The 144179-nt window shown below is 32.5% G+C and overlaps 9 protein-coding genes and 1 pseudogene across 16 annotated transcripts; 7 read left to right on the top strand and 3 right to left on the bottom strand.

Annotated features, from left to right (window-relative positions):
- Nucleotides 1-57107: 57107 nt before the first annotated feature.
- On the top strand, nucleotides 57108-66076 carry LOC135143709 (zinc finger MIZ domain-containing protein 1). 2 transcript variants are annotated; one of them, XM_064075614.1, is made up of 9 exons: nucleotides 57108-57272; nucleotides 57921-58121; nucleotides 62109-63004; nucleotides 63063-63409; nucleotides 63461-63789; nucleotides 63839-63983; nucleotides 64034-64363; nucleotides 64419-64688; nucleotides 65826-66076. In XM_064075614.1, exons 1-9 carry the CDS (start codon nucleotides 57250-57252, stop codon nucleotides 65964-65966), a joined length of 2682 nt encoding a protein of 893 aa, XP_063931684.1. In that variant the 5' UTR covers nucleotides 57108-57249; the 3' UTR covers nucleotides 65967-66076. The 2 variants fall into 2 exon arrangements, with proteins under 2 accessions (XP_063931684.1, XP_063931685.1); XM_064075615.1 differs by lacking the exon at nucleotides 57921-58121.
- Nucleotides 66077-68893: 2817 nt separating this feature from the next.
- Nucleotides 68894-99650, top strand: LOC135143718 (uncharacterized). Of its 4 annotated transcripts, XM_064075626.1 has the most exons (5): nucleotides 68894-69073; nucleotides 69325-69391; nucleotides 97510-97642; nucleotides 97692-97983; nucleotides 98031-99650. In XM_064075626.1, the coding sequence occupies exons 1-5, from the start codon at nucleotides 69036-69038 to the stop codon at nucleotides 99562-99564; spliced, it is 2064 nt and encodes a 687-aa protein (XP_063931696.1). In that variant the 5' UTR covers nucleotides 68894-69035; the 3' UTR covers nucleotides 99565-99650. The 4 variants fall into 4 exon arrangements, with proteins under 4 accessions (XP_063931696.1, XP_063931697.1, XP_063931699.1 ...); XM_064075627.1 differs by lacking the exons at nucleotides 68894-69073; nucleotides 69325-69391 and adding an exon at nucleotides 78050-78249; XM_064075629.1 differs by lacking the exons at nucleotides 68894-69073; nucleotides 69325-69391 and adding an exon at nucleotides 97016-97277.
- Nucleotides 99651-103511: 3861 nt separating this feature from the next.
- On the bottom strand, nucleotides 103512-104054 carry LOC135143740 (inducible metalloproteinase inhibitor protein-like). The gene is made up of 2 exons (XM_064075665.1): nucleotides 103859-104054; nucleotides 103512-103813 (listed from the first exon to the last, which is right to left on the bottom strand). The coding sequence occupies exons 1-2, from the start codon at nucleotides 104037-104039 to the stop codon at nucleotides 103620-103622; spliced, it is 375 nt and encodes a 124-aa protein (XP_063931735.1). The 5' UTR covers nucleotides 104040-104054; the 3' UTR covers nucleotides 103512-103619.
- Nucleotides 104055-104118: 64 nt separating this feature from the next.
- Nucleotides 104119-106277, top strand: LOC135143737 (uncharacterized). 2 transcript variants are annotated; one of them, XM_064075660.1, is made up of 3 exons: nucleotides 104119-104280; nucleotides 104330-104615; nucleotides 104658-106277. In XM_064075660.1, exons 1-3 carry the CDS (start codon nucleotides 104199-104201, stop codon nucleotides 106189-106191), a joined length of 1902 nt encoding a protein of 633 aa, XP_063931730.1. In that variant the 5' UTR covers nucleotides 104119-104198; the 3' UTR covers nucleotides 106192-106277. The 2 variants fall into 2 exon arrangements, with proteins under 2 accessions (XP_063931730.1, XP_063931729.1); XM_064075659.1 differs by having other exon boundaries at nucleotides 104330-106277.
- A 3942-nt stretch (nucleotides 106278-110219) lies between these two features.
- Nucleotides 110220-110704, bottom strand: LOC135143741 (inducible metalloproteinase inhibitor protein-like). The gene is made up of 2 exons (XM_064075666.1): nucleotides 110567-110704; nucleotides 110220-110521 (listed from the first exon to the last, which is right to left on the bottom strand). Exons 1-2 carry the CDS (start codon nucleotides 110652-110654, stop codon nucleotides 110328-110330), a joined length of 282 nt encoding a protein of 93 aa, XP_063931736.1. The 5' UTR covers nucleotides 110655-110704; the 3' UTR covers nucleotides 110220-110327.
- A 77-nt stretch (nucleotides 110705-110781) lies between these two features.
- Nucleotides 110782-112985, top strand: LOC135143739 (uncharacterized). 2 transcript variants are annotated; one of them, XM_064075664.1, is made up of 3 exons: nucleotides 110782-110987; nucleotides 111038-111323; nucleotides 111366-112985. In XM_064075664.1, the coding sequence occupies exons 1-3, from the start codon at nucleotides 110906-110908 to the stop codon at nucleotides 112897-112899; spliced, it is 1902 nt and encodes a 633-aa protein (XP_063931734.1). In that variant the 5' UTR covers nucleotides 110782-110905; the 3' UTR covers nucleotides 112900-112985. The 2 variants fall into 2 exon arrangements, with proteins under 2 accessions (XP_063931734.1, XP_063931733.1); XM_064075663.1 differs by having other exon boundaries at nucleotides 111038-112985.
- Nucleotides 112986-118881: 5896 nt separating this feature from the next.
- On the top strand, nucleotides 118882-121050 carry LOC135143738 (uncharacterized). 2 transcript variants are annotated; one of them, XM_064075662.1, is made up of 3 exons: nucleotides 118882-119066; nucleotides 119116-119401; nucleotides 119444-121050. In XM_064075662.1, the coding sequence occupies exons 1-3, from the start codon at nucleotides 118985-118987 to the stop codon at nucleotides 120975-120977; spliced, it is 1902 nt and encodes a 633-aa protein (XP_063931732.1). In that variant the 5' UTR covers nucleotides 118882-118984; the 3' UTR covers nucleotides 120978-121050. The 2 variants fall into 2 exon arrangements, with proteins under 2 accessions (XP_063931732.1, XP_063931731.1); XM_064075661.1 differs by having other exon boundaries at nucleotides 119116-121050.
- An 800-nt stretch (nucleotides 121051-121850) lies between these two features.
- Nucleotides 121851-124079, top strand: LOC135143736 (uncharacterized). The gene is made up of 3 exons (XM_064075658.1): nucleotides 121851-122087; nucleotides 122219-122489; nucleotides 122532-124079. The coding sequence occupies exons 1-3, from the start codon at nucleotides 121937-121939 to the stop codon at nucleotides 124060-124062; spliced, it is 1953 nt and encodes a 650-aa protein (XP_063931728.1). The 5' UTR covers nucleotides 121851-121936; the 3' UTR covers nucleotides 124063-124079.
- A 200-nt stretch (nucleotides 124080-124279) lies between these two features.
- On the bottom strand, nucleotides 124280-131940 carry LOC135143744 (phospholipase A2 A2-actitoxin-Ucs2a). The gene is made up of 5 exons (XM_064075668.1): nucleotides 131851-131940; nucleotides 131097-131256; nucleotides 130449-130703; nucleotides 124573-124679; nucleotides 124280-124517 (listed from the first exon to the last, which is right to left on the bottom strand). Exons 1-5 carry the CDS (start codon nucleotides 131900-131902, stop codon nucleotides 124351-124353), a joined length of 741 nt encoding a protein of 246 aa, XP_063931738.1. The 5' UTR covers nucleotides 131903-131940; the 3' UTR covers nucleotides 124280-124350.
- A 739-nt stretch (nucleotides 131941-132679) lies between these two features.
- On the top strand, nucleotides 132680-134714 carry LOC135143714 (uncharacterized; annotated as a pseudogene).
- The last annotated feature ends 9465 nt before the right edge of the window (nucleotides 134715-144179 follow it).

The raw sequence follows: 144179 nt of genomic DNA, 5'->3' as shown, positions 1-144179 counted from the left end.
CGATTTTGCCAATTTTGTATTTTTCTAAATTTCGATTTTTCGCATTCCCGATTTTTTGATTTTTTAATTTTTTCATTTTTCAGTTTCTTTTTTGGACTTTTTAATTTTCTTACTTTTCGATTTTCAATTCTTCCATCCTTCATGTTTTCGATATCATTTTTTTTACTTTTCGATTCTTTGATTTCTCGTGTTTTCAATTTTCTAATTTGTTTATTTTTGGATTGCTCTATTTCTCGATTTTTGAATTCTTCGATTTTTCGAATTTTCTATTTGTTTCAATTTTTGCATTCTTCAGTTTTTAGACTTTTCAACTGTTTTGCTTTACTTTACGAATTTCAATTTATTAGTTTTTTGATTTTTAATTTCTTTTACTTTTCGATTTTCGCTGGTCGAATTTTCTATCATCCGATTTTTAGAATTTTTGATTTTATTTTCGATGTTTCAGATTTTAGACTTCATTTTTTTTACTTCTCGATTTCAGTTCCATTCTTTAGTTTTTCCATTTCGCAAATTTTTTACTTTTCGATGTAGTGATTTCTCGAGGTCTCGATTTTTCAAATTTTCGACTTGTCGATATTAGAATTTTCAATCTTTTTTCTTTTCGGTTTTTCGTTTTTGGACTTTTTGACTTTCTGGAAGGGTCTACTATTTTTTTTTATTTTTCATAGGTTAGAGGTTATCATAGAGCAAAAATTGCAAAATTAGCAAAATTAAATTTCTCAGTGTAGCTTCCTGAATTTTTGAGATTTTTTATACGTTGTTGCCCTTAGAAAAATAATGTATCGGTCTCTCAAGCCCGAACGTCTGACTTTCAGTTGTCAAAAAACTCCCAAAAAATAGGTCATTTTAAAAAGTCCAATAGATTTCCAATTTTAAAACTCTTCTGTGGTATTTCAGAATTTATAAACTGAAAAGCTCAGGGTCGAAAAACCAAAATTTTGACTATTTTTTTAAAACAAACCGTCAATATCTGAACTAAATTGACATCAGCCCGAAACAACCGCCTTTCTGTCAATAAATTATCAATTTTTTCGTTGAATTAACTCGCAATTTCGCATGTTTTCTTAATTTATGCATCATTCGAACACTGCACTCTTAAAATACGTGTTTGGACGCTCCCAGACGCTTATCCAAACAAATTATTATTGTTATTATTTTCGACGTTTTAAATCTGCTCGCCTGCACACCAATTAGCATTTTTGAGCGTTTTCGTTTCTAAAAATGCCTAAAATATGTCCGCGTCGTTAAATTTGCCAAAACACGCCGAAAGTAATGATCATTTTATAGCGAATATCTCGAAAACAGCCGTTTTGTAAATTGTTATACATGGACATAAGTGAAAAACATTTGGATTTGTGCCAGTCCCGCCAAAACTTGATTGTATTTTGAACCACGACCTACCACAGAAAAAATATAGAAGACCGAACGTCCGAAAGGTGAACGCTCTGACCAAATTTTTCTATTTCCACAATCGCCTGCCCAAAAGGCGACACAATGCGTCCGAATCGACTTATATTTTTAAGTTTTAGTGCCGCCGTAAAATATTTTATTTTTATCGCTTTATGGCCGGAGAGATTATTATTATTAAGTAAAAGCTTCTATTTAAAGGTGTTTATTTTTTTACAACTCCATTTTCTCGAGCGGTAGCCGCGGAATTGCGTCTGAGGCGCATCATTGACACACGGGAATGCGTTCGGAAAAATCCGTATGACGATAAATTCTCTAAGCGTGCATCAGAACGATTTTCCGGTCAGGTAGAACCGCGCGGATTTTTTTTCCGCGAAAAAAGATTACGAACGAGCAGATAAGACCGGAAGAAATGTCCGCAAATATGTTAACAATGGGCTGAAATGTTGCTCTGGAAATCAAGATCGATAAGATGATTTGACGCAATACGAGGCGGACTAGATTAGATTAAAACACCTCGTTCCCCCCGCTTTCCAAACAGTTACAATTTCATTGCACGCAACCATCAGCTCGGCAAAATAAAATACGTCATATATTTTCTAAACATAACCTTGATTTATTTATACAATAATACAATATTTTTTAGCTAATTGCGTTTTCTAGTAGGTTTCGCATTGAAAATGTGTGCCGTAGTGCCAAGGTCTCTGCTCGCATATCTGTCCACACGGGCGAAAAGTGCCCGCGGTAATTTAAAAAAGAGAAAAGTGATGAGCTGTGCTTTGTCGGCGGTTTGTCGATGGAAATGTGGGTCGGCGGGCTGCTCGGCCGGAGAATTTCCCGAAAACTCAAAGCAGAATTCTTATTTTGTTCAAGTCAAGTTGGTTTAAGTCAAGTTAAATCAGGTCAGGTCAAGTCAGATCAATATAATTTGTTGTTGCTTCAATACTTCATCCTAGTATAGATATAAAATTTGACAACAATCGGGCCAGTAGTTTCGGAGATTATCTGTCTAACAAAAATTGATACAAACGACAGACAGGTAGACACACGGACGGAAACCAGGTAACGAAACGTCGAGAAAACACGAAAGTGCCAAGTAGCCCGATGGATTCGATTCTTCTATACGTCCCTAGCTTACGCTTATTAAGTAAAACTAAACAAGAACGGTGTTAGTAGTGCGGAACTGAATAATTAAACGGGAAAAACCTAAGTTCTGGATATATAAAAACTTGGAAACTTCTAAGCATGAAAAAATTGCGAAAAGAACGAATCTGGGACAAAATGGTTAAATTTAGAATGTATGCATACGTACACTTGTTGCTTCGAAGTCGTGTTTCTTTACTTCTGACAAGATTTGCAACTTATTATTTTTTGTTTTTCAATCTTCCTACTTTCGATTTTTCGATATTACGCATTTTCAATATTTCCTTTTCTCGAATTTTCGATTTTCCAATTTTGTCCACTTTTCGATTTTTCAATTTTAGAAGTTTCGATTTTTCGACGATATTTCGTTTTTTCTATATTTGGATTCTTGGATTTTTCGAACTCTAGGAATCTCGATTTTCGAACTTTTGATTACATATTCAGTTTCCAATTTTTGGCTTTCCGATTTTTTGGATTTTCGTTCTTCAAATACTTCATTCAACGAATTTTTTCTTCGATATTCGAATTTTCTATTTTGCGAATTTTCAATTTTTCCACTATTCAGTTTTTAGACTTTTTAGTTTTTTATTTTTCCTGTTTTCAATTTTTCCATTCTACATTTTTTCGATTTTTATTTCTTTTTAATTTTCGATTTTTTGAATTTACGAATTTTCGATTTTTCAATCCTCGAGTTTTTAATTTGTTTCCTTTTTGATTTCCCTATTTTTCAATTTTTCAGTTCTTCGTTTTTTCGAATTTTCTACTTTTCTAATTTTTGGTTTTTGTAATTTTCGTTTTTTTAATTTTTTCAAGCTTCAGTTTTTAGACTTTTCAATTGTTTTACTTTTGGACTTTCAATTTTTCCATTCTTGAGTTTTTTATTTTTCTCTATTTCGATTTTTGTTTTTTTTCGATCCATGGAAATCCCGATTTTCGAATTTTTTATTATTCAGTTTCTCAATTTTCGATTTTCACATTTTCGAATTTTCGGCTGTCCGATTTTCCGTTTTTTCAAATATTTGATACATCGAAATTTCGATTTTTCAATATTCGAAAATTTAATGTTTCATTTCCTATTTCCCAATTTCTCAATTTTTCCAATCTTCAGTTTTTTGACGTTTTAATTTTTTTTACTTTTCGATTTTTTGACTTCTCGAGTTTTCAATTTTCGGTACTCGATTTTTCAAGCTTCCTACTTTTCGATTTTTGATTTTACGAATTTTAGATTTTTCAATTTTCGTTTTATTTTGACTTCGGATTTTCGTTTTTTCGAATAATTGATGTATTGAATTTTCGATTTTTCCATTCTCCAGTTTTTAATTTATTTCCTTTTTGATTTCTCTATTTTTCAATTTTTCAATTCTTCGATTTTTGGAATTGTGTATTTTTCTAATTGTGGGTTTTTCGAATTTTCGATTTTTCAGTTTTTTCATTCTTCAGTTTTAAACTTTTTAATTGCTTTACTTTTCGACTTACAATTTTTCCATTCTTTGGTATATTGATTTTAATTCCTCTTATTTTTCGATTTTCGCTACTCGAATTTTCTATTCTTCCTATTTTGGAATTTTTGATTTTTCATTTTACGAATTTTCGATTTTAGAAGTTTAGAATTTTCGGTTTTCTGATTTTTCGGGTTTTCGTTTTTTCTATATTTCGATCTACGGAAATCTCGATTTTTGAATTTCTTTGATTATTAAATTTTTCGATTTTCGATATTTTCATTTTTTTCGATTTTTTTATTTTTTCGAATTTTTAATACATATTTCCTTTCCGATTTCCCAATTTCTCAATTTTTCAATTCTTCGAATTTTCTGTTTTTCGAATTTTCAATTTTTCCATTCTACAGTTTTTTAGACTTTCATTTTTTTATTTTTCGATTTTTTGATTTCTCGAGTTTTCAATTTCCGGTACTCAAATTTTCAAGCTTCCTACTTCTCGATTTTTGATTTTACGAATTTTCGATTTTTCGACTATTTGACTTTTCGGATTTTCGTTTTCTGGAATATTTGATGTACCGAATTTTCGATTTTTCGATATTCGAGTTTTTAATTTATTTCCGTTTTGATTTCTTTATTTTTCAATTTTTCATTTCTTCGATTTTTCGAGTTTTCTATATTTCTAATTTTCGGTTTTTCGAATTTTCGATTTTTCAATTTTTCCATTCTTTAGTTTTTTGATTTTTAATTTCTTTTCCTTTTCGATTTCCGCTACTCGAGTATTCAATCTTCTATTTTTGGAATTTTTGGTTTTTCATTTTACGAATTATCGATATTAGAAGTTTCGATTTTTCGACGATATTTGGATTCTTGGATTTTTCAAACTTTGGAAATCTTGATTTTCGAATTTTTGATCATTTTCGGCTTTCCGATTTTTTGGATTTTTGATTTTTTAAATATTTGATTCAACGAATTTTTTCTTCGATATTCGAATTTTTTATTTTGCGAATTTTTAATTTTTTCATTATTCAGTTTTTAGACTTTTTAATTTTGTTACTTTACTGTTTTCAATTTTTCCATTCTACATTTTTTCGATTTTTATTTCTTTTTAATTTTCGATTTTTTGATTTTAGGAATTTTCGATTTTTTAATTTTTTCAAGCTTCAGTTTTTAGACTTTTCAATTGTTTTACTTTTGGACTTTCAATTTTTCCATTCTTTAGTTTTTTATTTTTCTATATTTCGATTTTTGTTTTTTTCGATCCATGGAAATCTCGATTTTCGAATTTTTTATTATTCAGTTTCTCAATTTTCGATTTTCACATTTTCGAATTTTAGGCTTTCCGATTTTCCGTTTTGTCAAATATTTCATACATCGAAATTTTGATTTTTCAATATTCGAAGAATTAATGTTTCATTTCCGATTTCCTAATTTCTCAATTTTTCAATTCTTCTAATTTTTTATTTTTCGAATTTTCAAATTTTCCGGTCTTTATTTTTCGATTTTTATTTTTTTACTTATCGAATTTTTGTTCTTTCGAAGTTTCAATTTTCGGTACTCGAATTTTCAAACTTTCTACTTTTCGGTTTTTGATTTCACTAATTTTCGATTTTTCAACTTTCTATTTTTTGACTTTTCGGATTTTCGTCTTTTCGAATATTTGATTCATTGAATTTTAGATTTTTGGAAACTCGAGTATTTAATTTGTTTCCTTTTCGATTTCTTTTTTTTTCAATTCTTCGATTTTTCGAATTTTCTAATTTTCGGTTTTTCGAATTTCCGATATTTCGAATTTTCGGTTTTCAATTTTTCCTTTCTACAGTTTTTAGACTCTTCAATTGCTTTACTTTTAAACAACTTTCAGTTTTTCCACTCTTTAGTTTTTGGAGTTTTCACTTCCTTCATTTCTACTTTTCGAATTTCGATACTCAAATTTTTATTCTTCCTATTTTTAGAATTGTTGATTTTTCATTTTACGACTTTTCAATTTTTCAATTTTTACATTTTTCAGATTTTAGACCTTTCAGTTTTTTATTTCTCCATTTCTGGAATTTTCAACTGCATTGTTCAGTTTTTCCTTTTCTTAAATTTTTTATTTTTCGATTTTTCGGATTTTCGCTTTTCAATTTTCGATTTTTCGAATTTCGAGTTTTCTTTTTTAGAATTTTCGGTTTTCCAATTTTTTCATGGTTCAGTTTTATACTCTTCAATTGTTTTACTTTTCGACTTTCAGTTTTTCCACTCTTCAGTTTTTGGAATTTTCATCTCATTTACTTTTCGATTTTCAATACTCGAATTTTCAATCTTCAAATTTTTAGAATTGTTCCTTTTTCATTTTACGACTTTCCGACTTTTCAATTTTTTTATTTCTCCATTTCCGGAATTTTCAATTCCATTCTTCAGTTTTTCCATTTCTCAATTTTTCGATATTCGAATTTTTGATCTATTTCCTTTTCGATTCCTCAAATTTTCCGTTCATTTTTTCGATTTTTTGATTTCCAGAGCTTCCAATTAATGATACTCGAACTTTCAATGTTTCTACTTTTCGAATTTTGATTTTACGAATTTTCGATTTTTTAATTTTCCATTTTTTGACACTTTGGATTTTTGACTTTTCGGATTTTCGTTTTTTCGAATATTTGATCCGTTGGTAGTAATAGTTTTTGATTTTTTACTTCTCTTACTTTTCGATTTTCGCTACTTGAATCTTCCTATTTTTGGAATTTTTGATTTTTCATTTTACGAATTTTCTGTTTTCTAATTTTCGATTTTTTGACTTCTCGGATTTTCCTTTTTTCGATTATTTGATTCATTGAATTTTCGATTTTCCGATACTCGAGTTAAAAACTCGAAACCAAAAATTAAAAATTCGTTTCCTTTTTGATTTCTCCATTTTTCATTTTTCAATTCTTTGATTTGTCGAATTTTGAATTTTTCTAATTTTCGGTTTTTCGTATTTACGATTTTTCGATTGTTCAGTTTCTTAATTTTTCAACTCTTCGAATTTTCAGTTTTTCGAATTTTTAATTTTTCCAGTCTTCAGTTTTGTCTTTTTAATTTTTTTTTACTATTTGATTTTAAATTTTTTCATTCTGTAGTTTTCTAATTTCCAATTTCCTTTACTTTTCGATTTTCGGTACTCGAATTTTCAATTTTCCTTTCCCATTTTTGGAATTTTTAACCTTTCATTTTACGAATGTTCGATTTTTCAGTTTTCGATTTTTTGACTTCTTGGATTTTCGTTTATTCTAATATTTGATTCATGGAAGTTTCGATTTTTCGATACTCGAGTTTTTAATTTGTTTCGTTTTTGTTTTCTCTATTTTCCAATTATTCAATTCTTCGATTTTTCGAATTTTTGATTTTTCAATTTTTCCATTCACCGGCTTTTAGATTTTTTAATTTTATTACTTTTCGATTTTCAATTTTTCCGGTAATTTAAAAAAGAGAAAATTGATGATCTGTGCTTTGTCGGCGGGGTGCTCGGAATTTCGAATTTTGTCGAAGCGACTCTAAACCAGAATTCTTATTTTATTCAAGCCTGTTGGTTTAAGTCAGGATAAGTTAACCCAAGTCAGCTCAGATCAATATAATTTGTTGTTTTTTAAATTTTTCGTTTTTTTTAACTTTTCGATTTGCGAGAGGATAAACGATTACCATGTAATATACCATCCTAATATAATATAAAATTTGACAATCAATCCAGTAGTTTTCGAGATTATCTGTATAATAAAATTTGATACAGAGGACAGACAGACGAAAACAACTTTTTTCGTTCTCTAGAGGTCACGAAACGTCGACAAAACTTGAAAGTGCCAAGTCGCCCGACAAACTCGATTCCATACTCCCCTACCCTACGCTCATAAACTAAAACTAAACAAGAACGGTGTTAGTAGTGCAGATTGAATAATTAAACAAGAAAATCTTAAGCGAAAAACTTCTGGATATATAAAAACTTGGAAACTTCTCAGTGTGAAAAAATCGCGAAAAGAACGAATCTGGGACAAAATGGTTAAATTTAGAATACATGTATACGTACACTTGTTGCTCCGAAGTCGTCCATTCTTTACTTCTGACAAGCTAGCAATTTATAATTTTTTTACAATTTCAAAACTCCACAGTACGTCATGTTTGTCATGTTAAAATTACTACTACTCGAAAGTTTGTAGTTTATTTCTGTTTCAACTTTTATAGACTTGTAGATAACTCCATAAATATAGATCGAGCTGCAATAAATAAATAAATTTTCATTCATCAAAATTTAACAAAAAACTCAACAAATAAACGGATAATCGTGGAGCAATTCCGCTTCCATTAGTTGTATTTCAACAATGCAACAAGTCTTTTTCGTACTATAATTAATGAGACGCCGATTTACATATTATCTTTGAACTGTTAACATTGCTCATTATTTCACACGTCTTTTATTCATACTTCAGCATACATTATAAAATATTACGACGTCTTACGAACAGGACACGTAAATATTAACCGGAGTTCCCATAATGGTATATTGTTGTCTACGGGTTTAGTCGCTCTGAATCATTACAAAATATTGATCAGCTCCATTCAGTGGACTCCTACGCGAAAATTAGGTCGAAATTAGCTTAGCAAAACGGCTATAGGTAATACACTTTTTTATCATCTCATGTCTACACTATTTCGATAAAAACAAAAATGTTGCAAAAGCTATTGTGACAATGATGCAAGCAAAAGATTCAAGAACAATGACACGGCCATCTCCAATAATCATAAACGAAGGTCACTAAATCGACATATCCATTATCGTCACATATCTAACCTAAAAAGGATTAACTTTTATCTAATCTTTCAGATTTATCTCGATGAACAGCCAAAAATGCACGAAATTAATATAGTTTAGCGCCAATATTATGACTTTTGCTTTAAGGAAATTTTAAGTTTTTAGCGACGTTTTTGTAACTTTTGAGCGTCAGTGCTGCAATAATAATGGCATGGGAGTCGCACTGTAGCAGAGACCTTATTAATTTTTAATAAGGCGATAATAAAATCGGCCGATCGATTTCTTAACGTGGCGACTGCAGTATGCGCCTTTCAATTGGCACCATTTCTTCGCTTAATAAAATTTTCCCGAGTTAATTAAGGTTTGCGTAATGTAATAGCCATTATTAGTGTTATCGGTGCAAGTGCGGCACGTGAGTAAATCTCGATTTAATTAGAATCGGCCGTTAAAAATAGTAGAACGCCACAGTAAAACTATTTTAAATGTCTTTAAATTTCCGATTTTATGAGTTATTTTCGACATAAATAAGCCCCCCAATAATATTTACATAAATAACCACGAACTAATGGGTAAGCCATAAAGCAGATACTAAACCGGCACAAATTGAATATAAATACTTTTGTTAACAAAGTGTTAGTGCACAATAAATCTCGCGCGTTTATTGGTCGAAGAGTCAAAAAAAGCTGCCTCTAAGACGAGGCGTCTGCGATTTGAGCAATATAATTCTAATATTTCGAAGAACAGGTTAACGATCTGGTGATGTAGTGGATATGGCTTCCACGTGAGCGCCTATGTATGGACCATCGGAATCGTAAACATGCAAGAATTAATTTATAACACTAGTTAGTGACACGCGCTGGATTTAGACGTCACATCCGTGATGGCGAAGCGGCCCACCGACGTTTCGGTTTTTCGGTCATTGTTATTCCGGGCACAGGGTCCGACTTCGTCAGGTTTTTCTTCAATTATCGTAATTTTACGTGGATGTCGCACGATGACGGGTTTATGTTTATTGATGGCTGCTTTTATGCCGGACGGAAACTGAGAAGATTTGACCCTAGCGATATTTCCATTTCTAATTTTTAACGCGTTAAGTTGCAGGAGCTGGGATTGCGCTGGCGCCAGAGGAAATTTTTTGCGTAAATCGCCATCTACGTGGTCGTGGATGCGAAGATCAGGCGACACTAAAGTCAAAAATAACAAAAATTTTAGGACGCTAGGTGCCAAGTCTGAAACTTCTGAAAATTTTTCAAAAAATGTCAAAAAACACTCTTTAATGTTTTATTTTTTTGCATGTACAGTGGCAAATTTTCGTATTATTTCGAGAAAAGTTGGCCTTCTAGGTCCAAAGTCTAAATTTCCAAAAAGTTTTAAGGGAATGTCAAAAAAATACTCTTTAGTTTTGTCTTTCTTGCTTTTACATAGGCAAATTTTCCTATTTTTTCAGCAAAATGAGTCGAATGTGATACTTCGTAGTCAGCTAAAAATACAACCACAAGCGCTAATTCCAATGTGCCAACTATAAGTTCCGAAAATTTTTCAAAAAAATGTCAAAAAACTACTCTTCAAAATTTTGCTTTTCTTACTTGTACAACGGCAAATTTTCGTATTATTCCTGAAAAGTTAGTCCTTTCTGGTCTTTGTTGTTGAGTTCAAAAAAAGACTCAAAGTTTAGAAAATGTTTCAAAAAATGCTCTGAAGTTTCGCTTTTATTGCTTGTACAGGAGCAAACTTTCGTATTATTTGGAGAAAAATCAGTCAAATCTGATACTGTATAGTCAGTTGAAAATATTAGAAAATCCTAACTCCTAGGTGCCAAGTCCAAAAGTTTTGAAAATATTAAAAAAAAAATGTCAAGAAAGCACTCTTTAATGTTTTGTTTTCTTGCCTATACGGCGCCAAATTTTTGTATTATTTCGAGAAAAGTTGGTTGAATTGGGTGTTTCTTAATTGAAAATATCACAAAAAGGCTGCCTCCTGGGTCCAAAGTCTAAATTTCCAAAAAGTTTTGCTTTTCTTACTTTTACATCGCCAAATTTTCGTATTTTTTCAGAAAAATTAATCGAATATGATACTTCGTAGTCAGTTGAAAATACAGCAAAAAGTGCTAACTGCAAGGTGCCAAGTCAGAAAGTTCCGAAGATTTTTCAAAAAATGTCAAAAACTATCCTTAAAATTTTGCTGTTCTTGCTTGCGGCAAATTTTCGTATTATTCCTGAAAAGTTAGTCAATTCTGGTCTTTCTTATTGCGTTGAAAATATCAGAAAATGCCAATTCCAAGGTTCTAAGTCTCAGATTTACGAAAATTCTTCAAAAAAATGCCTTAAAAAAATGCTCTTTAAAGTTTTGCTTTTCTTGCTTGTACAGCAGCAAATCTTCGTATTATTTGGAGAAAAACCAGTTAAATCTTATGCTTGATAGTCAGTTGAAAATATAACAAATGTGCTAACTCCTAGGTCCTAGTTTTGAAAATATTTCAAAGAATATCAGAAAAACACTCAACCTATTTTTATTTTTGTACAGGGACAAATTTTCGTATTGTTTCGGGAAATGCTGATCGAATCTGGTATTTCTTATTTAGTTGAAAATATCAAAAAATCTTCTGCCTCTTGGGTTCAAAGCCTAAATTTCCAAAAAATTTTAATAAAATGTCAAAAAATACTCTACAGTTTTGCTTTGATGGCTTTTACATGTGCAAATTTTCGTATTATTTCGAGAAAAGTTGGTCGAATCTGGTGCTTCTTATTTCGTTGAAGAGATCACAAAATATGCTGCCTCCTGGGTCCAAAGTTAACTTTCCAAAAAGTTTTAAGGAAATGTCAAAAAAAAATACTCTTTAGTTTTGAGTAAAATAACTACCCTTCAAAAATTTTGCTTTTCTTGTTTGTACAATTTTCGTATTATTCCTGAAAAGTTAGTCGATTTTGGTCTTTCTTATTAAGTTGGGAATATCAGAAAATGTACGAATTCATAGGTTCTAAGTCTCAAAGTTCCGAAAATTTTTCAAAAAATGCCAAAAAAAATGCTCTTTAAAGTTTTGCTTTTCTTGCTTGTAAAGTAGCAAACTTTGGTATTATTTGGAGAAAAATTAGTCAAATCTGATGCTTTATAGTCAGTTGAAAATTAAGGAAAGTGCTAACTACTGGGTGCAAACTCCAAAATTTTTGAAAATATTTCAAAAAACATCAAAAAACCACTTTTTAATATTTTGTTGTTTTGCATGTAGAACGGCAAATTTTTGTATTATTTCGGAAAGATGGTCAAATCTCTTATTTAGTTGAAAACATCACAAAATGTGCTGCCTCCTGGATCCCAAGTCTGAATTTCCAAAAAGTTAAAAAAAAATATCAAAAAAATAATCCTCATCTTTGGTTTTCTTGCTTTACATAGGCAAATTTTCGTATTTTTTAGCAGAATCAGTCGAATTTCGTACTTCGTAGTCAGACGAAAATACAGCAAAAGTGCTAACTCCAAGGTGCCAAGTCTGAAAGTTACGAAAATTTTTCAAAAAATGTAAAGAAACTACCCTTCAAAAATTTTACTTTTCTTGTTTGTACAATTTTCGTATTATTCCGGAAACGTTAGTCGATTTTGGTATTTCTTATTGAGTTGGGAGTATCAGAAAATGTACCAATTCCCAGGTTCTAAGTCTCAAAGTTCCGAGAATTTTTCAAAAAATGCTCTTTAAAGTTTTGCTTTTCTTGCTTGTAAAGTAGCAAACTTTCGTATTATTTGGAGAAAAATCAGTCAAATCTGATGCTTTATAGTCAGTTAAAAATTTACGAAATGTGCTAACTCTTAGGTGCAAAGTCCAAAAGTTTTGAAAATATTTCAAAAAATGTCAAAAACCATTGTTTTGTTTCTTTGCGTGTACAGTGGCAAATTTTAGTATTATTTCGGAAAAGATGGTTAAATCTCTTATTTAGTTGAAAATATCACAAAATGTGCTGCCTCCTGGGTGCCAAATCTGAATTTCCAAAAAGTTAAAAAAAAATATCAAAAAAATACTCCTCATTTTTAGTTTTCTTGCTTTACCTAGGCAAATTTTCGTATGTTTTTAGCAAAATCAGTCGAATCGATACTTTGTAGTCAGCTGAAAATACAACAAAAGTGCTAACTCCAAGGTGCCAAGTCTAAAAATTCCAAAACTTTTTCAAAAAAATCGAAAACCGGTCTTTAAAGTTTTTCTTTTTGTGTTAGCACAATGGAAAATGTTCGTATTATACCGAAAAAGTTGGTCGAGTCTAGTCCTTATTGAGTTGGAATTATATAAAACATGATAACTCTTAGGTCCTAAGTCTAAATTTTCAAAAATTAAAAAAGGAATCTCAAAATAAACTCTTTAAAATTTTGTTTTTTTTTTATTTGAATAGCGGCAAATTTTAGTATTTTTTGGGAAAAACCCGGTGAATCTGATGGTTCGCATTCAGTTGAAATATCACGAAATTTCTTCTAGATGCTAAATCATAAAATTCTGAGAATTAAAAAAATGTCAAAAATTGTTTTCCTTGCTTACACAGTGGCAAAGGTCGTATTATTTTGGAAAAATTAGTCTAATTTATTGCTTCGTCGTTAATTGAAAATATCACAAAAAGTGCCAACTGGCAAGTACTAAATCTAAAAGATCCGAAAAATTTTCAAAAAATTTTTGCATTATATGGAAAAAAATCTGTAGAATCTGATGTTTCGTATTCAGATGAAAATATCACAAAAGTACCAATTTCTAGGTACTAAGGTTGAAAAATTCCAAAATATTAAAAAAAAATCAAAAATATACTCTGTGTTTCTCGCTTTTACATAGGCAAATTTTGGTATTTTTTCAGCAAAATTGCAAAATCGAACAAAATCGCAAAAATCGCAAAAATGGCAAAATTAAGAAACAGCAAAACTGAAGAAACAAAAATTTGAAAAATCGAAATACATTGTGAAAAATCGAAAAATTGAAAAAACAAATAATCAAAACTTACAAATTGAAGAAATGAAGAAACGAACAATTAAAGCATCTAAAAATTAAGAAAACGAAAATTTGCCAACCGAAAAATTGAAGAAACAAAAAATCAAAAAATCAAAAATTTGAAAAATCGAAAAATACACACCAAAAAACTGAAAAATCGAAAAATTAAAAGTCGAAAAACTAAAAAATTGAAAAGTTAAAACACCGTAAATCGGAAAATTGAAAAATCAAAAATTTGATAAATCGAAAGTTGCAAATAAAAAAATGAAGAAATCGAAAAATTGAAATCGCAAATAGAAAAATCGCAAAATAATTGAAAAACTAATTGATTGGAAAATGGAAATTTGAAAAAATAGAGAAATTGTAAGACTGAAGAAACAAAAATTTTAAAAATCGAAATAGTGAAAAATCGAAAAACGGAAAAAAACAAAAATCAAAAACTTGCAAATTGAAAAATTGCAGAAAAATCGAAAAATTAAGAATTGAGAAACTAAAAAATCGAAAAATAGAAAAATTGCAAAATAATTGAAAAACCAATTGAACGAAAATGGAAAATTGAAAAAATTGGGAAATCGTAAAATTGAAGAAACAAAAAATTTAAAAATCTAAAAAATTAAAAATGAGAACTGAAAAATCGAAAAAATACAAAATCAAAAAACCGAAAGACGAAGAATCGAAAATTTACAAATTGAAAAACTGAAGAAATGAAAAATTGGAAAACAAAAATTTGAGAAATCGAGAAAATTAAGAATCGAGAAAGTGCAAAAAAATTGCAAAATAATAATCAAAAACCTAATTGATCCGAAAATGGAAAATTGAAAAATTGGAAACACGGAAGAATTAAGAAATCGTCAGAATTTGATACTTCGTGATCAGCTGAAACTACAGCAAAAATTGCTAACTCCAAAGTTCCAAGTCTGAAAGTTCCGAAAATTTTCAAAAAATGTCTAAAAGCCACTCTTTAAAATTTAGCTTTTCTTGCTTGTCCAGCGGCAAATTGACGTATTATTCCTGAAAAGTTAGCCGATTCTGGTCTGTCTTATTGCGTTGAAAATATCAGAAAATGCTAATTCCTAGGTTCTAAGTCTCAAATTTAAGAAAATTTTTCAAAAAATGCTAAACAAATGGCTTTTTAAAGTTTTGCTTTTCTTGCTTGTACAACAGCAAATTTTCGTAGTATTTGAAGAAAAATCAGTCAAATGTTATGCTTTATAGTCAACTGAAAATATAACAAAAGTGCTAACTTCAAGGCACCACGTCTGAAAGCTCCGAAAATTTTTCAAAAAAATCGAAAACTAGTCTTTAAAATTTTGCTTTTTTGTGCTAATACAGTGAAAAATGTTGATATTATTGTGGAAAAGAAAAATCAGTAAAAAATAATGCTTGAAGATGTAACAAAAAGTTCCCAAGTCTAAAAATTTCGAAAATGTCTTAAAAAAATATTCAACATAGCTGTGAGTTTCTTGCTTGTGCAGCGGCAAATTTTCGTATTATTTCAGTAAAATCAGTCCATCTGACGCTTCATAGTCAGTTGAAAATATAGCAAAAACTGTTAACTCCAAGGTGCCAAGTTTGAAAGTTTTTCAAAAAATGTCAAGAAACCACTGTACAGTTCTTCTTTCGTTGCCTGTACAGCTGTAAATTTTTATATTATTTGAAGAAAAATCAGTAAAATATTATGCTTTGTACTTAGTTGAAAATATAACGAAAACATGTCGAGTCTAAAAATTTCAAAAATTTTTCAAAAAATCAATCTTGCTTGTACAGCGGGAAGGTTCGCATTATTTCAGTAAAATCAGTCATATCTGACTACAAACAGCTGAAAATATAGCAAAAATGCTAACTCCAAGTTGCCAAATTTTTTTAGAAATGTCATCATAAAATCCGAAGCCATTATAAATGATTTTCGGAAATATCAGTAGCATTCTTGAACGCATAGCCTCTCTGATACGAATTACATTAAATTCCATTGCAGCTGTGCAAAAAGAGAAAATTTTATCTATTAAAACTGAGTTCGCTATTCGCACACCTGCCCCGACCACCCTGTAAATAAATACAGTAATCAACAGCAGCCTATTCCTACTCATTTTCCAGAAATTAGTCCAGAAATTACATAATTAAAAACATCACAATCATTCCAACGAGTCTTTTGATCAACTGTGTGTTACCTTATTAATATACCTTTCCCACAACCTCCCACCCACACGCCGTTCAATTCCATTAACAACTAAATCGCAATTCGTATCGCAAACGTATGAAAAAGCTAATAAAAGCAACACTGGAAGCTTTTGTCGCCTTTGTCCATTCAGGAGCTAATCCATTCAGTACGTTCTTTTCAACTTTTTGTTACTGAAAGCAGCTACTAATAGTACGACCATTCTTACCAAACGAGTAGTGTCTTTCTGATCCTCACTCCATAAATGACACCATAAAAATAACTACAGCCGGTATTAAAACCAAGAAACATGCTTTCTGTGTCTTCGCTATATATGTAAGTTTCGGTACTACAACGTCCCACGACTACAGGATCCTCCTCGCCAAAATTGGCACCGGTTCGTCGTCACGACATCTTTACGCAGACACTGCGTTGGACGAGTTTAATTATTTTATAAAACCAGAGTGAATCGATTCCTCGATTGACTTCGCACAAATGAATCGAGATGAATCGATTGGTGCTGGTTTGATGGAAGAGTGGTCGGACTTACACACACGCAACCAAACTAGTTAATTTTTCGACAAGATGGTGCGCCGCCTCGCTCGAACGTCGAGTTTCACTTTTGGTTCAGTGGCATCATCGTGAACAGTGACTTTTTCGTATAATAAAGGCTAGAGAATTCGCTCCAGGGTTTGCGGACACGAATTTGAAGAATTCGCCACAGCGCGAAGTTTCTAGATCAAGATCCCGCGTGGGCCGTAATTGTTAAACTTTAGCACCTCCGCTCGGTTTTCCAAATCGCACGGTGGCGTTACGTAACCGGTTTCGGTAACAATATGTTACCCAACCGAAACGTGCAATTGTTCGAAATTAAAATATTCGTAATATCTTGTCGCACAATACGAGAGAAATTGCTAGAAATCGAACAGGAAAGTGCAGGTGAAATTGTAACGGCGTGTATGTCATCTGCAAATGGAAAGCGTCCGATCTGATAGAGTGCAGTGAAAAATATTCATTTTCATGCTCTTCTTAGCAGGATAAGTGTAACGACGGATCGGTTTTGAGATTTTCTAAAACGCAGACAATAAGTGAAAGGAAAAGCGGCTTCCTGGAAACTACGAACGAGCGAGCTATCGCTTGACAATTTAATCGACTCGAGCCGAAAAAATCAATTAAAACGTAGTCGAAATTAGTAAATCGTTGCTAGACGAAAGCCATTAGTCTTGGCGTATTATTAATGAGCGCGTTTTTTACTTATGACATTTTTAGCAAAAACATAATAAGTGAAGTGACGGAAAAGAAAGATTTATTATTATTGATTGGGAATAAATCGGTTGCAGCGGGGCACGCGGCCAAAACCCGGCATATCCTGATATTGGAGGTCAGACCAAAAATAAAAGACTATTTCAGAAGCCGCTCCGTATCAATAATCAGCGGCAATTATTTGCATTTTTCAACCAAGTACCGCGTTAATCGCCACGAATTAAATTGAATTGCGCTTTTGCGAAAACAATCGTGACGATGCGACGACGACTACAATAAAATAACAAGTCAGCGAATTTCGACGGTTATCATGGACTGATAATTTTATTTACACGGGGGATTAGAATTCCGGATTATTGGAGCCAATAAAAAGAGTAATAAGCTGCCGAAAATCAATAAATCGAATACAGGTGCATTTTATAGGACTGGTGGGGTGCGATTTTGTTTCTCGATCGAAGCGATAAAATAAATGTCATTACGTAGGTTTTAAATGCAAAAGTTTGCATTTATTTTTTGCATATAAGCTTATTAAATGCTCAAAAGTTTACAATTACCTTAATTTTAAGAACTTATAACTCAGAATTACGATTTTTAACTTCTATTTTGACATAAATTTCGAGGTTATGTCTCCAAAATTTATCACTTTACTCAGAGCTATCGATAAAAGATCGCTGCATGAAGACTTGATTTCGTGACAGAATCGAGAAATGTGACAGAAATGTAGCATCTCAACCAATCAGCAAACGAGATTTTATCGCTAACGGGTTTTTTTCGATCGAGAAACAAAATCGCACCCCAGGATCGTAAATCCGAAAAAAAGAATTATGTTTTGGGAAGGTTAACTGGGGCATTAGGCCTCATGAATGTTGCCCGCTTTATTGTGATTATCGTATTGTACGACTATTACTATTACACTAAACGTCAGCTTGTTTAGTGCGTTCATCGCCAAAACGAATTTATTACACTACGATTTTTTATGTGTGTATTTTATTAGTAAGAAATACCACTGAAATTTTTCTATAAAAACAACAACAGTTATCGAAAGCAAATAATTAGGTGGCGACAACGAGGTGACCTAATCAAATTTTATACAAAGTCGGTCAAGACTTAGTACTTTGATATTCGGTAGATAAACAGGAAGTGTTTAAGTACCTGTTTAAAATTTATTTAGTTTTAAATTTTAAAGTAACGCAATGCCTACCTAGTTAGGTAAAAACCTTACTGTATATTTAAGTATTACATTTTCACATGAAAATGTGTACAAAAACGACAAAAATCTGAAGATTTTGCAGGATCCTCCCCTGTAAAAGTGTCCAGTGACACCACCAGTTACCAAAAAAATTCCTAAATGTTTCAATAACAAAACACCAGGGGCCCTAAGGGTCTTCTAGGTATATTAAAAAAAAAATAGCAAGCGCATTCCTTTAAATTAAAAAAAAAATGAAACACAAGAAATTGGAATCTATCTCCCAGACATTTTTGGAAGTTTTATAGCAATTTTTTCAAAAACAAAATTTTTTAGCACCCATGCTTACGAAAACGCTACCTACTTTTTGACAATTTTCGAAATTTAATTAAAGAGATTTTCTTATAGATTTTGACCTCTAGAACTTAGTTTCAGACTTCTTTCTTAGATGGCTTCTACAAGTTTTCCAGAATTGGCCACTGAAATTTCAATTTTTTTTTAGCTAATCTGTTTTAAATCGAATATTTTTAAATCTTTTGCCGGGAGGATAAACACACTACTTTTTTAGAATCAGCACGCCGAAACCTGTATCTCAGAATTTTTTTGGAATTTTTGACAACTTTTTCGAAAGCAAAATTCTTCAATCATGAAAATTTCGACGATTTTCAAAATTTAACTAAAACATTTTCTTATAGATTTCGACCTCGAGAAGTTGGTTTCGCATCCATTTCTTGGGAAGCTTCCACTATTTTTCCAGAATCGCCCACTGAATTACAGCAATTTTTGGATTAAAAAAAATTATATACATACATATTTTCAAATCGAATATTTTTACATCTTTTGCCGGGACCATAAACACACTACGTTTTTGGAATCAGCATGATGAAACCTACATCCCAAAATTTTTTTGGAATTTTTTGGCAACTTGTTCAATATCAAAAATTTTCCACTATGAAAATTTCTAACATTTTTTGGCAATTTTTGAAATTTAACCAAAGACATTTTCTTATAGATTTCGACCACGAGAAGTTGGTTTCGGACCCATTTCTGTAATATTCATTTCATTGATAAATCTAAAATTCGAAAATCGAAAATTCGAAAGACGACAAAGCAAAAAACTAAAAAATCAAGAAATAAAGAAATTAAGAAATCCAAAAATTACAAAAATTGTGAAATCGAGACGCTAAACGATTTAAAATCGATAATAATTGAAAAAATAAAATCTTCCCGAAAGTCAAAAAGTCGAAAAATAGAAAAATCGGGAATTTGTAAAATAAGAAGATTGAAAAATCAAAAATCGAAAACTCCAAATTTCTTGGAATTTTTTGGTAACTTTTTCAAAATTAAAAATTTTCGACTGAAAATTTCGGTAAATTTTTGACAATTTTCGAAATTTAACCAAAGACATTTTCTTATAGATTTCGACCTCGAGGAGTTGGTTTCGGACCCATTTCTGAAATATTGATTTCATTGATAAATCTAAAATTCGAAAATCGAAAATTCGAAAGACGACAAACCAAAAAAATTAAAAAATCAAGAAATAAAGAAATTAAGAAATCTCAAAATTACAAAAATTGTGAAATCGAAAAGCTAAACGATTTAAAATCGATAATAATTGAAAAAAATAAAATCTTCCCGAAAGTCAAAAAGTCGAAAAATAGAAAAATCGGGAATTTGTAAAGTAAAAAGATTGAAAAATCAAAAATCGAAAACTCCAAATTTTTTTGGAATTTTTTGGTAACTTTTTCAAAATCAAAAATTTTCCACTATGAAAATTTCGGTCAATTTTTGATAATTTTCGAAATTTAACCAAAGACATTTTCTTATAGATTTCGACCTCGAGGAGTTGGTTTCGGACCCATTTCTGAATTATTCATTTCATTGATAAATCTAAAATTCGAAAATCGAAAATTCGGAAGACGACAAACCAAAAAACTAAAAAATCAAGAAATAAAGAAATTAAGAAATCCAAAAATTACAAAAATTGTGAAATCGAAAAGCTAAACGATTTAAAATCGATAATTGAAAAAAATAAAATCTTCCCGAAAGTCAAAAAGTCGAAAAATAGAAAAATCCGGAATTTGTAAAGTAAAAAGATTGAAAAATCAAAAATCGAAAACTCCAATTTTTTTGGAATTTTTTGTTAACTTTTCCAAAATTAAAAATTTTCCACTATGAAAATTTCGGTCAATTTTTGACAATTTTCGAAATTTTAGCCAAAGACATTTTCTTATAGATTTCGACCTCGAGGAGTTGGTTTCGGACTCATTTCTCAAATATGTATTCATTTCATTGATAAATCTAAAATTCGAAAATCGAAAATTCGAAAGATGACAAACCAAAAAACTAAAAAATTAAGAAATAAAGAAATTAAGAAATCCAAAAATTACAAAAATTGTGAAATCGAAAAGCTAAACGATTTAACATCGATAATAATTGAAAAAAATAAAATCTTCCCGAAAGTCAAAAAGTCAAAAAATTGAAAAATCCCGAATTTGTAAAGTAAAAAGATTGAAAAATCAAAAATCGAAAACTCCAAATTTTTTTTTTTGAATTTTTTAGTAAGTTTTTCAAAATCAAAAATTTTCCACTATGAAAATTTCGGTCAATTTTTGACAATTTTCGAAATTTAACCAAAGACATTTTTTTATAGATTTCGACCTCGAGGAGTTGGTTTCGGACCCATGTCTGAAATATTCATTTCATTGATAAATCTAAAATTCGAAAATCGAAAATTCGAAAGACGACAAACCAAAAAACTAAAAAATCAAGAAATGAAGAAATTAAGAAATCCAAAAATTACAAAAATTGTGAAATCGAAAAGCTAAACGATTTAAAATCGATAATAATTGAAAAAAATAAAATCTTTCCGAAAGTCAAAAAGTCGAAAAATAGAAAAATCCGAAATTTGTAAAGTAAAAAGATTGAAAAATTAAAAATCAAAAACTCTAGGCGCTAAAAATTCCAAAAATTAAAATACAAAATGAAAAATCGGAGAATTAAAAAATAGAAAAATTGACATTTGAAACATCGAAATGTAAATGAAAATTTCAATATTGAAAAATACAAAATTGGATAAATCAAAACTTCCAGAAGTCAAAACGAAAAATTTCGAAAATTGAACATTCCGAAATAATGACAAATCGAATTTTTTTTTACATCTTCCGAAAAGTACAAAAATCGAAAAACTGAAGAATGAAGAAACTGAACAATCAAAAAGTAAAAAGCTGAAAATGCAAAATTCATAAAATGGAAATTTCGAAACATCGAAATGTAAAATTGAAAATTCGAATATTGAAAAATCCAAAATTGCAAAAATCGAAAATTTCATAAATCAAGATGAAACATTTCGAATATTTGAAATTCCGAAATATTGACAATTCAAAAATTGAATATCGAAAAAATTTAAAAATCTTTCGAGAAGTCGAAAAATCAAGAATTTTAAATCTAGAAATCCAAAAATCGAAAACTAAAGAAATAAAAAACCAAAAATTAAAAAATTGAAAAATCGGAAAACTGAAGAATGGAGAAACTGAACAATCGGAAAATCGAGAAACTGTAAAGTAAAAAGATTGAAAAATCAAAAATCTAATCCTCGAAAAGTCAAAAAATTCAAAAATTTGAAAAACTGAAAAATCGAAAAGTAAAAAGCTGAAAATACGAATTGCGAAAATCCAAAATCCATAAAATCGAAATTTCGAAACATCGAAATGTAAAATTGAAAATTCGAATATTGAAAATTCCAAAATTGAAAATATCGAAAATTTCATAAATCGAAATGAAATATTTCGAATAATGGAAATTCCAAAATATTGACAATGCAAAAATTGAATATCGAAAAAATTTAAAAATCTTTCGAGAAGCCGAAAAATCAAAAGATTTTAAACCTAGAAATCCAAAAATCGAAAACTCAAGAAATCAAAAACCAAAAATTAAAAAATTGAAAAATCGAAAAACTGAAGAATGGAGAAACTGAACAATCGGAAAATCGAGAAATTGTAAAATAAAAAGACTGAAAATCAAAAATCAAAAAGTCAAAAAATTCAAAAATTTGAAAAACTGAAAAATCGAGAAACCAAAGAATGGAAAAACTGTAAAATCGAAAAGTAAAAAGCTGAAAATTCGAATTACGAAAATCATAACATCGAAATGTAAAATTGAAAATTCGAATATTGAAAATTCCAAAATTGAAAATATCGAAAATTTCATAAATCGAAATGAAACATTTCGAATAATGGAAATTCTGAAATATTGACAATTAAAAAATTGAATATCGAAAACATTTAAAAATCTTTCGAGAAGTCGAAAAATCAAAAAATTTTAAATCTAGAAATCCAAAAATCGAAAACTCAAGAAATCAAAAACCAAAAATTAAAAGATTGAAACATCGGAAAACTGGAGAATGGAGAAACTGAACAATCGGAAAATCGAGAAATTGTAAAGTAAAAAGACTGAAAATCAAAAATCAAAAACTCGAAAAGTCAAAAAATTCAAAAATTTGAAAAACTGAACAATCGAGAAACCAAAGAATGGAAAAACTGTAAAATCGAAAAGTAAAAAGCTGAAAATCCGAATTACGAAAATCCAAAATTCATAAAATTGAAATTTTCAAACATCGAAATGTAAAATTGAAAATTCGAATATTGAAAATTCTAAAATTGAAAAAAACCGAAAATTTCATAAAACGAAATGAAACATTTCGAAAACATTGGAAATTCCGAAATATTGACAATTCAAAAACCGAATATCGAAAAAATTTAAAATCTTTCGAAAAGTCGAAAGATCAAAAAATTTTAAATCTAGAAATCCAAAAATCGAAAACCCAAGAAATCAAAAACCGAAAATTAAAAGTTTGAAAAATCGAAAAACTGAAGAATGGAGAAACTGAACAATCGGAAAATCGAGAAATTGTAAAGTAAAAAGACTGAATATCAAAAATCAAAAACTCGAAAAGTCAAAAAATTCAAAAATTTGAAAAACTGAAAAATCGAAAAACCAAAGAATGGAAAAACTGTAAAATCGAAAAGTAAAAAGCTGAAAATTCGAATTACGAAAATCCAAAATTCATAACATCGAAGTGAAAATTGAAAATTCGAATATTGAAAATCCAAAATTGAAAAAAATCGAAAATATAAATCAAAATGAAACATTTCGAATATTGGAAATTCCGAAATATTGACAATTAAAAAATTGAATATCGAAAAAATTTAAAAATCTTTCGAAAAATCGAAAAATCAAAATATTTTAAATCTAGAAATCCAAAAACCGAAAACTCAAGAAATCAAAAACCATAAATTAAAAGATTGAAACATCGGAAAACTGGAGAATGGAGAAACTGCACAATCGGAAAATCGAGAAATTGTAAAGTAAAAAAACTGAAAATCAAAAATCAAAAACTCGAAAAGTCAAAAAATTCAAAAATTTGAAAAACTGAAAAATCGAGAAACCAAAGAATGGAAAAACTGTAAAATCGAAAAGTAAAAAGCTGAAAATCCGAATTACGAAAATCCAAAATTCATAAAATTGAAATTTCCAAACATCGAAATGTAAAATTGAAAATTCGAATATTGAAAATTCCAAAATTGAAAATATCGAAAATTTCATAAATCGAAATGAAACATTTCGAATAATGGAAATTCTGAAATATTGACAATTAAAAAATAGAATATCGAAAAAATTTAAAAATCTTTCTAAAAATCGAAAAATCAAAATATTTTAAATCTAGAAATCCAAAAACCGAAAACTGAAGAAATCAAAAACCATAAATTAAAAGATTGAAACATCGGAAAACTGGAGAATGGAGAAACTGAACAATCGGAAAATCGAGAAATTGTAAAGTAAAAAGACCGAAAATCAAAAACTCGAAAAGTCAAAAAATTCAAAAATTTGAAAAACTGAAAAATCGAGAAACCAAAGAATGGAAAAACTGTAATATCGAAAATTAAAAAGCTGAAAATGCGAATTACGAAAGTCCAAAATTCATAAAATCGAAATTTCGAACATCGAAATGTACTCGTAAAATTGAAAATTCGAATATCGAAAAATCCAAAATTGAAAAAATCGAAAATTTCATAAATCAAAATGAAACGTTTCGAATATTGGAAATTCCGAAATATTGACAATTCAAAAATTGAATATCGAAAAAATTAAAATATCTTTCGAAAAGTCGAAAGATCAAAAAATCTTAAATCTAGAAACTCAAAAATCAAAAACGCAAGAAATCAAAAACCGAAAATTAAAAGTTTGAAAAATGGTTAAACTGAACAATCGGAAAATCGAGAAATTGTAAAACAAAAAAATTGAAAAATCAAAAATCAAAAACTCGAAAAGTCAAAAAATTCAAAATTTTGAAAAACTAAAAAATTGAATAGTAAAAAGCTGAAAATTCGAATGAAGAAAATCCAAAATTCATAACATCGAAATGTAAAATTGAAAATTCGAATATTGAAAAATCCAAAATTGAAAAAATCGAAATGAAACATTTCGAACATTGGAAATTCCGAAATATTGACAATTCAAAAATTGAATATCGAAAAATTTTAAAACTCTTACGAAAAGTCGAAAAATCAAAAAATTTTAAATCTAAAAATCCAAAAATCAAAAACTCAAGAAATCGAAAACCAAAAATTACAAGATTGAAAAATCGAAAAACTGAATAATGGGAAAATCAAAATTCGAAAAATCGAAAATTCAAGAATTTCCAAAATCGAAAAATTGGAGAAATCGAGAAGTAAAAAATTGGAATGTCCAAGGACTGAATGGATAAATATTGCGCTTGGTAAGATAACACTGATTTTGGCAACTGACATAGTTTAAGAAAATAAAAGGCGGGTGGGCGGTGCTAGGATAGACTGATTTTGGCAAATGACACATCCTTTAAGAAAACAAAGGGCGGGTGAGCGGGGCTAGTACCTGTCAAGATATGACTGATTTTGGCAAATGACATATCCTTTAAGAAAATAAAGGGCAAATGAACACTTTAAGAAAAAACTTTTTCAAAAGCAAAATTTGTGGCATTTTTAGACAATTTTCGAAATTTAACAAAAGACATTTTCTTATATAGCTTTCGACCTCCAGAAATTAGTTTGGGATTCATTTCTTGGATAGGTTTTACCATTTTTGCAAAATCGCCCACTAATAAAATAATGCAATTTTTTTAGATTTAAAAAAAAACTGTTTTAAATCGAATATTTTTAAATCTTTTGCCGGGAGCATAAACACACTACGTTTTTGGAATCAACACGAAGAAATCTGTATCCTACATTTTTGTTTGGATTTTTTTCTCAGCTTTTTCAGAAGCAAAATTTTTCAATCTAGAAAATTTCGAGCAATTTTCGCCAATTTTCAAAATTTTACTAAAGACATTTTCTTATAAATCTAGACCTAGAGAAGTTGGTTTTGGACCCATTTCTTGGGAAGCTCCCATTAGTTTTCCAGAATCGCCCACTAAAATATAGGAATTTTTGGATTAAAAAAAATATATTTTTTTAAAGCGGATATTTTTAAATCTTGCACTACATAAACACAGGAAACATAAGGACGGTATCTATGTTTTTGGAATCAACACAACGAAATCTATATCCCAGATTTTTTTTGAAATATTTTGACAACTTTTTCAAAAGCAAAATTTTCATTAGGAAAATTTGAGGCATTTTTAGACAATTTTCGAAATTTAACAAAAAACATTTTCTTATATAGATTTCGACCTCCAGAAATTAGTTTGGGATTCACTTCTTGGATAGGTTTTACCATTTTTCCAAAATCGCCCACTAATATAATAATGCAATTTTTTGGATTTAAAAAAAAATCTGTTTTAAGTCGAACATTTTTAAATCTTTTGCCGGGAGCATAAAAACACTACGTTTTTGGAATTAGCACGAAGAAATCTTTATCCTAGACTTTTTTTGGATTTTTTTGCTCAACTTTCTCAAAAGCAAGATTTTTCAATCTAGAAAATTTTCAAATTTTTTCAAAATTTTACCAAAGACATTTTCTTATAAATTTAGGCCTAAAGAAGTTGGTTTTGGACCCATTTCTTGGGAAACTCTCATTTGTTTCCAAAATCGCCCACTAAAATATAGGAATTTTTAAATCTTGCATCACATAAACAAAAGAAACATAAGGACACTATATTTTTGGAATCAACACATCCAGATTTTTTTTTTAATGATTTAGCAACTTTTTCAAAAGCGAAATTTTCAATAGAAAAATTTAGGGCATTTTTAGACAATTTTCAAAATTTAACCAAAAACATTTTCTTATAGATTTCGATTTTCAGAAGTTAGTTTCGTACTCATTTCTTCAATAGCTTCTACCATACGAATATTTTTATATCTTAGACCGGGGGCTAGTTTTTTGGAAAACGCGTCGAAATCTACGTCCCAGAATTCTTTGAAAATCTTTGGGCAACCCACTGGATTAAAAAAATATAACAAAATTTATTCAGGGAAGTCGTTCCCAACAATATTTCAACGTTATTCTAGAGCTCTTATTTAATAGGAGTATGTAAGAACAACTTGGAGTCATTTATGAGCAGAAGGAGCGTTAATTTAGGAAATTAATTGCTCCAAACATAGCACGGCTAATTAACCAGAAGTACCGAAGGTTGATAAGACATTAAAAATACTGTAGAAAATTGTATCACAAATAGAACTCTGTACTTGACACAAATTCTGAACACAGATAGAGACCGCACAAGATTTCCATAAAAATATCAAAACAAACTGTACAGGGTGTCACAATCACCACCACCACTCATGCCATCCACCATTCCATCAGGTGAAGGCAGACCCGTACTTAGCCCCGACGCTTAAAAATCCAAAACAAAAATCCATGTCATTAACAGCCAGAGTCCATCATTGCGCACGTTTCAATGTCAATGACGAACGAGCCGTAAATACCTAAAAACCACGAAATAAACATTTCGAAACGATTACTCAGATCAAACATAAATCTCTTCGCCGTAAAACGACGCAGAGGAAACGCAACGATACGAAACAGGAAATCAAACAGAAATTGTGCACACACTCGCAACCATCGAGAACGCAATTGTTAAAGTAAGAAATGTCAAATGAGGTTATCTCATTGACACACTTTTTCGCGGTCGCACACTAAAAAAATGTTTGTTTTAAACAGCGAAAGTGCAACAAATACGGATTGTTTGAAAAATCGGTTGGGTGATGCGACAATTGGCCGCAAGAATCATGCAAATCCACGACCCGGCACGATAAGTGAGCTGTCGATAACAGTTGATAAGAGCAATAATTCATTTTGTTAAGGTTTTATTAGCAATTAAAGTTCATTTCAATTAAGCCCCGATAACGCCGTGAATAATTAAAATGGTGTTGCTTTGTTGTCATTAGCGGACTCTTACATAAAGCGCTTTTTTTGCGGAAAAAACTAGCCGACTCCGCCTCTGTGGCGGATTTAGCTCCTTACGTAATTGTTGGCGTTCATTATTGGAAAAAAATATTGTCATTACCATATTTACATTGTTGCAGGTGGAATCGTATCCTCGTGCCGACAGAAGCGCCTACCTCGTGTGGAAATATTGTTTAAGTGTAGGAAATTGGCGGCTTCGAACGGCATATTAAGGGTGATCGATGTATAAACGCATGTTGCACTGATAAATAATTCGTATGGGGGTTTTAACGATAAGATAATGATACGGTTACATTGATCAAAAACACAAGGTGAAAGCTGCCCACAGAAATGATTGATTGGAGAGATTTGTTGCGGGCTTGCTTTGATTTGCCTGGGATGAACCACAAACAGAATACATTTTTGCACTGTTTGTTGTCACTTAGATAATTACTTTTTCAAGGTCCGAACAAAAAAGGTTCGAACGCAGAATAAAAAAGACGAGTCATGCTGGCGATGGTGGGGGCAGAATTACGCTGAACTGACGTTTGATCACAGAAAAACAATTACAAGTACTGAAATTGTTTTATAAGAATTTTTACTTCCTGAGCGAAACTAAGGCTTTCATGTTTTCTCGACATTAATGACCCCCTAGAGTACGAAAAAGTGATCTCCCGTTTCCGTCTGTCTGTCTGTCTGTCGTATGTGTCGATTTTTATTAGACACAAAATCCCCATGGATTGCATTCGCAATCCTTATAATCCTTCGAAAAATCTGGATTTATTTACCTTCAGCTAATTTTTTGATGTCACAATTTATTGTTTTTTCATTTTATTTCCTTTATCAAATTTTTCTCTTTTTTCAAATTTTTGATTTTTCAATGTCTCGATTTCATAATTTTTCGTTTTTCCAACTATAATTTTTCCAATTTTTCATTTTTTCCGTTTTTCCAGAATCGACCGTTGAAATATCGAAATGTTTAGAAATCTTCAAAAATTCGCATTTCGTACCGATTCTAGCGAAAATTTTGCTCCGTGACACCAAACATTCTATATTTTTGGAATCAGCAACTCGAGATCTACATCCCTGAATTTTTTCAGAATTTTTTGACGACTTTTTTAAAAGTGAAATTTTTCCAATGGTCCCCCATTCTTCAAATTTCGGCAAAATTTTGACATTTTCGAAACTCCAGTTATCCAATTTTACGATGTCTTTATTTTTGCGATTTTTAAATTTCTTAATTTTAACCTTTCGATTTTTAAAATTATCATTTCTTCGATTTTTCAATTTGTCGATTTATATTTTTCATTTTCCCAATTTTTTAATTTTCATTTTTAAATTTTACATCTTAATTTTCACTTTCAGATATTATATCAGAAATTTTTATTTTTTATGTTTCTCTAGATTTTATAATTTTTTTTTTTCAAATTTTCAATTTTTGATTTTTCAATTCCTCGATTTTCCATTTTTAAAATTTTAATCTTTCGATTTTTGAATTTTTCAAGTTCCTGATTTTTATTTTTCTTTTTCCCAATTTTTTAATTTTCATTTTCAGATTTTATATCACAATTTTTTGTTTTTCTTGTTTCTTTAGGTTTTATAATTTTTGTTCTTTCAAATTTCCAATCCTCGATTTTCCATTTTTAAAATTTCCCAATTTTGCTATTTTTGGATTTCCAGTTATCCGATTTTCTGTTTTCTTCAATTTTTCGATTTTCAAATTTCTTAGTTTTAATCTTTCGATTTTTGAATTTTTTATTTCTTCAATTTCTCAAGTTCCTGATTTATATTTTTTAATTTTCATTTTCAGATTTTATACCACAATTTTTTGTTTTTCATATTTCTTTAGATTTTATAATTTTTGTTTTTTCAAAATACCACTCCTCGATTTTCCATTTTTAAAGCTTTCTAATTTTGCTATTTTTGGATTTCCAGTTATCCGATTTTCCGATTTCTTCAATTTTTCGATTTTGAAATTTCTTAATTTTAATCTTTCGATTTTTTAATTTTTCGTTTCTTCAATTTCTCAAGTTCTTGATTTTAATTTTTCAATTTCCCAATTTTTTAATTTTCATTTTCAGATTTTATATCACAATTTTATGTTTTTCATGTTTCTTTAGATTCTATTTTTTTCTTTTTTTGAAAGTTTCAATCTTTGATTTTTCAATTCCTCGATTTTCCATGTTTAAAATTTTCGAATTTTGCTATTTTTGGATTTCCAGTTATTCGATTTTCCGATTACTTTAATTTTTCGATTTTTAAATTTCTTAATTTTAATCTTTGGATTTTTGAATTTTTCGTTTGTTCAATTTTTCAAGTTCTTGATTTCCAATTTTTACATCTGGCAAAGTTTTCATTTTATATAATTTAATTTTTTTAATTTTGATTTTGCAATTAATCCATTTTTTTATTCGAAAAGTCGAAAAATCAAAAAACCAAAGCTCGAAAAACACTAAAAATCAAAAAATTAAAAACATTGTAAAGAATAAAAAATTAATCGAATCGAAAAATTTGAAAACCCAAAAATTGTAAAATTGAAAAACTGTAAACACTGAAAGATCGAAATTTAGAAAATTCTAAAAATTTAGAATTGAAAAATTGAAAAATGGAATAAATGAAAACATTTGGAAATCCACTAATTGAAAAATGGAAAAACTCTAAAAACGTAAAACTGAACAAGTGAAATATTAAAAAAAAAACTATAATTATTATTACATATTTAAAACGAAAACTAGACAAATTGCTATTCAAAAATTGAAGAAACGAAAAATTGAAAAATTAGGAAACTGAAAATTTTTAAACTGAAAAAACGAAAAATTATTAAAAAATATAAAAGTGGAAAATCGAAAAATTGCAAATTCAAAAATTAAGGAAACCAAAAATTAAAAAAAATCACCTTGAAAAAAATGTATAAAACTAACACTGAAAACTGAAATATTGAAAAACTAAAGAAAATACAAAATCGAATCGAAAAATGACAAATCAAAAAATTGAAGACATGAAAAACTGAAAAATCGAAAAATTGGAAAACGGAAAGTCGTTAAATTACAATTCGAAAAATTGCAAAGTCTAAAAACTAAAACATCCAAAAGTTGGAAAATCAAAAAATTGAAAAGTTTAAAAATGAAAACTCGAAAGAGTTGAACGTCGTTGAATTGAAGAAACAAAAAAATTAAAAATTGAAAAACAGCAAATCGAAAAATTAAGAAACGAAAAATTGAAAAAATTGACATTGAGCAAACTGAAAATTATAAAACCGAAAAATCAAAAAATTATAAAATAAAGAAAATAAAAATCGAAACGAAAAATTGTCTGTCGAAAATTTGAAAAAATGAAAAACTGAAAAGTCGAAAAACTGAAAACTGAAAAATTGCAAATTTAACAATTGAAAAGTCCAAAAATTAAAAAAAGTCACATTGAAAAAAAATAAATAAAATCGTAACATTGAAAAACTGAAAAATTGAAGAAACGAAAAATAAAAAAAAAGAAAAATGGAAAATTTTAAACTAAAGAAACGAAAGATTATTAAAAAATATAAAAGTTAAAAAATCGAAAAATTGAAAACCGAAAAATTGTACCTTGAAAAAAAAATTATAAAACTCACACTGAAAACTGAAAAATTGAAAAACTAAAAAAAAAATTCGAATCGACAAATTACGAATCCAAAAATTGAAGACATGAAAAACTGAAAAATCGAAAAATTGAAAAACAGAAGGTCGTGAAATTTCCATTCGAAAAATTGCAATATCTAAAATTTAAAACAAAAGTAGGAAAATCAAAAAATTGAAAAGCTTAAAATTGAAAACTCAAAACGTCGTAGAATTGAAGAAACAAAAAAATCGAAAAATTAAGAAACGAAAAATTGAAAAAATTGACATCGAAAAAACTATAAAACCGAAAAATCGAAAAATCAAAAAATTGTAAATAAAGAAAATTTGAAAAAATGAAAAATTGAAAAATCGAAAAACTGAAAACCGAAGAATCGCAAATCGAATAATTGAAAATTCCAAAAATTCAAAAAATTCAAATTGGAAAAAAAAATAAAATCGTAGCATTGAAAAACTGAAAAATTGAAAAATTAAATAAAATGCAAAACCGAATAGAAAAATTGCAAATCCAAAAATTGAAGACATGAAAAACTGAAAAATCGAGAAAGTGAAAAATGAAAACTTGTGAAATTTGAATTCGAAAAATTGCAAAATCGAAAAACTAAAACTTCTAAAAGTTGGAAAATCGAAAAACTGAAAAGTTTAAAAATGAAAACTCGAGAGTTGCACGTCGTAGAATTGAAAAAACAAAAAAAATGAAAAATTGAAAAATTGAAAAATAATAAATCGAAAAATTGAAAAAATTGCTTGAAAAAACTAAAAATTATAAAACTGGAAAATTGAAAAATGGGAAAATTATAAAATAAAGAAAATAAAATTCGAAACGAAAAATTGGCAATCGAAAATTTGAAAAAATGAAAAACTGAAGAATGGAAAAATTGAAAAATTAAAAATCAAAAAATTGAAAAATCGAATAAATAAAAATCGAAAAACTAAAAAATCGGGAAAAATTGACAACTTGAAAAACTGAAAAACGAAAAATTGAAAAACGGAAAGTCCTGAAATTTCCATTCGAAAAATTGCAAAATCTAAAATTTAAAACAACCAAAAGTTAGAAAATCAAAAAATTGAAAAGTTTAAAAATGAAAACTCAAAACGTCGTAGAATTGAGGAAACAAAAACGAAACATTAAAAAATTGACATTGAAAAAACTATAAAACAGAAAAATCGAAAAATCAAAAAACTGTAAAATAAAGAAAATAAAAAATCGAAACGAAAAATTGTGTATCGAAAATGTGAAAAAATGAAAAATTGAAAAATCGAAAAACTGAAACCGAAATATCACAAATCGAATAATTGAAAAATCCAAAAATTCAAAAAATTCATATTGGAAAAAAAAATAAAATCGTAACATTGAAACATTGAAAAATTGAAAAACTAAATAAAATGCAAAACTGAATCCAAAAATTACAAATCCAAAAATTGAAGACATGAAAACTTGTGAAATTTGAATTCGAAAAATTGCAAAATATAAAAACTAAAACTTCTAAAAGTTGGAAAATCGAAAAACTGAAAAGTTTAAAAATGAAAAGAGTTGCCCGTCGTAGAATTGAAGAAACAAAAAAAAATGAAAAATTGAAAAACAACAAATCGAAAAATTAAGAAACGAAAAATTGAAAAAATTGACATTGAGCAAACTGAAAATTATAAAACCGAAAAATCAAAAAACTGTAAGATAAAGAAAATAAAAATCGAAACGAAAAATTGTGTGTCGAACATTTGAAAAAATGAAAAATTGAAAAGTCGAAAAACTGAAAACTGAAAAATTGCAAATTGAACAATTGAAAAATCCAAAAATTAAAAAAAGTCACATTGAAAAAAAAATTATAAAATCGTAAAACATTGAAAAACTGAAAAATTGAAGAAACGAAAAATTAAAAAAATTGAGTAAAAATGGAAAATTTTAAATTGAGGAAACTAAAAATTATTAAAAACTATAAAAGTTCAAAAATCGAAAAAATTGCAAACTGAAAAATTGCAAATTGAACAATTGAAAAATCCAAAAATTAAAAAAAGTCACCTTGAAAAGAAATTATAAAACTAACACTGAAAACTGAAAAATTGAAACACTAAAGAAAATACAAAATCGAATCGAAAAATTACAAATCCAAAAATTGAAGGCATGAAAAACTGAAAAATCGAAAAATTGAAATTACAAAATCTAAAATTTAAAACAACCAAAAGTTGGAAAATCAAAAGATTGAAAAGTTTAAAAATGAAAACTCTGAGAAAATTGCACAGAACTGAAGAGATAAAAAAAAATGAATAATTGAAAAATTGTAAAATAAAGAAAGAAAAAACGGAAACGAAAAATTGTCAATCGAAAATTTGAAAAAATGAAAAACTGAAACATCAAAAAACTGAAAACCGAGAAATTGTAAATCGGAAGATTGAAAAATCCAAAAATTAAAAAAAATCATATTGAAAAACGTAGGTAACATTGAAAAACTGAAAAATCGAAAAATTGAAAAATGAAAACTGTGAAATTTCAATTTGAAAAATTACAAAATCTGAAGACTAAAACTTCTAAAAGTTGGAAAATCGAAAAGCTGAAGAAATTGATTGAAAAAACTCAAAATTATTAAACTGGAAAATTGAAAAATCGAAAAATGGTAAAATAAAGAAAATAAAAAATCGAAACGAAAAATTGGCAATTGAAAATTTGACAAAAATGAAAAAGTGAAGAATGGAAAAATTGAAAAATTATAAGTCGAAAAATTGAAAAATCGAATAAGTAACAATCGAAAAACTAAAAACTCGGAAAAAATTGACACATCGTAAAACTGAAAAACTGAAAAAACGAAAAATTGCAAAATCGAAAAATTGCAAATCGAAGAACTGAAGAAACGAAGAATTGAAACATTGAAAAACCAAAAATTAAGACACTAAAAAATCAATAAATTATAGAATCGTCAAAATTGTAAAATCGAAAAACTGTAACTAATATTGAAAGATCGAAAAATTGAAAGATTAAATACAGAGAAATTGAAAAATTATAAATTGAAAACCTGAAAATTGAAAAATTGAAAAATGAACAAATTTTTAAATCCAGTAATTGAAAAATGGAAAAATTGAAAACCAAAGAATTGCAAATCGAAAAATTGATCTAAAAATTTAAAAAATTCACGTTGAAAAAAAAATATAAAATAGAATATTGAAAAACCGGAACGAAAAATTGCAAATCGAAAGATTGAAGACACTAAAAATTGGAAAATCGAAAAAATGAAAAATTGTAAATGGAAAAATTGAAGAAACGAAAAATTGAAAAACTGTAATTGAAAAAAGAAAAAAATATAAAATTGGAACAACAAAAAATCCAAAAATTGTAAAAATAAAGAAAATAGAAAACCAAAACGAAAAATTGCAAGGCGAAAATTTGAAGAAGCGAAAAATTAAAGAATCGAAAAGTTGAAAAATTAGAAATTGAAATCTCGAGAAATTTTAAATAGAAAAATTACAAAATCTAGAAAATGAAGAAACAAATAAAGGAAAAACTGAGAAATTGCAAACTTCAAGTCAAAAATCTGGGGGAAATAGATGTTATCGGATAAAAGAAAAATCTCCAACAATTTTTACAGTTGTTCAATGAAGCGGGATTTGTGGGGTTGCACCTCAGAAACACGGGAAGTTCTACCGAAATAACCTTCGACCATTTTTCCCAAAACCCGCACTTTTTGCTTGTTTATCGCGCATTTTATGGTTCCTTCTGAGTTACGACGAAGATAAGACAAACATTAAAACGCTCGTCGTGTGGAAAACAAGCAGAAGCAAATACGGACGTTTCGCGGCCCCTTATCAGCATGGAAGCGCGTAACGAATCCGCGAAGTGGATGTTCGACAGATCGTTAAAATAAAAATAATAACACCTTTAATTTAATCCGCGAGTACACAGTACAAATTGATTATTGGTTTATCAGCGATAATAGTCAAGGCCGAAAATATTTTGTTAATATCGCTTTATGCAATATTGTGTTTGCTTCAGTTTTACAATATTTGATTATTAAATTTAGGCTACTTCGTGCCTATCGTGCGTGATGAATAATAGAGCCGTCGTTATATTTAGCACAATGCTCGTCCGCGTCTTCAGATTGTATAATTTTTTCCTCGAATCAATCCAAGGTAAAATTGGAAGCACGTCCGTTATCTTTATCGAATTTTTAAGGGTGAAATATTAACGATGTTACGTTTCGCTTAAGTTTATAATGAGCGTTCTCGTAAGATGTTATTTAAAGTTTCGATCAATACGGCTGTCGTTAAGCGGCCAGATAATTATTACTATTTAAACAGCAGCAAGAAAAGTATCGTACGAAACCCAAATAAAAATAGTGTCATGCTTTGATTCCAAGTCCAAGTCGAAAAACGAGAGTAAAAGCTTGGAAAGTGTATGCAGCGAATTAGAAATTGCGCATTTTTTGCATGTGCAACGCTGTCATTTTATGGTAAAATTTAATCGACACTCCATTAAAATTATTAATTTTTAGTTTCCAGGAAGTGGCACCTGCGCATGCTTGGGTTACTTAACTGTTACGTACGCGTACCGATTTTTATACTCGGGTGCGATGCCTCCTGGGTTTTTTTTTTCTCGTTGGACTATATTTTAAATGGCTAATTTGTTGGCAACGTTTAAGGCGTCATTTATTCGTCGTATTGTGTTGATAAGGCTATCACACTGGCACACGTTCGTTATATTATTATTAATAATTGTTGCTAGTGACGGCGTACGTTTCTCGTGTCCTTGCAAGGTAGAATAAAAAACGAAAATAATTATTTACAATATATATTTAAATTTATGTCCGTGTTCAATGAAAAAGCTATTTTTAAAAGAGTGTAAAGGTGATTTTCAAGTGCACGCTGTACCTACTGTTTCTACTAGTTTTTACGACTTTTACTAAAGACGTTCTATATCGGTTTTAATAGCAGCGGAAACTAGTTCAGTTGCGCGGAAACTGGAATCTGTTATACAGTTGTATACAATTTAAACAATCGTTTCGAAGATTTTCCAAATTAGTTCGTTGATTCGTTTTAAACGCTCTCGAATCAATCAGTGCAGTATGCACTTTCGCAAAGACATCATCCACTTCGGCCTTTCGTGTTATCTCGGAATCAGATGCTTCGTATTCAGCAGAAAGATCTCCTAAATTAGATTGTCGCTTCTGACTCATAGCCGATCTGAGGAAGTTTTTTATTAATCTTAATTTAGAAAATGATCGCTCAGCAGAAGCGACAATAGCGGGTAAAGTAAGAAGGACGCTTATATTCACAACAGGAATCGGAAACTTTTCGTATCGATGGTTTTCAAAGATGTTTCTAAATATACACTTGACATTTCCAGAAGTTGGTAAATAAACAAACTCGTTGACTGTGTAGACGGGTGATTTTTCTGGTTTGTGATCTAGTTTGTTGAGAAAAGATATTCGGCCGAAAAGTTGGACGTAATTTGAGATTGTTTTTAATTTTAAAAATTATAAAATTTTAACTACAACGACGTAAAAAACGAAAGACAAACGAAAGGATCCCGAGATTCCTTTACTTCAAAAACAAGACAAAGAGTTCCTGAAATTTTTCAAAAGTACTTGTGGTTCCTGAGATTCTTTCAAATTATCAGCGAATTTCCCAAAAATATGAAAGGAAACTGAATAACAATAACATTGCTAAAAACAAAGTTCAAACATTCATTTTATTAAACAAAAATAGAGTTTTCTTACGCAACAATGGATAATACATTCGAAAAAAATATTACACGCAATATTTTTGGAATCAGCACATCGAGATCTAGAAGCCTGAATTTTTTGAGAATTTTTAGACAACTTCAAATTTCGGCCCATTTTTGAATATTTTCGAAATGTAGATTGTAGATTTCGAGCCCTAGAACTCCCTTCCAGCGTCGTTTCTGTGATAATTCCAACAGTTTTTCCAGAATCGGCCGTTGAAGTATCGAAATTTTCGAATTTTTGAGAAAACTTGCCTTTCAAACCGAACATTTTGAAAATCAGAAGACAATTGGGACCCCAAGGTTCTTTTAAATTCTTTCAAAAAAGACACTTTGACCCTAGAAATTAAAAAAAAAATTTCTCAAATACCAAAACACCAGGGGCCACCAGGATTCTTTTAAAAGGTAAAAAATACTTGGGGTCTCTAGTTGCTTTCAAATTCTTTACGAAAAAAAAAAACAGTTGAGTACACCAAGATTTTTTTAAATTCTTATAAAAACCATACTCTGGGTTCCCGAGATTCTTCTAAAACCTTAAAAAAGACACTAGGAATTGCGAGATTTTTGCAAATTCTTTAAGGAAAAAAGACAGTTGGGTCCTCCAAGTTCTTTTAAATTCTTTCAAAAAAGACACTTTGGCCCTCGAGATTGTTTTCATAGAGCCAAGACACCAAGGCTACCCATGATTCTTTTAAAGCCCAAAAAAATACTTGGGATCTCCAGATTCTTTCCAATTCTTAAAAAAAGACATTTGGGGCCACCAAGATTCTTCAACCTTTAAAAAAAAAACAGGTGAGTCCACTCCAAGATTCTTTTAAATTCTGACATAAACCATACTCTGGGTTTCTGAGATTCTTTTAAAACCTTAAAAAAGACACTCAGAATTGTGAAATTTTTGCAAATTCTTTAAGGAAAAAAGACAGTTGAAACCTCCAAGTTCTTTGAAATTCTTTCAAAAAAAGACACTTTGACCCTCGAGATTTTTTTCATAAAGCCAAGACACCAAGGCTCCCCATGATTCTTTTAAAGCCCAAAAAAATACTTGAGACCTCCAGATTCTTTCCAGTTCTTAAAAAAAGACATTTGGGGCCACCAAGATTCTTCAAACTTTACAAAAAAAAAACAGGTGAATTCACTCCAAAATTCTTTTAAATTCTTACAAAAACCATATTCTGGGTTTCTGAGATTCTTTTAAAACTTTAAAAAGACACTTGGAATTGCGAGATTTTTGCAAATTCTTTAAGGAAAAACGACAGTTGGGACCTCCAAGTTCTTTTAAATTCTTTGAAAAAAAGACACTTTGGTCTTCTAGATTTTTCTTCATAGAGCCAAGACACCAAGGCTCCCCATGATTCTTTATAGCCCAAAAAAATACTCGGGACCTCCAGATTTTTTCCAATTCTTAAAAAAAGACATTTGGGGCCACCAAGATTCTTCAAACTTTACAAAAAAAGACAGGTGAGTCCACTCCAAGATCCGTTTAAATTCTTACAAAAGCCATACTGAGTTTCTGAGATTTTTTCAAAACCTTGAAAAAAAAATTCTTGGAACCTCAAGATTCTTTCACATTCTTAAAAAAAAGACATTTGGGGCCACCAAGACTCTTTCAGAACCTTTACAAAAAAAAAACAGTTGAGTCCTCCAAGATCCTTCTGAATTCTTACAAAAATCAAGCTCCGAGGTCCTGAGATTCTTTTAAAATCTTAAAAAAGACGCTCAGAACTACGATATTCTTTCACATTCTTTAATGAGAGAAGACAATTGGGACTTCCAACGTTATTTTAAATAATTTCAAAAAAGACAATTGGGCCCTCGATTTCTTCTCAATTTTTTTCGAAGAACAAAACACCAAGATTCTTTTAAAAGCTAAAAAATACTTGGGGCTTAGAGTTTCTTTCAAATTCTTAAAAAAAAAAGTCAGTCATCAAAATTCTTTTAAATTCTTCCAAAAACGACACTTTGGCCCTCGAAATTTTTTTTATTTTTTTTTCAAATACCAAAACATAACGTAAAAAAATACTTGGGGCCCGTAGTTTCTTTCAAATTCTTTACGAAAAGAAAAAAACAGTTGAGAACCCCAACTTTCTTTTTAATTCTTAGAAAAACTCGACTCTGGGTTTCCGGGTTTCTTTTAAAACCTTAAAAATACACTCGGCACTGCGAGATTCTTTCAAATTCTTCAAGAAAAAAAAACAGTTGGGACCCCCAAAATTCTTTCAAATTCTTTTAAATTCTTTTAAATTCTTGGCTCTCGAGATTTTTTTCATAGAGCCAAAACACCAAGGCACTCAATGATTCCTTTAAAGCATAAAAAAATCTTGGGACCTCCAGACTCTTTCAAATTCTTAAAAAAAAAGACATTTGGGGCCACCAAGACTCTTTCAGAACCTTTACGAAAAAAAAACAGTTGAGTCCTCCAAGATCCTTCTGAATTCTTACAAAAACCGAGCTCTGAGGTCCTGAGATTCTTTTAAAATCTCAAAAATGACACTCAGAACTACGATATACTTTCACTTTCTTTAAAGAGAGAAGACAATTGGGACTTCCAAGGTTATTTTAAATAATTAAAAAAAAAAACACTTTGGTCCTCGATTTTTTCTCAATTTTTTTCGAAGAACAAAACATCAAGATTCTTTTAAAAGCTAAAAAAATACTTGGGGCTCCGAATTTCTTTCAAATTCTTAAAAAAAAAGGCAGTCATGAAAATTCTTTTAAATTATTTCAAAAAAGACACTTTGGCCCTCGATTTTTTTTTAATTTTTTTCAAATACCAAAACATAAGGTAAAAAAATACTAGGGGCCCGTAGTTTCTTTCAAATTCTTTACGAAAAAAAAAACAGTTGAGTACCCCAATTTTCTTTTTAATTCTTAGAAAAACTAGGCTATGGGTTTCTGAGATTCTTTAAAACCTTAAAAAAGACACTCGGAATTGCGAGATTTTTGCAAATTCTTTAAGGAAAAAAGACAGTTGGGACCTCCAAGTTCTTTTAAATTCTTTCAAAAAAAGACACTTTGGCCCTCGAGATTTTTTTCATAGAGCCAAGACACCAAGGCTCCCCATGATTCTTTTAAAGCCCAAAAAATACTTGGGACCTCCAGACTCTTTCCAATTCTTAAAAAAAGACATTTGGGGCCACCAAGATTTTTCAACTTTTACAAAAAACAAGCAGGTGAGTCCACTTCAAGATTTTTTTAAATTCTAACAAAAACCATACTCTGGGTTTCTGAGATTCTTTCAAAACCTTAAAAAAGACACTCGGAATTGCGAGATGTTTGCAAATTCTTTAAGGAAAAAAGACAGTTGGGACCTCCAAGTTCTTTTAAATTCTTTCAAAAAAACACACTTTGGCCCTCGAGATTTTTTTCATAAAGACAAGACACCAAGGCTCCCCATGATTCTTTTAAAGCCCAAAAAAATACTTGGGACCTCCAGATTCTTTCCAATTCTAAGAAAAATACATTTGGGGCCACCAAGCTTCTTCAACCTTTACAAAAAAAAGGTGAGTCCACTCCAAGATTCTTTTAAATTCTTACAAAAACCTTACCCTGGGTTTCTGAAATTCTTTCAAAACCTTAAAAAAAGACACTCGGAATTGCGAGATTTTTGCAAATTCTTTAAGGAAAAAAGACAGTTGGGACCTCCAAGTTCTTTTAAATTCTTTCAAAAAAGACACTTTGGCCCTCGAGATTTTTTTCATAGAGCCAAGACACCAAGGCTCCCCGTGATTCTTTTAAAGCCTAAAAAAATACTTGGGACCTGCAGATTCTTTCAAATTCTTAAAAAAAGACATTTGGGGCCACCAAGATTCTTCAACCTTTACAAAAAAAAGCAGGTGAGTCCACTCCAAGATTCTTTTAAATTCTTACAAAAACCATACTCTGGGTTTATGAGATTCTTTGAAACCTTAAAAAAGACACTCGTGTGAGATTCTTGCAAAATCTTTAAGGGAAAAAGACAGTTGGGAACTCCAAGTTCGTTTAAATTCTTTCAAAAAAAGCCACTTTGGCCCTAGAGATTGTTTTCATAGAACCAAGACACCAAGGCTCTCCATGATTCTTTTAAAACCCAAAAAATAATTGGGACCTCCAGATTCTTTCCAATTCTTAAAAAAAGACATTTGGCCACCAAGATTCTATCAGAACCTTTACGAAAAAAAAACCAGTTGAGTCATCCAAGATCCTTCTAAATTCTTACAAAAATCAAGCTCTGGGGTCCTGAGATTCTTTTAAAATCTTAAAAAAGACACTCGGAACTACGATATTCTTTCACATTCTTTAAAGGGAGAAGACAATTGGGACTTCCAAGGTTATTTTAAATAATTTCTAGAAAGACACTTTGACACTCGATCTTTTTCTCAATTTTTTTCAAAGAACAAAACACCAGAGGCCACCAGGATTCTTTTAAAAGCTAAAAAAATATTTGGTACTCCCAGTTTCTTTCAAATTCTTAAAAAAAAGACAGTCATCAAGATTCTTTTAAATTCTTACAAAAACCAAACTTTGGGTCTCCGTGATTCGTTTAAAACGTTAAAAAAGACAGTTGAGACCCCAAGGTTTTTTTTAAATCTTTCTGAAAAAGACACCTTGGCTCTCGAGATTTTTTATCGAACAAGACACCAGGGGCCGCCAAGATTCTTTTAAAGCCCAAAAAAATAAGTGGTACCTTCAGATTCTTTCAAATTCTCAAAAAAAAGACTTTTGGGGCCACCAAGATTCTACCAGAACCGTTACGAAAAAAAACAGTTGAGTCCTCCAAGATTCTTTTAAATCCTTACAAAAACAAGACTCTGGGGTCCCGAGATTCTTTTAAAATCTTAAAAAAGACACTCGAAACTACGATATTCTTTCACATTCTTTAAAGAGAGAAGACAATTGAGACTTCCAAGTTTCTTTTAAATAATTTCAAAAAAAAACACCAGGGGCCACCAGGATTCTTTTAAAATCTAAAAAAAAACTTGGTACTCCTAGTTTCTTTCAAATTCTTAAAAAAAAGACAGTCATCAAGATTCTTTTAAATTCTTACAAAAACCAAACTTTGGGTTTCCGGGATTCTTTTAAAACCTTAAAAAAGACAGTTGAGACCCCCAAGGTTTTTTTAAAATTTTTCAAAAAAAGACACCTTGGCTCTCGAGATTTTGTATCGAACAAGACACCAGGGGCCGCCAAGATTCTTTTAAAGCCCAAAAAAATACGTGGTACCGTCAGATTCTTTCAAATTGTCATAAGAAAAGACTTTTGGGGCCACCAAGATTCTATCAGAACCGTTACGAAAAAAAAACAGTTGAATCCTCCAAGATTCTTTTAAATCCTTACAAAAACAAGACTCTGGGGTCCCGAGATTCTTTTAAAACCTTAAAAAAGACACTCGGAACTACGATATTCTTTCACATTCTTTAAAGAGAGAAGACACTTGAGACTTCCAAGTTTTTGAGAATTTTTGGACAACTTTTTCAAAAATGAAAATTTTCCAATTCTTAAATTTCAGCCCATTTTTGACCATTTTCAAAATTTAACTAAACACATTTTCTTGTAGATTTCGAACCCTGGAACTCACTTCCGGCCTCGGTTCTTCGATAACTCTGCCAGTTGTCTTTAAAACCGTCGATATAGAGTTAATTTGTGCGTGACGTGGAATTGATCGTTTTTGGGCTCATCTTCGCGCAACGGTACGTCGTTCGTACCACATTTGTCCGATCGCCGACAAAAAGCTTGTTGTCGTGCCGAGCGTGGTCTTTTTGCGTCCACCGAAAATATTAATAATATCGTTTAGATGAGCTTGTGAGGTGAGTCGATGACTTTGCTCTTAACGGCATCGTAATTCTGTTCCTCATAACGGAGTTAAACAATCGTGTCATTTCACCAGCTCTGCACTGATTCTCTACGTCACCGCCTAACGTTGCGAAACAGTACTGTTTTTGTTAATTCACCGAACTCAATTGCCATTACGTTCGGTTTGTTAAGTAGCTACAATTTCACCTATCGACTCGAGTACAGGAAATCCACTTTTTCCCACCGAAAATCGGCCGAGTGCTCGATAAGTTCTATTTTCGAACACCATCTCGTAAATATTTTTCGAGCGTAGATTAGATTCCACCAAGATACGATGAGTTATCGGCGCGAAGATCTAAATTGTTGCAAACGAAAGCTCGCGCGTTATCTAAATCCGCGCTGTATTTACATTGTAATTTTATACGGGCGAAATATTTTCGGAATTAGCGAAATCACGCACCGAAATTTTATCGTGATACGTGCGCTTGATAATCCTTTTCGAAAGGGATGACCTCGCTCAAGTGCAAGACAATGTCAGAGTTGGGCTTTTCGGAAAACCGAGACGGAAAGTTAAGTATTGGCGGCGCGACGACGCCGACGATCATCAAACGCGTTATCAAAACGTGGCTCTGGCTCTTTGACGGTTACTATGCAAAATATTCTCTTTATGGGTTATTTTGTAAGGTTATGTAATCGCCGGAGTGAATAACACTTGACAATTAACCCATTTACCGAACGACGTTTCCTTGAAACTTCGCTTTGGCGCCTTGAGTGCCCGCTTTGTGATAAAAAGGTACGCCGATCTCGTAAATATTTTGGGTTTTCAGGCAAAACTGACAAATTTAAACAAAAAGAGAAGGGAGAAATCGAGTTCCTACTTGACGCCGTGGCATGTCACACTCATAATGGTTAAAGCAGACAAGGAAAGTGGGCTATTTCCAGGGAACAGAACTTTTTGTGTAACCGAAGTTCAAATATTTACTTAAAATGTTTATCATACAGAAATAAAAATTGGTCCAAGGTACATATTTGACAGAACTTCTCTTGCCCTTGGAATACAGTTTAACAAATCTAAAGTTCATAATTAATGCGATTTTTTACTTTATTAAGACAAGCATCAATAATTTGGTACAGGGTGTTACGTTTGAACACAACTGAAATATAGATATTTGAAAAATGTAAAGTCCTAGAATTTTTTATAAACACTCTGTATATTAAAATTTGATTTAGTTGATACAACAACAGAGTGCGTACCTTTATTTATCTGTTCACAAAATATTATAACAAAGACTTTAAAAATAACCCTATTGCGATTTTTTGTGAACCCTTCCATTGCTAAAAAATTAGAAAAAAACAGAACACTCTGTATAGTTCAAAATAATTTTAAAGTATAGTGCTCCAAAGACCGTCAACTTTGATCTTTGACTTTTTTTTCTATAGACCTCTTTTTTCATATTCTTAAATTACGTTCGAGACTAAGTTAAAATGTATTTAATACAACTTTAAATACCAAAATTTTGACTTAGTTATGGAATTTTTTTACACGTTTTATTCTCAATGAGCTTCCAAAATCTAGGGGCTTTAAGAATGTAGTAATAAAACAAAATTTTCTTTTTTTTTATTTTAAAATCCAAAATATTTGGATTTTTTTTTTAATTACGTGCCAAACTTAAACGGAAAATTTAAAAATTTTCAAAATTCGGAATTGAGGAATTTCATAAAAATAAACGTAAAATTTTCAATATACAAAATAAATCACAATTCAAATGTTTATATTTTCTGTATTTTGGAAATCGATAAATGAAGAAAAAAAAAATTGAAATCGAAAGGTCGAAAAATCCATTAATCGAGAAATCGAAAATTTAGAAACGTCAAAAATCGAAAAATAAAAACTCAAAAAATCGAAAATTAAAAAAAAATCGTGAAATTGAAGAATCGAAATATTGAAAATCGAGAAATTGAAAAACTTGAAGAATCAAACAACGGAGAAATCCTAAAACTGAAATATCGAAAAATTGAGAAATTAAAAAATCGAAAAACTGAAAATTCCAAGAAAATTTGAAAGGTCGAGAAACCAGAAAGTCGAAAAGTCAAAAAGCAGAAATCGAAAAATCGAAAAATCCATGAATCGGGAAATCGAAAATTTAGAAACGCCAAAAATTGAAAAATAAAAACTCGAGAAATCGAAAATTTAAAAAATTGAAAAATCGGAAAATTGAAGAACAGAGAAAATGAAAAATTCCAAAGTTGAAATCTTGAAAAATTGAAGAGTCGAAACATCGAAAAATTGCAAGACGGATAAATCCAGATGACGAAAAGTCGAAAAATCAAAGAATTTTGAAATCGAAAAATCGAAAAATCGAGAAATCGATGCATCAAAAGATCAAGATCGAGAAATCGAAAAACCGAAAAATCTAGAACGCGAAATCGCATAAAATCTAAAAAAAATGGAAAAATTGGGAAATTAAACAACTGCAAAATCGAAAAATTGAAAATCGAAGAATAAAACACTGAAATATCGAAAAATTGAGAAATCGAAAAAATGAAAATTGTAAAATCCAAAATTGAATTAAAAAACCGAAAAACCAAGAAATCAAACGTGGAGAAAAAAAAAAATCGTGAAATCGAAATTACATAAAATAGAAAAAACGACAAATTAAAAATCGGAAAATTCTAAATTTAATAAATCGATAAATCATTAAATTGAAAAACTCAAAAATCGGGAAATTGAAGGATGAGAAAACTAAAATGTCAAGAAATCGAAAAGTCGAGAAGCCGAAAAATCGAAAAATTGGAAAATCTAAAATTGAAAAATCGAAAAATTCAAAAATTTGAAAACCGAAAAATTGGAAAATCGAAAATTCAAAAATCTTAAAAAACAGAAAAATTGAAAAACCGTAAAAACCAAAACCGAGAAGTCGAAAAATCCAAACAAACGATTGACAAATCGAAGAATTAAAAAATCGAAGAACTGAAAAATTTAGACACCCAAAAATATAACATTTAAAAAATTGGAATATTAAAATGTCGAAAGAATGAAAAATCAAAAATTCGAAACACCAAAAAATCGAAACATCGAAAAAATGAAAAATGGAAAATCCAAAAATTGAATTGAAAAACTGAAAATCCGAGAAATCGAAACGTCGAGAAGTCAAAAGAAAACAAAAAATCGAGACATTGAAATAACATTAAATAGAAGAAAAATTGAAAATTGGAAAATTGGAAAATTTAAAATAAAAAGAGCGCTAAATCGAAAAATTGAAAAACTCTAAAAACCGAAAAATCATGAAATTGCAGAATTGAAAAACTAAAAAATAAAAAATCGAAAAGTCGAGAAGTCGAAAAATCGAGAAATCGAAGTAGCAGAAAATCGAAAATTGAACAATCGGAAAATTGAAACATTTTATTTTCGAAAAACTGTAACATCGATAAATGTAGAAATCGAAAAATTGAAAAACTCAAAAATCTAAAACCCAGAAGTCGAAAAATCGAAACTCAAAAAATTGAAAAACCTAAAATTGAAAAAACAGAAAAATTGATAAATATAAAAATGGAAGAACTGAAAATTTAACAATTGAAAATTAAATTGTCGAAAAATTGCAGAATGAAAAAATTGAAAAATCGAAAACGAAAAAATCGAGTAATTGAAAAATCCCTAAACCATGTATTAAAATTAAAAAATTTGAGTGTAGTAATATTGAAACATCAAAAAATCGTAAAATCGAAAATTGTAAAAATTTTAAAAATTGAAAAATTGGAGAATAGAGAAAATGAAAAAGATCGATAAATCCAGAAGGCGAAAGTTGATAAATCAAAGAACTTTGAAATCGGAAAATCAAAAAATCGAGAAATCGATACATCAAAAAATCGAGAAATGGTAAAGTCGAGAAGTCGAAAAACCGAAAATCTAAAATTCAATAATTGGAGCATTTAAAAAAAATCGAAAAATGGAAAAATCAAAAAATTGAAAGATGGAAAAATTGGGAAATTGAACAATTGAAAAATCGAAAAATTGGGAAACTGAATAATTGAAAAACCGAGACATCGATAAATCTAGAAATCGAAAATTTGAAGAATTAAATAATCGAACAGTTTCAAAACCGAAAAATTGAAACAATGAAAAAACAAAAATTTTTTAAATTGAAAAATTCAAAAACTCAAAAATCTAAAACCCAGAAGTGAGAAAAATCAAAAGATCGACAAATCGAAACACAAAAAATTTAAAAATCTAAAAATGAAAAAACAGAAAAATTGATGAATAGAAAAACGGAAGAACTAAAAAATTAAAAAAATCGACAAATCGAAAATTTAAACAATTGAAAATTAAACTGCTGAAAAATTGAAGAATCAAAAAATTGAAAAATCGAGAAATCGAAAAGGAAAATATCGAGAAATTGAAAAATCGAAACGCAAAACTGAAAAAAAAATTGAAAGATCGAGTAATCGAGAAATCAAAAAATAAAATCTAAAATTCGAAAATCGATTAATCACGAAATCGAAATTTTAGAAACACCTAAAATTAAAAAATCGTAAGTCGAAAATATTTATATTGAAGAATTGAGAAATTGAAAAATAAAACTCGAAAAATGAAAAATTAAAGAAAATGGGAAATTAAAGAATCGAAAATGAAAACATCCAAGAATTGAAATGTTGAAAAATTGAGAAATCGAAAAGTTGAAAATTCAAGAAATCGAAAAATTTTAAAAATCGGAAAATAGAAAAATTGAAAAATCAAAAAAGTGATACACGAAAAGCCGAAAAATCGAAAAACCTAGAAATCGAAAAACTGAAAAATCGCGTAGAATCGAAAAATCACCAAAATTGGGAAACTGAAAAATCTTAACATCGAAATTTCGATAAATTCAGAAATCGAAAAATTGAAAAATTAAAAACTCGGAAAATTCAAAACCCGAAAAATCTAAAACCGAGAAGCCGAAAGAACGACATTCAAAAAATTTAGAATTTAAAAAAGTCGAAAAATTGATAAATAAAAAATGGAAGAACTGAAATATCTAAAATTTAAACAATTGAAAATTAAATTGTTGAAAAATTGAAGAATCAAAAAATTGCAAAAAATCGAGAAACTGAAAAATAGAAACGCAAAACTGAAAAATAAAAGAAAAACTGAAAGATCGAGAAAGGGAAAAATCAACAAATCTAAAAGTCGAAAAGTCAAAAAATAAAAATCGAAAATTCGAAAAATCGATTCATCAGGAAATCGAAAATTTAGAAACACCTAAAAATCGTAAAGCGAAAATATATTGGAAAATTGAGAAATTGAAAAATAAAACTCGAAAAATTGAAAATTAAAAAAAATGAGAAATTGAGGAACCGAAAATGAAAAAATCCAAGAATTGAAATGTTGAAAAATTGAGAAATCGAAAAATTGAAAATTCAAGAAATCGAAAAATTTTAAAAATCGGAAAATAGAAAAATTGAAAAATCGAAAAAGTGATACATCGAAAAGCCGAAAAATCGAAAAACCTAGAAATCGGAAAACTGAAAAATCGCGTAGAATCCAAAAATCACCAAAATTGGGAAATTGAAAAATTAAAAACTCGAAAAATTTAAAATCTGAAAAATCTAAAACCGAGAAATCGAAAGAACGACACTCAAAAAACTTAGAATTTAAAATTTCGAAAAATTGATAAATAAAAAAATGGAAGAACTGAAAAATCGAAAAATCGGGAAATCGAAAAGGAAAAAATCTAGAAACTGAAAAATAGAAACGCAAAACTGAATAATAAAAGAAAAACTGAAAGATCGAGAAAGGGAAAAATCAACAAATCTAAAAGTCGAAAAGTCAAAAAATAAAAATCGAAAATTCGCAAAATCGATTAATCAGGAAATCGAAAATTTAGAAACACCTAAAATTGAAAAATCGTAAAACGAAAATATATTAGAAAATTGACAAATTGATAAATAAAACTCGAAAAATTGAAAATTTAAAAAGATTGGGAAATTGAAGAATCGAAAATGGAAAAATCCAAAAATTGGAATGTTGAAAAATTTTGAAATCGAAAAGTTGAAAATTCAAGAAATCGAAAAATTAAAAAATTAAAAAATCGAATAATTTAAAAACCGTAAAATTGAAATGAAAACACAAAACTTTTAAAATCGAGAAATCTAAAACCGAGAAGTCGAAAAATCGAAACTCAAAAAATTTACCATTTAAAAATTCGAAAAATTGATAAATAAAATCGATCAACATATTAACAACAAAAAATAGACACTATGTACATTAAAATTTAATTTAATTGATACCACAAACAAATTTTTTGTGAACTCTCACATTGGAAAAAAAAAACAAAAAAAAATGGAATAATGTCACATCGGAATTTAGAAAAAATCTAATAAATAAAGCAAACGCTGTGAATTATATCTCATATGATGTCGCTAAAACAAGTAACGGCAGAAATTACCCCCGCTTTACGCTACTTAAATTCAATAGCTATTGTTATTTACAACGGTGGGTTTTGTTCAGTAGTTGAAGTAATAACAATTTTAGTACATATTAATTTTTAAGTGGGACACAAACTTACGTGATTTTTTTATAAGCAAACTTTGACAAATATTTTTTTAATCCCTCACTTTTGAAACTAATCTATATTCAACAAAACTTGAAATCACGTAAGTCTGACCCCGATTATAGTAACTGTGATTCACATCTAAAATAGATGTGTACTAATAATACTATTAAATAAACAAATAGCTCACACCTTGATCTACATTAGTAGTTTCAGATCTGTGATTTGATTATTTTGACTGACAATTAAATCCCCAAATTCCAATCTAAAGTGAAAAATTTCGACGTGATTGTGCAAGAATTCAAGACATTCGAGACGGTAAATTATTTGAGAAAATTATGAAAATTTCGAACATCCTAGAGATTTCAAAAATTCGTCAAAATTTAGTTGTAGACTTTTATAAATAAATAAAAACGAAAAATCCAATTGGATACAACAGTGTTCATTTTTGTGAATGTCGATATACCGCAAACCTCTCCACAAGAAAAAAATCCTCAGTTACAAAACACAACACGACCGATTGCGTTTTCACCATACACACATTCTAATCACCATAAATCAACTCCGAAAGTTCACAAAAAGAATCGACAATGGCGGACCTTCTAACCTAGCCGCACTGTCAAAACCTGAAAGAAAAATCCTTTCGTATACATCGTATTTACATAACATGAATAAATTTACCGGCTATAATTTTCACGCACTTCGGCTGGCGTTCGATTTTGATAAATATGTTCCTCGGAGCTTCACACGCGATAAACCGGTAGAAGGTTTGTTTAGAATTGTAGAAACACAACGACAAATGAAAATATTTATGCGTCGCGATTAACAAAAAAGATTTATACTCTCCGACCGCGACAATAAGCTGCCGACGTTCCCATGAGTATTCGTAGGTGATTTATTTCCGTAATGCAATACATACGATAAATTATATAGGTTAAGGAAGTGTGCAGGTGAGTGCGGTTTTTCTGTTATCTCGCTCGAGAGGAACTGGTTCGGTGTTGGGTTTCAAACAGATCTAGTCGGCTGGAAATGAGAAAAAGTTGCATTATACTTATTTATTCATAAAAACTGAATGGCGCCCTTCTTGCAGGAAAACACAGTGCGTGCTTCAGAACCACCACGCTACACCGACGCCTGGACTCGGGACTCGCAGCGCTCCATGTGGAATATAAGGTTAGTCGATCGTTAAAAGTCGCAATGAAAAAATCTCAAAATCCCGAAATCCTGCGACTGAAATGACGTCGTTACTAATTAATTTAGAAAAGTCGAGCATCCTCCAGACTCGGTAAACCAGAAAGAATAATAATAATTCCGGCATTAAGGCCACGTTTCGACTACCATATTTCCGTTTCGAGGAACTCGAATTTCTGGAATGAGCTTTAAACACTTTCACCCTGTTCACCGAAGTCGAGGGAAATTTTTAAGTGATTATTCAAATGATAGCTCGCCGAGAGGGATAATGACTGATAACGGAGGCATGCAAACAGCAGGGTTGCCCCGGCAAAAATGGCCACCGAACTCGGATGACGGGCTAAAAATAATAAGTGCGGCAAGGGATTGAGGTTTTCTTGAAATTCCAGATGGTGTCCAGAAATGGAAAATCCGAAAGCGTCATGATTGAAGGCGGTTGCGATTAGGCAGGACCGCACTAAGATAACGATAGTATTTCTGCGAATTCGGATAATTCCGGGAAGTCGTTAGGTGTTTAACTGTTTAAGTCAAAGCTAGGTTGCGGTTTGAGTGTGACGCGAATGACAGATATGGAGCTGGACGTTGGAACAGGTGGCTTTTGGGTGACTGTTGATTCGTAAAAATGTTTAGAAATTTGCTATAAAAATGTTCACTTTTTTAAATTTTTGGTCCAAAAATTTTGACAATACTAACGGTGACTCAAAATTTCAAAACGAAAACTGTAAAATGTATTTGTTTAAAAACAATTATTTACTATTTAAAATTTTGGAAATCAAAAAAAATCTGAAAATTATACTGAAAATATTCCAAATTTTGTAAAGTTCGTAGCACCTTACTTACAAATACGACGCAAATCTTAACCCTTATTTTGGAGATCTTTCGGTTCTTAATAAAATCCGAAATAAAATAAGCCATGAAATTCTATTTGAAATTAATGAATATGAAATGAAACAGGTAGAATAAAAAAATTGGTCGAAAGTCAAAACATTAAAAATTGAAAAATCCAAAACTGAAATGCTGAAAAATTGAGAAATCGAAAAATTTTTAAAATGGAAAAAAGAAGTATCAAAAAGTGTTAAAACAGCTAAATCAAAATCAATCAAAAAATCGAAAAACTGAGAAATCTAAAAATTTTGAAAATCCAAAAAAAAGACGTATTAAAAAGTATTAAAAAATAGCTAAATCAAAACCAGTCAAAAAATCGAAAAATTGACAAATCGAAAAATAGAATTTAAAAAAATTGAAAAATCGAAAAATCCAAAAGTGTGAAAAATTCCCAAAACTGAAATCCTGAAAAATTGAGAATTCGAAAAATTTGAAATTCGAAAAAAAAGAAGTATTAAAAGTATTGAAAAATAGCTAAATCAAAATCAATCAAAAAATCGAAAAATTAACAAATCGAAAAATAAAATTTTAAAAAATTGGAAAATCGAAAAATCGAAAAGTGTGAAAAATTCCCAAAACTGAAATGCTGAAAAATTGAGAAATCGAAAAATTTTGAAAATCGAAAAAGAGAAAGTATTAAAAGGTGTTAAAAAATATCTAAATCAAAACCAGTCAAAAAATCGAAAAATTGACAAATCGAAAAATAGAATTTTAAAATATTGAAAAATCGAAAAATCCAAAAGTGTGAAAAATTTCCAAAACTGAAATGCTGAAAAATTGAGAAATTATGAAAATTGAGAAAGCAAAAAATGTTGAAAATCGAAAAAAAGAAGTATTAAAAAGCATTAAAAAATAGCTAAATCAAAATCAATCAAAAAATCGAAAAATTGACAAATCGAAAAATAAAATTTTAAAAAATTGAAAAATCGAAAAGCCGAAGTATCCAGAAAATGAAAAGTTCCAAAACTGAAATCTTGAAAAACTGAAAAGTAGAAAACGTCGAAAAATTGTGAGATCAAGAAATATAAATCAAACCGAAAAATCGAAACATCCAGAAATCGATACATCAAAAGATAAAAAATTTGAAAAGTCGAAAATTCGAGAAATCGAAATCGCATAAAATCGAAAAATCAATAAATTAAAGAATCAAAAATTGGAAAATTTAAAATTTAAAAAAATCGATAAATCGAAAAATCAAGGACTTGAAAATTCGAAAAATTGGCAAACTGAACAGTCAAAAAACAGTAATATCGAGATCTCGATAAATCCAGAAGTCGAAAAACTGATAAATTAAAAAATCGACAAATTTAAAACCAAAAAAATTAAACTACGAAAAAACAAAAATTTTAAAAATCGATAAATCCAAAAACTGAAAAATATAAAACCGAGAATTCGAAAAAAAAACAGATCGACAAATCGAAAATCAAAAAATTGAAAAATCTAAAATTTAAAAAAATGAATCGTTAAATAGAAAAATGGAAGAACTGAAAAATCGAAAAATCGAAAATTTAAAAAATCGAAAATTAAATTGTCGAAAAATTGAAGGATCAAAAAATTGAAAAATCGAGAAAACGAAACATCAAATAATCGAAAAATTGAAAAATCAACCAGAAAAAAATCGAGAAATTGAAAAATCGAAAAATTAAAAATTAAAAAATTGGAAAATTTAAAATTTAAAAAAATCCATAAATCGAAAAATCAAGGACTTGAAAAATCGAAAAATTGGAAAATCGACAATAAAAATCGGAGAACCGAAAAATCAATCTAAATCTAAAATCTAAAAATTGAAAAATTAAAAAATTGAAAAATTAAGAAATCGGGACGTCGAGAAATCAAAACATCGAAATGTCGAAAAATCTAGAAATGGGGAATAAAAAAATCCAAAAGTCCAAAAATTAAAAAATCGTAAAACGAAAATATTTTGGAAAATTGAGAAATCCAAATAAAAAAATCGGAAAACCGAAAATTTAAAAAAATTGAAGAAACGAAAAATTTAAAAATTCCAAAATCAAAGTGACGAAAAATGAAGTAATCGAAAAATTGAAGAATCAACCAACTGAAAAACCTAAAACTGAAATATCGAAAACTTAAGAAACTGATAAATGGAAAAATCGAAAAACTGAAAAATCCAAGAAAAATTAAAAGATCGAGAAATCGAAAAATCGAACATTTTACAAGTCGAAGAGATGAAAAATCAAGAAAATGAAAAATCGAAATTTGAAAAATCTAAAAATTGAAGAATTGATAAACTGAAAAATCGAGAAATCGAGACGTCGAGAAATTGAAACATCGAAATGTCGAAAAATCGAGAAATGAAGAAATCAAAAAATCTAAAAGTCGAAAAATAAAAAAATAGAAATCCGAAAGTCGAAAAATCGAATCATTGGGAAATCGAAAATTTTAAGAAATTACAAAACTGAAGAATGGAAAAACTTTAAAAAATCTCAACATCGAAGTATCGAAAAAATTGATAAATTGATAAATTAATGGCAAAATCGAAAAACTGAGAAATGGAAGAAAAATTGATCGAAAAATTGAAAACTCGAAAAATCGAACATTTTACAGATCGAATAAATAAAAAATCAAAAAGGAAAAAATCGAGAAAGTGAAAAATCGAAAAGAAAGAGTGAAACATGGAAAAAAATTTTGAAGATTGAGAAATCTAAAGTTTAAAAATCGAAAATTTTAAAAATCGAAAATTTTAAAAATCGAAAAATTGGAAAATCAATTACTTGGAAAATATAAAAATTGAAGAATTGAAAATTTTAAAAATCCCAAAATCCAAGTATCGAAAAATGAAGTAACCCAAAAATTGAAGAATCAAACAACCGAAAAAACCTAAAACTGAACTATCGAAAAACTGAGAAATCTATAAATGGAAAAACCGGAAAACTGAAAAATCGAAGACAAATTGAAAAATCGAGACCTTGGGCACTCGAAACATCGAAAAAAAAAAATCGAAAAGTCAAGAAAAAGAAATCAAAAATTCAATTAATCAGAAAATCGAAAATTTATAAACGCCAAAAATTGAAAAATCGAAAAATAAAATGTCAAGAAATCGAAAATTTAAAAAAATCGAGAAATTGGAAAATCGAAATATTGAAACAGCCCCCAACTGAAGTATCGAAAAAGTACTTCATTTTTCGATACTTCAATAATGAATCTTCAAATAATAGAAATATTGAAAATCGAGAAATTGACAAATTGACAAATCGAAAAATTGAAGAACCAAACAAGTGAAAAATCCTAAAACAAATATTCAAAAATCGAACAAATTCAAGAAATTAAAAAAAAAAGACTGTAGTTATAAACCCTACGAGAGCCTAATTAGAATATGTAAAAATATACAGTGTTTCATTTAAAACAAAGCCGCGTGTTACACAGAACACTTTGTATAGTTAAAAATAATTTTAAAGTTAGTCCTGTACGCAGGAACTTCGAAGAAAAGAGGTATCTTTTTCAAATACAATGATAATCATAATTTACAACCCCGGCTTTCTCTCATTGTTTGCCTGAAAAGAAGAAAGGTTCTATGAATCAGACGTGCATAAACACGTTCCGACAAGCGTCATAAATCATCACCAGTATAATCCTTAGCACTTTCTTGAGGGTTTCCAATGAGCACAGTTTGGAAACAGGAGGTCAATGTTCGCTATTTAGCACAATATTTTACTAAAGCAGTGCTTTTGGCCCTCTTGCTACAGACATTATCCTTCTTTTAATACCTGAACGCCGTGACTGAAGGAAGCATCGGCACTGTTCAAACGCCACCCGATTCCAGCCAGATACAGCGACTAGAGGCGCGGTTTCCATGGCAACGGTGTACGCAACATCTGCAAGTTTTGTTAGATAATCCTGTGAATAGACACCGCTTTCGCGACCAAAACTAGAAAGTAAAACGAGTAACGAACGTCTTGTACATAAAGCTTTCTGGCAAAATTGACTCTTATGCTAAGTGAGTATAAGGACCTCCATCCAGTACAAAATTTTCAAGGCAACTCGACAACCTCCTGCTTTATCGAGCGGAATAATTTATTGCAAGAAGGGCCAAAGTTAAGTTGGTTTAGTAGAAGCAGAGTGGAAACATAAGATGAATATATATTTTTTTAAGTTTCAACTTAAATTTCCAAAATTTTGAAATATTCATAATCTGTATTGAAATACACCCAGATTTTGACATAACGATTTTCCTCAGTTATTATTTAGTTTTTTCATTTTTATTAAATTTTCTGCTGCAAAAACCTTCTCGACGACCACACGTACTTGCGCTGGAACTAACGAGTTGCGAAAAGTTCCACGAACTTATAAATCATCTGCCGATTCGGCGAAACCGAAACCTTAAACTCTGCGTGAAATTCGCAACAATCTGGGTCCTCGAAAATTTACAAATCTCGAAAATTCAACAAAGGCAGGTAAATCTTCCGTAACTGTGTCAACAGCATCATCTGCCAAAGTATCGATGTTCCACCCGAAGAGTAAAAGTACAGTCGAACAATAGTGTCGCCAACCCCGAAGTGACGAAACAGATCAAGGGGGTAGCCTCCCCCCTCCCCCCCTTCATCGCCAACCCAATTACCATTCCATTGTTTAGCCGGCAATGTCCGCTCCGAATTATGAAACCGACGAATCTATTCGTTAAAACCCGAGCAACCTGCGACAATTACGTAGAGTACGTTTCAAGAAGATTGACATTTACGCTGTTAAACCTCGCCGAGTAAAATGTTATTAATGCATGATTACGACTTGTCCCACCTTTAACAGTCACACGTGGTCGCGCCAACCGTCGCGCTGCTTTAGATAAAGAGGTAAACAAAAGACGGGCGCGACGATAGAGATGGGAGAGCGCCAGCGGGTAGCGTACGTTTGCTGTTTAGCTGATAATTAGGCGGAGTAATTGAACGTGCACCGAACGCCGCCGGAGCGGCCCGAGTCCGCCCGACGCCGGCCAATTTCCACTATTGTGCCAGGTCGGCGACAAATCACAATGCCGGATTATACAAACACGATATTTACACGGACAGCGGGATTTTTGGGCCCGGAAGGGCACCGCAGGGCCCCGGGGCGGGGGCCGGAACCCCGGCTCGGGAGGAAGAAGCTGATGCCTGCGCGAACACAACACACCAATCCATCGACGCTCCAAAACTAACTCCTTGTCGAGTGCGTGGCGAGGGAACACGGTGAGCCACTGGGCGCCAGGGCCGGACCCGGAAAGGAACCTCCGGCCCTGCGGGCGCCCTCGACGCCACGTCATTTTTATTATTACTTAGACCCACCTCTGGCAATCCATCAGTGACGGGTACTAAAACCAACGAATGACATTTATTAATTATTATTATTCTTATTATTATTGAAGATCTCTAAATGAGTTACTAATTTTATTAAAATCTGAAATTCGTTTCAAAATTACGAAAAAATATTTTCTGCGCTCCCGTTTTTTTTCCGAGGGTGCGCCAAAGTCGGTCTCGATTTTCCGGCTCGGGTTCGGTGTTGCCGAGCGCACGTGTTTGATTGTTTTCCGGCCCACGCGAGCGTCCTACGCGTCCCTCGGGGCCCCAACGCGTGCGGGGCCGGCCCTGTCCGCAGTTGCGTGCATAGACAGAGAGAGAAAATTATCCACCCACGGTATCGGTCGCAGTGAGCTGGCAACACCGCCCGCTATAACCGATATTGTGGCCGCATGGAATGGAGGAGAATGAGCTCGGGTCAACTTCCCCTGAACCCCTCCATCGCTGACTACGTGCCGTTGTTTCTCTCACAGCACAGGCAGACAGTTGAACGTCGCGTTCCGGTCGTGTTGTACGTGTGCGTCGAGCTACGCTCGCTCCGTACAAGTCCATATAGTATGATCGTGTAAAGTGTCTCACACATTGACTATCTTTATGTTTACCCTCAAATGCTGGGATATACTTCCTACAGGTATAGAGCCCTCTCAGAATTTTTTTCAGATTTTTTCGACCGCCTTTGTGGAAGTGCCAGGGGTGGTGTGGTGACGAGAAAAAAAGGGGGAAGGAGCGAACAGTGAAGTGTTTCGAAGTCAGTGCGTACTCTCCGGAGCCGTGACAGTTTGAATTTTCCGGGAAGTGCGGCGGGCGCCGCCGAGGTGCCAGTGCTAAGTGTTTTTTTGAAAATTTCGAAAAAGTGCCGACTCGAAAGTGCCAAGGACTCGCCCTAATTGCGGCCTGTTTTGCCACCTCCAGTGCGAGACCGGGCCACGACTTTTGCATGAACCCCCCAGGACTCGAAAGTGCCGACTGCGCTCCAAAAAGTGCCAAATTTTAGCACCGGACCGCCCTGATCCCCCGAAAATTAAGTGCGAACGTCCGCTCGTCCACCTGTGCGCCAGTGCCTACACCACCCTTGGTCGCCGCCACACGCCCCCTTTCCCGAAAAATCCAGTGGTCCGAATGTGCCCACTGCCTTTTTCGAAAACTCCGCTCGCCGGATTATCGTGATTGACGTGCGTGATAGGAGGAATTATGCAGCGTGCGACACATAAGCGCTCTGCAGATTGACTAATCACCACGTGGATGAGGCCTTCGATGTAACCAGCATGGAATGTTTCAGGGACTGGTCGCCAGCGGGCGCCACGGCCCAGCAGCAGTTGTCAGTCGTGACCACGGTGTGGGGAGTCACCACGTCTACGCAGTCGGGCCCCCACGGAGGCTTCTCGGGTGGCCCGACACCTGCAGGAAACCCTAACTACGGAAGCAGCCTGAAACAGGGACAGCCCAACTACCAGACGGCCTACAGGCAGACAGGGCCTGGGTATGTGCAAATTGCGCCCGATTCGACAGTGGCAGTGGCGGAGTGCGAAAATTTGGCAGTCCAGGTGGCGCGGAAAACAAAGACGTACAGGGGGCTGGGAACCCGGCCGGCTAGGGCGAGTTCGGGGCGGGAGTGGAGGGCTGCGGGAAGCAGCAGAACGGGGGTTATTGATGTGGATTTCGAGATGACTCGTGCCGAGTGAATGATATTTTTTATTTTTGGTGATCGACCATCAAGATAAATTCGGTATATACATGGTGTAACAAAAAAATTAAATGTTGCAACGGTGTATTTTTTTGGTTTAAAATACCAGATCTAGTTTTTTCATAAATTTTGTTTTAAAGCTTGTTTTCTAAGATTTTTAAATCGCTACTAGACACTTGTTTTATTTTTCATTACTTCAAAATTTTCAAAAATACGTACCCACCTCTATCAATTCGAAAAAAAAGTGTCAAAATATACACAAAAATACAGAAGTGCCTAAACTACAACAATTATTCACTGAAAATATTTAAAAAGAACATCTTTTCATCAGCTTTTTGTAATTTTTCGAAAACTACACGTTATAATATAAATACAAAAATCTTGATAATGCATAGTTTCCAAACATAGCAAATCTCGGTTAAAATAATGTAAATAACGAAAAATCATGAACACCATTTTTCATTTTTTTTTTTCATTTCCATTCACCGCCCGACTCTCGAAATTCACTTTTGACCACATGGTCGGACCTCCACTCACCAACCCGCAACAAACCGCCCATAAACCCAGCCTTCACCGCCACCTGGGCCCCCATTTTTCTCCGAACCGCGCTCTCCACGTTCGAAAACCCATAAAACGTGCTTATCGAAAATCGTATCCGCTGCAAGTGCGGCAATTAAAAATTTTTATGGCCGTGAGCCCGCTCCATACTTCTAATTTCAACGATTTTTCACTTTGTTTACATTATCCATTCGCACGTGTTGTAAACAATTTCAAGTTCGTTAAGTATTGCGCTACCTGCTATCGTCGTGATTTATGGTCGTGGCGGTACAAAAACGGACAATCGACAAATGGGTTTCCGAAAGCCCATAAACCGGAATCGGACAATAAAGTCAGGGCGGAAAGCGGGCATGGGAAAAAATAACTCGGTTGCATGTCGTATCAGCACAGCACGATTTTATACGTTTATTTCGGTCGTGTAAATCATGCTTTGTCGAGCTGTCGGTTCATAACCCCACTTTTTTGACAAGTTTGTAATGGAACGAGCCTGATTTACACCGCACAATGAAGCGTGGAATGCTGACAGCAGAAATGCACATGCAATTGATTTCTGCTTGAGGTGTAGTTCGCACAACCCGAGATAACCTTTGCATGGACATAAATCGTAAAATTAATGTCCTTGTCAAATTTTCACAACAACACCACACATATTTTGCTTATCAGAAGTCCGAGTAAAAACCGCCGTAATAGTTACAGCAGAACCGATAAACACTATCATTATTCATGCTAGTTGCATACCACACGAGTGTCTTTTAATTTACCAATTTAAGTTTTTAATCATTGTAATTTTTTAATTCGCAATCACACCAATTTGGAGTAAAATTGACCGAGTTAAATGAATTTGGTTAAAACCGTCGATATTATTCGGCAAGCCTAAACCCAACTTTCCCCTTTTGCCCTATAATTAGTGCAAGCTATCACCCACGAAGCCACCCCCTCCCGCCGTATCAACACATCCGCGCCATTGTTTTCTATAACAACATATTACACCCACCTCATAAACAATCGCACCTGTAAAGATAACACGAAAACGAGTTGATAAAACGTTTAAGCTGCGCGTTTCGCCATGTCGGTTATTTTTCGGGCGAGCTCAGGAAACGCGCCTGCAAAAAAGCTGTACATTTAACCGGTGGGTAAAGCCAAACAATGAAGGGAGATCGGCAGGGGTTGCAGGGGGGGAGGCGGACCGTGATGTGACAAACAATGGCCGCGTTCGTGTTCACACAGTTCACATTGTCTCACTTTCCCGATATCGAACGCACCCTTCGCTCCCCTAATTAATTGAATATCTAATGCATTAATGAGTCGAGAGCCGCTTTCCCGAATCGAACATTTTTGGGGCGCTGCCGCTATCGACGGCCGGATCCACCCCGAAAGAGACTGGGTCACCTTTGTTCGGGAAATACCCTAATTGGACGCAGTCGGCGAGGGGCGAACAGATGCAAAAAAGGCCCGGGAAGGCTTTTTATAACCGCCTGCACAGATGAGCATTTGTATTTATTTTTTACCACTCGATACACATTTTGAGAATCACTGCTCAGATCCAGATGACTTTGAGGTGAAAACGCCACAATTCTGCCCAATTATGGCCCCAAACGACATACAAGGGGGCTTTTTTATGAGGGTCGAAGGGATGCGTGGTTTTTATGTAATACACTTCGCTTAACGAAAATTAGACGACAGTCTAGAAATAGGCAAATCCGTTTTGGGGAGGCAGCTGACGGAATCGGGGGTTGCGCCTATTAATAGACTAAAAAAGAAAGCGAAAATGGTACGTCATCGTTATTTGTCGTCTCTATTAGACCGTCTCGTGTTTTATCCCGGGTTGTAAATACCAGAGATGACAATTGTGTTCAAACTTTGGGGCTGGAATCTCAGGTATTGAAAACAAGGTCGCCGCACAATTCGTTTCCCCTAAAACTTGTTGCTTGAATAGACAAGAAAAGAAAAACAGGGTGAAATCTGTTAAACGCGGCGGACACTATTACTATTATAGAAACATTCGTGTATCGATATAGGCAACCCAAAAAACTCGTTCCTTCCATTAAATGCGCATTCCACGCGAAACAATAAAATTTATCTTTTGATATTTTTACGGCGTCCGATCAAGGCTAGCTCGTAACAAAGATTCACAACTTTTTAATTAATGCACGTGTAGTTGAGAATGTAGAGGGACGGAATAATAGAAGTTTTGATTTATGCATGGAGCTCCCGTTAATGAATAAGTAATAAAATTCACACAAAACATTAAACGAAAAACAAAACTCAATTGATGTCATAAATTTTAAATTTGACATTCATTGTGGAGATTTGTGCACGTGATAACGGTGTGTAAACACGGTTTATTTTCTAACCAAACACGAAGACTCGCGCTTCTGTCGATTAGCATTTTTTATCGATAATAGAATAATAATAGAAGCGATTACGCTTTCCTAGAACTGGAACGCCGCTTCGATTTTTCGATAGATGGCGCGGGCGACGCTCGCTTGAAAAAAACGGAGACAGATGTCACCGCGGCGAATTTATTCGCGTTCTTAAAATTAAAATTGACATTCCCACTTATGTAATAACAATATGAGATGACGGAGGCAATAAAAAGATTAAAAGTGACAGAGCGTCTTGTTCTAATCTTATCAACGAAATGATGTGATCACCTGCTGTTTTACCACCTGTTTACAATGCAAATAGAATTTATCTACATTTTAGACCAACTCGTGGGTGGATGGGCGATAAAAGCAATAAAAGAGACTATTGTTGGCGATTTTGCTCACAACAATTGTGACGTGTGTCTAATTTGTCACTCCCAATTAAGTCATGACGGGTCAGCAGAGTCTAGGGAATTTGTTTGTCACTATCGTGAATTGGTACCATTGTAGTAGTCGTATTAGATTCTCTTTTGCACTATATTTAACTTCTATTTGTGTATCATTATTATTAGGACGGCGCGTCACACACTATATTGTCTTTGGAAAATTTTCGCATAATAAAGTTGGCATAAAGATAAAGGATATGAACGAAAATACCGGTTAATTAGCCGGATTTAATTGTAAGTTGCATGCATTTGTGTGTATGCACCGAACCATTTTAATGATCTTGTAACTTTTTGGAATTATTTGACAACAAAGAGGGACACATGGATGAATTTAAAAATCCCGCGTTTGTCGCATATTTCGCGTGCCCCAAAATGGCGCCCGGTCGATTTATTTATAGTGTGTTTGTCTGCAGGGTTGGCACCTATGGAGCCGGCAATGGCATGAACGGCAGCGAGGGCGGCTACGGAGGCGGTAATGCTCTGTCAACGGCTGCGATGGTAGCGGCTGCGACAGCGACGGCCACCGCCACCGCCAGTGTGGTGGCGCTCCAAGACAACAGTCAATTCAGCAACCAGCAGTATTCTCAGGGTTATCAGCAGCGAATGATGCCCATGAACGGTATGAACAGCATGAACGGCATGAACAACATGAACCCCATGTCGAACATGGCCAACATGAGCATGGGCAACATGCACAACAACATGATGAGCGGCATGGGCCCGAAGATGGGCATGCAGAGCCCGGGGCCCACTAACAACGCGATTTACCCCCGGCGAATGACGCCCTACCCCTCGCCCGCGATGCACATGACGCAGAAGCGGGGGCAGCAGCAGTACGCCACCTCGGGGCCCTGTCCCACCATGACCCCCAACTTCAACCCCAACGGCCAGTACCCGGGCTACGCCACGCGGCAGCCCACCTTCAACCAGTACCCCACGCAGCAGACGCTGGGACCGAGCGGAAACTTCGGCCCGGGGACCATGGGACCGGTGGTGCGGGGTGGGGGGACCATGCGGCAGACCACCCCGCCCTACACCAATCAGGGCCAGTACTTCCCGAACGGGCCTATGAACCAGTTCTCGAACGAGTCGCAGTACATGACCCGGAACGTGAACGGCCAGTACGCCAACAACAACCAGTTCCAGCAGGACGTGGCCATGCGGAGCAACATGAACTACCAGCACAGCCCCATCCCGGGCAACCCCACGCCGCCCCTCACGCCGGCGAGCAGCATGCCCCCCTACATCAGCCCCAACCCGGACGTCAAGCCGAACTTCAGCGACATGAAGCCGCCGGTACCCAGTCAGAGTAAGTAGCACACCAATCTAAAAACTTCGAGTTGGTACAAATTGCGTCAATTTTTCAGAAGACGACGAGCTACGGTTAACGTTCCCCGTCCGAGACGGCATAATTCTTCCTCCCTTCCGGCTAGAACACAACCTGGCGGTCAGCAACCACGTCTTTCACCTCAAGCCGACGGTCCACCAGACGCTGATGTGGCGTTCGGACCTGGAGCTGCAACTCAAGTGCTTCCACCACGAGGACCGACAGATGAACACTAATTGGCCGGCTTCCGTGCAAGTTTCGGTCAACGCCACGCCGCTCATCATCGACCGGGGCGAGAACAAGTCCTCGCACAAGCCCTTATACCTTAAAGAAGTGTGTCAACCCGGTCGGAACACCATCCAGATCACGGTGTCGGCGTGCTGTTGTGTAAGTCTCGGTACTTCTTTCGGTTGCAACGGGCTTACTTTGGTCTTGCAGTCGCACTTGTTCGTTCTGCAACTGGTGCACAGGCCGAGCGTGAGGTCCGTGCTCCAAGGCCTACTGAGGAAGAGGCTGCTGACTGCCGACCACTGTATAGCCAAAATCAAGCGAAACTTCAGCAACACCGGCTCGGGACCTAACATGGAGCGCGACCGGGACGCCGTGGAGCAAACGGCGCTTAAGGTTTCCCTTAAGTGCCCCATAACGTACAAAAGGATAACACTGCCAGCGCGGGGACACGATTGCAAGCACATTCAGTGCTTCGACTTGGAGTCGTACCTCCAGATGAACTGCGAAAGAGGCTCTTGGAGGTGTCCGGTTTGCAAGTAAGTGGTTGTTAGTCGAGGAAAGCGAGGTCTGACTTGTTGTTTGTAGCAAACCCGCGCAACTGGAAGGATTGGAAGTCGACCAGTACATGTGGGGGATTTTGAACACCCTCACCAACAGCGAAGTGGACGAAGTCACGATTGACAGTTCAGCCAACTGGAAGGCGACGAAAGGACTCGGCGCAACAATCAAGGTATTCGTTCGGTTATCAAGTCGCGCTTTTCGTTACACCTCGTTTTTCAGATGGAGGACGACACTGACTCCTGTGGAGCCAAACGACTAAACAAAGCGATGTCCCCGGGCAGCATGACCCTCCCGACCATGAACAACTGGGACATGTCCCAGGCGATGTCACCCTATATACCTCCAGACATGAACAGTATTGCAAGCGGGTCGATGATGAACGGCCCTCCTTCCTACAACAACTCCAGGAGCAGCCAGTACGACTTCGGATCGACACCTAACTCAGGAAACAATGAATATTCGGCCGGAAACGGGCCCCTGTCGCATTTGAGCGACTCCGTCAACTCCCTGGACCCCCTCAACGCGATGGAGAAGAGTTTGAACGAACAGGTGCGATCTAGTCGTGGTACCGCCGGATTTTTCTGACTAGTTTCGTTGTTTTCAGATGCCTCACACGCCTCATACCCCGCATACGCCCCACACACCCCACACTCCCGGAGGCACGCCGGGCTCCGCCCACACTCCCGGCGGCAACGGCCCTCCCAGCGTCCCCCCGGCCACGGATCACCACAATAACAGTAATAGTTCAAACAATAGTACCAGTAATAACAGTGGGAACAACGCCGAAAACACAGTTCCTGAAATACCCTCAGATTTGAACTTCGACCCGGCTGCTGTTATCGACGGTGAAGGTACAGGCCAGGAGGCGCTGAATGTGAGTTTCTTAATTGCGTAATTATACGTGTGATTTTATTGGTAGTAAATGTCGTTTGTTATTAATTTTAATTGCGTGGGGAGTTAATTGGATTTGTAGCCTTTGAACGAGTGGAGGTGTGTTGTGACAAACGCAGCTGAAGCGTAATTAAGTCTTTATCACTGACAAAAAGCACATGTGTGACGTCAATTTCGAAAAAAAATTCATTGGTGATGACGCTTAGCGTTAATTAAATGAAGAGGTAATTTATTGTTGGGTAATTAAACTTGGACTTTGTTAAGGAGACATAGTCCAAAATGTCAGGTTTTTTTGTACTTGATGACATCCATATCGTAAATGTTGTTGTTAGTTAGTTTAGTTAAGATTGAGGTTAGTAATTCAGGTGACACAATTGACATAAAAACGGACTTTCACTACTGTCGTCGCCGTTGACAGCTGACATGCGCATTAGTAGTAAATTAGATCACTATATTGAGTCGGAATAGTGCGCGGCAAATGATAATTGTGGATAGGCGGCACATCCAAATCAAGTAGCACCAGGATAATTATCAAAGTTGGCTTTGATTGATGCACGTACTTACATTTCGTCGTTCTGCTTTCTCTGGCCTTCGACAATCCTGGAAAAGAAAATTTCATTGAAAGTTTTGTACTCAAGTGGCGGATTTGAAACAAATCTAGAGATAAAATTAAGAAAAGAATTGGAATGTTAATGTTGCCACACACCACTTCGAGTCACAGATTTTAAAACAAAAGTCACAAAAGCCGCACTTCTAACTTCACCCGGAGCAACAAATCTACAATTAGTTCACATTTTAACACAGTTGTTGCATCTACAACTCTTAATTTAGACTTTAAATCGCGATTTAACTTGAGGAGCGCGAAACCGACACTGATGACATTCTTGACGTATACCAATACCAACCCAAAAAAACGAACTACATTTTTTAAAAAAACTTGTCTGTTTAATTAATTAACCGCGTCTGACGACTTTGTTACGGTTAAAATCGTCATTGTCGTGATTGATTTTGATTTTCGTAGCGGAACTATTTTATTCGTGGTTGACGTTTGTGGTTAGGGTGGTTTCGCATGATTTCGTTAGGGCGCCTTCAGACGATCTGACGTGTTGTTTTTTTGCAGTTGCTGCCCGACAGCGTGGACCCCATGGAGCTGCTGTCCTACCTGGACCCCCCCGACCTGAACACGCCGCCCTCTAGCGGCAGCAGCGCAGGGCACGCCAACACTTCGGCCGGCGACGACCTCCTCGCTCTGTTCGAATAAGATGAGTTCCTGAGCTCACGACCACGTCTCGTGGTGGACATGTGAGTGAACAAGTGTGATAAAACAATCTTAACGTGTTAATTATTGAAGTAAAGGTCTAAATCAAACTATTTTCACTGTATTATTTGTACATAACTACTTAAATTAATGGCGTAAGGTTTTATTTCATTGGTTAGAAAGTCTATTGAGAAATTATAAATTATTGAACATATATATTTTGATTTGCCAAAATTTTATCGTAAATTGTATTATATGAGTAACCAGTGGAATAAAAAGAAACTCGTGACGGCCAGTTTAGCATAGTATTATTAACTACATAAATATACTTATATAGTATAGAAGTTGGAACCAAACGATCTAGTACTTCTAGAGCGGCCGTTTTGGCGGTCTTTTTGCATCTCGATGTGCATAGGCTTCAAGTATTATCTGCTGTATTCGATTCGGTGAACCTAATATAACAGCAGACGACACGTGTAACGATTCCTCGAGCAATATCGATCACGTGACGATAGAGATCTTCAAGTTGTGTTGTTTGTTTCAGGCTAAATCTGCACAAGCACCCACATAAATATAATATTGATTAATTGAGAACTCTGAGACTGTGATATAAAACTTTAATTATAAGTAATTTTAACATATTTGATAATTGTATATTTATAATCGTGGTTCTTTAGCATCATTTGAATTTTGTATTAAACGAAAATATTATGTTATAGTGTGGCTGCTGTTTGTGTGTGTTCTCACTAAAGTTACTTTGATGTGATAAAATATATTTTGGTTAAATACAATTTGAGTTTTATTCCCAGATCCTTATACGTGTTGGTCGTTTGCTTCGGATTTTGTATTGATTTTGAAGTAGGGTCCAAGTTCCTAAACAAAAACGCATTCACTTTGCATCGATACAAAATTATATCAGGTTCACTCGAATTGCGCAATTCTTATTGCCAAGAATAACTCATTCTAAAGGTAGGCAGAATAGATGTCAATAAGTTGTATGTAACTAGCCAAAGTAGAGAATTTTTATCAAATTATTGAAAGTTTACAGGCACATGACAAATTCTACTTGCTGCAAAACAAAACTGCGTTGTAAACTTTTGATAAGTTCAGTATAAATTTTGCCAATAATTTATTGTTCTTTTCCTTTTCGGCAAAATTTTCTCGTCCATTTTCAGAAAAGGATTTTTTTCTCTCTCTATCTCTCTGACTCTCTCTTCAAAATTCGCCGGACCAATTTTTGTAACGTCGATTCTTTTCTGAAGGTGATTCCATCTTTTAGACCAATGTTAACATATCATTTTGGATACTTGATTTTTTACACCCGTTCTTTTCATTCGCCGATTCGGACCAATATTGTAAGATATTTTTCTTTCTCGAATAAATTCTTTTGAGTGTGATTTGTATTAGCCTGTTAAAGTAAGATTGTCAATTTTATAACGAAAAATGACGCAATTATTTTTAAAGCAACGTGATTATTGGCAATTTTATATTTGTTTCTTATGAATGATATAGATCTAAATTATTCTGTAGAAAACAAGACCTGTGTAATATGAATTTTGCTAATTATTGTAAATATATTGTACATTCGTTTAAGGAAATATTATGTCTACGCATAATTGACTATTTGTTTTTCTATTTACGTTCTAGTATTTTATGGGGATTATTATTTACTACACTTATTGTGTTTTATTATATTGTTCAGTACAAATGGAAATTTATTTTTAGTATTTCTAAATTAGTCTTTGTATATTTTATTTAAAATTTTGAATTTGTGTTATCCTATTTTATTATCAGTGTTTTGTGCAATGAATAAAAATGTAGACTGATAGTTTTAATACCTACATATTATTTTCTTTTTAGTTTCGTTCCCCTATGTTCTTTTATTTTTTTTTTTTTTTTTACAAACACTACAACTATCAAGGGACTCAGGTCCTAGTCTCACGTTATAAAACTTGCACAGAAAGAGAAATCAACAAAAAAAAATAAGGCCTACGTCCTCAAGATTTAGCTATGGATCTGCAAATATTACGTGTAAGTATGCAACACATAAAACACTAATCGATACACAAAGTCTTGTATGCAACCACATATACATTAACCACAATTTATCATATTGTTTTCATAACAGGTAGATTTTGTATATATATGATTGATTAAGGACTTTATGTCTCTAGACGAGAAAATAAAGTAGCAACAACCCCTATTTCCTGTTCCTAGCTGTATCTACGTTTGCCAAGTTAAAACTTATTGATCTAAGCTGCCACAATACAGTCGATACAAAATATGACGAGTTAAGGTTGGACCCAATTAAGCTAATTGCGTCGCATGTAAAAATTTATTAATGGTTGCGCCTCAATTACGTATAAAGTCTTTATTTAACATTAAGTGGTGTCACAGCCAACTAAAAAACGAAACATGGACATTTCAAACTAATTCAGATATATTTATCGTTATTACCTTATCACAGGTAAACTATAATAACAACTCTTGACAAATTCCCATTAACTACAACAACATTGCGACGCTTAAAGGGCACTTTGTTTTGTTGAACCTAACTGATAAAAATCCCAATATTAAGCAATTATCTGTTTTATTGCGCTTTTACGGGTCGTTTAGACAAGAATATGGCTATAGGGTTTTGGATCGCCGTTCCGTCGCCACAGTTCTTACATCAATGTCAACGTTTCCGGTTAAATATGCTTTAAACATGTATACTAATAATACACGATATTAAATTTATAATGTTGTAACAATATTATAAGCAACCATTTTTTTTATTCAACCATTTAACAACTAAGCTGGAATTTTATTTATCAAAATCTGAATAATAAAGCAAACATAAAACGTCGATAAAAAATAAAAAAAAGACGGGAAATTGATTCGTGTTATCAATCACTGATCTTCAGAGGTCTTATCGCAGTACTGATTTGTAACCGTCACTATGCGGCGGTGGGTCACCATGAAACGCCAATTTTTAGCCATGCGGTGAAAAAACTTCCAAAATTACTTGACAAACACCAGAAATCTTTTGAAAACACAAATATGATGTAGTTTTTAATAAAATAAACATCAATGCCACCGCAGGATAGTGATTTGTTGACAAGGTTAAGGTAAGTGTAACGATTTTTATTTTTTAAATATCTATGTCGTTTTAACATGTTGAGTCTATGTAATCAGTGACCCTCGCACTGGCACGCGTTGATAACGCTATGCACCCAACTAATTTAAATATACACCAACAGTTACTGGAACTTTCAATAAAATTTACTAATTCGTCCACTTCGGGCAACTGGTGACGTCATCCCAATTAGCAAATCTTGATTGGTCGCCGCGAAAATTATCACTGTGTGTTTTCTTCCAGACTTGGAGACGATCTAACCCCACAAGACAAACTCCTCAACGTACACCTCGACGACTGGATACTTCTAGTAAGTGATATTTTACTAACAAGCTAGCCAACTTGGCAATTTTCGCTTGTCGTGCGCCGGATTTTCTTTATACGTTTCCGGAATCGTAATTCCGACACCTTGAAGTTTGCGGAAACTGGTGCGATGGATGATTATGCGGAAAAGTAGGTCGGTGCTATTTTGTGAGCTGGTACCTGTTCGAAAAGCAGTAATCGATAGGACGCGTGGATTTATTGACATCGCTTTTTTAACGGCAAGGGGTGGCGGATGTGGCTGGAAATTGTCGATGAGCGTTTAAATCGTCGTGCTGATGTTGCTTATCTTATTGTTGAAATGCGGATTTTGGTAAAATGTTAAGTAAAATTTTGTGTGCGACGATTATCTGTCAATTAGGCGTGAAAATTGTGACGTTTTATATTTGCGTCACATTCTAGTTTCCTATTGTGTCAACAATGCACTAATGTACTGAGTCATTGTTTGCAAACGTGTAGAATAATTAAGTACTTTTACTTTTAGCGATAGGAAAGTACTGTTTGTTTATAAAATAATAAATTTTTAGTACCTTCCAACGAATAAATGTATTTTTCTCTAAAAACATTCATAATGGTTAATGTGAACTAATAAATTTTGTTGCAAAGTTGGTCTAGACCTACTACTACTACTACAAATTACAAAAAAAGTTATACTTTTCGCTTCTTGCTACTATTCTATGTCTGATTATTTATATTAGTTGACTTGAAGACTCATTTTGGTAAATGATACATTCTGAAAAAATAGAGGGCGGGTGGGCGGGGCTACTGGGCTAGTGCTTGCAAAAGTAAGACTAAACAATATTAAGGGTTGTGATTAGAATGAAGAGAGGGTGGGTGGGCGGGGCTACGGCTTGTTCATAAGACTGTAGAAAAAGTTAAACTTCGCCCCGCCCACATTCTTTCTATATTTCAGTGACTTATTTTGTTTTTTCGAAAAATTTTCTAATTTTTTGTGTGCGAATATTCTTGAGCTTCCTCAATAGTTTTCTCGTATATTATTGTTAAGTAATCGTAAATTAACTAAAGCTTATAAATTACTTGCTTATAAAGAACTATAGGAAAAAATTAAACTTTTTTTTTTTGTGAAATAAGAAGTAAATCTTATAGCAGAGTACAAAAAAAAGTTAAAATTGTTGCTTTTTATTTTTTTTTTACTTTTTTACAACTTCGGTTCTATTGGTTCCCACTCCCACGCTAGAGAAGAATACATAATTAACCCCGCCCACCCACCCCATCTCTATTTCACTGAATACTTTTATCTGCTATGAATGAAAGGTGTAAATTTGAAAAATAAAAATTCGGGAACTTGAAAAATTTTAAATAAAAAAAAAATTGAAGAAACGGAAAATCTAAAAACAGCAAAGCAACTTGTAAAATCGAGAAACTGACAAATAGAAAAATTTTAAAAATAAAAAAATATCCAAAAATTGTAAATCGAAAACTGAAGAAATGAAAAATCTAAAAATTGCAAGGCAACTTATAATATCGAGAAACTGAGGAATAGAACAATTGAAAAAAAGAACTAAAAGTTGAAAAATTGTCCATCGAAAACTGAAGAAATGAAAAATTGTAAAATCAAAAAACTTCAAATGGAAAAATTAAAAATAGAGAAACTGAAAAATCTAAAAATTGTGATGTAAAAAATTAAAATAACGCAAAATAGAAAAATCGAAGAATTCTAAAATCGAAATATTGCAGATCGAAACAAGGAAATTCTTTAATTTTTGCATGTTATTTTTTTTTAATTTTTAGACATCATAATTTTTCATTGTTCTATCTTTCCATTTTTCAACTTCCCGATTTTTAATTTTTCATCTTTTCAATTTTTCGATTTACAATTTTTCGATTTTTATGCTTCAGTATTAAATTTTTCGATTTTTTAGGTTTTTTGTTCAAAATTTCAATCTTAATAAATTCATTTTTCTTTTTATGAAAACCTGAGAAAATGAAAAATGAAAAATTAAGAATTTGAAAAATAAAAATTCAGGAACATGAAAAATTTTAATTAAAAAAATTGAAGAAATGAAAAATCGAAACACTGCAAAGCTCGAGAAACTTAAAAATAGATAATTTCAAAAAATAAAAAAAAATCTAAAAATTGTAAATCGGAAATTGAAAAAGTGAAAAATTGTAATAGCAAAAAACTGTAAGATCGAAATCTTCGAAAAATTGAAAACGTGAAAAAATAAAATGTCCCAAAATAGAAAAATTGAAAAAATCAAAAATCGAAATATTGCAAATCGAAACACTGAAATCAATTGATTAACTTGAACTGACCTGACTGAGCTAACCTGACTTGAACTAACCAGAATTCAATGAACTAGGTTGAAATAACTTGACTTGAACTTACTCAATTTTCCGAACAGTTTTTCGATTTCTTTTTAACGTTTCCGATTTAAAAATTTTGTCGAATCCCAATTTTTCGAGTTTTCAATTTTAATTTTTTTAATTTTTCCATGTTTTTTTTAATTGTTATACATTTTAATTTTTCGTGGTTCAATTTTTCAATTTTTCAGTTTCCCGATTTTTAATTTTTTGTTTTTTCAATTTTTTGATTTGCAGTTTTCGATTTTTGTCCCTTAATCTTTAGTTTTTCTATTTTTCAGTTTTTTGTTTCAAAATTTCAGCTTTAATAAATTTGTTTTTCTTTATGTTGAAAAGATGAGAAAATGAAAAATGAAAAAATAAGAATTTGAAAAATAAAAATTCAGAAACGAGAAAAATTTTAAATAAAAAAAAATTGAAGAAAGGAAAAATCGAAAAATTGCGAAACAACTTATAATATCGAGAAATTGAAAAATAGAACAATTGAAAAAATAAAAATTGAAAAATTGTAAATCGAAAATTAAAAATTGAGAAACTGAAAAATCGACAAATTGTAAACGTGAAAAATTAAAACAGCGCACAATAGAAAAATCAAAGAATTCTAAAATCGAAATATTGCAGATCGAAACAATGAAATAAACTGATTGACTTGAACTGAACTGACTCGACTTCAACTAACCTGATCGAGCTGACCTGACTTAAAATGACCTGACTTGAACGGACCAGAATTCAATGACCTAGGTTGAACTAACCTGACTTGAACTGATCCATTTTCCGAATAGTTTTCGAATTTTTTTAATGTTTTCGATTTAAAAATTTTTTCGAATCCCAATTTTTCTAGTTCTCAATTTTAAATACTTTGATTTTTGCATGTTATTTTTTTTTAATTTTTAGACATTATAATTTTTCGTTATTCAATCTCTCAATTTTTCAACTTTCCGATTTTTAATTTTTCATCTTTTCAATTTTTCGATTTACAATTTTTCGATTTTTATGCTTCAGTATTAAATTTTTCGATTTTTTAGGTTTTTTGGTTCAAAATTTCAATCTTAATAAATTTATTTTTCTCTTTGATGAAAACCTGAGAAAATAAAAATGAAAAATTAAGAATTTGAAAACTAACAATTCAGGAACATGAAACATTTTAATTAAAAAAATTGAAGAAATGAAAAATCGAAACACTGCAAAGCCCGAGAAACTGAAAAATAGATAATTTCAAAAAAAAAAAAATCTAAAAATTGTAAATCGATAACTGAAAAAATGAAAGTTGTAATATCAAAAAACTAAGATTAAAAGCTTCAAAAAAATAGAAAACGTGAAGAATTAAAATATTCCAAAGTATAAAAATCGAAATGAACTGATCTTGAACTGATCTGACTTGGCTTGATAAGAGCTGACCTGACTTAGGCCAACCTGGCTTGAGTCAACATGACTTAAACTGACTTGAACTTATCTGACCTGACTTAAGCTGACCCGGCTTGAACTGACTCCGCTTTTCGATTAATTGGTTTTTCGATTTGCAATTTTTAGAGTTTTCAATTTTAAATTCTTCAGTTTTTCGATCTGCAACTTTTTCATGTTAAAATTTTTTAATTTGAAAAATGAAAAACTGTAATACCAAAAAACGGCAAAACGGAAAAGCTTCAAATCGAAAAATTAAAAACTGAGAAACTGAAAATTCGTAAAATTGAAAAGGTGAAAAATTAAAATGTTCAAAAAATTGAAAAATAGGAAATGAACTGAAGTGATTTGATTTGAACTGACCTGATTTGAGCTGACCTGAATTGAACTGACCTGACTGTGTTGACCTGACTTGAACTGAGCTGACCCCGTTTTTCGATTTTTATTTTAAAAGTTGTTCATTTAAAAATTATTTTTCACACTTTGGCCGAGAAATTGCATATTTTCGGGGTTAATTTCGCTATTTTTGGACAAACTGAATTGTTTTTCATAACTTTATGTTTATAGGAAAATGATTTTCGGTTTAATTTTGACATATCAATACATATTTAAACAGGATAAATGCTCCAACGTTGGCCACCAACTAGCGCATTTCGTGAATTTTGTGCAACTTTGCTCTAAATATTTGAATTCTTTGACCTCGATTGTTGATGCTCAGCAAGAACCACGGGAAGGTCTGGAGCAAATCTTGCCAGGACAGGAGAGGGCTAGGAATTGTTAATGAGGGAGGGAACGTTATACAGTACAGTACAATTTAATACAATACAATAGAAATACAATACATAACGTCAGTTCAAATCAAATCACTTCAGTTCATTTCCTATTTTTCAATTTTTTGAACATTTTAATTTTTCACCTTTACAGTTTTTCGATTTTTCAGTTTCTCAGTTTTTAATTTTTCGATTTGAAGCTTTTCCGTTTTTTTGATATTAGTTTTTCATTTTTCCAGTTTTCGATTTACAATTTTTCAATTTTTGGATTTGTTTTAATTTTTCTATTTTTGTAATTTTCAGTTTCTCGATCTTACAAGTTGCTTTGCAATTGTTCGATTTTTTTTTAATGTTCCTAAGTTGTAATATTTCAAGTTCTTAATTTTTAATTTTCCATTTTCTCAGTTTTTCAACAAAAAGAAAAATTTATATTATTTTATAAAAATTAAATCTTGAAACAAAACTGAAAATTCGACATATGGCAAGACCGAAAAATTGCAAATCGAATAACTGAAAAAAATCGTAAAATGAAAGAAAAATCGAAAAATTCAATAATGAAAAATTATAACGTTCGTAAATGAAAAAAATTTAACATGGAAAAGTTGCAGATCGAAAAACTGAAGAATTTAAAATTGAAAACTCTAAAAACTGCAAATCGAAAAAAAAATTAATTTGAAAACTTAAAAAAAGATCGAAAAACTATTCGGAAAATGGAGTAAGTTCAAGTCAGGTTAGTTCAACCTAGGTCACTGAATTCTGGTTATTTCAAATCAGGTCATTTTAAGTCAGGTCAGCTCAATCAAGTTATTTCAAGTCAAGTCAATCAGTTTCTTTCATTGTTTCGATCTGCAATATTTCGATTTTGCGATTTTTCTATGATTCAATTTTTGTATATTTTTATTTTTCATATCTGACCCGACTTGACCTGAATCAACTTCAACTAAATTGCCTTGAATTGACTTGACCCAACCTGATTTGTCAAATAAAATGGCCGACACGAAAAACTGTCCTTTACTAAAATTGGGCTGACCTGATTTCAACTGACTTGACTTTGAGATAATTTGACTTTTAATTAATTACATCCCCATCATTAAAACTTCTCAGAAATGACGTTGGAGAGCTGAAGATGCTCACTCGCCAGCAGAAACTCTGCTAAAAAAATTGGTCTAAAGAGTTTAGACAGTACTTCCCTCGCTGTCGGAAACTTGACGACTGCATGCCTATTGTGTTTTTTTTCTCATTACATTTTTGTAGTGGGAATTTAAAAAAAAAATGCGATGACGTCATCAACATTTTTGCAAGGACACGTATATCAGTTGGGATAGATGTAGTGTAATACTAAGAATAAAATTATTATATATTATGTATAAACATTCTTAATTTAAGATGACAGGCGTAACAGCATACGTGAGAGTCAAACAGAGAAACTGTAAACAAAACGACCATCGGTTTTATTGCTTCGACTTCCGCTTATTATATAAAACATTGGGTTTTATTTTAATTCTTGACGGTGAAATTCACAATTGGTTGATTATAAACATGTCTATTTCACATTCGCGGAACCAAGTGAGCGCATAAAACAAATGCAGGTCTGTAATGTTAAAGTCGATGTAAATAAGCGTGCTACCCTTATGTTTCAACCGAGTTTTTCCTTTAACAAATTTTGTGTCTACCAAATTGGGTTGGTTGGGGTGTAATACTAATAATAAGTGTTGCCTTTAATTTAATCAATAAAATAAATTGACTTCATTAATTTTTTTGAACCACCTCTTAAGAAAATCTAAAAAATATGAATGGAATGATAAATCACAAGTACAAACTCATCATATTTTTTGCATTTTAGATAGGATTTATTCAGCAAAATTTAAGGGTGACGTCATCAATTTTTTTAGGAGGGATGAACAAATACATTTTGAACAAAAGTTTACCATGCTTATAATAACTTTAGAATATTCCCAAGATTTCAAAGCATTCGGTTTTGTAATTCCTGATTAAATCGATAAAATAAAATAAATTCACGCCTTCATTAATTTTTTTGAGTCACCCTGCATCTGCAAATCCAAAAATATGAATGGAATGATAAATCACAAATACAGACTCATCATATTTTGTACATTTTAGATACGATTTATTCGGCAAACTTTTGAGCTGACGTCATCAGTTTTTTGTAGAAGATAACCAAATATATTTTGACTAAAAATTTATTATGCTTTTTATAACCTTAAAACATCTGCAAGATTTCAAAGCATTCGGTTTTGTAGTTCCTGATTAAATCAATAAAATAAATTTACGCATTCATTAATTTTTTTGAGTCACCCTGTATATGCAAATCGAAAAAATTTGAATGGAATGATAAATCACAAGAAGAGACTCACCATATTTTGTACATTTTAGATAGGATTTATTCAGCAAAATTTTGTGGTGACGTCATAAATTTTTTAGGGGAGACGACCAAATACGTTTTGATCAAAAATTTACCATGCTTATGATAATTTTAAAATATCTTCAAGATTTCGAAGCATTCGGTTTTGTAGTTCCTGAGTAAATCAGTAAAATAAATTTACGCTTTCATTTATTTTCTTGAATCACCCTGTATATGCAAATCCAAAAAATATGAATGGAGTGATAGATCACAAGTACAGACTGATCATATTTTGTACATTTTAGATATGATTTATTCGGCAAATTTTCGAGCTGACGTCATCAAGTTTTTGGAGGGGATAAGCAAATATATTTTGACTAAACATTTATTATGCTCTTTATAACCTTAAAACATCTGCAAGATGTCAGAGCATTCCGTTTTGTAGTTCCTGATTAAATCAATAAAATATATTTACGCATTCATTAATTTTTTTGAGTCACTCTGTATATGCAAATCCAAAAAATATGAATGGAGTGATAAATGACAAGTACAGGCTCATCATATTTTGTACATTTTAGATATGATTTATTCGGCAAACTTTCGAGCTGACGTCATCAAGTTTTTGGAGGGGATAAGCAAATATATTTTGACTAAACATTTATTATGCTCTTTATGACCTTAAAACATCTGCAAGATTTCAGAGCATTCGGTTTTGTAGTTCCTGATTAAATCAATAAAATACATTTACGCATTCATTAATTTTTTTGAGTCACCCTGTATATGCAAATCCAAAAAATATGAATGGAGTGATAGATCACAAGTACAGGCTCATCATATTTTGTACATTTTAGATATGATTTATTCGGCAAACTTTCGAGCTGACGTCATCAAGTTTTTGGAGGGGATAAGCAAATATTTTTTGACTAAAGATTTATGATGCTCTTTATAGCCTTAAAACATCTGCAACATTTCAAAGCATTCTGGTTAGCAGATTGAAAATTAAATTTCAAAATGTTGTTTTATAATTTTGATTTTTTTTCCAAAAATCTGGACGTTTCGCGTGAAAAGCCGATTCGGAGTTGTAAACTACATGTGTAGGACTATGTTATTTTATACAATTGAAAACCCATTTACTATGTACAATTTTGAAGTGACGTCATCGCATTAGTGGTGGGGATGATTAGACAAATTTTGGTTAGCGTTTTACCATCTACATGATATTCTTAATATAAGTACAAAATTTCACAACAATCGGTCGAGTACTTTCGGAGATTATCTGTCTAATAAAAATCCGGGACAACAGACGGACAGACGGACAGACGGACGGACAGACGGACAGACGGACAGACGGACAGACGGACAGACGGACAGACAGACGGAAATGGGAGACCTATTTCTTCGTCTTCTAGGGGTCATGAAAGATCGAGAAAACGTAAAAGTAGAGAGTCGGCCGACGGACTCGATTACAATACTTCCTTTGCTTACGCTCGGGAAGTAAAAACCATTATACACCTCGTTCAACCCCCTCCATCATCCTCAGACCCCTTTGCCGAAACCGGTCCTCTTCCCACCAATTTACCACTTCTGATTTTCGCTTCTCTCCAATTTCCACCCCTCGCGCACTCATCCCTCCAACCCCATAACATCGTGATAGCCAAATCCACGAGCAAATCCATTAATAATTGACCCGAATACTCCAACCCCAAATGGTCCCAGCGATGGTCCATCCACCGCCGAGCGTGCCACACTTGATCGATATTGTTCTCCCGCCTCTTTCAGCGCTCGGCGTCAGTCTGGGGGAGTTGCCGCAAGTGTAGGCTTTCTAGGTTAGAGCAGCACAGACGTCGGAGCGAGACGGAAGTGTGTTCTGCTAAAATAAACACCAAGGTAACAGCAGTTGACGCCGAGTTCGACATGTTCATCGCGAGGTAGAAATGTGCGACGACGACGAACATGGGGGCCCCATCTCTGAAACACCACCCTAATCTTGTGAGTACACGAAGAACACACGCACATTCCGTCCTGTTTGATTCGCTGAGTGCATGCATGGGTTGTAGTCGATACCTGGAATGGTTAGTTGGCACGGTCATGGGCGAAGTCCCATGACCGGGGTTTTGGAATTTCGCGGAGGACGGGTTTGATTTGAAGTGTGCGCTCCTGGTTTATTGTTCGGGGATTGTTGTTTTGTGGTGTTAGGGGCACCGGGGAGTGAAAGGCTTTGTGGCTCGCGCAGACGCGCGAGGGACGTTGTGTTGGCGATTTTGAAAAAAATTTAATCGTTGGTTATAATTGGTCCCAAGAGGTTAAACAACACGGTCTTCGCCCACTGAGTCCTTGTCAATACCAGATGTTTGACGTAGTAATTTTTTTTTAATATTGTATTCGACTCCTTTTGGGTGAAGCCAAATTTAATTTAATTTTTTTAATGTTTTTTGACGCTTTCGTAAATGTCTGGAATTGACCACAAAATTTGTTTGTTTTTTTGTCGGATACTTTGAGCACAATTGAGCGTTTCTTAATTAATTTAAATTGAAGCGTGTTTAGAATAGGGGAAAAATGATATCACGATGAATTAATTTAAGTTTTCTTGATTCATCTAGAATTTTGCGACGTAAATCCTGTTTAAATTTTATATAATAACCAGCTTTTGAACATACATGTATATGTGGTTTATTAGTCCGCCTTGATTTTGCTCTTGACCTCATTGTGTAATTCATAGTTTTTCGATTTTTATTTTACAATTTTTAATTTTTAGGTATTGTACTTTTCGGTTTTTCAACTTCCCGATTTTAATTTTTGGATTTTTCAATTTTCGTTTCAAAATTTCTGTTTCAATAAATGTGTCGCCTTTTGTGGAAAATTTGAGAAAATTTAAAAATTGAAAAATCGTACTTTGACCAAAAAGTTAATTCGAAAACTTATAAGACAGAAGAACAACAATCTCCAAAAATAAAGATGGATTCGAAATTCGAAAAAAATATCACAAAATTATTTTTCAATTTTGTGATATTTTTTTCGAAAATCGAAAAATTGTAACATCAGAAAATTGTTCTAAAATTAAAAATCGAGGCCCGCAAAATCGAAAAATTGGAAAACGAAAATCGAAGAAACAACAAATTATAATGTCAAAACATTCGCAAGATCATAAAATTAAAAATCGGGAAACTAAAAAATCGAAAAATTGGAAAAAAATTAAAATATTCAAAAACTGAAAATCCAAAAATTCCAACATGAATTGGACTTATCTTCAATTTATTAAAATTAATTTTTTGAGTTTTCAAGTTTAAATCCTTGAATTTTTCCATGTTAATTTTTTTTATTCTTAGATACTCCTATATAATTTTTCGTTATCGAATTTTTCGATTTTTCATTTTCCCGATTTTTAATTTTTGGGTTTTTCCATTTTTCGATTTCCAGTTTTTTATTTTTGTTTCAAATTGTTTTTTTTGTTTAAAAATTGACACAATGAAAAATTTAAGAATTTGAAAAATGAAAATTCAAGACCGTGAAAAACTGAAAACATAAAAATTGGAAAAACGAAAAATCGAAAGTGGAGAAACGAAAAATTGAAAATTAAAAATTGAGGAACTGAAAATTGAAATATCGAAAAATTCTAAAATCGAAATATTGCAAATCCGAACATGACTTCAGTCGATTGAGTTGGAGTTATTGTTTTTAATTTATTAAAATTAATTTTTCGAGTTTCCAATTTTAAATCCTTCAAGTTTTCGATCAGGAATTTGTCCATGTTAGTTTTTTTTATTCTTAGATATTTAGTTTTTCGTTATTGAAGTTTTTTCAGCTTCGCGACTTTTAATTTTTGGATATTTCCATTTTTCGATTTTGTTTAAAAATTTCGGTTTTGAAAAAATTGTTCTTTTTTTGTTTAAAATTTGAGAAAATGAAAAATCGAAAGTTGAAAAACGAAAAATTGAAAATCAAAAATTGAGAAACTGAAAATTGAAAAATCGAAAAATTCTAAAATCGAACTGACCTGGCTTGAGTTGATTGAGTTGGACTTATTATTTTTAATTTATTAAAATTAATTTTTCGAGTTTTCAAGTTTAAATCCTTCAATTTTTCAATAGGGTTTTTTCCATGTTATTTTTTTGTATTCTTAGATATTTAATTTTTCGTGATTGAATTTTTCGATTTTTCAGCTTCCCGATTTTTAATTTTCGGGAGTTTTCCGTTTTTCGATTTGCAGTTTTTTGATTTTTGTTTCAAAATTGAGAAAATGAAAAATGTAAAATTGAGAATTGGATAAGTTGAAATTTAAGAACGTGAAAAACTGAAAATATGAAGATTGAAAAAACGAAAAATTGAAAATTAAAAACTGAAAAATTGAAAAATTCTAAAATCGAAATATTGCAAATCCGGACCTGAATTGACCTGACTTCAGTTGATTGAGTTTAACTTATTATTTTTAATTTTTTCAAATTTATTTTTCGAGTTTTCAATTGTAAATCCTTCAATTTTTCGATCAGGATTTTTTCTACGTTAAATTTTTTTTATTCTTAGATATTTAATTTTTCGTTGTTGAATTTTTTGATTTTTCAGTTTCCCGATTTTTAATTTTTGGGTTTTTCCATTTTTCGATTTTTGTTTCAAAATTTCTGTTTAAAAATTTGTTTTGTTCCAAAATTGAGAAAAATGAAAAATCAAAAATCAAGAATTTGAAGAATTAAAATTCAAGAACGTAAAAATCTGAAAATATAAAAATTAAAAAAACGAAAAGTTGAGATATGAAAAATTGAGAAGCTGAAAAGTAAAAAAAATTAAAATATATCGAAAAATAAAAAATCGAAAAATTGCAAAAAGAAAACTAAATAAATAAAAAATCAGAACATCCATAAATCGAAAGGCTTGAAAACCAATAGTGAAAACCGACCAATTAATTGTACAATAATTGAAAAATTAAAAATGTAAAAACTTAAAATATCCAAACTTGAAAAATTGAAAAATCTTAAGTTCGAAATGTTGTGAAAACTTGGAACTGAACCCGTGTTTCGATGAATTAGTTTTTCAGTTTTTGTTTTAAAAATTTTCAATTTTTAGATTTGGAATTTTTCCCTGTTAAATTTTTAAAATTTTTACATTTTCGAATTTTTTGATTCCTGTTTGCCGATTTTAATTTTTCGATTTTTACTTTTTCGATCTTCCAATTTTTCGACTTTTGTCTCTCAATTTTTTGTTTCAAAATTTCAGGTTTAATAAATTGTTTTTCATTTTGTTGAAAAATTAAAAATTTAGGACTCGAAAAATTAAAATTCAAGAACGCGAAAAATTTTAAATAAAAAAAAATGAAGAAACGAAAAACTGAAAAATGAAATCGAAAGAGTAAAATGTGAAAATTGAAAAATCGAAAAAATGCAAATCGACAACTGAACAAACGGCTTGAAAAATCGAAATATCGAAAAACTGGAAAAATAGAAAATTAGAAATACACCATTTGAAAAATTGAAAAATTCCAAAGTTGAAATCTCGAAAAATCGAAAAATTTTGACGTGAAAATGGAAGAAACGACAAATTGTAATATCAAAATATTCGCAAGATCAAAAATTAAAAATCGGGAAACCGAAAAATCGAAAAATTGGGATAATAAAATTTATCAACTGCCTTGACTTCAGTTAACCTGAGTTGGACTCGCCTCACTTGAACTGACCCTATTTTCCGATTAACTAGTTTTTCAGTTGTTATTTTTTAAGTTTTTCCAGTTTAAAATTTTAAATCCTTTAATCTTTCCATCAGCAATTTTTTCATGTTAATTTTTTTTCGATACGTCAGCTTTGGAATTTTTTGATTTTTGAATTCTTCGATTTCTCAGTGTCTCGATTTTTAATTTTTCGACTTTTTACATACAAAATTTTCAACTTTTCGATTTTTCTGTTTCTCAGTTGTTCATTTTTCGGTTTGTAGTTTTCGATCTTACAATTTTTCCAATTGCAATTTTTAGTTTATCGATTTTGCAATAAAGCAATATTTCGTTTCTTCAATTTTCGATTTGCAATTTTCTGGTTCTTTGATTTTAAGAATTTTCACATTAAAATTTTTTAATTTTTCGATTTTTCAACTTTGGAATGTTTCAATTTTTAATTTTTCGTTTTCACAAATTTTCAACATCACAATTTTTCGTTCCTTCAATTTTCAATTTGCAAGTTTCACTTTTATTTTTTTAATTTTTCGATTGACTTTGGAATTTTTTGATTTTCTCGATTTTTAATTTTTCGAGTTTTCACATAAAATTTTTTAAATGTTCAGTTTTTCGAGTTTTCACTTTAAAATTTTTGAATTGTAAGGTTTTCGTATTCAGATTTTTCGATTTTTCAGATTCGGAATGTTTCAACTTTTTGTTGGGTACTTTGAGCACAATTGAGTGTTTTCTTAATTAATTTAAATTGAAGTGTGTTTATAATAGGAGAAAATGATATCACGGTGAATTAATTTAAGTTTTCTCGATTCATCTAGGATTTTGCGAAGAAAATCCTCTTTAAATTTTATATAATAACATACTTTTGAACATACATGTATATGTGGTTTATTAATCTGCCTTGATTTTGCTCTTGACCTCATTGTGCAATTCATAGTTTTTCGATTTTTACAAGTTTTCAATTTTAAGTTGTCAAATTTCTCCATTTTACAATTTTTAATGTTTGGATTTTTCAATTTTTGTTTCAAAATTTCTGTTCCAATGAATTTAAACATCTAAAAATCGTACTTTGAACCAGAAAGTTGTTAATTCGAAAACTTGAAAATTTAAATCGAAAATTGAAGAAACGAAAAATTGTAAACATCAGAAAATTGTAAGTTCCAAAAATTAAAATTCAAAAATCCCCAAGTTGAAATCTCGAAAAATTCAAAAATTGGAAAACGAAAATCGAAGAAACGACAAATTATAATGTCAAAATATTCGCAAGATCATGAAATTAAAAACCGGGAAACTAAAAAGTCGAAAAATTGACAAAGGAAAAATTAAAATATCCAAAAATTGAAAAATCGAAATATTGCAAATCCGAACATGAACTGACCTGATTCCGTTAATTATTTTTTTTAATTAATTTTTCGAGTTTTCAGATTTAAAATTTTTCCATGTTCAATTTTTTTTATTCTTAGATATCTAATTTTTGTTATTGAATTTTGCGGTTTTTGAGTTTCCAGATTTTTATTTTTGGGTTTTTCATTTTTCGATTTGCAATTTTTCGATTTTTGTTTCAAAATTTCTGTTTAATAAAAATGTTTTTTTTGTTTGAAAATTGAGAAAATGAAAAATTAAAAATTAAGAATCTGAACAGTGAAAATTCATGAACGTGAAAAACTGAAAATATAAAAATTGAAAAACGAAAAATCCAAAGTTGAAAAACGAAAAATTAAGAAACTGAAAATTGAAAAATCGAAAAATTCCAAAATGAACTGACCTGACTTGAGTTGATTGGGTTGGACTTCTTATTTTTGATTTATTCAAATTAATTTTTCGAGTTTCCAATTTTAAATCCCTCGATTTTTCGATCAGGATTTTTTCCATGTTGATTTTTTTATTCTTAGAAGTTTTTTTCGTTATTGAATTTTTCGATTTTTATTGGAAAATTTCTGTTAAAAAAAATGAAAAATTAAGAATTTGAAAAATGAAAATTCAAGAACTTGAAAAACTGAAAATATAACAACTGAAAAAACGAAAAATCGAAAGTTGAGAAACGAATAATTGAAAATTAAAAATTGAGAAACTGAAAATTGAAAAATCAAAAAATTCTAAAATCGAAATATTGCAAATCCGAACATGAACTGACCTGAGCTGGACTTATTATTTTTGATTTATTAAAATTAATTTTCCGAGATTCAATTTTAAATCCTTCAATTTTTCGATAAGGAATTCTTTAATGTTAAATTTTTTTTTATTCCCAGATATTTAATTTTTCGTTATTGATTTTTCGATTTTTCAGCTTTCCGATTTTTAATTTTTGAGTTTTTCTATTTTTGGATTTGCAATTTTTCAATTTTAATTGTAAAATTTGTTTTAAAAAAATGTTTTTTTTTTGTTTAAAAATGAGAAAATGAAAAATTAAGAATTTGAAAAATGAAAATTCAAGAACGTGAAAACCTGAAAAAATAAAAATTGAAAAAACAAAAAATTGAAAGTTGAGTAACGAAAAATTGAAAATTAAATTTGAGAAACCGAAAAATGAAAAATCAAAAAATTCCAATATCGAAATATTGCAAATCCGAACAAAAACTTATTAAAATTAATTTTTCGAGATTTCAATTTTAAATCCTTCAATTTTTCGATAAAAAATTTTTTCATGTTAAATATTTTTTTACTCTTAGATATTTAATTTTTTATTATCGAATTTTTCGATTTTTCAACTTTCCGATTTTTAATTTTTGAGTATTTCTATTTTTGGATTGGCAATTTTTCGATTATTATTGAAAAATTTCTGTTTAAAATAAAAATGTTTTCTTTTGTTTAAAAATTAACAAAATGAAAAATTAAAAATTAAGAATTTGAAAAATGAAAATTGAAGAACGAGAAAACGTAAAATATAAAAAAATGAAAAAACGGAAAATCGAAAGTTGAGAAACGAAAAATTGGAAATTAAAAATTGAGCAACTGAAAATTGAAAAACCGAAAAATTCTAAAATCGAAATATTGCAAATCCGAACATGAACTGACCTAACTTCAGTCGATTGAGTTTGACTTATTATTTTTAATTTATTAAAATTAATCTTCCAAGTTTCCAATTATAAATCCTTCAATTTTTGATCAGGAATTTTTTGTTATCGAATTTTTCGATTTTTCAACTTCCCGATTTTTAATTGTTAGGTTTTTGCATTTTTCGGTTTTTGTTTCAAAATTTCTGTTTTAAAATTGAGAAAATGAAAAATTAAAAATGAAGAATTTGAAAAATGGAAATTCAAGAACGTAACAAACTTGATATAAAAACTGAGAAAACGAAAATTCGAAAGTTGAGTAACGAAAAATTGAAAATTAAAAAGTTTGAAACTGAAAACTCAAAAATTGAAACAGTAAAAATTAAAATACATATATCGAAAAACTGAAAAATCGAAAAATCGCAAATAGGAAATTTAATAAATAAAAAAAGGCATCAAAACCAAAATTTAAAAACCGAGAAATTGAACAATCAAAAATTAAAAACGTGAAAACTTAAAATATTCAAAATTGAAATATTCTAATTTCGAAATTTTGCAAAAACTTGTTTTTTGATTTCTCAGTTTCCAGATTTTAATTTTTCGATTTGACATTTTTCGATCTTCCAATTTTTCGATTTTTGTCTCTCAATTTTTTGTTTCAAAATTCCAGTTTCAATAAATAGTTTTTCTTTTTGTTGAAAAATTAAAAATTAAGAACTTGAATAATTTAAATTCAAAAACGTGAAAAATTTAAAATAAAAAAATTGAAGGAACGAAAAACTGGAAAATAAAGTCGAAGAAGATAAATATGAAAACTGAAAAATCGAAAAAAAATGAAGAAATGAATGAATTTTAATATCAAAAAATGGTAAGATCGAAAAGCTGAAAATCGAAAAATTAAAAAAAGAAACTGAAACCGATTAATTAATTTTTGAGTTTTAGTTTTGAAAGTTTTCGATTTTTCGATTTGCAATTTTTTATTGTTAATTCCTTAAAATTTTTTGTTTCAAAAGTGAAAAATTTAAAATAAAAATTTAAGAAGCGAAAAATTGAAAAATTGCAAATCGAAAAATGAAGTAACGAAATCGTAACATCAAAAAATTGTAATTTCCAAAAATTAAAAATCGAGGCCTAAAGAACCGAAACATCGAAAAATTGGGAAAATAATCAATTAAAAATGCACCATTTGAAAAATTGAAAAATTCCAAAGTTGAAATCTCGAAAAATCGAAAAATTTTTAAGTGAAAGCTCGAAAAATTAAAAAATTTGAAAACGAAAATCGAAGAAACGACAAATTGTAATATCAAAATATTCGCAATATCAAAACTTAAAAATTGACAAACTGAAAAATCCAAAATTGGGAAAATAAAAATGAAAAAATCGAAAAATTCTAAAATCGAAATATTTAAAATCCGAACATGAACTAATTTATTAAAATTAATTTTTCGAGATTTCATTTTTAAATACTTCAGTTTTTCGATATGAAATTTTTTCATGTTAAAATTATTTTTATTCTTAGATATTTAATTTTTTATTATCGAATTTTTCGATTTTTCAGCTTCCCAATTTTTAATTTTTGAGTTTTTTCATTTTTCGAATTGCAATTTATCGATTTTTGTTTCAAAATTTCTGTTTTAAAAAGTTTCTTTTGTTTAAAAATTAAGAAAATGAAAAATTAAAATAAAGAATTTGAAAAATGAAAATTCAAGAATGTGGAAACGGAAAATATAAAAATTGAAAAAACGGAAAATGGTAAGTTGAGAAACAAAAAATTGGAAATTAAAAATTTGAGCAAATTCAGTCGATTGAGTTGGACTTATTATTTTTAATTTATTAAAATTAATTTTCCAAGTTTCCAATTTTAAATCCTTCAATTTTTGATCAGGAATTTTTTGTTATCGAATTTTTCGATTTTTCTACTTCCCGATTTTTAATTGTTAGGTTTTTGCATTTTTCGGTTTACAATTTTTCGATTTTTGTTTCAAAATTTCTGTTTTATAATTTAGAAAATGAAAAATTAAAAATGAAGAATTTGAAAAATGGAAACTCAAGAATGTGAAAAACTTGATATAAAAACTGAATAAACGAAAATTCGAAAGTTGAGAAACGAAAACTTGAAAATTAATAAGTTTGAAACTGAAAACGCAAAAAATTGAAACAGTAAAAATTAAAATATATCGAAAAACTGAAAAAGCGAGAAATCGCAAATAGAAAACTAAATAAATAAAAAAAGGCTTTAAAACCAAAATTTAAAAACCGGGAAATTGAACAATCGAAAAATTGAAAACGTGAAAACTTAAAATATTCAAAAATTGAAATATTCTAATTTCGAAATTTTGCAAAAACTTGTTTTTTGATTTCTCAGTTTCCAGATTTTAATTTTTCGATTTGAAATTTTTCGATCTTCCAATTTTTCGATTTTTGCTTCTCAATTGTTTGTTTCAAAATTCTAGTTTCAATAAATGGTTTTTCCTTTTGTTGAAAAATTAAAAATTAAGAACTTGAATAATTTAAATTCAAGAACGTGAAACATTTAAAATAAAAAAATTGAAGGAACGAAAAACTGAAAAATGAAATCGAAAACTGGAAAATCGAAAAAAACTGAAGAAATGAATGAATTTTAATATCAAAAATGCTAAGATCGAAAAGCTGAAAATCGAAAAATTGAAAAAAGAAACTGGAACCGATTACAAATTAATTTTTCAGTTTTAGTTTTAAAAGTTTTCGATTTTTCGATTTGAAATTTTTCACTGTGAATTTCTTAAAAAATTTTTGTTTCAAAAGTGAAAAATTTTAAATAAAAAGTTTAAGAAGCGAAAAATTGAAAAATGAAGTCGAAAAAGTAAAATATTTATAAACTGAAAAATCGAAAATTGAAGAAATGAAAATAACTAAAATAAAAAAATAGTAATAAAATTAATTTAAACGTGAAACTGGAAACATTGAAAAATTAAGAATTGGGAAACTGAAAAATTGAAAAAATAAAAAATTAAAATATCGAAAAATTCAAAAACTGAAATATCGTAAATTGACAAATTTAAAATTGAAAATTGGAAAAATTGAAATGAAAAGTTGCAAATCAAAAATTGGGATAACAAAGAATTGCAAATCGAAAATTAGGGTAACGAAAAATTGTAATATCCAAAATTTGTAAATTTGAAAAATATTGCAAATTGCAAGTTTGAAAACTTTCAAATCGAAAAACTGAAAAATCAATAATTGAAAACATGAAAAATTAAAATATCCAAAAATTGGAAAATTGCAAATCGAAAATTGATGAAACGAAAAATTCTAACATTCCAAAAATTAAAAATCGAGGTCTGAAAAATCGAAATATCGAAAAATTGGAACAATAAAAAATTAAAAATACACCATTTGAAAAATTGAAAAAATACAAAGTTGAAATCTCGAAAAATCGAAAAATTTTGAAGTGAAAACTCGAAAAATTGGAAAAGAAAATCGAAAAAACAACAAACTGTAATATTAAAATATTTGCAAGATCAAATCGGGAAACTGAAAAATCGAAAAATTGGGAAAATAAAAATTAAAATATCGAAAAATTCTAAAATCGAAATATGGTAAATCCGAACATGAACTGACCTTATTTTCCGATTAATTAGTTTTTCAGTTGTTATTTTGGAAGTTTTTCGAGTTTTCAATTTTGTCTTTTAATTTTTCGATCAGCAATTTTTTCATGTTTTTTTTTTTATTTTTTTGTACCTTTGTTCTTTATTAAATTTTTCGATTTTTGTTTAAAAATCGAGAAAATGAAAAATTAAAATTCACGAACGTGAAAAATTTTAAATAAAAAATTGAAAAAACGAAAAATCGAAAAAGTGAGAAACGGAAAACCGAAAATTAAAAACTGAGAAACTGAAAAGTCAAAATATTAAAACAGTTAAAATTAGAATTATCAAAAAACTGAAAAATCGAAAAGCTTCAAATCCAAAACTCATAAACCGAGGGTGGGTGGGCGGGGCTAGTTTTTACTAAGATAAGACTGACTTTTTCAGATGAAATATCCCATAAGAAAATAGAGGGTGGGTGGGTGGGGCTAGAACTTACTAAGATAAGACTGATTTTGGCAAGTGATAAACTCTTCTATTTTTTAGAGGGTATATCATTTTACAAAAATCAGTCTTAGATTAACAAGTACTAGCCCCGCCCACCAGCCCCTTATTTTCTTAAAGGGTATGTCAATCGCCAAAATCAGTCTTATCTTAGCAGGTACTAACCCCGCCCACCCACCCTCTCTTTTCTTAGAGGGTATATAATTTGATTTGATTTCAAATTTTATTTTGAAAGATTTCAATTTTTCTATTTAGAATTTTCCTGTTCCATTTTTTAAATTTTTTGACATCCTAATTTTTCTATTTTTCAGCTTCCTGATTTTAATTTTTCGATGTTTAATTGTTTGATTTTTGTTTCCCAATTTTTAATTTTTCGATTTTGCTCTCCAGTTTTTGGTTTCAGAATTTCAGCCATCGGTGTCTCTACCCACTATCGTCCATCCGCCTCACAAATAATGCTCGCGCCATTTATCACCCCCGGCTGTTAACGGCGACTTTGCGATGTTTGCTTATAATATTGACGTCAACACACCCCATTTTTGCGTGCCGCCTGTACGTTCACCCTTGACATTCGTGACGGCTCTCGCCTTATCCCCGTTTTAATCGTTTTTAAGGGTGGCTGGTAATCACATCCGCGAGGGTGCGCCTGATTTTCTACAACGGAAGGCGAATTTTTCGGCTTATCATGATTTACGCGGATGATGCAAAAGAAGCTGAGCTAATATTTGGTTTTACGTTGGTTTAGTATGCTTACTTAATTTTCGGTAAATAACGAGTTTATCAATTAGGAAGTTTTTGGGGTTTGGGTGATAGTGGGTCGGTAAGAGAGGACGTGGGTGGCGGCGGCTTGTCTGTGCGGCGACGGGTAGACGGATGGCGTTCTTGCGGACTTTTCGAGCTGAAAATGTGCCACGTCGGGGAATTTCTTGATCGAGGTGGTATCGATTTTGTTGGCCGATTAAGTTCGTTTTTTAGGGGAATGTTTTGTCAGTTTAATTTAATGGGGAAAGGATTTCCCGTTAAAATGTTCAGCAGCCAGCGTTTCAGTGGAATCATGACGCATGAAATTTTTATAGTTTCGAAGAAAATAAATTATGTATATGTAAGTCGGATTTCTGAGTTTGTGTTACGAGAACACTCTTATAAACAGTGTAGCTTTTTATTTTATGAACCGTTGTGGGTTTATCTTAAAAAAACAAAATGTGGTAAACCTTCAAGATAGTCAATTACGTGAGGAACGAAATGTGCACGTTTGATAATTTTTTGCATTGACGTCATCCATTTTTTGATGGGGTTGAATTTAGTGTACAATGTAACATTAATTGTCGACCGATCGCAATAAAGCACATCGGCGTCAAATTTAAATTCGAGTTTTCCAATTGTTTTATTTTCGATTTTCCGAATTTTCAATTTTTGATTTTTGAGCTTTGGAATTTTAAGATTGTTCAGTTTTTCTTTCTTCACTTTTCGATTTGCAATTTTTTGTTTCAAAATTTCAGATTTAATACATTTATTTTTCCTATTGTTGAAAAATTGAGAAAAATTAAAAAACGAAAAGCTTGAAAAATTAATAATAAAAAAATTTGAGAAAACGGAAAATTGAAAAATCGAAAAATTAAAAATTGAGAAAGCGAAATATTGAAAAATGTAATATCTAAAAATAGAAAAATCGAACTATTGAAACGAAAAGTTGAAACATTCCAAAGCAGAAAAATCGAAAATTAAAAAATTTGAGTGTGAAAACCTTAAAACTGAAAAATCTAAAAATTGGAAATTGAAAAAAATTAAAAAATAAAATATTTAATTCATTGATTGAAAAATCGTAAAATTGTAAATTGAAACATTGCAAAAAAATTATAAAATTGAAAAATTTAAACGTGAAATTCGAAAAATTCAGAAGTTGAAAAATTAAAAATTGAGAAACTGAAATATGGAAAAAATAAAAATTGGAATAACGAAAAATTGAAAAATTTGAAAAACTGTAAGATCGAAACACTAAAAATCAAAAAATTAGCAACCGTTGAAACTGAAAAATCGAAAAAATGGAAATATTAAAAAAAAAAATGTGAAAACTCAAAAAATTAAAAATCGAGAAAATCAAAAAATTCCAAAATTGATATATCGAAAAATTTAAAAAATTAAAAGTGAAACTCGAAAAATTGCAAATCGAAAAATTAAAAATTGAAAAATTCCAAAGTTGAAATGTCAAAAAATTATATCCTGAGAAACTAAAAAGTTTAAATGAAAAATCGAAAAATTGTGAAGCGAAAAATTTAAATCAAAAGTCGACAAATTGAAAAAATTAAATCGAAAATTGAAGAAACTGAAAAATCGAAATATTCTAAAATTTTTGCAGATGAAAAGCTGAAAAATGAAAATGTCCAAAATAAAAAAGTACTAATAAAATTGAAAACTTTAAACGCGAAAAATCGGAAATTGAAGAGACGAAAAATTAAAAGTCGCAAAATCGATAAACTAAAAAATTGCATAATATCGAAAATTTGTAAATTTTAAAAAATTGTAAGATAGAAAAATTAACAACCGAGAAACAGAAAAATCGAAAAAATCGAAAAGTTGAAAAATTAAAAATCGAGACACTGAGAAATCAAAAAGTTCCGAAGTTGACGTATCGAAAAATTAAATAAATTAAAAGTGAAAATTTAAGGAACAGAAAATTGTGATGTCGAAAATTTGAAAAATTCAAAAATTGCAAATCGAAAAAAATTAACTCTTGAGAAACTGAAAAATTTAAATGAAAAGTCGAAAAATTATGAAGCGAAAAATTGAAACGCAAAGTCGACAAATTGAAAAATTAAAAGTCGAGAAACTGAAATACTGACAAAGATCGAATAATTGAAATGAAAAATTGAAACATTCCAAAGTTGAAAAATCGAAAAACTAAAAAATTTGACTGAAAACTTTTAAAATCAAAAATTCTGAATATTGTAAATCGAAAATTGAAGAAACTAAAAAATCGAAAAATTTTAAAATGGAAACATTGCAAATGAAAAACTGAAAAATGAAAATATCAAAAATAAAAAAATTATAAAACAGAAAAATTTAAACGCGAAACTGAAGAAACCAAAAATTAAAAATCGAACAACTAAAAATTTAAGAAAATCAAAATTGAAATAAAAAATTGAAAATCGAAAATTGGGGTACTTAGTGAAAAATTGTAATATGGAAAATTTGTAAATTCGAAAAATTGGAAAATCGAAACACTACAAATCGAAAAATTAACAACTGAGAAACTGAAAAATCGAAAAATTGAAAATAAAAAATTCCAAAGTTGACACATCGAAAAATTAAATAAGTTAAAAGTGAAAACTCAAAGAATTGCAAACTGAAAATTTAAGGAACGGAAAATTGTGATGTCGAAAATTTGTAAATTCGAAAAACTAAATCGGTAAATTAAAAATTTAAAAATTCCGTGGTCAAGAAATCGAAAGATTGATCGAAAAATTGAAGAAATGAAAGATAAAAATTAAAATGAAATATTGGAGAGCATTGAAAAATTCCAAGGATAAAAAATCGAAAAAATGAAAAACTTGGAAATTGAAAAAAATCTGAAGTTTACAGATTCAAAAATTAAATTTCGAGAGACTGAAAGATCGAAAAATTAAAATATAAAAAAAAACAATCGAAAAATGTAAAACGAAAAATCGAACTGCAAAATCGAAAAATTGGAAATTCCATATCGAAAAATTAAAAATCGAGCCATTGAAAAATTCCAAAATTGAAAAATTGAAAAATTGTAAAGCGGAAAATTGAAATGAAACATCGAAAAATTTAAAAATCTCATATGGAAAAAATGAAAATAATTTTTTTATTGAATGAAAGAGAAATTGTAAGATCAAAAAACTGCAAATCGAAAAATTAAAAATCGAAAAAATTAAAAATTTGAAAATCGAAAGAAATCCCAAGTTGAAATATCAAAAAATTTAAATTTCGAGAAAATGAAAAATCAAACAATTAAATTACATATAAAAATTAAAAAATCGAAAAAATATAAAGGGAAAAATTGAGCTGAAAAATTGAAAAATTCCCAAGTCAAAAATCGAAAAATTGAAAAATTCCAAAGTTGAAAAATCGAAAAATTGTAAAGGGGAAAAAATGAAATAGAAAAATTTAAAAATTCTATAGAAAAAATGAAAATCAAACTTTTATTGAAGGAAAGAGAAATTGTAAGATAAAAAACTGCAAATCGAAAAATTAAAAATCGAAGAACCAAAAAAGCGAAAAGTTGAAACTTTGAAGAAATGAAAAATAAAAATGGCCAACAAATATTGAAAATTGAAAAATTCAAAGCGAAAAATTAAAATGAAAAATTGAAAAAGTTGAAAAATTAAAAAATTCCAAGACTGAAAAATCGAAAAAACGAAAAGCTTAAAAAAATTGAAATAAATCCGAAGTTGACATATCAAAAAATTAAATGTCCAGAAAACGAAAACTCCAAAAATTAAAATATGAAAATAAAAAAAATAGGAAAATTGTTAAGCGAAAAATTACAATGCAAAATCGAAAATTTGGACAATTCCATGTAGAATAATTAAAGTGGAGTCGCTAAAAAATTGTATGAAAATCAGAAAACTGAAATCGAACAATTAAGAATCGAGGAATTGAAAAATTGAAAAAGGGACAAATTGAAATTTCCAAAAATTAAAAAAAATTAACGAATTTCAAAACTGAAAAATCGAAAAATAAAGTGAAATGTAGAAATATTGAAAAAAAATGAAATATGTAAAATCTGAAAAATCGAAAAACTGCAAATCAAACAATTAAAAATCGAAAAATTGAAAAATTGAAGAAATGAAAGATAAAAATTAAAATGAAATATTGGAAAGTTGAAGAATTGAAAAATTCCAAGGCTAAAAAATCGAAAAAATGAAAAACTTGGAAATTGAAAAAAATCTCAAGTTTACAGATCCAAAAATTAAATCTCGAGAAACTGAAAAATCGAAAAATTAAAATATAAAATTAAAAAAATCGAAAAAATGTAAAACGAAAAATTGAACTGCAAAATCGAAAAATTAAAAATCGAGCCATTGAAAAATTGAAAAATCAAAATTGAAATGAAACATCGAAAAATTCAAAAATTCCATATAGAAAAAATGAAAATAAAATTTTTATTGAATGAAAGAGAAATTGTCACATCAAAAAACTGCAAATCGAAAAATTAAAAATCGAAGTACTGAAAAATCGAAAAAATGAAAAATGAAAAATTGGAATGCGAAAAATTAAAATTGGAAAGATGAAAAATTCCAAGGCTGAAAAATCGAAAAATTGAAAAATTTGAAAATCGAAAGAAATCCCAAGTTGAAATATCAAAAAATTAACATTTCGAGAAACTGAAAAATCAAACAATTAAAATATAAAAATTAAAAAATCAAAAAAATATAAACGGAAAAATTGAGTTGAAAAATTGAAAAATTTCCAAGTCAAAAATCGAAAAATTGAAAAATCCAAAGTTGAAAAATCGGAAAATTGCAAAGGGGAAAAATTAAATGAAACAGAAGAATTTTAAAATTCCATATGGAAAAAATGAAAATCAAATTTTTATTGAATGAAAGAGAAATTGTAAGATCAAAAAACTGCAAATCGAAAAATTAAAAATCTAAGAACTGAAAAATCGAAAAAATGAAAAATGAAGAAATGAAAAATGAAAAATTCCAATGCGAAAAATTAAAATTGGAAAGACGAAAAATTCTAAGGCTGAAAAAACGAAAAAATGAAAAATTTGAAAATTGAAAGAAATTCATTCGAATTAATAATATCAATATTTGCTTATTTATAAGTAATTGTATGTTTATAATTCTATGTAAAGGTGTATCCGTTAATAAACATTATTATTATTATGTATTATGTATCAAAAAATTTAAATTTCGAGAAAAAGAAATTAAAAAATCGAAAAAATATAAAGAAGAAAAATTAAATTGAAACAGAAAAATTTTAAAATTCCATGTAGGAAAAATGAAAAGCAAATGTTTATTGAAGGAAAGAAATTGTAAGATAAAGAAGTGCAAATCGAAAAATTAAAAATAGAAAAACTGAAAAAGCGAAAAGTTGAAACATTGAAGAAATGAAAAATAAAAATGGCCAACAATTGAAAATTGAAAACTTGCAAAGCGAAAAATTAAAGTGAAAAATTGGAAAAATTGAAAAATGAAAAAATTCCAAGACTGAAAAATTGTAAAGCTTAAAAAAATTGAAATAAATCCGAAGTTGACATCAAAAAATTAAATCTCCAGAAACCGAAAACTCCAAAAATTATAATATGAAAATAAAAAAAATCCGGACATGGTTAAGCGAAAAATTAAAATGCAAAATCGAAAAATTGTATGAAAATCGAAAATGATCCAACCTCGTAAAACTGAAATCGGAAAATTAAGAATCGAGGAATCGAAAAATTGAAAAAGTGAGAAATTAAAATTTCCAAAAATTAAAAAATTGAAATATCGAAAAATAAAAAAGTGAAATATTCAAATATTGAAAAAAGTAAAATTTGAAAAAACGAAAAATTACAAAGCGAAAAAAATTGAAAAAATGAGAAGACTGAAAATTAAAATACCCCCTCAAAAAAATTGAATGAAAACTTCATCAATCAACGTAAAAACCAAAAATTGAAGAATTTTTAAAAATTCAAAAATCACTGCCAATAAAAACATCCTTTGTTGTGGTTGGCCCCCACGGAGGCGGAAATCGTGACTGTCACGGAATTATTATCAATTTCCGAAATTTTCGATTTTGAATTTAGTACTTCGGTTCGGTAGTTGCTACGCTTTGAAATTAGACGTGACCTGGTGCAACAATACTCCACTCAAGGGTGTCGTGTTTGCAAATAAATGCATAACAATCTTGAAACCAAAGCTGACATTTGTTTGGGTTTTCCACGGTCACACGAGATCGTGAGTCACACGTTTGAATTATTTTTCCACAAAGAAAAAAACGATGACCCGACTGATACATTTATTTTTTCCTCCACAAATACCAAGAACAGATAACGCATGTCTTTGTGTAACACCATATCTTCTTGCACTCTTATCAAGTTATCACCATCGCCCCTTTTTGTTGCTAGAAATTCGTCGGCAAAAACGCGTCATCGCCATCATATTTCGATTAACATAGTTACGTTCTGTTTTATTTTAATCCCGATATATTTACACTTTGAATTTGGAACGAATGTTCGCAGCTCCTGCGTAAGCATCCACTCGGACTTAATTGAATTGAAGGATGCAATGTTGTTAATCTTCGAGCAATCAAATTAAACGCTGGAGTCATACGCGATCGAGTTTACAAGTCTAAAGGCGACCATGACCCCGAGTATTTTAGCGTGCGGTGTTATGTAACCGTCTGAGGTGTCATAGACTCGAAACTTTTCAGAACTTGGTACGAGTTCAAAAATTTTGACAAGAATTTTTTCCCGAATTCGGGAGTAACGAATGACCTTACTCCGATTACATTTTTCTTGATGTAGAGTAACCTTCCACACTATCTTTAACACACAATCTTTAAGATTTCAGAGTTAGGTCATTAGCTTCACTTTTTAGAACTTTCAAAATTGCCAAGTTTATCCAAGCGCATCGATTTTGTTGTTGTAATTAAAAGTTATTGGGGTGGAAATAGTATGGGAAGAAGAACGTGGTGAGTCATCGTAGTCTGTCACTTAGGCTTTAACCAGTGGCGTATCAAAAAAAAAAAAAGAACCCACGTCCTTGCAAACGTAACTTATTTATTCAAATTGTCTTCAAAGTCGGTAACTATGCAAATCGTGACCATGAATGCCGTTGCTTTTTAGTGCTTCTTTCCTTTGTTTCGCAGACTAAACTGTCCAATTACGCCGACAGGAAGTGACGTCACGGGTTTCAGAAATAACTCTTCCAATCGATTGCGACCAAATATTTACCAATTGTCCACCGAACAGGCTGACGACAAACCCAATTAATTACTGGTTTCACGTAATTGCTTTGACAAGCTGTTATCATAATTTAAGCATCTACACACCACTTTCACATTTTGTAACCACCGTTTGACCTGTAATCAAGTGTTGACTCCCACATTTCGGTTAAACCATCCATCAATCGTCGGTCTTTACGATTCCGTGGACGTGGGATGCAACCTTCGCTCCTATGATTGTTATAAATTTTTTATTGTGACATTATTGACCTCTATCGACCGAATTAAGCGATTGCGATGCTTTAAATTGAACATGGTATTATTGTACGGGATTTGTAGTGAAATGTCAGTGCGTTGTAGTTACACGATCTAAAAAAAGATCGGAAGTCTTGTTTTTTTACCACTGGAAGTGTAAGAATATGTTCAGACGCAGCAGACTGGTGTATATTTAGTCGGGTTTATTTTTGTAGTATTTTTGTAATAGACGAATTTCATTGCATTGTGAATATTTAGTGGTTTAAAAGTCGAAGTCCTTGGAAGTGTTTTAAATCGCTGGAACTACTTTTGACGAGTAGTCACTGCTTTGAGTTGTTTTCGTTCGTGGTTAATTAAAGTGTGGTACTAATCCACGTTTTGTTTGCAGGACTGGCCCATCCGAAAAAATGGCACCGCACGAAAATTCTTCCTCACTTTTATGGTACTAACCTTCCTGATCATTTTTTTCTATTACACACAATTCAACATCCATACTTTCGAAGAAGAACTAGTGCTAAATTGTAAATATCGCTCCTGTGCGAAGTACCCATTGACATTTCGAATTTCTAGATTCCAAGCCAAAACCTCCGAGTGACGCCGAAAAGTACTTGATCCACACATCAAAATGTCGAATCCCGAACGACGACCCTTTCAACGAAGAAGTCAAACCGTACTACCACCGAGAGTCCTACATCCCCTGTTCGAAACGACCTCCTCTAACCTACATAGAAAAGAAAGACTCGTCTATCACACTCCGGATCAACCAAAGCCTCCTGGAAACATACAGTATGTTCACGATTTCGTGCTGCTGGTCGGCGGTCACTCGGGTCGTCGAAGAGAACAAGTCGGACGACGCGCTAAAGTAAGTAAAACTTGTCGTACAACGAAATCCAAACTAACGTCGTGTAGAGTTTCAGATTGCGTTCCGTTCCAAAACAGTACGACCGTCACCGAATCCATCGTCTTGGTCAAGTGCAAGAGTCCTATCAATTCCGAGATCTACTCCAACGTGCACGCGATTCTCAACCCTGAGCACGTGCACCAGAAGCTACAGCAGGACTGGACGACCACCCCGATGAGTGTTTTGTTCGTCGGGATTGATAGTATTTCGAAGATGAACTTGGTTCGCACTATGCCGAAGACGTACAAGTTCCTGGAGGAGCACGACTTTGCGAATCTGAGGGGATACACCAAGATTGCTGACAATACGTTTCCTAATTTAATGGCCATTTTGACTGGAAAGACTTGGATCCAAGTTTACGATCAGTGCGACCCCAAGAAGAACAAAATAAATAACTGTGATATAATTTGGGATAAATTTAATGATTTAGGATATATTACGGCGTACGCCGAGGACGAGTCTTCGATTGGGACGTTCAATTACAACCGGAAGGGCTTCGGGAGTCCGCCGACGGACTTCTACTTCCGACCGTACATGATCGCAGCGGAAAATCTGCCTTCCATTCGAAGATTCGGGATGCATACTTGCTCCGGACCGGAGACTTCTGGTGAAAGAATAATGAACCTAGCCAAAGATTTCGCTTTTAGTTTTGAGAAGAACCCGAAATTCGGGTTGTTTTGGATGAACACTTTCAGCCACGATAACGTGAATCTTCCGTCTTCGATGGATGAGAAAGTCGAGGCGTTCTTGGAAGATATATACGACCATTTGGACAACGTGGTTTTGGTTTTCTTCAGCGACCACGGGTTTCGGTTTGGGGATATAAGATATACTCACACGGGCTGGGTGGAGGAGCGTCTACCCTTCATCTACGTCCATCTACCGAAAACGTTGAAGCAGCTTCGCCCCACAGAAGTTGGCCACTTTCTTACCAATACGAGGAGACTGACGACTCCGTTCGATCTTTACATGACACTCCAGGATATTTTGGCGTTTACTAACCAGAGTTACGAAGTCCAGCCGAGTCTGGCGTGCCCCAAATGCCATTCGTTGTTCCGGGAGGTGGACGAAGCTCGTACTTGCAAAGATGGTGCTATTGAACAACACTGGTGCATGTGTTCTGGACACTCGTACGTGAATCCGAGCACCCAGATCGTCGTGGATACCGCTCAGTATATAGTTTTCGAGGTTAACTCTTTAATCCAGGCCTCGGAGAGCGGGCATAAGTGTGCTTTCTACTATTTGAAGAAGATCGTCTCTTCGGGGATGTCCGAGTTGTACTTAAACGAGAATAATCAAACGGTGCATTATATGTTGATTATGCTTGAAACGAGACCTCCGGCGATGTTCGAAGCGACGGTGGAAGTTGCTTCGCAGCCTCATAAGTTGCCTAGATTTCGTTTGTTAGGTGATATTAGTCGTATAAATAGATATGGTGACAATAGCAAATGTATTAACGATTCTTTGAAGAAATATTGCTACTGTGATGGACTTTTCACTTCAATTAAAAGTGCCATATGTAATTTTTTGAATTGTGTTTGATTTTATATTTGTTGAATTTATTATACAAAAAGAAAGAAAAATTATATTTTCTGCAGTTAATAAATTTGTTTTTATATTTTCAAAAAGTATTTTATTTTGGAGGAACAAAAAAATTCACAGCATGGTTGCGAATTGTCAATTTCTGTATTCCCCATAATTGTGTGGTGACCGAATTTGAATCAAATTTTCGCGCTGAAATTAATTAACAGCGGCACGAAATCACATGTGGATAATTTGAATTTGAAAAAAAATCAATCAAGAAATCGTTAAACGTAGGCAACCATGTGCACGTTGGCGCTTTGTGAGTAGTTGGTAGCTCGGTAGCGGATGTTTTAGTCAGAGGGCGGTTGAGTAGACAAGATAGTGGCATGGCAAGAGCATGTTTGGTTCTGTCGATGCTACAAGTGCTGTAAATTTGTTTTATTGTTTGTAAATTTACCGATCAGGTTAGGATTTTAATCGTTAACTGGTGCTAACCCAATTTAAAACCATTAAAACACTTCTTAATTCTTCACACAAGATTGTTAATAGTTCATTTACGGCAGTTAAATTAACAAAATTCATTACATCATGAACTGACGGGGGGTTAAAATAATTTTCCTTAGGCAGTTATCATCGTTATTAGCATCGTTGTCATCATTACATCACCGAGGCATTTCCTCGCAACGCTAAAAATTACATCACCGAGGCGCTTATTCCTCGCAACGCTGACTGGATATTTTTGTGTTTATTTATTATTGAGATTAAGATTGGACATCAGATAATTTATATGATTCATCAACAAAATATTTACAAAAAAAACTAGCAAAAATTTATAAATCCAAAAGACAAACCTGAAGTAAAACTTGTGTAGGCAAAAAAAAATTACATGAGGTTAGAAACAGCAAAGCATGAAAATTTACGTTCAATTTAATTTATACAACAAGAAAATTACTGAAGTTGCAATTGTGGAATAAAGAAAAATTGCATGAGGTGAACAATTTTATGTGTGAGTTTCATGAAATCCCCTAGCAAGTGTTTATCTAAACAAATTCCTGATTGTTGAACTGTGGTAGAACTAGTTAACGATTAAATTCCTAATATGAACTGTGAATTTACAAACAATAAAACAAATTTACACAGGTGTTAGCGTTAACCCACCACGTGGTTTTCACTCACAAGAACCAACCAAGAGTGAAGCCTCTCACCTCCCTACCAAGCCGCCATCTTCTACAGTTTTATTCAAAAAATCTTAGGCAGTTGTCATTTACTAATATCATAAGTTGTAAAATGTGCGTTATTTAGATAATAACCTAATTTACTGACAGTAGTGTCATATCTGTCGGATATTAATAATATCAAAGGCATCGTTTGACAAAATAGATTTTTGAAAAGTGCTAACATTTGTCAAAATGACAGTAAAGCTTGAATCACAAATGATTTGTCATAAATGATAGAATAACAGTGTCTAATATTTTTTGAATAAAACAGTACCAACCCTCTAACTGAAATTTCAAGCAGAACCATCAACTACCAGAAGAAGAACTAAACGTGCACATGGTTGCCTATGTTTAACGATTTCCTTGAATTTTAATTCAAATTCGGTCACCACAACTGCTTGTGTTAATTTCGAGCCCTAGAGTTTTGTTGCGATCTTACTGAGCTAACCAAAAGTTGTTGGTTAATCCTCTCTAAAATAAATTGATAACGTTGAGAAAATTCGTATCAAAGAAAGTTATTGCATAAAATATATTGAAGAGTTCGCTTCGACAATTATGTGGTATCGATTTGGAATCTTATGAGAATAGTAAATACTCAAATCCAGTGTTATTGGTAAAACAAATAGTATGCAACCAGTAATACGTAGCTCTCGTACGAAGTGTAATCAATACGATGCTCTCTGGACTTTTCCAGTATAAATTCCGTTGCCAAGTTGTCGTTGATAGTAACTCTGATGTTAAACTTTTGCCGTATTTAAAGGGGTTGTAGAAGAAAAGTGGAGATTTAATTTGATTTTTACAAAAGTTTACCATTTTAGACATGTTTTAAGTTTCTTGTTGTCGAAATAAGTCTACACATGTTAAGAAAAGAAAAGGAAAAATGTAAGCCCGCCCACCCACCCGGTCTCAATTGTGATGATTTTTTTTATTCGTCGTGAGCCAAGAGGGCGGAGTTTCTCTGCAAAATCCTTATTTCTCTGCGAGAAATTAAAAACGTTTTTGCGTATCGTGCTGTTCAAAGAATACTATATACATTAAGAAAAAAGGCAAAATATAAGCCCCGCCCACCCACCCTATCGCAATTGTGATGATTTTTTTTAATTATCGAGAGCCAAAGCAGCGGAATTTAACTGCAAAATCCTTACTGTTTCTCTACAAGAAATGACCATGAGTACCGTGTTATTCAAAGACTACTACATATGTATATTAAGAAAAAATGAAAGCCAAAGATTAAGCCCCACCCATACCTGCCCTGATCTAAACAGTAATGAAGTTTTCATTCGTTGGCAGACCTAGGGGTGGAGTCTATTTGCAAAATCCATAGTTCCTTACAAAATTATACCCTTTTTAAACGTGTTTTAAGTTTCTAAGAATAAAAAAAATCATCACAATGGAGATGGGGTGGGTGGGCGGGTTGTATATTTTGCCTTTTCTTTTCTTAATGTACGTATTATTCTTTGAACAACTCGATACTCAAAAAATGTTTTTAATTTCTTGTAAAGAAATAAGTATTTTGCAGTAAGCTCCGCCCTCTTGGCTCACGACGAATAAAAAAAATCGTCACAATTGCGATAGGGCGGGTGGGCGGGCTTATATTTTGCCTATTTGTTTTAATATGTGTAGACTTCTTTTCTTAACATGAAGCTTAAAACATGTTTAAAATGGAAAATTTGTGTAAGGAAATATCGATTTTGCAATGAGGCTCAGCCCCATAATTGCAAAATCCATATTTTCCTGCAAAAATGTACCATTTTAACCATGTTCTAAGTTTCTTATTGTGAAAAGATGGCAAAGTAAATTAAAAAAAAAAAGCAAAATATAAGCCCCCCCCTTCTCATTCTGATAATTTTTTTTATTCATCGTAAACCGAGGGGCAGAGCTTAATTGTAAAATCCTTATTTTTCTAAGAGAAATTAAAAACATGTTTTTGAGTGTCATATTGGTCAAAGAGTGCTATGTATATTAATATAAAAGTAAAGCCAAAGATTAATCCCCACCCATACCTGTCCTGATCTAAATAGTAATAAAATTTTCATTGGTTGGCAAACATAGGCGCGGAACCCAATTGCAAATTCCATATTTTCTAAAAAAAAATTACCATTTTAAACGTGTTTTAAGTTTCTAAGAATTAAAAAAGATATATCACAATTGAGATGGGGTGGGTGGGCGGGGTTTATCTTTTGCCTTTTTTTCTTAATATACATAGCATTCTTTAAATAACACGCTACTCATTTTTAATTTCTTGTAAAAAAATAAGTATTTTGCAGTTAAACTCCGTCCTCTTGGCTCACGACGAATAAGAAAAATCATCACAATTGCGATAGGGCGGGTGGGCGGGCTTATATTTTTCCTTTTTGTTTTATTATGTGTAGACGTCTTTTCTTAACATGAAACTTAGAACATGTTTAAAATTGAAAATTTGTGTAAGAAAATATCGATTTTGCATGTATCATTTTGAGCCATGTTCTAAATTTTTTGTTGTGAAAAGATGGCTACGTATATTAGGAACAAAAAGGCAAAATATAAGACTCATTCCCCATGTATTTAGGATAGAACGAAACCAAATCAGACACAAGCCTTAGGTTATTGTTTCATATAGAACATCTAGCCCCCTTGGTACTTACATATTTATATATTGTAATAATCAAGGCACCAAATTCCATCCATCAAATTCAAAAAATTCATATTGACGTGTTATAACTGTCACTAATTTATTGTACTTTGCAATAAATAATAATACTAAAGCAGTATTTGTTAGGTTTTACTTCGAAGTTTTAAGCTCTTTTAGCTAGACCACAGCACAATGAAGGTACAATTTTCATTCAGTTTTTATTAAAGAAACCCAACACTTGTCACTCATTTCTTGCATTCCGACTGCGGAATGCAATCGCCCTTCTCGTTCCTGGCGTACCCCTCAATGCAGTAACAAGCATCATTACACCTAAAGTTGACTATGGGACAAACTTGGCCAAGGGTAGCACATTCCGTCTGACAGGCGCTTCCACAGTTGTAGTACTCGTTGGGGCGCGTGCAATTTATATAATTCAGACCTAGAAACACCCATGACGTTATGTTCAAGACTTAAAATCGCTTACCTCCTGGTGGCAACGGCGGCTTGGCCAAGGCCAAGAACATCACACACATTAGTATGCTCAAAGTAGCGCAAATTTTCATGGTACTCATCTCTAGACCGCGAAACCGGTATTGAATCAACGCGATGTCTGTGCGATCTTTATACTTGTCGTGGGCAAGCCGTGGTAATTCCCATGGTTCCATGGCTTGAGATGCTGGTCACGAGATAGTTTATCTACGTCGTGACCCGCAAGTGTTTATACAAATATTTATCAGTAGCGACCTTGAAGTATTTCTGTTATTAATCCACGTTGTTTGCAGGACCGACTAAATGTAACCGGACGAAAAATTGTTCTCACTTTTATGGTACTAACTTTCCTTGTCATCTTTTTCTATTACACACAATCCAAGATTGGTAACTTTGACGAAGAACTGGTGCTAAATAGTAATATAACTACCCCGTGGGAACTACTCGTTGATGCTCGAATTTCTAGATTCCAAGTCGAAAGCTCAGGGCGAAAAGTACTTGATCCATACATCGAAGTGTCAAATCCCGAACGAAGACCCGTTCAACGAACAAATCTTACCATACTACCACCCACAATCCTACATTCCTTGTTCGAAACGACCTCCTCTAACGTACATAGAAAAGAAAGAGTCTTCGATCACCCTCCACATCAACCAAAGCCTCCTGGCAACGTACAGCAGGTTCACGATTTCGTGCTGCTGGTCGGCTGTTACTCGGGTCGTCGAAGAGAACAAGTCGGACGACGCCGTGAAGTACAACTCATTATACACCAAATTCAAACTAACGCTCTGTAGAGTTTCAGATTGCGTTCCGTTCCAAAACAGTACCACCGTCACTGAATCCGTCGTCTGGGTCAAGTGCAAGAGTCCCATCAATCCCGAGATCTACTCCAACGTGCACGCGATTGTCAACCCTGAGCACGTACACCAGAAGCTACAACAAGAGTGGACGACGACTCCGATGAGTGTTTTGTTCGTGGGGATTGACAGCATGTCGAAGTTGAACTTGGTTCGCACCATGCCGAAGACGTACAAGTTCCTGGAGGAGCACGACTTTGCGAATCTGAGGGGGTACACCAAAATTGGCGACAATACGTTTCCTAACTTGGTGGCAATTTTGACTGGGAAGACTTGGATCCAAGTTTACGACCAGTGCGACCCCAAGAAGAACAAAATGGATAACTGTGACATCATTTGGGATAGGTTTAATGATTTAGGGTATATTACGGCGTACGCCGAGGACGAGTCTTCGATTGGGACGTTCAATTACAACAGGAAGGGCTTCGGGAGTCCGCCGACGGACTTCTACTTTCGACCGTACATAATCGTTGCGGATAATCTACCTTCCATTCTAAACGTCGGGATGCATTTGTGTTCCGGACCCGAGACTTCCGGTGAACGAATAATGAACCTAGCCAAAGATTTTGTTCTTAGTTTTGAGAAGAGCCCGAAATTTGGGTTGTTTTGGATGAACACTTTCAGCCACAATAACGTGAATCTTGCGTCTTCGATGGATGCGAAAGTCGAGACGTTCTTGAAAGATATCTATGACCATTTGGACAACGTGGTTTTGGTTTTCTTCAGCGACCACGGGTTTCGGTTTGGGGATATAAGATACACTCACACGGGCTGGGTGGAGGAGCGTCTACCCTTCATCTACGTCCATCTACCGAAAACACTGAAGCAGCGTCACCCCAAAGAAGTTAGTAACTTTCTTACTAATACAAAGAGGCTGACGACTCCGTTCGATCTTTACATGACCCTCCAGGATATTTTGGCCTTAACTAACCACAGTTACGAAGTCCAGCCGAGTCTGGCGTGCCCCAAATGCCACTCGTTGTTCCGGGAGGTGGACGAAGCTCGTACTTGCAAAGATGGTGCTATTGAACAACACTGGTGCATGTGTTCTGGACACTCGTACGTGAATCCCAGCACCCAGATCGTCGTGGATACCGCTCAGTATATAGTTTTCGAGGTTAACTCTTTAATCCAGGCCTCGGAGAGCGGGCATAAGTGTGCTTTCTACTATTTGAAGAAGATCGTCTCTTCGGGGATGTCCGAGTTGTACTTAAACGAGAATAATCAAACGGTGCATTATATGTTGATTATGCTTGAAACGAGACCTCCGGCGATGTTCGAAGCGACGGTGGAAGTTGCTTCGCAGCCTCATAAGTTGCCTAGATTTCGTTTGTTAGGTGATATTAGTCGTATAAATAGATATGGTGACAATAGCAAATGTATTAACGATTCTTTGAAGAAATATTGCTACTGTGATGGACTTTTCACTTCAATTAAAAGTGCCATATGTAATTTTTTGAATTGTGTTTGATTTTATATTTGTTGAATTTATTATACAAAAAGAAAGAAAAATTATATTTTCTGCAGTTAATAAATTTGTTTTTATATTTTCAAAAAGTGTTTTAGTTTGGAGGTATAAAAAAATTCACAGCGAGGTTGCGGATTGTCAATTTCTGTATTCCCCATAAATTGTGTGGTGACCGAATTTGAATCAAATATTCGCGCTGAAATTAATTAACAGCGGCGCGAAATCACATTTGGATAACTTAAATTAAAAAAAAAATCAATCAAAAAATCGTTAAACGTAGGCAACCATGTGCACGTTAGCGCTTTGTGGGTAGCTCGGTAGGGGATGTTTTAATTAGAGGGCGGTAGAGTAGACAAGATGGCGGCATGGCGAGAGCATGCATGATTCTGTCGATGCTACAAGTGCTGTAAATTTGTTTTATTGTTTATAAATTCACCGATCAGGTTAGGATTTTAATCGTTAACTGGTGCTAACACAATTTAACAGACACTAGGAGATTTCATGAAATTCACGTAGTCAGGATAACATCCTTTGTCTAATAATGAATAAGTTTCTGGATGCTAATACGTAAGGGTTACATTATAACACTTCTTAATTCTTCACACAATATTGTTAATAGTTCATTTACGGCAGTTAAATTAACAAAATTCATTATATCGTGAACCGACGGGGATTAAAATAATTTTCCATAGCAGTTATCATCCTTATTAGCATCGTTATCATCATTACATCACCGAGGCATTTCCTCGCAACGTTAAAAATTACATCACCGAGGCGCTTATTCCTCGCAACGCTGACTGGATATTTTTGTGTTTATTTATTATTGAGATTAAGATTGGACATCAGATAATTTATATGATTCATCAACAAAATATTTACAAAAAAAACTAGCAAAAATTTATAAAACCAAAAGACAAATCTGATGTGAAGTAAAACTTGTGTAGACAAAAAAAAATACATGAGGTTAGAAACAGCAAAGCATGAAAATTTACGTTCAATTTAAATTATACAACAAAAAAATTACTGAAGTTGCAATTGTGGGATAAAGAAAAATTGCATGAGGTGAAAAATTTTATGTGGGTTTCATGAAATCTCCTAGCAAGTGTTTATCTAAACAAATTCCTGATTGTTAAACTGTGTTAGAAGTAGTTAACGATTGAACTCCTAATATGAACTGTGAATTTACAAACAATAAAATAAATTTACACAGGTGTTAGCGTTAACTCACCACGTGGTTTTCACTCACAAGAACCAACCAAGAGTGAAGCCTCTCACCTCCCTACCAAGCCGCCATCTTCTACAGTTTTATTCAAAAAATCTTAGGCAGTTGTCATTTACTAATATCATAAGTTGTAAAATTTGCTTTATTTAGATAACCTAATTTACTGACAGTAGTGTCATATCTGTCGGATATTAATAATATCAAAAGCATCGTTTGACAAAATAGATTTTTGAAAAGTGCTAATATTTGTCAAAATAACAGTAAAGCTTAAATCACATATGATTTGTCATAAATGATAGAATGACAGTGCCTAATATTTTTTGAATAAAATAGCACCAACCTTGTAATTAAAATTTCAAGCAGAACCACCAACTACCAGAATAAGAACTAAACGTGGACATGGTTGCCTATGTTTAACGATTTCTTTGAATTTTAATTCAAATTGGGTCACCACAACTGCTTGTGTTAATTTCCAGCCGTAGAGTTTTGTTGCGATCTTTACGGGCTAACCAAAAGTTGTTGGTTAATCTTTTCTAAAAAAAAAAATGATAACGTTGAGAAAATTCGTATCAAAGAAAGTTATTGCATAAAATATATTGATGAGTTCGCTTCGACAATTATGTGGTATCAATTTGGAACCTTTTGAGAATACTAAATACTCAAATCCAGTGTTATTGGTAAAACAAATAGTATGCAACCAGTAATACGTAGCTCTCGTACGAAGTGTAATCAATACGATGCTCTCTGGATTTTCCAGTATAAACTCCGTTGCCAAGTTGCCGTTGATAGTAACTCTGATGTTCAACTTCTGCCATATTTAAAGGGGTTGTAGATGAAAAATGGAGGATTTAACTTGATTTCTACCAAAGTTTACCATTTTAGACATGTTTTAAGTTTCTTGTTGTCGAAATAAGTCCACACATGTTAAGAAAGAAAAGGCAAAATGTAGCCCCGCCCACCCACCCGGTCTCATTTGTGATGATTTTTTTTATTCGTCGTGAGCCAAGAGGGCGAAGCTTCACTGCAAAATCCTTATTTATCTAAGAGAAATTAAAAACGTTTTTGACTATCGGGTTATTCAAAGAATACCATGTGTATTAAGAAAAAAGGCAAAATATAAGCCCCGCCCACCCGCCCTATCGCAATTGTGATGATTTTTTTTAATTATCGAGAGCCAAAGCAGCTGAATTTAACTGCAAAATCCTTATTGTTTCTCTGCAAGAAATTACCATGAGTATCGTGTTATTCAAAGAATACTGCATATGTATATTAAGAAAAAATGAAAGCCAAAGTTTAAGCCCCACCCATACTTGTCCTGATCTAAAGAGTAATCAAGTTTTCATTCGTTGGTAGACCAAGGGGCGGAGCTGAATTGCAAAATCCACATTTCCTTACAAAAATATACCCTTTTTAAACGTGTTTTAAGTTTCTGTGAATAAAAAAAATCATCACAATGGAGATGGGGTGGGTGGGCGGGGTTTATATTATGCCCTTTTTTCTTAATGTACATTGTATTCTTTGAACAACACAATACTCAAAAAATGTTTTTAATTTCTTGCAAAGAAATAAGTATTTTGCAGTTAAACTCCGCCCTCTTGGCTCACAACGAATAAAAAAGTCGTCACAATTGCGATAGGGCGGGTGGGCGGGCTTATATTTTTCCTTTTTGTTTTATTATGTGTAGACTTCTTTTCAAACATGAAACTTAGAACATGTTTAAAATGGAAAATTTGTGTAAGGAAATATCGAATTTGCAATTAGGTTCCGCCCCATAATTGCAAGCTCCATATTTTCTTGCAAAAATGTACCATTTTAACCATGTTCTAAGTTTCTTATTGTGAAAAGATGGCAAAGTAAATTAAGAAAAAAAAAGGCAAAATATAAGCCCCCCCCCCATCTCATTCTGATGATTTTTTTTAATTCATCTTAAGCCGAGGGGCAGAGCTTAATTGTAAAATCCTTATTTTTCTACGAGAAATTAAAAACATGTTTTTGAGTGTCGTATTGGTCAAAGAATGCTATGTATATTAAGATAAAAGTAAAGCCAAAGATTACACCCATACCTGTCCTGATCTAAATAGTAATGAAGTTTTCATTGGTTGGTAAACATAGGCGCGGAGCCCAATTGCAAAATCCATATTTTCTTAAAAAAATTTACCATTTTAAACGTGTTTTAAGTTTCTAAGAATTAAAAAATATATATCACAATTGAGATGGGGTGGGTGGGCGGGGTTCATCTTTTGCCTTTTTTTCTTAATATACATAGTATTCTTTAAACAACACGCTACTCATTTTTAATTTCTTGTAAAAAAATAAGTATTTTGCAGTTAAACTCCGCCCTCTTGGCTCACGACGAATAAGAAAAATCATCACAATTGCGATAGGGCGGGTGGGCGGGCTTATATTTTTCCTTTTTGTTTTATTACGTCTAGACTTCCTTTTCTTAACGTGAAACTTAGAACATGTTTAAAATTGAAAATTTGTGTAAGGAAATATCGATTTTGCATGTATCATTTTGAACCATGTTCTAAATTTTTTGTTGTGAAAAGATGGCTACGTATATTAGGAACAAAAAGGCAAAATATAAGACTCATTCCCCATGTATTTAGGATAGAACGAAACCAAATCAGACACAAGCCTTAGGTTATTGTTTCATATAGAACATCTAGCCCCCTTGGTACTTACATATTTATATATTGTATTAATCAAGGCACCAAATTCCACCCATCAAATTCAAAAAAGTCATATTGACGTGTTATAACTGTCACTAATTTATTGTACTTTGCAATAAATAATAATACTAAAGCAGTATTTGTTAGGTTTTACTTCGAAGTTTTAAGCTCTTCAGCTTAGGCCACAGCACAATGAAGGTACAATTTTCATTCAGTTTTTATTAAGGAAACCCAACACTTGTCACTCATTTCTTGCATTCCGACTGCGGAATGCAATCGCCCTTCTCGTTTCTGGCGTACCCCTCGATGCAGTAACAAGCATCATTACACCTAAAGTTGACTATGGGACAAACTTGGCCAAGGGTAGCACATTCCGTCTGACAGGCGCTTCCACAGTTATAGTACTCGTTGGGACGCGTGCAATTTATATAATTCAGACCTAGAAACACCCATGACGTTATGTTCAAGACTTAAAATCGCTTACCTCCTGGTGGCAACGGCGACTTGGCCAAGGCCAAGAACACCACACACATTAGTATGCTCAAAGTAGCGCAAATTTTCATGGTACTCATCTCTAGACCGCGAAATCGGTATTGAATCAACGCGATGCCTGTGCGATCTTATAATTGTCGTGGGCAAGCCGCGGGAATTCCCATGGTCCCATGGCTTGAGATGCTGGTCACGAGAGAGTTTATCTACGTCGTGACCCGCAAGTGTTTATACAAATATTTATCAGTAGCGACCTTGAAGTATCTCTGGTATTAATCCACGTTGTTTGCAGGACCGACTAAATGCAACCGCACGAAAAATTCTCCTCACTTGTATGGTACTAACTTTCCTTGTCATCTTTTTCTATTACACACAATCCAAGATTGGTAACTTTGACGAAGAACTGGTGCTAAATAGTAATATAACTCCCCTGTGGGAACTACTCGTTGATGGTTTGAATTTCTAGATTCCAACTCGAAACCTCAGGGCGAAAAGTACTTGATCCATACATCGAAGTGTCAAATCCCGAACGAAGACCCTTTCAACGAACAAGTCAAACCATTCTACCACCCACAATCCTACATTCCTTGTTCGAAACGACCCCCCCTAACCTACATAGAAAAGAAAGACTCTTCGATCACCCTCCGCATCAACCAAAGCCTCCTGGCAACGTACAGCAGGTTCACGATTTCGTGCTGCTGGTCGGCTGTTACTCGGGTCGTCGAAGAGAACAAGTCGGACGACGCCGTGAAGTACAACTCATTATACACCAAATTCAAACTAACGCTATGTAGAGTTTCAGATTGCGTTCCGTTCCAAAGCAGTACCACCGTCACTGAATCCGTCGTCTGGGTCAAGTGCAAGAGTCCCATCAATTCCGAGATCTACTCCAACGTGCACGCGATTGTCAACCCTAAGCACGTACACCAGAAGCTACAACAAGAGTGGACGACGACTCCGATGAGTGTTTTGTTCGTGGGGATTGATAGCATGTCGAAGATGAACTTGGTTCGCACCATGCCCAAGACATACAAGTTCCTGGAGGAGCACGACTTTGCGAATCTGAGGGGGTACACCAAAATTGGCGACAATACGTTTCCTAACTTGGTGGCAATTTTGACCGGGAAGACTTGGATCCAAGTTTACGATCAGTGCGACCCTAAGAAGAACAAAATGGATAACTGTGACATCATTTGGGATAGGTTTAATGATTTAGGGTATATTACGGCGTACGCCGAGGACGAGTCTTCGATTGGGACTTTCAATTACAACAGGAAGGGCTTCGGGAGTCCGCCGACGGACTTCTACTTTCGACCGTACATAATCGTTGCGGATAATCTACCTTCCATTCTAAACGTCGGGATGCATTTGTGTTCCGGACCGGAGACTTCCGGTGAACGAATAATGAACCTAGCCAAAGATTTTGTTCTTAGTTTTGAGAAGAGCCCGAAATTTGGGTTGTTTTGGATGAACACTTTCAGCCACAATAACGTGAATCTTGCGTCTTCGATGGATGCGAAAGTCGAGACGTTCTTGGAAGATATCTACGACCATTTGGACAACGTGGTTTTGGTTTTCTTCAGCGACCACGGGTTTCGGTTTGGGGATATAAGATACACTCACACGGGCTGGGTGGAGGAGCGTCTACCCTTCATCTACGTCCATCTACCGAAAACATTGAAGCAGCTTCACCCCAAAGAAGTTGGCCACTTTCTTACCAATACGAAGAGGCTGACGACTCCTTTCGATCTTTACATGACACTCCAGGATATTTTGGCGTTTACTAACCAGAGTTACGAAGTCCAGCCGAGTCTGGCTTGCCCCAAATGCCACTCGTTGTTCCAGGAAGTGGATGAAGCGCGGACTTGCAAAGATGCTGCTATTGAACAACACTGGTGCTTGTGTTCTGGACACTCGTACGTGAATCCGAGCACCCAGATCGTCGTGGATACCGCTCAGTATATAGTTTTCGAGGTTAACTCTTTGATTCAGGCCTCGGAGAGCGGGCATAAGTGTGCTTTCTACTACTTGAAGAAGATCGTCTCTTCGGGGATGTCCGAGTTGTACTTAAACGAGAATAATCAAACGGTGCATTATATGCTGATTATGCTTGAAACGAGACCTCCGGCGATGTTCGAAGCGACGGTGGAAGTTGCTTCGCAGCCTCATAAGTTGCCTAGATTTCGTTTGTTAGGTGATATTAGTCGTATAAATAGATATGGTGACAATAGCAAATGTATTAACGATTCTTTGAAGAAATATTGCTACTGTGATGGACTTTTCACTTCAATTAAAAGTGCCATATGTAATTTTTTGAATTGTGTTTGATTTTATATTTGTTGAATTTATTATACAAAAAGAAAGAAAAATTATATTTTCTGCAGTTAATAAATTTGTTTTTATATTTTCAAAAAGTGTTTTAGTTTGGAATACAAAAAAATTCATAGCAAGGTTGCGGTTTGTCAATTTTTCTATTCCCCATAATTGTGTGGTGACCGAATTTGAATCAAATTTTCGCGCTGAAATTAATTAACAGCGGCACGAAATCACATGTGGATAATTTGAATTTGAAAAAAAATCAATCAAGAAATCGTTAAACGTAGGCAACCATGTGCACGTTGGCGCTTTGTGAGTAGTTGGTAGCTCGGTAGCGGATGTTTTAGTCAGAGGGCGGTTGAGTAGACAAGATAGTGGCATGGCAAGAGCATGTTTGGTTCTGTCGTTGCTACAAGTGCTGTAAATTTGTTTTATTGTTTGTAAATTTACCGATCAGGTTAGGATTTTAATCGTTAACTGGTGCTAACCCAATTTAAAACCATTAAAACACTTCTTAATTCTTCACACAAGATTGTTAATAGTTCATTTACGGCAGTTAAATTAACAAAATTCATTACATCATGAACTGACGGGGGGTTAAAATAATTTTCCTTAGGCAGTTATCATCGTTATTAGCATCGTTGTCATCATTACATCACCGAGGCATTTCCTCGCAACGTTAAAAATCACATCACCGAGGCGCTTATTCCTCGCAACGATGACTGGATATTTTTGCGTATATTTATTATTGAGATTAAGATTGGACATCAGATAATTTAGATGATTCATCAACAAAATATTTACAAAAACAAACTAGCAAAAATTTATAAAACCAAAAGACAAATCTGATGTGAAGTAAAACTTGTGTAGACAAAAAAATTACTTGAGGATAGAAACAGCAAAGCATGAAAATTTACGTTCAATTTAAATTATACAACAAGAAAATTACTGAAGTTGCAATTGTGTGATAAAGAAAAATTGCATGAGGTGAAAAATTTTATGTGTGAGTTTCATGAAATCTCCTAGCAAGTATTTATCTAAAGAAATTGCTGATTGTTAAACTGTGTTGGAACTAATTAACGATTAAACTCCTAATATGAACTGTGAATTTACAAACAATAAAACAAATTTATACAGGTGTTAGCGTTAACTCACTACGTGGTTTTCACTCAAAAGAACCAACCAAGAGTGAAGCCTCTCACCTCCCTACCAAGCCGCCATCTTCTAGAGTTTTATTCAAAAAATCTTAGGCAATTGTCATTTACTAATGTCATAACTTGTAAAATGTGCTTTATTTAGATAACCTAATCGACTGACACTACTGTCATATCTGTCGGATATTAATAATATCAAAAGCATCGTTTGACAAAATAGATTTTTGAAAAGTGCTAATATTTGTCAAAATGACAGTAAAGCTTAAATTACATATGATTTGTCATAAATGATAGAATGACAGTGCCGAATATTTTTTGAATAAAATAGCACCAACCCTGTAATTAAAATTTCAAGCAGAACTACCAACTATCAGAAAAAGAACTAAACGTGCACATGGTTGCCTATGTTTAACGATTTCTTTGAATTTTAATTCAAATTCGGTCACCACAACTGCTTGTGTTAATTTCCAGCCGTAGAGTTTTGTTGCGATCTTTACGGGCTAACCAAAAATTGTTGGTTAATCATCTCTAAAAAAATTGATAACGTTGAGAAAATTCGTATCAAAGAAAGTTATTGCATAAAATATATTGAAGAATTCGCGCCGACAATTATGTGGTATTGATTTGGAATCTTTTGAGAACATTAAATACACAAATCCAGTGTTATTGGTAAAACAAATAGTATGCAACCAGGAATACGTAGCTCTCGTACGAAGTGTAATCAATACGATGCTCTCTGGATTTTCCAGTGTAAACTCCGTTGCCAAGTTGCCGTTGATAGTAACTCTGATGTTCAACTTCTGCCATATTTAAAGGGGTTGTAGATGAAAAATGGAGGATTTAACTTGATTTCTACCAAAGTTTACCATTTTAGACATGTTTTAAGTTTCTTGTTGTCGAAATAAGTCTACACATGTTAAGAAAAGAAAAGGAAAAATGTAAGCCCGCCCACCCACCCGGTCTCAATTGTGACGATTTTTTTTATTCGTCGTGAGCCAAGAGGGCGAAGCTTCACTGCAAAATCCTTATTTTTCTACGAGAAATTAAAAACGTTTTTGAGTATCGGGTTATTCAAAGAATACCATGTGTATTAAGAAAAAAGGCAAAATATAAGCCCCGCCCACCCGCCCTATCGCAATTGTGATGATTTTTTTTTAATTGTCGAGAGCCAAAGCAGCGGAATTTAACTGCAAAATCCTTATTGTCTCTCTGCAAGAAATTACCATGAGTATCGTGTTATTCAAAGAATACTGCATATGTATATTAAGAAAAAATAAAAGCCAAAGTTTAAGCCCCACCCATACCTGCCCTGATCTAAACAGTAATGAAGTTTTCATACGTTGGCAGACCTAGGGGTGGAGCCAGTTTGCAAAATCCATAGTTACTTACAAAATTATACCCTTTTTAAACGTGTTTTAAGTTTCTAAGATTAAAAAAAATTATCACAATGGAGATGGGGTGGGTGGGCGGGCTCTATATTTTGCCTTTTCTTTTCTTAATGTACCATCGGTGGAAATAAAAAACTGGGACACTGAAAATTTTTGCATTGTAAACAGCTCTTTAAAATGTAATTCAAAATGAAATTTAAAAAATGTCACCTTGATTAATGTCAAGTGCCAATTCAAAAATGCCAAGTTTGAACGAAGTTCAAAAGCAAACTATTGCGCAACGTTTAAGGGATGGGGTCTCAATTAGAACAATAGCAACTGAGCTGCATATCAGCAAGAATACTGTCCTACTGGCGAAAAAAAAAATTAATGAATATGGTAGAATTATCAGACGAGCGGGGTCGGGTCGTCCAAAAAAAACGACTGCAGACGAAAACATTGAATTGGCAAATTTCATTCGAGAATATCCTTTCGAAACAGTGGTTAACGCAAGGCAGCAAACGAATTTCCCTGCGTCACTGAAAACAGCCCGGAAGAGAGTCCACGAAACTGAATTAAGAAATCGGGCTGCTGCCAATAAAATATTTTTAACTGAGCAAAACAAGGCAAATAGGGTATTATTTGCTCAGGAATTTGTCAATGAACCTGCAGATATGTGGAATAATGTGATATTTTCCGACGAAAAAACTTTCAAATCATATAGTAATGGGCGTCGTCGTGTCTATAGACCCCCAGGAACGAGATATGATGAACGCTATTGCAATAAATATAAACAATCCGGTCGCTTTTCCGTTAATGTTTGGGGGTGGGTTAGCAGCAGAGGACGTGGAATTTGCGCAATAGTAGAAGAAAGATTAAACGCTAATGTATACAGAAGGCTTCTAGAGGAACTTATGCTCCCCTCAGTAATACCAGTTTTTGGAGAACGAAACTTTATATTTCAACAAGTTTGTGCTATTCTTATTTTCATATTTTTTTTAATAATTATAAAACCCATTGCAGGATAACTGTCCAGTTCATAATGCCCGACTGGTAAGTCAGTATTTGGAAGCCCAGGGAGTCAATGTTTTGCCTTGGCCTTCTAGGAGCCCAGATTTAAACGTAATTGAAAATGTTTGGGGAGAAATGCAAAAATATATTTATCAAAATGACTTTCGACCTAGAAATCCACTAGAATTACAAGAAAAAATTGTCGAGGCATGGGAAACTGTAACACCTGGATATATGAGGCAGTTAGTTGCTTCCATGCCTCGTCGACTACAGAATGTGATCGATGCAAATGGTGCAATGACAAAATACTGATGAGTTGAATTGGCATCTTCAATATAATGTTTCTAGTTATAATTCCAGTTTTTTATTTTCTCTTGAATAAAGTTACATTCCTAATTTTACGCTCTCGTTTACGCCTTTATCTTTCCGACTAATTTCTTGAAAACAATAAATAAAATATGCGAAAATGTTTCACAAACCTAATAAATAATATTTTTGGCAGGAAAAGCCCAACTTACACGTTTTAAATTTCGAATTTTCAAAATTATCTAGTTACCTATTGTGTCCCAGTTTTTTTTGTCCAGCGATGGTACATATCATTCTTTGAACAACTCAATACTCAAAAAATGTTTTTAATTTCTTGTCAAGAAATAAATATTTTGCAGTTAAGCTCCGCCCTCTTGGCTGACGACGAATAAGAAAAATCATCACAATTGCGATAGGGCGGGTGGGCGGGCTTATATTTTTCCTTTTTGTTTTAATATGTGTTCTTTTCTTAACATGAAACTTAAAACCTGTTTAAAATGGAAAATTCGTGTAAGGAAATATCGATTTTGCAATTAGGTTCCGCCCCATAATTGCAAAATCCATTTTTTCCTGCAAAAATGTACCATTTTAACCATGTTCTAAGTTTCTTATTGTGAAAAGATGGCAAAGTAAATTAAAGAGAAAGCAAAATATAAGCCCCCCCCATCTCATTCTGATATTTTTTTTTATTCATCGTAAGCCGAGGGACAGAGCTTAATTGTAAAATCCTTATTTTTCTACGAGAAATTAAAAACATGTTTTTGAGTGTCGTATTGGTCAAAGAATGCTATGTATATTAAGATAAAAGTAAAGCCAAAGATTAAGCGCCACCCATACCTGCCCTGATCTAAATAGTAACGAATTTCTCATTCGTTGGCAAACATAGGGACGGAATCCAATTGCAAAATCCATATTTTCTAAAAAAAATTACCATTTTAAACGTGTTTTAAGTTTCTAAGAAAAAAAAGATATATCGCAATTGAGAAGGGGTGGGTGGGCGGGGTTTATCTTTTGCCTTTTTTTCTTAATATACATAGTATTCTTTAAACAACACGCTACTCATTTTTAATTTCTTGTAAAAAAATAAGTATTTTGCAGTTAAACTCCGTCCTCTTGGCTCACGACGAATAAAAAAATCATCACAATTGCGATAGGGCGGGTGGGTGGGCTTATATTTTGCCTGTTTGTTTTAATATGTGTAGACTTCTTGTCACAACATGAAACTTAGAACATGTTTAAAATTGAAAATTTGTGTAAGGAAATATCGATTTTGCATGTATCATTTTGAACCATGTTCTAAGTTTCTTGTTGTGAAAAGATGGCTAAGGAAAAAAGGCAAATTTTTATAAGACTCATTCCCTATATGTTTAGGATATAACGAAACCAGATCAGACACAAGTCTTAGGTTATTGTTTCATATAGAACATCTAGCCCCCTGGGTACTTACATATTTATGTATTGTATTAATCAAGGCACCAAATTCCAGCCATCAAATTCAAAAAAGTCATATTGACGTGTTATAACTGTCACTAATTTATTGTACTTTGCAATAAATAATAATACTAAAGCAGTATTTGTTAGGTTTTACTTCGAAGTTTTAAGCTTTTTCAGCTTAGACCACAGCACAATGAAGGTTCAATTTTCATTCAGTTTTTATTAAAGAAACCCAACACTTGTCACTCATTTCTTGCATTCCGACTGCGGAATGCAATCGCCCTTCTCGTTTCTGGCGTACCCCTCAATGCAGTAACAAGCATCATTACACCTAAAGTTGACTATGGGACAAACTTGGCCAAGAGTAGCACATTCCGTCTGACAGGCGCTTCCACAGTTATAGTACTCGTTGGGACGCGTGCAATTTATATAATTCAAACCTAGAAACACCCATGACGTTATGTTCAAGACTTAAAATCGCTTACCTCCTGGTGGCAACGGCGGCTTGGCCAAGGCCAAGAACACCACACACATTAGCATGCTCAAAGTAGCGCAAATTTTCATAGTACTCATCTCTAGATCGCGAAACCGGTATTGAATCAACGCGATGTCTGTGCGATCTTTATATTTGTCGTGGGCAAGCCGCGGGAATTCCCATGGTCCCATGGCTTGAGATGCTGGTCACGAGAGATTTTATCTACGTCGTGACCCGCAAGTGTTTATACAAATATTTATCAGTAGCGAGCTTGAAGTATTTCTGTTATTAATCCACGTTGTTTGCAGGACCGACTAAATGTAACCGCACGAAAAATTCTCCTCACTTGTATGGTACTAACTTTCCTAGTCATCTTTTTCTATTACACACAATCCAAGATTGGTAACTTTGACGAAAAACTGGTGCTAAATAGTAATATAACTACCCCGTGGGAACTACTCGTTGATGTTCGAATTTCTAGATTCCAAGTCGAAACCTCAGAGCGAAAAGTACTTGATCCATACATCGAAGTGTCAAATCCCGAACGAAGACCCTTTCAACGAACAAGTCTTACCATACTACCACCCACAATCCTACGTTCCTTGTTCGAAACGACCTCCTCTAACCTACATAGAAAAGAAAGACTCTTCGATCACCCTCCGCATCAACCAAAGCCTCCTGGCAACGTACAGCAGGTTCACGATTTCGTGCTGCTGGTCGGTCGTCACTCGGGTCGTCGAAGAGAACAAGTCGGACGACGCCGTGAAGTACAACTCATTATACACCAAATTCAAACTAACGCTGTGTAGAGTTTCAGATTGTGTTCCGTTCCAAAACAGTACCACCGTCACTGAGTCCGTCGTCTGGGTGAAGTGCAAGAGTCCCATCAATCCCGAGATCTACTCCAACGTGCACGCGATTGTCCACCCTAAGCACGTACACCAGAAGCTACAACAAGAGTGGACGACGACTCCGATGAGTGTTTTGTTCGTAGGGATTGATAGCATGTCGAAGATGAACTTAGTTCGCACCATGCCCAAGACATACAAGTTCCTGGAGGAGCACGACTTTGCGAATCTGAGGGGGTACACCAAAATTGGCGACAATACGTTTCCTAACTTGGTGGCAATTTTGACCGGGAAGACTTGGATCCAAGTTTACGATCAGTGCGACCCTAAGAAGAACAAAATGGATAACTGTGACATCATTTGGGATAGGTTTAATGATTTAGGGTATATTACGGCGTACGCCGAGGACGAGTCTTCGATTGGGACTTTCAATTACAACAGGCAGGGCTTCGGGAGTCCGCCGACGGACTTCTACTTTCGACCGTACATAATCGTTGCGGATAATCTACCTTCCATTCTAAACGTCGGGATGCATTTGTGTTCCGGACCGGAGACTTCCGGTGAACGAATAATGAACCTAGCCAAAGATTTTGTTCTTAGTTTTGAGAAGAGCCCGAAATTTGGGTTGTTTTGGATGAACACTTTCAGCCACAATAACGTGAATCTTGCGTCTTCGATGGATGCGAAAGTCGAGACGTTCTTGAAAGATATTTATGACCATTTGGACAACGTGGTTTTGGTTTTCTTCAGCGACCACGGGTTTCGGTTTGGGGATATAAGATATACTCACACGGGCTGGGTGGAGGAGCGTCTACCCTTCATCTACGTCCATCTACCGAAAACACTGAAGCAGCATCACCCCAAAGAAGTTAGTAACTTTCTTACTAATACAAAGAGGTTGACGACTCCGTTCGATCTTTACATGACACTACAGGATATTTTGGCGTTTACTAACCACAGTTACGAAGTCCAGCCGAGTCTGGCGTGCCCCAAATGCCACTCGTTGTTCCGGGAGGTGGACGAAGCTCGTACTTGCAAAGATGGTGCTATTGAACAACACTGGTGCTTGTGTTCTGGACACTCGTACGTGAATCCGAGCACCCAGATCGTCGTCGATACCGCTCAGTATATAGTTTTCGAGGTTAACTCTTTGATTCAGGCCTCGGAGAGCGGACATAAGTGTGCTTTCTACAACTTGAAGAAGATCGTCTCTTCGGGGATGTCCGAGTCGTACTTAAACGAGAATAATCAAACGGTGCATTATATGTTGATTATGCTAGAGACGAGACCTCCGGCGATGTTCGAAGCGACGGTAGAAGTTGCGTCGCAGCCACATATCTTGTCTAGATTTCGTTTGTTGGGGGAAATTAGTCGTATAAATAAATATGGTGGCAATAGCAAATGTATTAACGATTCTTTGAAGAAATATTGCTACTGTGATGGACTTTTCATGTCAATTAAGAGTGCGATATGTAATGTTTTGAATTGTGTTTGATTTTATACAGGACAAGCAGGCGTTTTAAAAGTACTTACAACTGTCTGATAACTGATTGATTAGTTCTAAATAAGTTCTGGGAATAACAAAAAATGTGAAGGTTGATAATAAAACTGATAATAAAGGTTTTAAGTTTATTGCTTTATCGCTTCTTAGAATAATTTACACAAAAGTACTCATTGCTTGCATTCTGACTGCGGAATGCAATCACCTTTCTCATTTCTAGCATAACCATCGACGCAGTAACAAGAAAGATGGCATTTTTTGTTAACTATGGGACAAATTTGGCCAAGAGTGGCACATTCCGTCTGACAGGCACTTCCACAAGTGTGGTACTCGTTTGGACGGGTACACTTGGAATTCGATTCTGGAAAAACTGTCATTACTAGTAGATCAAAATTTTGATATTGTTACCTTCTGGTTGCGACGGCGGCTTGGCCAAGGCCAAGAGTACCAGACACATTAGTACGCTCAAAGTAGTGCAAAGCTTCATATCGTCTGTTACGAGAATGCGAAACCGGTACTGAATAAAGAAAGACACTGCTTTATGAGATTTTTATACCCGTGTTTACGACTTGTGGTGATTCCCGTATTCCTATGTTGTGAGATACTAGTCACGAGAATGACCTGCTTTCTCATTTTTATTATGTTTGTTTTTCTCTAATATTAAATAATTGATAACGTTCATCCAGATTTTTTTAACATGAGGGTCGACTCTTCCTCATTATCACTTTTATCTCTGACAATGCATGATTAAACAACTCTTACCTATGACAAATTGAAAAAATGAGCTCAAGCGTTTAGGTAGAATCACTGATACGTTATCACTACATGGGGAACACCTCACTGATAACACATTTTTGGTTACGAGATTTTGATAAAAGTTACTTACGCCAGCGCTATGATTTAGCGTCAAGTTGCAAAGATTTAAGTGATTCATGTGTGCTCTCAAAGTTTAAATGGAACCGCATTTTTTGTTAAAACACAAGTATTTTCTAATATGTCTGATACCAAACATCATGATACTTTTCGGCTACTACGAAAACTACATCAAGAACGAAAATGGAATCATTCTTTTCAAGAAGGTGGATAATGGGGGTGCCTACACAGGTACTGCTTTCTGACTGTGTTTACTAGTTTTTTTTACCAGAGATGAGTAACGCAGATGTCCACCATCTGGTTGCAAAATCTACACTGATAATACGTTTTTCGTACTTCAGGTGGGTCATGTTAATTTTCAGATTTGAGTAAATATCTGGTGGACACTAGTAATTGCAAAATTCCTGACATCGATCCTTTGAATAGTGACGTCTGGCCTTATTACCAGAAGCAAGACTACGTGCATTGTCGGACTTTAAACCTTTTAACGTACATCGAAAGACGGGACGATGAAATTTTCCTTAAATTGAACTATTCGTTGTTGGATGCCTACAGTCCTTACCCTATTTCTTGTTGCTATTCTAACGTGACCCGAGGGGACGACGATGACGATGATGTTGACAACACAATTAGGTAAATGAAGACGTTTGTCGTGTTTAATGTACCTTTGTGTAGCTTTTCAGAGTGCACACCCTTCATTCGAGCTGCCAAAATCTCCTCGGACATGATCAAAGTCACCTGCAAAACTGACTACGACGAAGTATATTCCAACGTGCATAGTATCATCAAAGAGAACGAAGAAACCCTATATAAAAGACCCTCCGGGGGCGACTACAGCGTACTACTAGTCGGAATCGACACTATGTCCCAGCTAAATTTAATCCGAACTATGCCTAAAACGTACAGATTGTTGGAAAACACCGGTTGGATTAACTTGCGGGGGTACAACAAAATCGACGACAACACTTTCCCGAATTTGATGGCGATTCTAAGCGGGATGAACCTATCCCAAATCCACACTATCTGCAATCCCGAGAAGAACTATCTCGACGATTGTGATATTATCTGGAAGAGGTTCCGTCAGCGCAACTACGTGACCGCGTACGCCGAAGACGAAAGCCACTTGAACACTTTCAGTTTTCTCATGAAGGGTTTCAATAATACTCCTACAGATTTCTACTTCCGGCCGTATTTCCTGGCAGCTGAGACTCTCAACGTCGTGACGCATTATCTAGCTTCGTACTGCACGGGTCCAGAAACCTCCGGCGAACGCATCCTCGACTTGATCAAAGACTTCGTCGACGTGTTTTCAGACAAACTCAAATTCGGCCTCTTCTGGATGAACACCTTCAGCCACAACAACATCAACACGGCGTCCGGGATGGACGACGTTTTCGAGAAGTTTCTGTCGTACTTGATGAAGAGCAAAGTTTCGGAAAACACCGTCCTGGTGTTTTTCAGCGACCATGGGTTCAGGTTCGGGAAGATCCGGTATACTTATAGTGGGTGGTTGGAGGAGCGGCTGCCCTTCATCCACCTCTGGGTACCTAAGTCGTTTCGGGCGAAGTACCCCGAGAGCTACAACAACTTGATGTTCAACGCCTTCAAGCTGACGACACCGTATGATCTCTACATGACCCTCCAAGATATTTTGCAGCGGTCGGACAGCACTTACCAGGTCCAGTCTAGCTTGGCGTGCCCTAAATGTAGATCGCTCTTCCAAAGAATTAGTGAAAATAGATCGTGCGACGACGCCGCCATTTCGCAACATCTGTGTACGTGCATGGGACACGTTTATATTGATCCTAATTCGCAAATCGTGAAGAAGGCGACGTATTTTGCGTTGGATAAGTTGAGGAGTACGATAAATTCGTTCGTGGATGGGCCGAGGATGTGTGCTAACTATGATCTGAAGCATATTATCTCGTCGGGGATTACGGAGACTTTCTATAACAAGAAAGACGAATCTGTGAACTATTTGCTGATAGTGTTTGAGACGTTTCCGAAGGCTGTATTCGAAGCGACTGTTAGTATCTCGTATCAGAATTATATCCCGTTGTTTACCTTACAGGGGATCATAAGCAGGGTGGACAGGTACGGGAATACGAGTGCTTGCGTCAACAATCCAATTTTGAGAAAGTATTGTCACTGTGATGGGTTTTATACCAAGGTTAAGAAAACTGTAGACATATTATTTAATAATTAAATTTTTATAAAAAAAAATAGCAGTCAAACTTTAATTTCCAGTCACACTTTATGTTGCTATACGTCAGATCACTAAAAAAATTTTTAAAAGTGCTTCTGCAACCAACAAAGCACGCTTGTATTACGGGTTGCATAAGCCAACTGAGCTGATCAACGAGTTCACTCCCAGTGGCGGAGAAGGCTGATGTGTTTAAGGATTAATAAAATTAATATAAATGTTAAAGGTACACTTTATTATAAAGTATAATATTATTTACAACGCTATTTGAAACGCCGCTTTCAAATAAATCTAGAATCCCATAAACGCATTTTGAATGAGTCTCCAAGGGGACGACCTACACACAGCCCTTTTGGAAGGACAAGGGTATTTACTGAGGCACTCTGACAGAAGCTTGTCGCATTCACACAGACGCTGGGCACAAGATCCTGGGCCTCCTATTTGATCCGGTGGAATAGCTAAAAAATATCCTCATTTTATATATTAAAAAAAAAAGAAAACGGGAAGATTCACCGCAGTATGGTCTATTGTCAAAACATTTCCAATAATACGGCACGAAATACTCCAAAAACATAGGGCAATTGGCACGGTCATAACACCAGTCGTGGTTCTTGCAACACCTGGAACAGTTCTTCCATCTCAAATCATCATCAAATTGTTCGCTTTTGAAATTGCTTTTTTGAAAAATCGTAAAAATTAGTTTTGACACGCTATAATTTTTTTGTGTTTGTCTACGACCGAGAAATTTGGAAACTCGGATATTTAAAAAATTTTGAGAAAAATCGATAAATTGGACAATCTGGTAAATGAAAAATTAAGAACTGAAAATTCAAAAAGTTACAAAATTAAAAAATTGAATAACTGTAAGATCGAAAAATTATTAAACTGTAAATTTGAAAAATCGCATCAATATAAAATTGAAAATCGAATAATTTTAAAATCGAAAACTGAAAAATCAGATAATTGTAAAATAAAAATAATTGATGCTCGAAATTTTGAAAAATTAAAAATCAAAAACTGGGAAATTGAAACAATGAAATTCGGATTGTAGAATAATCAAATTATAATTGAAAAACACAAACATTTTAAAAACGAAGAATGATAAATTGAAAAACAGATTCGTTAAAAATCGGACGATTGAGAAATCGAAAAAGGTAGAAATACAAAACTGAGAAATCAAAAAATTGCAGAATTACAAAACTGACAAATCGTATAATTTTAAACTTGAAAAGTGGAAAATTCAAGCAATTGTAAAACAGAAAAAATACGAAATCGAAAAATCGAAAAATTGCAAAATAATAAAAATGAAATTTCAAAACCTTGAAAAATTAAAGTTGAAATTTTGACCGATTTTAATGAGACCCAAACAATTGAAAAATTGTAAAGTTGAAAAAAAAATATTATAAAATTGATAATAATAAAAAAAATTAAAGATCGAAATTTTGAAAAAATTAAAAATCAAAAATTGAAAAATCCGAACAATGAAATTTGGATAATAGAAAAATCTAATGATAATTGAAACAACAAAAAATTTAAACACGAAAAATGCTAAAATTGAAAATTGAGAAACTGATTTATTAAAAATCGAACAATTGAGATCTTAACGTAAAATTGACGATTCAAAAAAGTATAAAATCGAATAGTTGAAAAATGAAAAATCGGAAGAGTTCTCAAACCGAAAAACTGAAAAATCTATTAATTGAAAGACTTCAAATAAAATGAAAATGAAAAATTAAAATTGAAATTTTGACCAACTGAGATCCAAAAAATTGAAAATTTGTAGAATTCGAAAACTGTTAAAGTCGAAAAATATATCATTAAGATGAAAAATCAAAAAAAAAATCTGATAAAATAAAAAAAATTGAAGGTCGAAATTTTGAAAAATTAAAATACAAAAGTTGGAAAATGAAAACAATGAAATTCGGATATAGAAAAATCAAATGATAATTGAAAAACAATCAAAAATTTAAAAAAGGAAAAAATATGGAAAATAAAAAAATTCAAAAAGAGGTAAAATCCAAAATTAAGTAATTGTAAATCTGAAACATCATCACGTTAAAAGTTTGATAATTGTAAAATAAAAAAAAATTAAGACGGAAATTTTGAATTATTAAACATCAAAATTTGGAAAATCGAAACAATGAAATTCGGATAATAGAATAATCAAATTATGATTGAAAAATATAAATAAAAATTCAAAAAACGAAGAATGATCAACTTGAAAATTGAAAAACTGATTAATTAAAATCAAACATTTGAGATCCCAAAATTGTAAAGAAGTAAAATTAACATTTCAAAAAAGTGTAAAGTTCGAATAACTCAAAAAACTATTAAATTCAAAAATCCAACAATTGAAAAATGAAAAATCAAAGAATTCTCAAACCGAAAAATTGAAAAATCTATTAATTGAAAAACTGATTCATTAAAAATTGCACGATTGAGAAATCGAAAGATTGTAGAAATATAAAATTGAAAAGTCAAAAAATCGCAAAATTACAAAATAAAATAATCGAAAAAGTTCAAAATAATGAAAATGAAACATCAAAAACTTGAAAAATTAAAATTGAAATTTTAATCAACTGAGACCAAAAAATAGAAAATTAAAAAATTCGAAAAATGGAAAATCGAAAAATTACATAATCGTAAAACTGAAATATCATTACTTTAAAAATTTGATAATTGTAAAAAAAAAATTGAAAATGGAAATTTTGAAAAATTACAAATCGAAACAATGAAACTCTAGATCTAAAAAAAATCTATTAATTGAAAAACTGATTTCATTAAAAGTTGGACGATTGAGAAGTCGAGAAATTGTAGATATATGAAACTGAAAAATCAGAAAAATGCAAAATTACAATACTAAACATCGTATTATTTTAAAATTGAAAAATTGAAAAATCGGACAATTATAAAACAGAAAAATTACAAAATTGAAAAATGAAAAAACTACAAAATAAAAAAATAAAAAATCAAAAACTTGAATAATTAGAATTGAAATGTTGACAATCTGAGACACAAAAAATTGAAAATTAAAAAATTCGAAAAATGGAAAAATCCAAAAATTACATAATCGTAAAACTGAAACATCATTACGTTAAAAGTTGATAATTGTAAAATAAAAAAAAATAAACATCGAAATTTTGAAAAATTAAAAGTCAAAAATTGGAAAATCAAAACAATAAAATTCGGATAATAGAATAATCAAATTATAATTGAAAAAAAAGAAATAAAAATTCAATAAACTTGAAAATTGAGAAACTGATTAATTAAAAATTAAATACTTAAGATCCAAAAATTGTAAAGAAGTAAAATTAACAATTCAAAAAAGAAAGTGTGAAGTTCGAATAACTGAAAAAACTATTAAATTCAAAAATCCAACAATTGAAAAATGAAAAATCAAAAATTCTCAAACCGAAAAATTGAAAAATCTATTAATTGAAAAAATTGGACGATTGAGAAATCAAAAGATTGTAGAAGTATAAAATTGAAAAGTCAAAAAATTGCAAAATTAGAAAATAAAAAAAACAAAAAACTTCAAAATAATGAAAATAAAAATTTAAAATTGAAATTTTAAACAAGTGAGACCCAAAAAAAAGAAAATTAAAAATTTGAAAATTGGAAAATCGAAAAATTACATAATTGTAAAACTGAAATATCATTACCTTAAAAATCTGATAATTGTAAAAGAAAAAAAAAATGAAAATGGAAATTTTGAAAAATTAAAAATCAAAAATTGGAAAATCGAAACAATGAAATTCTAGATCTAAAAAATCTATTAATCGCAAAACTGATTCCTTAAAAGTTGGACGATTGAGAAATCGAAAAATTGTTGAAATATGAAACTGAAAAATCAAAAAAATGCAGAATTACAATAGTGAAAAACTGTATTATTTTAAAATTGACAAAATTGAAAAATCAAAAAACTACAAAATAATGAAAATAAAAAATCCAAAACATGAAAAATTAAAATTGAGATTTTGACCAACTGAGACAAAAAACTGAAGATTTGTAAAATTCAGAAAGCGGTAGAATCAAAATATTACATAATTGTAAAACTGAAATATCATTAAGTTGAAGAATCAAAAAAGTTAAAAATTTGACAATTGTAAAATAAAAAAAAAAATGGAGATCGAAATTTTTAAAAATTCAAAATCAAAAATTGGAAAATAGAAACAATGAAATTCGGAAAATAGAAAAATAAAATTACAGTTGAAAAACAAAATTACAGTTGAAAAACAAAAATTTAAAATTGAAAATCGAGAAACTGACAAATTAAAAATCGAATAATTGAGTTCCAAAAAGTGTGAAGTCAAAAAAGTGTAAAATCGATGAATTGAAAAAATGATTAAACTGAAAAATTCGACAATTGAAAAACGAAAAATCAAAGAATTCCCACACCAAAAAATTGAAAAACTGATTGAGAAATCGAAAAATTGTAGAAATATAAAACGGAAAAATCAAAAAAAAAAGTACAAACTGAAAATTTGTATAATTTTAACGTTGAACAATTAAAAAATCCGATAATTGTAAAATAGAAAAACTACAAAATTAAAAAATCGAAAAACTGCAAAATCATGAAAATGAAAAATAAAAAACTTGAAAAATTAAAATTGAAATTTTAACCAACCGATACCCAAAAAATAAAAAATTGAAAATCGAAAGTGGTAAAATAGAAAAATAAAACAATCGTAAAACTGAAACATCATTATGTTAATAATTTGATAATTGTAAAATAAAAAAAAAAAAATTGAAAATGAAAATTTTGAAAAATTAAAAATCAAAAATTGGGAAATCGAAACAATTAAATTCTAAATTAAAAAAAATCTATTAATTGAAAAACTGATTCATTAAAAGTTGGACGACTGAGATCTCGAAAAATTGTAAAAATATGAAATTGAAAAATCAAAAAACTGCAAAAGAATTAAAATAAAAAGTCCAAAACTTGAAAAATTAAGATTTTGAACAATAATTTGAAGAATCAAAAAAGTTAAAAATTTGATAATTGTAAAATAAAAAAATGGAGATCGAAATTTTGAAAAATTCAAAATCAAAAATTGGAAAATCGAAACAATGAAATTCTAAATCTAAAAAAAATCTGTTAATTGAAAATAACTGATTTATTAAAAATTGGACGATTGAGGAATCGAAAAATTGTAGAAATATAAAACTGAAAAATCAAAAAAAGAACTACAAACTGAAAATTTGTATAATTTTAAAGTTGAAGAAGTAAAAAATTCAGACAATTGTAAAATAGAAAAATTACATAATTAAAAAATCGAAAAACTGCAAAATCATGAAAACGAGAAATCAAAAACTTGAAAAATTGAAAATTTGTAGAATTCGAAAACTGTTAAAATAGGAAAACACATCATGAAAATTAAAAATCATATTTGTAAAATAAAAAAATTGAAGATCGAAACTTTGAAAAATTAATAAATTTAAAAAAGGAAAAATGATAAAATGGAAAATTGACAAAATGATTAATCAAAAATCGAATAATTGAGATCAAAAAATTGTAAAAATGGAAAATTAACAAGTCAAAAAAGTGTAAAATCGACTAAAAGTCGGATACTGGAAAATCAAAAGCCTGAAAGATTAAAATTGAAATTTCGAACGATTAAAATAAAAAAATTGAAAAATTGTAATATTACAAAATTGCATAAACGTAAATTCGAAAATTTATTAAACTGTCAAAATGAAATGAAAAACTGGAGGATTTTTGAAGTCCTCGAAATTATTAACTGAAAAATCGGACAATTGAAAAATATAAATCAAAAACTTGTAACTTGAAACCCAAAAAATTGTAAATTTGTAAAATTCGAAAAATGTTAAAATAAAAAAAATTACAAAATCGTAAAACTGAAACATAATTAATTTGAAAAACTAAAAAAGTGAAAAATCTGTATAATTATAACTATTTGAAAATCTAAAAATTTTGAAACCAAAAAAAAACATTTAAAAAATGAAAAATCGAGAAATTGGAAAAATTGATAAAGGAAAGATTGATTCATTAAACAGATTAGACAGAACTTCCCTCGCCCCAGGAGTACACTACAACAAATCCAGCTTTTCGAAAAATTATATATAACCCCTATAAGATAAAGAAGCATGCTATATTTATGTTTCAAGTGAGCGTTTCCTTTACAAAATTTTGTGATGACGTCATCAACATTTTTGCAACATAATAATATAATTTTGAATAGGTGCAGAATTGTATTCTCGAATTAAAAAAAAAATCAGCACGGATTCATAACTTACGTGTGTAAGAGTATGTTATTTTGTGATTACAGACAGACAGACAGGAAGTAAAATGTTTAAATAATAAAGTTGAAATTAATTAATAATTCCTAAGTACTTAGTTTAATCGTACAAAATGTGTGTGTCCGGACCTGTCAATCCCGTCCACTGCATATCCTGATCCCAAGAAACCACAATAGCAGCCGTATCCCTTGTAAATTAGCGGATTACATCCTGTGGCACAACTAACCATATTATATAGATGGATTACGCCACGTTTGGACCTCTGTTCCTGGGGGGTGTTAAACTGTGAATCAATTTTGTTATCTGAGGGTGGCTTCAGGTCGCTGAAAAGAGGAGTTTCGGAGTGCGGGGGTTGGCGGGAGCGTAGGACTTCTTGCGTCAACCTGGAAATGAATCAAAACGACTTGAAGATGCCGCAACCCACAATACACCCATTATTTAGAGGAATTTATGTGTTATTGTAAAAGAAATGATGCATAAATTATCAGTTTCGTAATGTTCACACAGTGTGCCTGAAAATTATACAACGTGTGAAAGTACCTACCAAGGAAATTTGAAAATGGGTTTTAGTTTCACAGTGTGCGTAATTTAGTACAAAGGTGTGAAGTGTATTGGTAGTTTAAGTGTTACTTAAGAGGTATTTGCACTGATATAAGAATTGCGTAAAGATTCGTAACAATAACGCAGTTAATTAACCGGTTACTTAATAGCTCGATGTGGGAAACTACAGGGTGATTTTTTTTTAGTTTTTCAAAGACAGAGTTAAGTCAACTTACAGTCCTTGCTTATTGTAAGGCACGGAGGGTGTTGAAACACCAAATGGATTGTTGGAATAACCCAAGTAAATAGTAACATTATGGAAATCTTGAAATTTCCCTCGAGGTGTTATCGATGTCCATAAGTTTCTATGAAAGGGATAATTTCGTGTGGAGCTATCTGAAACGTATATTACACACCGTATAAACAAAGATTTGCTTAAGTACACCCACGTGTTTTAATAATAACAGAAGCAAAACAAATCAAATGGTGTTAAATCTGGAGATCGCGCTGGATTATTTCTTTTATTTCAAAACAAGTTTCAAGCGTAACATGTCCACGATCCAGTAAGTTCATATCGACCGCGCCGCAAAATTATAAAACAAACATCTCATTTTATTTAATTCGCGGAGAAAATAAAATTTTTACAATTTCACTTTAAAGATCATAATGAATGCACGTTACACATTGTATTGTAACAAAGTCGCTAGTTTTTCAGTGTACTCGACCGTAAAAACACAATGTCATTAAGTAAGTTGTGTTTACTTTTGAATCTCGAGACAATCTGATTATTTTCAGTGGAATTCTCCACAGTTGTGCAGACTCAAACAGGACGAAAAATCTATAATTTAACTAGTCGTCCTGAACAAACTAATCCTTGAAGGAATGCATAATAATTAATTACAGCGGGTTAAATTTCGAATAATGGACTATTATGTCCGACGAGTCTTTGTGTCTCGTAACCTACGAACGAATTTTGATAAATCCACTCACCCTGGATGCATCCACACAGCAAAAAAACGACAAAACTCTTCAAGAAGTGCATGGTTACTCAAGACATTGCACAGTCACTGCAGTTATCCTCCGACCTTTGCACTCGCGTCATTATCACATTTTTTTCGTGTAATTGAACCTTCGATCAACAATTAACACCTGCATGATTAAGCATGCCACCATCACGCGTGTTTTTTGCTGTTTACTAGGACGGTTTTAATGAAACTGAAAACTTTACGACATTTCACTTTTTCGTTTCCCTGAAACGGCAGAGAGAGTGATCTCCCCACTTCAAAGAGTCGCGTATCTACGCTTAAAAAATAATTCGAGTGTCAATTAAATTGTGGCACAGTTAAGTCTACGCAAAGCGTATGATTTTTGTTTAATTATGAGGTATTTGCAGTGTCACCACAACTTTCACTTTTTGAGTTGATTGATGCGGAGTAATTGGGGTATGACGCGAACTTGAACTTTGTCGAGGCAGGATGAGGAAATCCTTTTCAGAGAGTTTTTGGGTTTGTTTGGAGTTTGGTGAGAGGTTGATGTACGCTTGGCTGTATTTCGCTATGGTGTGGAAGTGGTGGTTTTAACCTCCTTTTTTAAAAAAATATATCGATCTTGATTCCATTAGGTAAATATTTTTTATTCGGACGGCCAAAATCTTCTCAAATATAGGGAGGAGATTGTTGGAACGGGCGTGACCAAAGAGCTATGATTTAGCGTCAAGTTGCAAAGATTTAAGTGATTCATGTGTGCTCTCAAAGTTTAAATGGAACCGCATTTTTTGTTAAAACACAAGTATTTTCTAATATGTCTGATACCAAACATCATGATACTTTTCGGCTACTACGAAAACTACATCAAGAACGAAAATGGAATCATTCTTTTCAAGAAGGTGGATAATGGGGGTGCCTACACAGGTACTGCTTTCTGACTGTGTTTACTAGTTTTTTCACCAGAGATGAGTAACGCAGATGTCCACCATCTGGTTGCAAAATCTACACTGATAATACGTTTTTCGTACTTCAGGTGGGTCATATTAATTTTCAGATTTGAGTAAATATCTGGTGGACACTAGTAATTGCAAAATTCCTGACATCGATCCTTTGAATAGCGACGTCTGGCCTTATTACCAGAAGCAAGACTACGTGCATTGTCGGATTTTAAATCTTTTAACGTACATCGAAAGACGGGACGACGAAATTTTCCTTAAATTGAACTATTCGTTGTTGGATGCCTACAGTCCTTACCCTATTTCTTGTTGCTATTCTAACGTGACCCGAGGGGACGACGATGACGATGATGTTGACAACACAATTAGGTAAATGAAGACGTTTGTCGTGTTTAATGTACCTTTATGTAGCTTTTCAGAGTGCACACCTTTCATTCGAGCTGCAAAATCTCCTCGGACATGGTCAAAGTCACCTGCAAAACTGACTACGACGAAGTACATTCCAACGTGCACAGTATCATCAAAGAGAACGAAGAAACCCTATATAAAAGACCCTCCGGGGGCGACTACAGCGTGCTACTAGTCGGAATCGACACTATGTCCCAGCTAAATTTAATCCTAACTATGCCTAAAACATACAGATTGTTGGAAAACACCGGCTGGATTAACTTGCGGGGGTACAACAAAATCGACGACAACACCTTCCCCAATTTGATGGCGATTCTAAGCGGGATGAACCTATCCCAAATCCACACTATCTGCAATCCCGAGAAGAACTATCTCGACGACTGTGATATTATCTGGAAGAGGTTCCGTCAGCGCGACTACGTGACCGCGTACGCCGAAGACGAAAGCCACTTGAACACTTTCAGTTTTCTCATGAAGGGTTTCAATAATACTCCTACAGATTTCTACTTTCGGCCGTATTTCCTGGCAGCTGAGACTCTCAACGTCGTGACGCATTATCTAGCTTCGTACTGCACGGGTCCATAAACCTCCGGCGAACGCATCCTCGACTTGATCAAAGACTTCGTCGACGTGTTTTCAGACAAACTCAAATTCGGCCTCTTCTGGATGAACACCTTCAGCCACAACAACATCAACACAGCGTCCGGGATGGACGACGTTTTCGAGAACTTTCTGTCGTACTTGATGAAGAGCAAAGTTTCGGAGAACACCGTCGTGGTGTTTTTCAGCGACCATGGGTTCAGGTTCGGGAAGATCCGGTATACTTATAGTGGGTGGTTGGAGGAGCGGCTGCCCTTCATCCACATTTGGGTACCTAAGTCGTTTCGGGCGAAGTACCCCGAGAGCTACAACAACTTGATGTGCAACGCCTTCAAGCTGACGACGCCCTATGACCTCTACATGACCCTCCAGGATATTTTGCAGCGGTCGGATAGCACGTACGAGGTCCAGTCTAGCTTGGCGTGCCCTAAATGTAGATCGCTCTTCCAAAGAATTAGTGAAAATAGATCGTGCGACGACGCCGCCATTTCGCAACATTTGTGTAGGTGCATGGACACGTTTATATTGATCCTAATTCGCAAATCGTGAAGAAGGCGACGTATTTTGCGTTGGATAAGCTGAGGAGTACGATAAATTCGTTCCGGGATGGACCGAGGATGTGTGCTAACTATGATCTGAAGCATATTATCTCGTCGGGGATTACGGAGACTTTCTATAACAAGAAAGACGAATCTGTGAATTATTTGCTGATAGTGTTTGAGACGTTTCCGAAGGTTGTATTCGAAACGACTGTTAGTATCTCGTATCAGAATTATATTCCGTTGTTTACCTTGCAGGGGATCATAAGCAGGGTGGACAGGTACGGGAATACGAGTGCTTGCGTTAACAATTCGATTCTGAGGAAGTATTGTCACTGTGATGGGTTTTATACCAAGGTTAAGAAAACTGTGGACATATTATTTGTATATTATGGAAGGAGTTGTAAGTAGGGTGGACAGGTCAATAAGTCATTGAAGCAGGAGTCCTCTGGATGGACAAAAATGTCGCATAAAGACAATAACAACCAACAAATAGTGAGAATGGAAGTCATGGAGAAAGTAGTAGTCTCGATGTAATAAAATAGGACTTCCAAAGATCATGAAGAATTGGCCTGCCAGGTTTTGGGTGCTTTTTAACACTTCCAGTTCATTAAATCTTCGTAGGGTTTTTGAAACCTTCAACCTTGAAATGGGTTCTTGCTCAGGATGAAAAAATGTAGAGAAATGAGGATTTTGCCTCTCGGCTCACGATGAATAAAAAAATCATCACAATTGAGAACGGGTGGGTGGGCGGGGCTTATATTTTGTACATTTTTTTTTAATACACGAAATCTTCTTGTTCCAACAAGCAACTAAAAACATATTTAACTATCGTGTTGTTCCAATAAAACTATATGTAACTAAAAAAATCCCGATTTCAATTGTGATAATTTTTTTATTCGTTGTCAGACCGAGCGGCGGAGCGTAATTGCAAAATACATATTTCTCTACGAAAATTTTGAACATGTTTTAAGTTTCTTGTTGTGAAAACAAAACTATGTATATTTAGAAGAAAAGGTAAAATATAAGCCCCACCTACCCACCCTGTCTCAATTGTAAAGATTTTTTTATTCATTGTCAGACCGAGGGGCGCAGCGTAACTGCAAAATTCATATTTCCCTACAAAAATTTTAAACATGTTTTAAGTTTTTTGTTCTGACAAGAAGACTACATATATTAAGGAGAAAATACAAAATATAGGCCCCAACCCACCCACCCACCCTATCTCATTTGTAATGATTTGTTTATTCGTTGTCGGACCGAGGGGCAGAGCTTATGCAAAATCGATATGTCTCTACAAAATGTTACCCTTTTAAGAACATATTTCACATGGTAATTTCTTGTGGAGAAACGAAGATTTTGCAACAAAAAACTGACTCTCTGCTCACGATGAATAAAAAAATCATCACAATTGGGAGGGGTGGGTGGGCGGGGCTTATATTTTGTAGATTCTTTCTTAACATACAAAGTCTTCTTTTCCCAACAAGAAACTGAAAATACATTTAACTAGCGTTATTCAAAGAAAACCATATGTAACTAAAAAAAGTCCCGATCTCAATTATGATGAATTTTATATTCGTTGTCAGACTGAGCGTCGCAGCGTAATTGTAAAATACATACTTGTTTTCAAAAATTTTGAACATGTTTTAAGTTTCTTGTTGTGAAAAGACTACTTATGTTAAGAAAAAAGGAAAAAATATAAGCCCCACCCACCCACCCTGTCTCAATTGTAAAGATTTTTTTTATTCATTGTCAGACCGAGGGGCAGGGCGTATTTGCAAAATCCATATTTCTCTACAAAATTTTACCCTTTTAAGAACATATTTCACATGGTAATTTTTTTTGTAGGGAAATGAGGATTTTTTAATAAAAGAATCATCACAATTGCGAGCGGGTGGGTGGGCGGGGCTTATATTTTGTACATTTTTTCTTAATATACCAAGTCTTCTTTTCCCAACAAGAAACTGAAAACATATTTAACTTTTATGTTGTTCAAAGAAAACTCTATGTAACTAAAAGAAGGTCCTGATCTCAAATGTGATGAATTTTTTATTCGTTGTCAGACCGAGGGGCGGATCCTAAATGCAAATTACATATTGCCTTACAAAAATTTTGAATATATTTCAAGTTTCTTGTTATCAAAAGAAGACTACGTAATTAAGAACAAAAGACAAAATATATGCCCCACCCACCCACCCTATCTCGGTTGTAATGATTTTTTTTTTATTCGTTGTCTCACCGAGGGGCGGAGTTGAATTGCAAAATCCATATTTCTTTAGAAAACTTTACTCTTTCAACAACATATTTCACATGGTAATTTCTTATAGAGAAATGAAGATTTTGCAACTAAGCTCCGCCCTCGGCTCACGATGAATAAAAAAAATCGTCACAATTGAGAGGGGGTGGGTGGGCGGGGCTCATATTTTGAAGGTGTTATGTTAATAAACGAAGTGTTCTTTTTTCAATAAGAAACTGAAAACATATTTAACTATCGTGTTGTGATGAATTTTTTATTCGTTGTCAGACGGAGGGGCGGAGCATAATTGCAAAGTACATATTTCTCCACAAAAATTTTGAAATTGTTTTAAGATTCTTGTTGTGAAAAGAAGACTACGTATATTAAGAAGAAAGGACAAAATATAAGCCCCACCCACCCACCCTGTCTCAATTGTAAAGATTTTTTTTTCATTGTCAGACCGAGGGGCAGGGCCTATCTGCAAAATCCATATTTCTCTACAAAATTTTACCCTTTTAAGAACATATTTCACATGGTCATTTTATTTGTAGAGAAATGAGGATTTTTGAATAAAAAAATCATCACAATTGAGAGCGGGTGGGTGGGCGGGGCTTATATTTTGTACATTTTTTCTTAACATGGGAAACATATTTAACTATTGTGTTGTTCACAAAAAACTACATACCTGTCTTAACAATATTTTCATTAGTTGTCAGACCGAGGGGCGGAGCATAATTGCAAAATACATATTTCCCTACAAAAATTTACCATTTTCAATATGTTTTAAGTTTCTTGTTGTGAAAAGACGACTACGTAATTAAGAACAAAAGACAAAATATATGCCCCACCCACCCACCCTATCTCCGTTGTAATGATTTTTTTTATTCGTTGTCCCACCGAGGGGAGGAGTTGAATTGCAAAATCCATATTTCTTTAGAAAACTTTACTTTTTCAAGAACATATTTCACATGGTAATTTCTTATAGAGAAATGAAGATTTTGCAACTAAGCTCCGCCCTCGGCTCAGGATGAATAAAAAAAATCGTCACAATTGAGAGGGGGTGGGTGGGCGGGGCTTATATTTTGTATGTGTTATGATAATAAATGAAGTGTTCTTTTTTCAATAAGAAACTGAAAACACATTTAACTATCGTGTTGTGATGAATTTTTTATTCGTTGTCAGACCGAGGGGCGGAGCATAACTGCAAAGTACATATTTCTCCACAAAAATTTTGAAATTGTTTTAAGATTCTTGTTGGAAAAAGAAGACTACGTTTATTAAGAAGAAAGGACAAAATATAAACCCCACCTGTTTCAATTGTAAAGATTTTTTTTATTTATTGTCAGACCGAGGGGCGGGGCATATTTGCTAAATCCCTTTTTCTCTACAAAATTTTACCCTTTTAAGAACATATTTCACATGGTCATTTTTGTTGTAGAGAAATGGGGATTTTTGAATAAAAAAATCATCACAATTGAGAGCGGGTGGGTGGGCGGGGCTTATATTTTGTACATTATTTCTTAACATACGAAGTCTTCTTTTCCCAACAAGAAACTGAAAACATGTTTAACTATTGTGTTGTTCACAGAAAACTATATACGTGTCTTAACAATGAAAAAAGACAAAATTAAGCACGACCCACCCGTCTCGGATCTGAATGATGATGAAATTTTCATTCGTTGTTAGACCGAGGGGCGAAGCAGAATTGCAAAATACATATTTCCCTACAAAAATTTACCATTTTCAATATGTTTTAAGTTTCTTGTTTTGAAAAGAAGACTACGTATATTAAGAAGAACGGACAAAATATAAGCCCCACCCACCCACCCTATCTCGGTTGTAATGATTTATTTATTCGTCGTCAGACCGAGGGACGGAGCATAAATGCAAAATATATATTTCTCCACAAAAATTTTGAAAATGTTTTAAGTTTCTTGTTGTGAAAAGAAGACTATGTATATTTAGAAAAAAGGGCAAAATATAGGCCCCACCCACCCACCCTGTCTCAACTGTAAATATTTTTTTTATTCATTGTCAGACCGAGGGGCATTTGCAAAATCCATATTTCTTTACAAAATTTTACCCTTTTAAAAACATATTTCACATGGTCATTTTTTTTGTAGAGAAATGAGGATTTTTGAATAAAAAAATCATGACAATTGAGAGCGGGTGGGTGGGCGGGGCTTATATTTTGTACATTTTTTCTTGACATACGAAGTCTTCTTTTTTCAATAAGAAACTGAAAATATGTTTAACTATTGTGTTGTTTACAGAAAACTATATACCTATCTTAACAATAAAAAAAAAAACAAAGATTAAGCACGATACATCCGTCTCGATCTGAATTGTGATGTAATTTTCATTCATTGTCAGACCGAGGGGCGAAGCATAATTGCAAAATACATATTTCCCTACAAAAATTTACCATTTTCAATAATTTTTAAGTTTCTTGTTGTGAAAAGAAGACTATTACGTATATTAAGAAGAATGGGCAAAATATAAGCCCCACCCACCCACCCAATGTCAGTGGTAATAATTTTTTTATTCGTCGTCAGACCGAGGGCCGGAGTGTAATTGCAAAATACATATTTCCCTACGAAAATTTTGAACATATATTAAGTTTCTTGTTGTGAAGAGAAGACTATGTATGTTTAGAAAAAAAAAAAGGCAAAATATAAGCCCCGCCCACCCACCCTGTCTCAATTGTACAGATTTTTTTTTTATTCATTGTTAGACCGAGAGGCGGAGCGTAATTACAAAATCTATGTTTTCCTACATAAATTTAGAACAAGTAAGTTTCTTGTTGGGAAAGAAGACTATGTATATTTAGCAGAAAGGCCAAAATATATGCCCCACCCACCCTATCTCGGCCGTAATGAATTTTTTATTGGTTGTCAGAGCGAACGCGGAGTTGAATTGCAAAATTTTACGGTTTTAAGAACATATTTCACATGTTAATGTCTTTTAGAGAAATGACGATTTTGCAACTAAGTTCCGCCCTCGGCTCACGATGAATAAAAAGATCATTACAATTGAGAGGGGGTGGGTGGGCGGGGCTTATATTTTGTACATTGTTTTGTTAATATAGGAAGTGTTCTTTTGCCAAGAATTAACTAAAAACATATTTAACTATCGTATTGTTCAAAGAAAACTATATGTACAGTACGTCTGTTCCAATTTTTCCATGATATCGTAAAAGTCATTCTGTCTTTTTCCCACAACCGATACTTTGCGTTATGCTGTGAGAAACAAGAACAACAAAGCGCTATCTCATTTTAACTTAAGGGGATGTACGAGAGAGAAAATACATAGCTCTGCGTGTCGGAGTGAAACCCGAAAGTTGACAGAAGTTCTCAAACAATTATGTATTGTTGAACGCTTAATAATAATTTATAATATACAACAAACAAAAAAAACTGAGCAAAACGTTTTTAAAATAAGTAGTTCTTGAAATTAAACATAACACTAACTTAAAATTTACATTTCATCTGTTTCATTAAACATCTCCTTTTCAACTTCAACAAAGCAGTATTTTTTTGTTTGACAACTTCTGCTTTGTACGAACGTTCCGGCAGATCTTTAGGACCGCCCCTAAAATGCCAAGCAATACGTACCATCTCAACCGCAATGAGAGACGGTGAGACAAAAATAGTAACGTTTGAGAAGTATTATTTGTTACGCTTTTACAAGACTATGGAATTCTTAAAACAGACAGACTGTAACTAGAAAAAAGTCCCGATTTCAACGGTGATAAATTTTTTTTTCAATTTTTCTACAAAATGTTGCTCTTTTGGAAAGATATTTCACATGATAATTTCTAGTAGAGAAATGAGAATTTTGCAGCAAAAATTCATCACAATTGAGAGGGGGTGGGTGGGCGGGGCATATATTTTTTACATTTTTGCTTAATATACGAAGTCTTCTTTTCCCAAAAAAGTCCCGATCTCAAAAAATTAACGTTTTTAACATGTTTAAGTTTCTCGTTGTGAAAATAACACTACGTATATTAAGAAGAAAGGGGAAAATAAAAGCTTGTCGGTAGGTTTTTCTGAATCTTAAAAATGCTCTTACGGAACCTCCAGTATTGGATTATCCAGATTTTTGAGAAAACAATGAATTTAAAATAAATAAATATTACAAGACCACGTCGTCCAGATTTGATCAAACTTCGCCTATGTCTTTCCAGACAAGCTCTCCAATAAGTATTTAATGAATGTGCCAAGCGAGGTAATAACAGCGCATTTCAAGCTACTTTAATATTGCATGGGTGAATAACACGATTGTGAGGAAGTGTGGTCATTACGATGAATTCCCACTTTATACCAAGGTTAAAAAAAAGTGCAAGCGTGTTACTCACTAGTCATTACCATTAGGTTACTCGTACTGAGTAATGCATACTCTGTGTAGACCAAAAATTGCACAACGAATTTTTGCATAATTTCCAACCTCCCACAAATTACCCAACACCCGAATTTTCCCTCCGGACTCGTCGCTGCCCACAACCCAGAAACGAATCTTAATCTCCCTCTCATGCAAAATAAGACAAAATCCCACAAATCGCGGATGAGTGGTAATCGAGAATTGGTGTGATCCTAGAGGGAGTGATCTCGACCGGATCTTATTTCTCTCCATGATTGCGAGCCGACAACAATACTAACACAGTGCCTTTCATTCTATGTTGCGTACTAGCAAATTGCTTTCTTGGTAATACCGCGAGATATGTAAATAATAAACAACGGAAGTAAAGCCCTACAATTTGTTTTTATGCCAAGGAAATGCGCAACCGGCGTGATAACACTTCGGTGATTAATCGAGTTTCTCTGATTGAAAATTGGACGGGGAAATTAATATTTAAACGGTCGATAAAGCGCCAAGTGGGTCGCTATATTCGTTACACATTTTTTCTAAGAGCAAAATCATCACTTAGGAATCCATTTCGGGTCTCTGTGTGGACAAACAACCACGTATTGCTTTATGCCGGGAAACGAATGCGGGTTCTTTTCGAGAAAAAGTTCTATTTGTCTTGAATGTCTGAAAAATGTTTTGTTTTAAATCCATATGTTTGCTTTGTCGATAAAACCATTACGCGACTTTATGCATTATAGTAAATATCGACGAAAAGTATTTTCCGACGTGTAATTGCTTAACTTGAGTTGTAGTAAACGGGCAATCAAAACAAATCAAACGATCAAACAAGTTTTAATTATTAAAAAACGGCGTCTGTGATGAAGTTCGCAGCAGCCAATATTGATTCACACTTCTGGATTAGCTCGCCAATTTTGCCAAAAACCCAATAATTTGCAAATATTTGTGTGCACAATAGTTGAATTAACTCATCAATTTAACAAACTAACTACAACTGTTTAATTGAATTCAGCAAACTGTAAAATGTGCCCGTATTTCCTCTTTCTGTACATTGTTATGAATTATCAACAGTTTAATAAGTGCTTTGCTGCTGAAATCATAATTTAGTCGCGGTTAATCCGTCTGTCATGCACCCATGTTTGTTTAACTAGGAGAAAAGTGATTTGTTGCTTTCGTTTCACACAGAAACTATAAGTGTTTAATTTTCACTAAGAAATTCAATTTCAAAAAACTTTTATTCCATTTTGTGGCTCGTGAGTGCTCCCCAGGGTCCAACTTAGCACATCATCTAAGACCCTAATTACCGTAATAACGTATTAATTATCAGATAAAATTAAACTGGAAATTAAAATGGAAATCTAAAAATTGGTTTATTCGTAATAGAATAATATATTGTGTGGACGACATTTGCGGCTTTTGCTAATTCCTGTCAATATTAATGAACTTCGAAAATACCCCTAATCACGCGTAATACACGCCCACCCTGTTTAATAAACCCCCCAATGTTTCCACTGCACCCAAATTATTACAGTTTCACTTAGTCAAGTCACCTCTAATCTCACACCGTTAATAAATATTTATAGAGGACGTGAGAAACCCCAGATGGCGAGATGGCAAACACTCCAAATAATATTTTGTTTAGGGACTTTATTATATCAAGATAACTCATATTAATTGCACTTATCTATATTTTTTTGTAATTACGTACCTCTACACTGATTTCCTCCAATTTGTATCATTATTAGAAAATTTTGAGCATGGATCAATTCGCCATCAATCCGGCTTCTAGTTTTCCAACTTAGAAGACCTTGGCTCCTCAGAAGGTGAAAGCCCTTTATTAAAAGCAAATTAGTCCAAGTCGTACTTGGCCGAACTTTCTTCTGGCGGAAAAAATTCATAAGACGGCCGAAATTCCGCCCGTAATTGCGCTTTTAAATGATTGTTTTCAAACAATGAGGGTTTCACCTCAAATGTCCGTGAAGAACGCGTGTTTTCATTTCTGAGTGAAAAGCGCCGCATTTTTGCATATTATCACGTTGAAGCCACTGGTGTTTAGTTTTTTTGACACGACTTTCCTGGCATGGTGTTTGATAATCATGCGTTCATTGTCCGTCTGCATGTGGGTTGCTAGTTCCGAATTTCCGTTATGTCCACGTGTAGTTTGCGACTCGGCGCTAATTAAATCAGGATAGTTACAGTGCGAAGTTTGGGTAACTTTTAATTAATTTGTCTAGTTTGGGGGATATTGGGGGTCATTTTTTCGCGAAGTGGGTTAATAAAGTCGGATTTTTAACGGCAGCGGGTAATCGATCGAGTTATTACATATTTATGGGTCCAATTAAGGAAATGGATAAGGCCGATAGAGAAGTGTTTCGTAATGGAAGAAATGAAGTGAAAAACTTGTTTGCTTGGGGGAAACTTGCCCGGTGTAATAATAAAGTGGTACGAAGTTGGAGTGGAGTTTAAAACATAGTATGCACTTTTGCACAAAGTAATTAATTTTTTATCAGGTGGCAGATTATTGTAATATTAGGTCCAACATGTATACGACCATACACTCGAACTCGAGCACAATTTGCGGATTATTAAATATGACAGTGTATGGATGTCTCAATTAATAACGTCGTTATCTCTAATTATTGAATTGTTCTACATATAGTGTTATCTGGGCTTGATAGCAGATAATGGAAGTGACGCACGATGGATGCTCGTTGCACCTTGTGAACGAAAAATTGTATTCGGTCAAAAAGTTTTTCGAATTCAAAGGTCGATAATATTATTTTTATTTTTAATTTGAGCATTTGTAGCTTTAGTTTTATGCTCAATTTTACCATAAAATTCACTCTTGATATTAAAGGTCTAGTTATAATTTGTGTTTTAAATTAACATTTTCCCTACAAGTTTAGAGTCAGTTTTAAATTAATTTTACTTCCTGTGTCAATATTTTTATCAGATTTAGGCTATTTTAGATTTATTAGTTACAAATTTAATTTCACTAATCTCGGTTCGGAGTTATAAATTCAGGCTTTACTGTTATTTTTAGTTCCAATTTATATTCAACGTTGGTTTAGTTTTCAGTTTGAATTTTTTGGTTTCACTGCTAAATTTGCTTCAGCTTCAAAATGAACTTTAATTGTAGCTTTAATCTGTTTCATCGCTAGTTTAGTTTTAGTTTTGGTTTTAGATTCCATATCGTATTTGGGATCATAGTTTTAGCTTCAGATTCGAC

Source organism: Zophobas morio, unplaced genomic scaffold, assembly GCF_036711695.1.
Source record: "Zophobas morio isolate AGI-343-1 ecotype UQ-CSIRO unplaced genomic scaffold, CSIRO_AGI_Zmor_V1 ptg000074l, whole genome shotgun sequence".
Taxonomy (NCBI): Eukaryota; Metazoa; Arthropoda; class Insecta; order Coleoptera; family Tenebrionidae; genus Zophobas; species Zophobas morio.
The sequence above is the reverse complement of the archived record's forward strand: the minus strand, read 5'-3'. Positions and strand labels throughout refer to the sequence as shown.

Bases quoted from the DNA above. Each gene is read 5' to 3' on its own strand.
- LOC135143741 (XM_064075666.1), bottom strand. From the start codon at position 110,654: ATGAGTACCATGAAAATTTGCGCTACTTTGAGCATACTAATGTGTGTG. The intron at 110,522-110,566 runs GTAAGCGATTTT...GGGTGTTTCTAG, and splicing joins GTCGCCGTTGCCACCAGGAG to GTCTGAATTATATAAATTGC.
- LOC135143736 (XM_064075658.1), top strand. From the start codon at position 121,937: ATGGAACCGCATTTTTTGTTAAAACACAAGTATTTTCTAATATGTCTG. The intron at 122,088-122,218 runs GTACTGCTTTCT...GTTAATTTTCAG, and splicing joins TAATGGGGGTGCCTACACAG to ATTTGAGTAAATATCTGGTG. The intron at 122,490-122,531 runs GTAAATGAAGAC...ACCTTTGTGTAG, and splicing joins GATGTTGACAACACAATTAG to CTTTTCAGAGTGCACACCCT.
- LOC135143737 (XM_064075659.1), top strand. From the start codon at position 104,199: ATGGTACTAACTTTCCTTGTCATCTTTTTCTATTACACACAATCCAAG. The intron at 104,281-104,329 runs GTAATATAACTA...TCGAATTTCTAG, and splicing joins CGAAGAACTGGTGCTAAATA to ATTCCAAGTCGAAAGCTCAG.
- LOC135143738 (XM_064075661.1), top strand. From the start codon at position 118,985: ATGGTACTAACTTTCCTAGTCATCTTTTTCTATTACACACAATCCAAG. The intron at 119,067-119,115 runs GTAATATAACTA...TCGAATTTCTAG, and splicing joins CGAAAAACTGGTGCTAAATA to ATTCCAAGTCGAAACCTCAG.
- LOC135143739 (XM_064075663.1), top strand. From the start codon at position 110,906: ATGGTACTAACTTTCCTTGTCATCTTTTTCTATTACACACAATCCAAG. The intron at 110,988-111,037 runs GTAATATAACTC...TTGAATTTCTAG, and splicing joins CGAAGAACTGGTGCTAAATA to ATTCCAACTCGAAACCTCAG.
- LOC135143709 (XM_064075614.1), top strand. From the start codon at position 57,250: ATGCTGGGATATACTTCCTACAG. The intron at 63,005-63,062 runs GTAAGTAGCACA...TCAATTTTTCAG, and splicing joins GCCGCCGGTACCCAGTCAGA to AAGACGACGAGCTACGGTTA. The intron at 63,410-63,460 runs GTAAGTCTCGGT...TTGGTCTTGCAG, and splicing joins CGGTGTCGGCGTGCTGTTGT to TCGCACTTGTTCGTTCTGCA.
- LOC135143718 (XM_064075626.1), top strand. From the start codon at position 69,036: ATGCCACCGCAGGATAGTGATTTGTTGACAAGGTTAAG. The intron at 69,392-97,509 runs GTAAGTGATATT...TTTTGTTTGCAG, and splicing joins TCGACGACTGGATACTTCTA to GACTGGCCCATCCGAAAAAA. The intron at 97,984-98,030 runs GTAAGTAAAACT...AACGTCGTGTAG, and splicing joins AAGTCGGACGACGCGCTAAA to AGTTTCAGATTGCGTTCCGT.
- LOC135143740 (XM_064075665.1), bottom strand. From the start codon at position 104,039: ATGGAACCATGGGAATTACCACGGCTTGCCCACGACAAGTATAAAGAT. The intron at 103,814-103,858 runs GTAAGCGATTTT...GGGTGTTTCTAG, and splicing joins GCCGCCGTTGCCACCAGGAG to GTCTGAATTATATAAATTGC.
- LOC135143744 (XM_064075668.1), bottom strand. From the start codon at position 131,902: ATGCACTTCTTGAAGAGTTTTGTCGTTTTTTTGCTGTGTGGATGCATC. The intron at 130,704-131,096 runs GTAAGTTGACTT...ATTCATTTCCAG, and splicing joins CCTTACAATAAGCAAGGACT to GTTGACGCAAGAAGTCCTAC. The intron at 124,680-130,448 runs GTCCGGACACAC...GAACTGTTCCAG, and splicing joins GCAGTGGACGGGATTGACAG to GTGTTGCAAGAACCACGACT.